The following is a 142,543-nucleotide window of genomic DNA, read 5'->3' as shown; positions in this document are numbered from 1 at the left end:
ACCCTTGGCACCTGAGCCTACATGACAGCTCAGGGAGGTTGGAATAGCCACAAAACCACAGCAGTGCTGGTGGGAAGGGATTGCTGGAGTCTCCAGGCGGGAGGTTGGAGCACTGCCAGCACTAGCAAAGGCTGGTTTTGCCTAAAAAAGCTCAAAGCACAGACCCCACACAGATATAGAATCCCCTGAATGGTCCCAGTAGCTCTTCACAGTTCTGACCAGGGTTTCTAGCTGCTTGTGACCAAAGTTTAAGCAGTTTTTGACCATGTCTCAGGTTCTTAATGCAGCAAGTTCATCGCTGTACCTGCTGCAAAAAAAAAATTACCGTCTAGACATGACCGGTTTCCCTAGTTTGTAGGTATAAAAGATCTGGAGAGAAACAAGAACAAGCACCTAGACCTTCTCTGGAAACAACACACCACTGAACCTACCCAGTCTGTGCTTTCTAAGTCACCAAGATCTGTCAGGCTTGTCCTTCAGACAATGAGTTTTGCTCCCTGAACTGCCTACAGATGCTATCTGAGTTCAGAAACATCTTCCTCAAAACCTGTATCATCATCACAGGCCTTTTTTTAGACTGAACTCTAAACTGGCATGAGGTTTGAAGCAGAGAACAAAATGAGAGGAACAAGGGCCAGAAGACATCTAAGCTCTTCATTCTTGTGACCAATGACAAGAGTCATGGAGGCACGGAGGGAGGTTTAGGTTGGATATCACCCCAGATGGTGGCTGAGCACTGGAACAGGCTCTCCAGAGAGCAAGCACCAAGCCTGACAGAGATCAAGGAGCATCTGGACAATATTCTCAGGCACATGGTGTGGTTCTTGGGGTGTCCTGCACAGGTACAGGGGCTGGGCTTGATGATCCTGATGAGTCCCTTCCAACCCAGCACTGCTACAGTTCTGTGAAAATTATCTGGTTCACACTGATAACTGCTTCTACAGGAAGGAAAAAAAGGCATTAAAAGGCAGGACAGCTCTTCTTCCAGCTACCCTAAAATGAGCAAGAGGTTGGCATGGCTTGCTGTCAAAGCAACAAAGTCCAGTCTTTGCAGGCAATTAAAGCAGAGCCAGCAGCTATCAAAAATACTAGGAGCTGGCACAGCTAGGTGTACAGATCCTCTTCCAGATGGTGAAGGGAGAGCTGGGAGAGGTGTTAGCACAGCTGCTGGGGAGACCTGCCCCTGGCTGGGACAGCTCTCTCCAGGATGGTAGCAGCTTCTGGATGTGCCAGGACCAGGAAGAACAAGGAAGATACAACGTACCACTTCAGAAAGGACAGGAAGGGAAAAATCTGACTGAGCTCAGCACACCAAAGAGTTGAGCGGTGCTTACACTTGCTGTCTGTGCTTGCCCCCACTGTCTCCGTACATGGAGCAGCCTCCCCAGCTCTCTGTACAGACAACAGCTTCCTGCAGTGCCACAGACAGGTCTACACGGACACCGGGCAGTGCTCTCAGGTCACTCTCAGCCTCCCAGCCCAGACGTTGCTTCACCATGTGCCAGCCCTGGCACTCTGAACCATTGAATCCAAAACTCATCCCCTACCTCACAGCCCCGTGGAAGGCAGACATACAGCTTCTCCCGCCCACCTACTGCAGAGGGCTTTACTCTTCTCCACATCCAGCTGTGCTGGGAGGACACCCAATCACCTTCCTGCTCCCCTCCATTTCCCCTCTCATGTCCCACCTGGATATGTGGACCACAGCACCCACGGAAAGCAAGAAAGCTGCCTCTACACAGATTTCATCCTGCTGAGGACCTCACATGAAACAGGCAGAGCAGAAGATACAGGTGTCTTCATGGGATCAAAACCTCTTTGCAGCAAAGCACCGCAGTAGGATAAGAGACAGTAAATATGAAATGAGACTAGAGAAGTGCTAAATGGAGGGTACAAGGAGAAACTTCTCCCCCACAAGGAGAGCCAGGTTGCCCAAAGAGACTGTGCTGTCTCCATCCTTGGAGGTGATGGAGACTCAACAACAAAGGACTGAGCCTACTGTCTGAGCCACAGCTGACCCTGATATGGGCACCAGATTGGAACAGAAATTTCCCAAGATCTTTTCCAACCTGAGTTATACTATGTAGTTCTATACCCTTCTCTGGTAAGGGAGACTCTGGTGTATGTACACCCTGTCTGTTCTTCCAAAGCTCCTGCTGAGGTTCTGGCTGCACTTTCTCGTTTCCTCTCCCCATACAAGGCCCCACTACACTGCAGGATATTCTCACCAGCCTCCTCCTGACCCTGGATTCACAAGTTCCCCACTCCATGGGAAAAAGAAGCTCTAAAAAAAGACCAGGGAGCAGGGCTGTGTCAGCTCCCTCTATACCCACAGCCCCAAGCAGAGCCCTGGGTACACACTACTGCTCCAGACCCCTTTCCAGGGTGGTGGGATCTGTTGGGAGGGGTATGCTTGAGTTTCCCCACAGAACTAGTTCCAAGCTTTTGTCTCACAGACATTCCTATTAGTTGTACCCTCTCCATATCTTTCTCCAGACTCTTTTCCATCCCCGGAAAGCTTGAAAGTGGAGCAACTGAAGATGAAAAGGCACTGTATCCCACCTCTTGTATTCCAGAAACAAAAGTTTTCTCCTATATATGCCAATTTCTCTAGGCTACAGACAGAGCTGGGCTGATCTTGAGATCAAAGTAATTTAGGCTGTAAGTACCTCTGCAGACCGCAGGACAGGACCAGGTCTCCACTCAAAACAAGTCCAGATTCAATGCTGGCTTCAACTTCAGAGGCAGATCGGGCTCCATCCCATCAAGCTGGAAAGGCCTCCAAGGGCAGAGGTCCCACAGCCTCCCTGTGTCCCTCTTCCAGGGGCTGGGCATGCTCATGGTAAAATTTTTGTAGTTCCAATCCCACCACTGTTCCCACCCCTGCAGCACAGAGCACAACACCTCGAAGGATGTGACTTGATATGTTTTTCTGCAGCCCTGGCATCCAAACCTTCTCCAGCCTTGGCCACACCGCTGGTGCAAAGCCTGGGGCTAAAGCAATAGCCATCAGTGCCACGCATTCTGCTTTTACAGCTTTGCCTGCACGAGGCCAGGAAATGATTCCTCCTGCCTCCCTCCTTCACCTCACCAACAGACATTTAATTCTCTTTTAAAAAAATCATCAACAGCAGAGAGACTTTTAAACGTGAAATTTTCCTGGGTAGACCAGAAGGGGCCCGGTTGGGTGTGCCGGGAGGGTGGGAGCCTGGCAGGAAGCTTTGAGCACCTGCTCCAGGAAAGGCTGTAGAAGAAGAAGATATTGCTTGCCCAATCCAAGCACTTGTCAGTCCCTAGGACTTTTCTGCCCAGAGCGGACAGGGCTGGACAGGACACCCCAGGTCCCCAGGGCTGACTGCGACATTCCTCGCCAGGAAGCCTGGGCACATGGCAGAATGCGTAGGTGCAGCCCAAGGTTCTTCAGCATCTTCCCGGGCAGCGCCGGGAGCAGCCGTGCCGGGCCACCCCCGCACTCCGCCGTCTCCCGGGCTCCGGTCCGCTCTGTCGGGCCTCTCTGGGACAGGTCAGAGCGCCGGGACGAACCTGTCGGGGCCTCCAGGGTAGGTGCCGTGCCGCGGTGCGGGCTCGGCGGCACCCAGCTGCCCTGCGGCGCCGTAGGCGGGGGGCAGCGCCGGGTATGGTGCGGGGGAGCGGCGGCCGTAGAGCGGGGCCGGGCCGGGCGGAGAGGCGGGCAGCACGATGCGCCCCGACGGCGCGTACAGCGGCCCGGGGCCCGCGGGCGCGTAGGGCCCGGGAGCGGCGGGCAGCGGGGCGTAGGCGTGGGGCAAGGCGGCGGAAGCGCAGCCCTGCGCGGGGAAGGCGGCGGCGAAGGCGCAGGAGGCGGCGGCGGGTGCCGGGGGCAGGTCGGCGGGGGGCGGCGGGGCGGGCAGCGGGAGGAGGCGGCACGGAGCGGCGGGGCGCTCGGCGAGGAAGGCCGGGTAGGTGGAGAGGTCGCTGCGCTTGAAACGCTTTCTGCGGCGGAGGAAGGACCCGCTCTCGAACATGTCGCGGGCGTGAGGGTCCAGCGTCCAGTAGTTGCCCTTGCCGGGGCGGCCGGGCTCCCGGGGCACCTTGACAAAGCAGTCATTGAGGGTGAGGTTGTGGCGGATGCTGTTCTGCCACTTGCGCGGGCTGTCGCGGTAGAAGGGGAAGCGCTCGGTGATGAAGCGGTAGATGCCGCCGAGCGTCAGTCGCCGCTCGGGCGCCTGCCCGATGGCCATGGCGATGAGGGCGATGTAGCTGTAGGGCGGCTTGCCCCGCTCCGCCGGACGCTTGCGGCGGCGCCGCCCGCCCCGCGCCCCCGCCGCCACCGCCGCCGCCGCCTCCTCTCCCGGCTGCACAGCGTCCGCCTTCAGCGGCGGGGGCGGCGGCGGGGGCCCGGCGGCAGCCGGCTCTCGGCTGTCATGTGGCCGTCGGAGTGGCTCCGCCCCGGACCGAGCCGAGCCGAGCCGAGGAAGCGCAGCACGGCACGACCGCGGCTTTTATGTGGCGGTGTCCGGCGGCTCCGCGCCCGGGCGGCCGGCACTCCCCTGCTACGCCCCGGCGCCCGGGAGGCGCGGGCAGGGCCGGGCGTGCCGCCGCTGCCGCCGCGGGTCGGAGCAGCGCCCTGCCCGGCACCCCCCTCCCGCCCCTCTCCGCTGGTCCCTGTCCGCAGCGCCGTCGGGGCGCCGCGGAGCCGCCGCCGTCGGGAGCCCGCAGCTCCGGAGGACTGACGGGCACCGAGCGAAGCTGGGTGCCTCCGGGATCCCGGTGCGGGTGTCCGGGCACGAGCATTTAACGCGCCTCCCCACAGGGCTCGACGCCGTCGGGACCGGCGGGCGGGGAGAGGTGGCAGCGATGAGCGGCCGCCGCTGCCGGAGGGGATGCTGCCGGTCCGCGCCAGACAGTCGGCCCCGGGGAACTTTGCCCTGAGAACCCAACGCTTCTTTGCGGAAATCAAGCTGTCGAAACAAATTAGGCTGGAAAAAATACAGCCGGTGACAGATCTGCGTGGGGAGAGATAGTAAGTGCGGGCTTAGGCTACGCGGTCTGCTTGCCGAGTGCTAAGTAGAGTGCACTGAGGTTAGAGCCCTCCTAGCTGGCACCCAGCAGCGATTTGGCACAGGGCTAGGCTCCCGTGCCCCTGAGCTGACCGGCTTGTCCCTGATGCTTATGCCACAGGACCCTACCATCCAACAAGGAAGGATGCCAGGCTCTCCACAAGCTAATGCTGGGACATACCTGCCAGCTCCCTCATGTTTGCTGAGATGCTTGGGGCTGAGCATCAGAGCCAAGCCGAGTGTGCCAGCTGGTGAGGAATGCTTGCCCAGGACTTGAACCCCTGTGACACATGCCCACAGGCCTCGGGACAGCACAGCCTCCTCACCTGCTGGCATGATTCCTTGCAAGCCGGAATATAAAGGGGATGGCAGGACGTCCCAAAGGTGAGATGGAAAGTGTGTGCGGGTGTGCAGGCACCTGTGTGCATGACAGGGTGCACGGGTGGGCACTGGTGTGGGGGTGAGGATTTGAGTGAGAGCTTCTGGGTGTGTCACTAGTCAAGTTTGTGTCAAGTTTGTGTCAAGTTTGTGTCAAGTTTGTGACAGGCGAGTGTGTGTACAAAAAAATGCCAGCACACACAGGTTTGTGGTTGGACCCGAGGCTTGCATGTGGTGGGCATGTAGGCAAGAAGCAGATGTGGGCAGATGTGTGTGCAGGTTCTGTGCATGGCTGTACACCTGATTCTGCTCATGTCTTGGTGTCTCCTGCCAGTTCTTCCAGAACTCAAGTCACGAGTGCACTGCTCAACCTATCTTTGTAGGAAAAGCTTTTCCAAAGCCCTTTTGGGCATTACACTAATTATTTTTAAGAGAGAAAGGGGAGGTAAGAGCTGTTTATCCTAGTGAAACACAGCTTGCTTGGAGGTGTCCAACAGAGTTGTTGAGCTGTTTATCTGCTTGGAGAAAAATCTGGTGTGTGGTCTCTGTGTGTGTATGTGTGTGTGTGTGAGAGAGAGAGAATATCCATTTCCATGCAGCAATGCAGCAAACAAACCCCAGCCCTACTTTCCAGCTAAATAAGGGGTCCAGGAGTCACCGGCCACCTGCTTATCTCTGCAGCTTCCCAACAATCTGGGAGATAGCAAAAATTCCTATGAAGCTAGCAGAATAAACCATGCAGTGGCACTTGCTGTGGACCCACATGTGCGCGTAGCGTGTCCAGTAGCTGGATGCAGACACTGGGCAGAATTTCAAATCACATGCTGCAGAGTTTGTGTCAAGAGAAAAAAAACCAACCATCCTGTACCAACACAAGTTCTTTAATTGCACAGCAGACGAGGGTAGTATTACCCTGTACAAACCAAAACCCATCTCCTTTGGTATGAAGCTGCCTTATCAGTAATGCTCTGCCTTCTGGTTTGTGGGAAGCTGCAGCTGGGAATGGATTTTCCTATCAGATATTCCAAAAGGCAGTGCTGTAGTTCAGTCACCTCTGGGACTTTGTCTCTCTGTGCCATGCCAATTCCATGCCTCCAGAGGGCAAAGTCAGATCGTGCTTCGCTTTGCACTTGCAGAGGATGGGGAATGAAAGAGGTGTGTGCTGAGGACGGATGGTGTGCTGAACAGCTGCTTTTGCCCTCCCTGCTGGGTGTTGAAAATCCTTTCCCAAGTAAGCACTTTCCTTGGCAGAGCCCAAAGCAGACTGAAATGGATACCCAAACAGCATGTGCTGGCTCTTGTCCCTTCTCCTCTCCACATCACACAGCTTAAACTGTGGTGCCAATATTTGGGAGTGAAGTGTTAGTTGTATAACATAGTGCCCTGGAGACTACTCTCAGTCTGACATTATCATAAACCTGTTTAAAAACACTTTCAAGCCTCTACTCTGGGAGCAGGAGTATGTCTTGTGTTGACCATTGGTGTCTCTTTTGAGTACTAGTTCCCATGGGGAGGGAGCTATGGAGAACATGAAACTCCAACTAACCCTCTTGGATCTTAGACTGCAAATTTCCTCCATCTGTAAGTCAAGTGGTGCCTGTTGCTGGAGCAGAACAGTTGGTGTTTGTGTTTGTGTTTGTGGAGCATTGTTTTCTCTTTTGATTCCATCATGCTGCAGGAGGGACAAGAGTAAGACAGAAAACACCATAATGAAGTTCATAATACAATCAAAAATGTATGATATCTACATAATATTACCCATACAAAATCTTTCATTTGAACTTTCTTTTTATCTCTGCGACAAAGTTTAGAGTTATCATTTTTTCTGTCTAAAGTTTTCAGCTCAGATCCTGCTGACACTAAGGTCTGCAGCCTTCAGCTGAGCAAAGCAGTCATTGATTGTGAGTCCACAGCACTGCAGAGTTGTACCCTGCACAAGGACCCTGTGCCTTGGCCTCTCAAGAGTGGAGTTTGTTAGTGCTGGTAGCTGCTAGAGAATTACCCCAATCAAAATCCCACCTGCTTGCATCTCCAAGAGCAATTTCCACCCATGGAAAAAAATCCAATTCACTCCCCACACAGTTGCCCTGTTACAAACCACACTGCTGAGCTCCCTCAGAGGTAGACTACAGGGATACCCTGCTCTTCCTTAGTCCTATGCTCCTTGCAATTCAACCAAACAAGAGAAGTGGACACTAAATATGTGGACAGCCCCTTCATGCACATTGATAGTTTTGTTTTTACATTAGAATTCTTCTCCGAGGTGAGGAAAGGTTTTGCCTCTGTGTCCCAGAAACTACAGGACTGTATTTAATGTGCCCCAAGTTAAGGCTCTGGCAAAATCAAAATCCCAGATCATGTTGGCTGAATGCCAGTAAAGTGAGAGCATATACCCATAGCACAGCCACCCCCCCAAGCTCAGCTGTACCTGTCATGGAATGGCAAGTTTGGGGTTTTTATTGGCTGTGTGTTTGGTGCCAGCACCTTGCAGTTAGAAGCGTGGAGAGCATCATGGCCACACACCTCATGACACTTTGTGACAAAGTGCTTAGCCCTACCTGCAGTTTGTGGTTAAGATCTGAGAGGGGACCATAAGCCTGAGCGTTTTGGAATAAGACAGGTGATGGCATGGCATCATTCATGCACTTTCAGAGCACATTCCACAAAGAAGTATCCAGAGTGACTGAGCTTAAGATACTTTGCACCTAAATGGAGTTCATGGGAGACAAGAACAAGGAGGTGATTGCTTGGATTTTGGAAACACTTTGTGGCTAGATTGTGGTGTGGGGACCAAGGTGAAACCTCTGAGGGCGAACTGATGTGCAGCTGGACATGGAGTATGACGATGTGGCAGAAGAGAGGCTGGAAAACAACACTCTACAAGGATACTGCATATTTTCACCAGCTGTTCACTTGCCTTGTCTAGTTTCACTCTCCATCAGTGGCCTGGTTGTTTAGTATCTGTGCTGTTTTTCCAAATTACTGCAGCTTCTCATCCCTGTGTTGAGTTTTCAATGGAAAGAATTGCTTGCTGAGAGAATCACATGGATATAGCCGGTGTTGTGTGGGAGACTTGAGTTAGCTGTTGAGGTTATTCTTGTGTAGAAAAAACCAAAACATCATGATGGCTTTAAAATAGGCCATGTCTCAGGCCAGAAATTGGGGCAAGAGCCATGGGCAGCCTGAGCCTCCATCCAGCGTGGTTCCACCGAGGCAGGGCAGCCAGCATGTTTGCCTGACAGCCCAGCAGCTCCCCTGGCTCTTGGGTGGAAACAGGACCTGCAGCGGGTGAGCTGCAACAGGGGCAGGTGCCGGTGGGCAGGGCAGGCTCTCTCAGAGCAGAACACCACCTCTGAGCATTCCCTCAGGACGCTGCCCCACTTGGGAATTCAGTGTGAGCAACATGATGGCAGAAGGATTGGGCATAGAGCGTGGGAGATGTGCAGGATTCGTGCTCTGGGGTGATGGTGGTGCTGAACTAGAGGGAGTGGCTGACACAGGAAGAGGCAAGGCCCCAGCCTAGAGGGACTTAGGGACCCCAACCTGAGAGGCAAGGCCCCTCACCATGAATGGGAGCACAAATGGAAAGTTTGGGAAGCCCGGCAAAGGAGAGATGCGAGTGCTGCCCTGGGGCAGCAGTGTCCTGTGTGCTGGTCCCAGACTCCGGGGAATTCTGTGCATGGGGCTGGACACTGGCCAGGAGTGACTCTGGCAGCAAGTGAGGTGCACTCCTGTACTGGGTTTCCTGAAGAGCACAGCCTGCCAGGCAAACCGAGGTCTGTGCCAGCACTCCTGAACAGTTAAACATGGAAGCTTGCTGTGCACACTGGCAGTGAGAGCCTCATTCAGCCAAGACATGGAGCCACAAAATGAAGCCATAGAAAACACCACATGTGATGTGGGCAGCAAGGAATGGTGAGGATGCAGCCTGAGCTGGATGGGCTGTGACACATTAATTTGTTCTCCTGATGAAGGAGAATTTAGAGTTGGTTTCCAAGAGAATAAGCTGCCCATTCTTGCCTTTGCATCACCAAGATGTCACTGGGAGTAGTGCAGGTCTGTCAGATGCTTCAAAAAGGAGGAGCTGGCTTTTTTTTGAAACATGCAAAGCAGAGTCAGGCTCTTCTATAAGCTGAAAATCACTTGCTGTGCTTTTTGGGTGGTGGGGGTTTTTTTGGTTTTTTGGTTTTTGGGGTTTTTTTGGGTTTTTGGGTTTGTTTTTTTTTGGTGTTTTTTTTTTTTGGTGTGCAGATGTTAGGAAGTTTGCATGGCTCTTGCTCTCCTGAAGCCTGTGAATTTCAGCACCTCATGAAAATCACCCGGATGGGTATCTTTGAATAGCCGTCAGACACCGTTGGCATGGAAATAAGCTCTGTTTGCCTATCAAATGCCCTGTTTGGGCAGTCATTCAACAGTTTTGAGAGGCTGAATCTCTGGCGGGGTGAACATCTCCTACTCAGTATTTCCCAGGTACTGTGCGGGACTGGTCTGCTCTGCTGGCTCCCAACAGGTGTCACTGGCATCTGACAGAAAGAAGCTCCCGCTGAGGGCCCACAGGGTCAGAAAGACCCTGAGGCTTGTGCACAGGAAGTGTTACCTGATGACAAATGTTTTTACGACAAATTACTATTTGCCAAAGTAATAATTCAGTCCTCTTCACAACTACTAGTGAAACCTGATGCTTGATAGAAAATTATAGAATACAGCAGTTTAGAGGAAATTATCAGTTGCTTGCTTTGGAAGCTGGGAATTAATTATTTAAGTATAATTATTTAATTAATTGCCATGTTGTGAACAAAATCTATAGCACATATCCTGCTTTACTCCAATAAGCCATGTGGAAAGAAGTATTATTTATTTTTTTTCTTTGTTGCAGACAGAGCCACATTGTCCTGGAAAATGGCTTTTTCGAACTCACACTTACACGTGGGATGGAGAGGGGACAGGTCATTTTGGCCAAACTGTAGAGTTAAGAGGTAAATTTCCCCGTGCAGGTGAGAGAAATTTCTTAGTGCTCTTTGTTGGCAGTGTTCTTCATGTTGTTTCACCCAAACATGGGCATTTAAAACGCTAACAAATTGCAGAGTCAATGCCCTGTAATTTACTAACCAATTCCTCATCCCAAAACATGCTCTGCACTGTGGTTCTTGCAGAGCACTCGCTCGTGGTCACAGACCGTGCATCAGCCAAGGAGGGAGATAAAGGGCAGCAAAGGCGCTGGTAGATGGGAGCAGTGGGGTAAGACTGGGAGCACATGAAGGAGGGGAAAGAGAAGTACCGTGGAAAAGCAAGGAATGTGGAGAGAAAGGGTTGGGGGTGGAGCTGGAAGGATACATGAAGAGCCTTTGCCAGAACACTAGTTGGAAGGTTTGTTTTGTGGAGAGAATCTTGTACGTGTAGATGGAAAAAAGCTCACCTAAGTTTTGTCTTCTCTGGGTCTTGGGCTGGAATCAAATGCTCTCAGCATCACTTTAGTGCAAGCAAAAAAACCATGAAAAATAATGTCACAGCTTTCTAGGACTGGTCTACACAGACAACGAAAAGGTGCTTTTTTTGTTCCTTACTTTTTTCTTTAAACCAAAGTAAATCACAAATAACCTGTATTACTGAGCATTATTAAACAAAACACTTGTTGCCCTTCCCTGGAAACGGCAGCTTTTAGCACACTTAGCGTGACTCTACTTGATAACAAAAATAAGCTGTTTCAGTAGGTGGGTTCAGACGCCCAGCCCTTTTGTGTGCCAAGTTTGTGACTCATCTTCGGGGCTTTCTGGGGAAGCCCTATGCGACAAAACAGGTCCGAGGCAGAGCTGGGCAGCAAACACTTCGGGTCTCTGCCTGCAGCAGGGACTGCAGGCAGAGACAAAGGCACAGCTGCGGCGTGGCCCTGCGGCTGGAGGCAAAGCCCCCAGCTTGCAAATAGCTCCCAGTTAAAGCTGAGGAGCCTCTCTGGGCTCTTTCCTGGCCTTGGGCGCAGACAGTGGGATGGCCAGGCTGGGGAGCGTATGTCAAGCACTGATCGAGGAAAGAAAAATTGTACTTAAAAAGGCCAAAGAACTGCAGCATTGTGTGCGTGCGTGTGCCCGAGCCGTGCGGAGTGCACCGCTGGATGTTAAACCACGCCTGGCCGTGGGGCGAGCTGTGAGCGCCGCTGCTGCCACGGATGCATTCAACTCTCGGGGGTTGATGCTGGGGATGGGGGATCGGTAGGACTCAGTGCTACCCGGCTGTAATTCCATGCCTGAGGGATGTAAATAGTCTTTGTTTAAAAAACAAAGTGTAAAGTGGGGATAGTTCGAGCTTATTGGCGCTGGCAGACAAAATCTGAATACTTTTACAAAGAGCCCCTGTTTTTTTCCCCCTAGGCCCCTTTGTTCTCATTGCCACTCTCTGACCCTTCAGCAATCACCATGGTAATTACCAAGTAATGCCCTATTTACAAGTACCTTCTGAAATCTGCTGGAGTTTTGGTTGAGCCTGTAACAAAAATGTCTCTCCCCAGATGAGAAAATGGGTTATTTCTCAAATTCATGTTTTTGGTTTTTTGGTTTTTTTTAACACGACTGAAAAGGCAGTGAATAGCTGGCATCCTGCTGAAGTTAACAGATCTGTGGGGATTTACACTAGATAAGCATCTGCCCAGCGATTGCCTGCGGCAATACCTCTAACCAAAAGTGTGTAGGTCGTGGAGAGAAAGAAGTGTTTTAAAGTTTTGTGCTGCTAATAAAAATCGGCAGGGCGCTGCATGTATTTCCGGGGATAGCAAAAAGTTTCAGAAATCTCTTTCTGACTTTGGACAGTCTGGTCTTGCTTGTTCTGTGACCAGTCCGTATTTTTCTCTCGTGAAGCCTGTGCCACGGGACAGGTTCCCCAAAGGGATGGTGGGATCTCTGTCTGTCGGACTTTTTAAAATTTTACTTAGTCATGGCCCCGAACAAGCTAATCTAACTTGGGGTATAACCATACTTGAAATTTTTGTTGGAGAATAAACTTTGTCATTTCTGCAGTTCTCTCTGTTCATGTGGTAAAAACACGATTTCCAGGGGTTTCTGTCAAATCAGCTCAAGTCTTATCAATGATACAGAAAAGTGCTTTGAGATCACAAGTGAAGGACTTCTCAGAATGCCAGGTGCTCAGGTTTTCTTTCTTCCGGCTGGCTCTGACAATTTTGCTTATGCAGTTTGGGTATTCGTATGCAAATCACAGATTTGCCGACCGCGCTGGACCATTATCAGAAAACGGATCTTCCAAGTGATTTAACAGTCACTTCCAGGATCACTTATTGTTTCGGACCTGGAAAGGGAAGTAGAGTGGCAGCATTTTGAGACTTTTGAGATTCCTTTCCCTTCACTCTGCCATGAGACAATGCAATATTTGCTCTGTGAGAATGGCCTGGTTTTAGGCTGGGATCGAGTTAATTTCTTCAGTGGTGGCTAGTATGGAGCTATGTTTTGGATTTGTGCTGAAATAAGTGTTGGGAACACAGGAATGTTTTTGTTGCTGCTGAGCAGGGCCTACACAGAGCCCAAGCCTTTGCTGCTCCTCAGCCACCGGGCCAGAGCTGGGCCTGGGGATGCACACCGAGTTGGGAAGGGATGTAGCCTGGATATCTGATCCCAGCTGACCCAAGGGATATCCCGCAGCATATGGTGTCATGCTCAGCGTAAAAAGCTGGGGGAAGAAGGAGGAGGCGGAGGAGGTTCGGAGCAATGGCATTTGTCTGCCCAAGGCCCCGTGAGGCGCGATGGGGCCCTGCTGTCCTGGAGATGGCAACATCTGCCTGCCCGTAGGAAACCGGGAATGAATTCCTTGCTTTGCTTTGCTTGTGTGTGTGGCTTTTGCTTTACCTATTAAACAATCTCGATCTCAGTTTTCTTGGTTTTGCTCTTCCAGTTCTCCCCCCTATCCCACCGGGGGGAGTGAGTGAGCAGCTGTGGGGGACTCGGTTGCAGGCTGGGGTTAAACCACACAGAGAGTGTCTTTATTACTTTAAAAAACAGAGAACAAGGGAGATGTGGAAATTTAAATGTGAAAATAATTTTTTAAAAGACCGTTTCTTCCTGTAAGAAGTGTTTATTTAGACGTGAACACAAGAAAAGGTGTGAGGGCAGGGACGGGCTAAGATCTGCTTTACAGTAAGCGAGCAGATGACTGTCGTCTGGGCAAGGTGCTAAACGCAGAGATGCAGGCCTGACCTCTGCAGCCAGCAGAAAGAAGGGGCCTCCGTAAAGCACCTCCCCTCTAAAGGCAGGAGATTACAGCTGGGCTCAGTGCAGCCTCCCTGAGCCCAGGGAGAAAACCAGGGCAGTGCACTCCATGGGCAGCGCATGGTGCCCCCATTCCTTCCTGGGGGCCCTCGCAGGTCATGCAGGGGACACCTCCTCTGGGGAGTGGAGCAAACCATCATCCCTGTGTGGACTACAGCAGCGAGGGGGAATAACCTAACGGAGGGGGCATTGGTACATGCCCTTGGCTGGAGCTGCCAGTCCAGTGCTGTCAGTGACGCTGTGCCATGCTGAGGGCTTGGCTGTGCTGGAGGGATGGGGTGGCTCTTGCTGGTTCAGTGCAATTAGCTGAGCACTGAAGGTAATTTCTTTCATTCGCTTCTTACACATCCTGAATGGGGCGTGTCAGTTTTTTCTCCTCAGAACTAGTCTGGGCAACACTGAGAGAGGAGTTGAAAAATCAGAGGTAATCCTGCAGGAATGACTCATTCTGGCATAGGATTTGCAGAGCAAGATGAGAAGTTCAGGTAAAACTCTGTGGTTTGGAGCACGACAGTTAAACTGCTACGAAGTCAAAGTTGGAAACCCCCTCCCAACAACTTGCTGAACTCAAAACCTTGGCAGTGTCTAGAGCAAGTCAATATTCAAGCACACTAGTTGCAGAAACTGAGGCTCTTTCCCATGGGACCTGTAAACTGGATTGCTAATTACCATGGGTCTGGAAAACAATTACTATTATTTCATCATTATTTTTAATTAAACACAAATAAAACAATGCCCATCCTTTTAAAGTTGGACTTTGAAATATTTTCTGCACTTTCTAGCCAGGATTACCCTGGCCAAGTCCAAACAGAGAAACGCTGGAATTTTGACAAGGGTTTAAAGTAATTTTCAACCAGACTTCTCTGGCAAGGACAGTAGAGTAGTTGGGGTGAAAGCACAAGCCTAGCCTAAATATCTGGGCCCAGGAAAGGAAGGTTGGATTTCTAGAAGGTATAGTAGACATAGAAATATTTTTCCCCTGTGTCCTTTCACAAGTCTTTTAACTACTTTAGCTTGCTTTTAACTACTTTAGCTTGCTTTCTTCACCTGGTATCTTTGCAGACACATCCACCAGATTGCAGACCAGTAGCTCAAGAGAGCATACCTCCAGAGTGCAGATTAGAGAAAGTAATTTTCCATTATTATTTAAAACATTTCACCTTGTAAAATAAAAATGTTGGTGTGGTTACAGCAAAAAGCTAAAGCATCAGGGAGTCACGGAGGACACTTTTCCATCCCAGCTGTGAGAATCCATCTATAACACAGCCTCTCCCACTCGTTAGTAGAGATATGACACTTGCAGGAGAGGTGCACTTAGATGAAGATAAAGACTAAGTTTTAAAGGACGATATTTCTGAAATACCCAGAACATTGGCAGAAGTGTGGCTGCCTTTCAGTAGATGGAGGTCCTGGTCTACAAGCCAGGGTGGGAGAAAACCAGCTGACCTTTGTGGGTAGACCAGCTGAGACCTGCTGGACCTCTGGGTGCTTATGCCTGGCAGGCAGTGAAATGCTGGAGTCCCTGTGGCATGGCTTTGGCAGCAACAGCTTGTGTCTTGCTGCTCTTTAGACTTCACTGTGGGCAGGTCTGAACTGCAGAGGGGTCTCTGGAAGCAGCACACGGGACAAGGCTTGCTGGAGCTGCCAGCCCACCCAGGGCCCGATGGGGCTGGGCCAGGGCAGGCTCAGCTGTGCCTCCTCCGCGGGGCTGGCTGGCGCAGCTTGGGGCATGCACAGTTGGGGCTGCTGTGCATGCCGGCGCATTCTCCCGAGGATTAGCCCTGCAAGGAATGTGGGGCCGGAGGAATGTCCTCCCTGTGCAACCTGAAACCCTGGTCTGATACAGCCTGAAAAACAGGGTGGGTTGTGGCAGCTCGGCAGCGCCATGACCCCTGGGGACCGTGGGAAATGATTCCGGGTGTTAGAACCCGGACTGGAGCAGTGGCCTCGCATGCTGCATGGCTGGGGTGCAAGCAGCATCCCCCAAGAGCAAAGGCCCTCAGGTGAGGGTACTGTTGGTAGGCTTGGACTCCCAGTACATTCTGCCACTTTCTGTGGCACCAAGGTCCTCTGCCCTTATAGAGCAAGCTGTCATGGTTTGACACTGGCACAATGCCAGTGCCCCATGAAAATATACTTCCCTGGTGTTTGCTGTGAGATGTGACCAGGAAATAAGCAAAGCAGGCCTCTAGCTTAGAAAAAAAAGTTTATTAACTAAACTACAAAAGGAAAAAAAAAACCAAACACACACACACACACACCTGGAAAATGAAAACTCCACAAAAACATATCCTCCTCCCCCCACCACATTTCCAATACATCTTCCAATTTCAACTCTCCATCCATCACCCTGTAAATACTCAATTTCAGTCCGTCAAGAGGAGAGGAGTCCTTCTTGGGGCCATGGTGACCTCTTCCTTGCATGCCTAGCTCTCTCACCACTGTGCATGGACCAGAGCTGCTTCGAGGGTTGTCCTTTTAAGGGTGCATTGCCCAGTTCCCAAAGGGTACAGTCTCTCTTTTGGGACCTCTTGTCCCCCCCATACTTGTCTACCCCCTGGGGCCGGGGGGTCTCCAAACTGAACCCTCTCAGTTCTGCGCCATCACCTCCCCCCTGGATGCAGCCTCTGTGTCGCGAGGAAGCACGGTTCTGTCCATGGCTGTACCAAAAAGAGTCCAGCAACCAGCTACTCCATCATCTCCTTCCAGCCTCTTCTTTACTCTCCCAGCCTCACTCACTGCTCCGACTGTCATTCACTTGCCCATTTCCTCTTTATCATCCACTCCACCTCCCCTCCAGGAAAGGTCCAAATGCTCTGTGAGGTCTTCATCATCCAGAAAGGGGTTAACAAACTCCTGCACTCGGCCAGGCTCCTTCCCTGCTGCACTCCCCCCTTCCCACTCCTTCTCCACAGGCCGATATCACTTCAAGGCCACAGGCCCGTACCGGCTTTCTCTCTCTCGTCTTCTGGCTGGGGGGGGCTGCCCAAATCCTCTCGGGGCCTCTCTCCCTCTGTCTCTCCTGGGGGGGGCTGCCCAACGCCTCCTGGTGCCCCCACCACCCTTCCATCCTGAGGGGTCAGGCCTACCTCTGCCAGGCCGCAGGTTTCTTCTCCCCCACCCAGCTCGAAGCCGGGCAGGGGATGCCTTGCCTCTTTGCTGGCCGGAAATCAAAGAGAGAGCCCAAGGGAGTGCTCTGCTTCTAACCCCTGTGTTCTCAGAGGCGCATCCACCCTCAGTGGCCAAGCCTGGTGTCAGTTTTAGAATCTGAACACCCATTAGCCTCTGGCCACTCCATTCCCAGAAAACTTGTTTCCTGTAAACCCACGACAGTGGTTATGGGGAAATGGGTTTTTCTTCAACACTCTGGGTCTTGAGGGTTCTTTCCTCTCCCTCTTACACCCAGCTGCTTGGCACAGCTGTCAGTGTAGATGCTGACCCAGCTCTGTAGCCACCAATGCTCTTATCAGTGTGGCATCAGGAGGTGTGTGCCCTTTCCTACAACATCCCTTGGGCAAAGAGGGTGTAACTGGCCAGGAAAGCCATGCTAGATGATGTTGCTGTTCTAAGGCCATCTGGCAAATCCAAAATAAAACTCAGTCCACACATGATGCTCATCCCAACTAGTTCCTTCACAGACCTCAGCCTCTTCCTACATTGCTTGCTTCAGAGACAGACCACAGTTGTTTTTCTGGTCCCAAGCCTTCCTCTAGCACCAAGTGTCACACAGCTTGCACAGCAGAGGTGCTGCCTCACCTCTCTGCCAAGTGAGGGGTGTTTCAGCACTGCACGAGTCTCCAGGGCCAGGGCTGGGTGTGGATATTTCATATCTCGTGCGGCTGCTGTGCACAAAGCTGTTTTCCAATGAGCTTATGGCAGGGTCAGCGCCAGAACAGGGGCAAACGAAGCGTAAAGAGGGTTTGCACCCACATGCTGGCCCCCATGCAACCTGTATTTGGTAACTGGGACTTAACTCCTGATCAAATTCCTGCCAGGTTATTGCTCAACCTCCTTGTAGGGGCAGGAGCTGTGTGCACTAGGTGAAGGCATTTGGCCTCATGCAGCTACACAGCAATATCTTTTCGGGCAGCTGCTGCCTTGGGGTTTTTTCCTTCTCCTTATCTGGAGGGGCTGCCAGGCCCCTATGTGATGACTGGGGATCCTCTTCCCTTATGGGCACATTCCTGGCAGCACCCAGCTTTTCCTGTGGCTAACCCAGCAGATAGCTTAATAGTCCTGCTGCATGAAGCAGAGACTAAGGAACTAGTCCAGCATTAAATATGCTGGGACCCTAAAGCTCAGAGCTTCCTTGTACTCCTGTTTGATGCAGCCATAGAAGATCTCTCAGCTGCCCAGCTCCTGTCTGGGAAGCTAAACCAAGGCAAAAGCCCAGCTAATAGTTTAGAGACCCTGGAGATAGAAAGCTGCACTGTTGGCTCATGATTTGTGTGAGCCCACCTGCAGTCCTTTTGCACTACAAAGACCTAGGGACAGGTAAACCTGCAGAAGAAGGTAGGAAGGGAAAAAAGGAAGGAAGCTCTGAGGGCACCGCAGAAAATCCACAGCAGACTCAGGGAGTGCCGTTTCTGTCATGGGTAGATAGAAGTGTGGATCTCCCTTCCTTGAAATACAAAAATTGTTGCACATGGCCGTGTGCTCGGGGATGATCCTGCCCCTTGAGCAGTGAGGCTGCATCATGTGATCCACTGTGACTTTCAACCTGACCCCTTCTGAGACTGTGAATTTGGAGTACCAACCAGCACAGGTGGCCCTGGGACCTGCGGGTGACAGGAGCAGCTGGACTGAGCTGCCCCCTTTCCTCCGTGGCCCCAGGCACCCCAAGCACAGCCAAAGAGAAGTGGAGGCTGACTCATAGTGATGGGCAGAACAAAGCCTGATAGGGCTGGGGGCACAGCCACAATGAGGCTGAAGGAATAGAATAGGATGGCCCCCAGAAGCCTCAGACAGGTCTTCCAGGGCATATAATTGTTCTTTTGCTCTGCTCTCATTCCTTTACTATTAAGAAAATGTTCTGCATCAAAAGCAACGCATCACCTTCCCTTTTCACCCTATCTTCCCTCCCCTGCAAGCCAACAGAGCAGCAATGGCTGTGGGATTGCGATGAACAGTTTTCCATCTCCCGCATTTTATGTCCCAAAGAGCCTGAAACCTGCAGGTTTTCACCCCAAACCCTCAGTCAGTTCCTGGCATTATCCTGAGCACATATTCCTTCTGTTCAGCTCCTGTTTCCTTTCTGTGAACCAGTGATAATGGCTTCCTTTGTCTTTCCCCTAGAAGGTCTGGCGCATTGGGCAGGTACTAGGTAGGAAACATCTGCATCCAAACCTCACCACTGACTCATTATCACTCAGGCCCCTAAAATGCTCCCGCACTGAGGACTTTTCTCCCAGAACCTTTCCCAGCCTTCTTGGCATTAAGCCTAAGATGGCACAGTGCCGGAGGAAGACACAGTACTTTCCTAAATGGTGCCTGAGGTTCTTCTCTGTTTTTTTTGGTTTTCATCATATTCCATTTCTTTGATTTTCTTTTTCCCTTCGTTTGTTTTGGAAGCCTAGAGGGCTTTCAGGAGAGGTCACTTAGGGAAAGAGGCCACAGAAAGGCAGACATTTCTCTCTGGTTTTCTTCTGAGTCAGAGTAGGAGGTTTGGTGCAGAAGTTTGTGTAAGGACTTGGGATATATGTCTGCTGCTTAAATAACTCTCTTGGTACAACGATGGAAGCACGTGAAGCTTCTCCCAGGCAGCTATACCCTGTACTGTGTTGCAGGGCAGCTCTTGGGCAGTTGGAAAGCACATTACCACTGTGTGAAATCCTGGGCTGAGGTGGGAAAGAGCACCTGCCCCCAGTGCTCAGAGCAAGTTCACTGGGGTGCCTGGCCCCTGTCTCCCCTGACACCTGCAGGTACAAGGACAGGAGGACACTTGAGCTGCCAGGGCTTCTGGCCTTGTGGGTGGCTGGGATCCCACCAGGGGCTGTACTGTGTGCTGCTCTGGGCCTGGAGGAGCTCCTGCCTCTTTCTGGCAGGGCCTTCAGTCACAGCCAGAATAGCACAGGGCTCTGGGGGGGGTCACCTGGCAGCCACAGATGCCCCTGCCAGAAGAGATCCATTGTGCCTGGCTTGCTCAAAGCACTTCTGGAGTTCTGTAAATGAAACCGCCAGTGCATGAAATATGTAAATACTCCTCTGAGCAGTGATGCTGACCCTTGGTCCCTCTTTCTGGCCCACTGATCTTTAAATAGCTTAGCCTTAATGGAAGGGTCTGACACCACCTCCTTATGCCCTCCCACTAAGAGGGCAACATGTAGCCTGGAGGAGCAAGAATTGCTCTGTAAAGGGGGGGAAGGTGGGAAAGGGTTGTCCATGGGCAGAGAAGGAGTTGGCATGGGGGGCCCAGTGCATGGGGTTTGGGAGTGCTGGGTTTGGGAGAGAGAGTGCTCTCTCCCTTTGGGAGGCAGAGCAGGAGTACCCTGGGGAGGGGGTTGGTGTCCGTGAAATTTCTACTGCAGACACGTTCCTGGAGTTCTCCATTGCCCAGCAGTAGCTGGGTCCACGTGTCTGCTCACACCAAGAGCCCCTCAGGCACCATGTGCCCCAACAGCTGCAGGGGAAAATGCCTGGTTTGGGGCTGGGCTGGGCTTTGGCAGGGGAATTATGCACAGATCAATGCGTGAGCTTCATCCTCTGTGCTCAGGCTACATTACCAGCAAGCTGCTGAGTAACTTCTGGGTAGCATGAAACAATATTTCCCAAAGCAGCCCTGCCCATGATTCATCAGAAGAACTCTTATCTTCATCGTTCAAAAGCTTTTGTCATTTAAATGAAGGAACAACTTCCTGCCGGCTGGATGGGCGATTACCCAACACAAACTGCAGATATTCAAAGGGAAGGGCCTGTGATCCATTAGTTGGCTAAGGGCTATTCTTCAGCCCAAGAGCCAGGATAATCCTAGGTGGGAACATCCACAAAGGGGTCAGCTGTTAAAGGAATTTAAGTGCCTTTACATTGGCATCTAGAGCCCTGCTGGGAAGCTGAACCCTATGGAAGACCTCCCGTGACCTTTTTCACAAGTCTTGGGGGAAGGCTTCTAAATCACTGAGGCACGTCTGAAGGCTTCGCTCACTGTTTTCTCCATCACGGGGCTTTCAAACAATTGCATCCTTGTCACACATTTGTCAAAGAGAAAGGGGGAGATGAAGAAAGAAATTTCAATAGTCTTAGGGCTTTGCTTACGGCTGTGTTAATGCTGAATAGCACGCGGAGGTGGAAGGGATATCCTGAACAATGTCTGGTCTCCAGGCAGAATCCGTTTCCCATGACAGTGCCTTTCTGAAGCAGGAATGCCAGCATGAAGCAAAACTTGTTAAAGTAGTAAAGAAGAGATCTCTATTGTGTCCTGTGTGACAGAATAATCCTCCCTCAAGAGCAGACTGCTGTCTCTTTCCCTCCCATCTGTGAATTTTGGCTTCAATCAACTTCGTGATTTTTGCAAGGTATAAAATTAAAGTCCTACCCCTTAAAAGCAAACCAGCCAACCTTGCAAGATCTTCCCACAGATATGCCCACAACTGTGACTGTAGTTTTCCTGTACTGATTCTTAAAATGTCTGACTGCATTTACCTGAAATAAGGTTTCCTGTTAGGAGTTACATTTGATAAGAAGAAACAAACATTTTCAATATCTCCATCCATTCCACTGGTGAAACATAATTTCCCTTTCTCAATGCTTTATTCACAGATTATCACCGTGTTTCTCAATTTTCTCCTTTAAATTTCTCTCAAATTTTCTCTTTAAAGCTTTCCTTTCTGAAGTACCTGTGAAAACCAGCAGACAATTATTTAGACTTACCAAAGCTATCTTGCTCCTGTCTTTCCAGCTCCTTGTGCTCTGTGCTTGCCCCACATTTATGTTCTGTGTTTGTACCCTGGATAGTGTATGTCATCTCACAGCTCAGCCTCTTAAGGATTGTATTAATCATTAATCACAAGTGTCATCAGTATTGTCAATATATCTATACCGGAGTTGAATATACCAAATTAAAAGTGAAACAAGGCCTTAGTAGGGAAAGAGGGTTGTTCCTTCCCCCTGCTGTATTTCAAAAAGCTACTGATTGTCATGTGCTTTCCACTTATCCTCTTTTTTAATTCCAGCAATACTCATTGGAGGTTGTTGGAGGTTGTTCATAGTATGTCTGTGATTCTGCCATCAAAGGAAAATAGATTTTTTTGTCTGGGAATGGAGAAAATCCTAGTAATGAGTCTGGTATTTGTATTAAACAATCTTCAGTGGAACAGAGCATCTTTCCAGGTCCATGACCACAAGGGAAATGGTGCACATAGGGGATGCCCAGCTATTGGAATCCATGCTCACAGCCCAACAGACTTCATAAAGGATCCTGGAGACAGAGATTTTTAATTTCATGTGCCCAAGGTGGGCACAAGCCCTGGACGCCAGCCACCACAAAAAATGGGTGTCAGAGACAGCCCTGGGACGTGGCTGGGCTCCTGTGCAGTCCCTGCCCAGGAACCAGTGGGCAGGCATGGGGTATGCTTCTGGTGTCCTCACATTCCTGTCTTGTGAGATGGGTGAGGGATCTGTAGCCTGGAATATTTGGAGGGAAATTACCATGTCAAACAAATGCCAGTGTTGGTGGGACCTTCACTTTGCTGGTAAGTGCTACCCAGATTTGGATCTGGCACTTGAGGCTTAAGTGACTTGTTACAGCCTTTGCACACAAGTAAAACAATTCCTCCTAAATTTCAAAGTTACACATTTCCTAATATGATAACAGCTCTGCACTGTTTATTTAGGGATTTCTTATATTTTTGAAACAGAAGTCTGTCAGGAAGCACTCAGACTATGGATCTTAGTTCATCAGTAATTTAATTATGTAGCCTTAAGATTCAGACTGCCTCTTTTTGAGAGGTATGGTCTAGGTGAAGCAGGTGGGTTTGGTAATCCTGTACCAGTTGAAACTGGTCCATTTAGCTCCACATATAGTGATACTCAAAACCAGCCCCCTCGCTGCCCACCGGAGCACCCTGATGCCAGACAAGCAGGGTCCACACCACTGCTGGAGTTTCTAGATGCACACTTCAGACTGTAAAGGTATGCTTTGGTGGCAAACTAAATTATTTCTTGAATTTGATCCAAACTGACAAACGGTTTTATTTGAAAAGAGAGGAGTAAAAGTTCCTGAAGGTGGAAACAACACATTTTGACATTTTCCAAAGGAATTCCTTTGCTTTCTTGTTTCATGAGAAGCTTTCAGTTTGAAACTGACCCTGAGCTGTTTTCTTTTTTTTTTCTTCTTCTTTTTTTAATCAGTGAAAAAACCCACAGCCCTCTGAAAGGAAGAGGAAGGTTTCCTTTTGGTCCAGGTGAAGTGAAATAAGTAGCCTGGCTCACTTGCTGCCATGCACAGTCAGACTTGCCCTCCCTAGATATTTGCATGCTGAAAATCATTGTTCACAGGGAGAAGAGAGTTCAGGAGAAGCAGGGTGAGATGGGTACACCATTTCTCAGGTGAGCCATTCTAAAAATTGTTCTTTAAAAACTTTTTAATTGCAAGTGTGGAGGGATGCAGTTTCTGATCATAATCCCAACACCATTGTACTGTTGTAACAAGCGGGCTGGTCTATCTGTAATGAAGAGCCCATCCATGGCAATTTAGAGCTGCTCAGAGAGGAACACCCACTCCCATGGCTTGCCTGTGGGCTGAAGTGGTTTAACTGAATCCTTCTTATGCCTTTCAGTGAGTCCCCACTCTCCAAAAATTGCTGACAGTAGTGCATCCTCCATGTGTGGGAAGTGTGGCACAACACAGTGTGTTTGCGTAGGTACCAGTCCACTTGTTCTTCCATCAGCTGTAAAATTCACCAGAAACAGCATCTTCTCATACCTAGATCTTTGGCTACTTTACTTCAGAGCAATGCACCAGGAACAGATGTCTGCTGGATCTGTGTCAGGAATAGTCAGAAAAAGATCTTTCCACAGAGTTATTTTTTCATCCGTTGCTTGCTTTTTAATCCATGTGACAAGTAGATCACAGATATTCAAGGGATACTTATTAGGCACCTAAAATGAGATTAAGTGGACTGGCAAAGCCATTTGGCTGCTATAATTATCTTCCTCCTGTTTACATTGCGCCTTTAGATGAAGTTTGGGCAGGACTGATGAGAAACCAGGATCACTCATGGGTGTAAGCTAGTATTAGTCATATTTCCCTGATTTCTGCGTGGCTGCTACAGATTTCAGATGGAAGCCAAGTGGAAAGGAGATTAAATTTAGAGATTAAACTTCCTCAAGCCCAAGGTCTCTTACACAGTCAAGATGTTTCAGCACTTTTGGGGCAGTCCATATGTCATTGGGGTTGTTGTAGGTCTTCATATGTGATCTCCTGGCCACCTTCACTGCTCTGTCTGTGGTTCCTGCAGTTTCTTTTCAAAGGATGGGGAACCCATGCCCCTCTGAGGAGTATGCTGTGGGGGATAAGCTCAGAGAGCAGTTGCTTGACTCAGTTTATGTGAGTAAAATGCCATGCATTGTGATGGAAGAGATATCAAATAGAATCTTCTTAACAGAGTTATCCCACTTTGACAATAATGTCAGGGGATGAGATGAAAAGTGGGGTACTGAAACCTAGATATAGCTTCTTTAATGCTAAGATACAGTTTCTTTAATGCTAAGACAGTTTTCTTTGAAAGGAGATTGGCTTGCAGTGCATGGACACAGTCCCCATGCTGCTGTCCTAAGGGGGAACAGTAATGGGAGTTCTGTTTGAGAGGGAGGTCCTAAAATCAGTGGGCTTATGGCACTCAGGAGAATGGCACAAGACTGGGGCCAAGCTCCACTTTGTTAGCCCTGGATTTAAGAGATAGGCACAAGAGTCCTCAGAATTTGTCCAGAAAAATTGCATTTGGAAACTGAGGCCTTGACTGGAAAAACTGAGATGTCTGACAGAGAGTGTATCAGCAAGCAGAAGGGATGACTGCACATGCATGGGGGTGTGTGTATAAATTTTCCATTTACATAAGGATGGTTGGCAAAGGCTCTGTGGGCTCTAGAAAGAGAGAGGCCCAAAAGCTCAGATGACATTTGCTGGAGAGAAGAGAAAGGAGCTTGTGGGCAGGCCTCAAACTCATGCAGTGTATTTAGCTTGTCATCATAATTTCTGATGCGTTTTGGTTGTGAGGGGAGAAATCCTGGGGAGCGGAAGGCAGCTTGTGCTTGTGGTAACAGACAAAAGTGAAAGACAGCTAATGTACTGTAGGTGGGTCATCACCCCTAAATATGCCATGGGTGCAAACTCCCTAAATTTAAAAATCTGAAAAAGTGAAACCATCTGTTTGATATGCATTTTGTAGCAGCAAGGATTACTCTGTGTGTGTGTGCCACTGTGCTGGGAGAGCCGACAAAAAGAAACTGGCAGCAAATCTGCAGTGACCAGCAAGAGCAGCAGCCTGGGATAAGACAGCATCCAGCCCCAAGGACTCTAGGGAAACAGGTGAGGAGAGCTTGGAGTTACTACACTTCAGGAGAGGACTTGTTACTCATTGTGTCCTGTCTCTCTGTTGTCCACTTCCTTTGTCTCTTGTGGGACATGGCGCCGTACAGACTTTTGAGTTAAATATCCCCGAGACTGAAGCCAGCATAACATCAACAGTCCTAAAATTTTATTTTTGTCGGTGTTGCTACAAGCAAGAGATGTCAGCTGCTGGGTGCTCCAGACTCCCTAGCAAGGCGCTGGGCTAGGACAGACTCTGCTGCAAGAGAGCATGTTGTGAGCCTCCCTGGCAAGTTCTTCAGATGCCCATTCTCCTCCAGTGTTGTATCACCTATGTCTGCTGCCCCCAGGAAACCACAAAATGGTCCTCAAACTCCCTCCCTCCAGTTTCTGTCTCATGGGGCTGAGATTAGAACATGTTTCAATGTAACATCCTGCAACTTTGCTGGCTTCCCTCCCAAGGTGTGGAACAGACATTTAGAGAGGTCTAGGAAATGCTCAGGCAGAGGGGGAGCAATCCATCACTTTGTTGAGAGGGAAGTTCCTCTCAAAAATGGCAAATCCTTTGCTAAAAGGTGATAAACTTAAGGTGTGGGTTTTTTTGTTAAAACTAGTTGAGAAGTTTTGTGCAGAATTTGTTAAAAACCAGTTGTAAAACAAATGTTTAAAGACTAATTAAAATAAAAAAGAGGTCTTCCAGTGAAGCTCAAACTCAGCCTTCGACACTCATGGACAGCCACTTCCCAGTGGACTGAGCTAGCTGCAACTAGGTACTGCCAGATGGCACCCCAATGGTGCTGTGCTCTGCAGTTTCACTGGGATGGCTCACACACAATTCTGCGTGGGGGGATCCTTGCCTGAGCTGTTCCTCCAGCTTGCTAGTGACTCACGGGCATGAAACACAAAATTGAGAAATACGCTGCCAGTGACAGCCCTCTTTACCTCCAGACCATGTCTGTAAGGCTCCAGAGCCTACCGTGATTATCCCAGCCATGCCTGATTTCTCACTTGTCTGTTCACCTCCATCCTTCCAGAGGTGTACAGCAATGCCATCACTGGCTAAAGCCTTATCTTTTTCCCATCTGGGTTTCTCTTCCAGGTAAAAGGATTGTACCCAATTCCTTCTTGAGGAGGCAAGGAAAGCCAGGCCCCTCTGCTGGTGTCTCTCACACCACTTAAGCCCAGGAGGAGGCCATCTCTGCTCTGAAGTGTTCTCTGGGCTCAAGGCCTTATTAAATAGTAGAGGAACAGAAGCACACGCCTACCACAAGGATTCATATTCAGCCAGTTAGCTTTGACAACAGCTTCTACCTGTGCTCTCTGCAGCAGAGAAAACCTGTCTAGATTTCCTGATTTTCATTCCACATGCAGCCTGTAGTGCAGCATCCTGCTGCAAGCTCAGTGGATCATTTCCAAGTCAATGGAAACTTCCAGCTGAGCCGTGCTCGGCAACTTCACTGCTGCCTTTCCTGCTCTGCAGAAGCCCTTGTTTCTCTGTGCTCTTCATGCCTCTTCTCACCTGCACAGAGCATGGAGAAATCACCAGCAGCTAAGATCTGAGGCTGTTTTGGCTGCTGCATCATGACTGTTCCTCAAAAGATGAGTGATGTGACAGGCTTTCCTATATAGAAATCAAACACCACTAGCATGCATGACAAAATTTTTTAACATACAGCCATGAGGCACCTGTGGTGAAAGGTTTAGCTTTGCTTTCTGAGGCCTTCGTATCAGTCATCAGGGGGATGACAGGAAGGACAGCAAAGGAGGAGTGTGTGGCACTTCCCTTCTCAGCAGGAGGCATGTGCATACCTACACCCCTACATCTCCCCAAGGCCCAGCCTCTGACAGGTTCCCATGCCACGTATTGTTGTTGCTTGTAGGATGGAGAGATCAGCCTCAGAAGGATCGCTGTGGGGTTCCTTGAAGAATTGCAGAAAAGTTTACATCTGGGGGTCTTAAGCCCAACTACCTGATCAAAGCAGTGCTGACAAAAGCTAGGTCATGTCGCCCAGGGCCTTATCCTGTCTGTCTGGGGAATCTCTGAGGACAGAGATCTCACCACCTCTCTGGTGCCTATCCCAGACACCTGCACTACTCTCATAAAAAGAGTTTTTTTTCTACATGTCCAACAAGAATTTTCCCTGTTGCAGCCTGTGCCTATCATCTCTTGTCTTTTCCCCATGGACCTTAACAATAGTCCTTGTCTTTCTCTGCCATGTAACCCTGTGGGACAGTGGACTGGGTGACAGCAGCTTAGTACCCTCTTGACCTTCTCCTCTCCAGGCTGAACAAGCCCAGCACCCTTCTCTTCCATCATGGGTCACTCAAGTGCAAAAAGGCTTCCTTCTGACCACTTTCAACAAGAAAGTGAACCATCCTGAAGAAGCAGCCCAGACACCCAGCCAACATCCCATCAAGATCAATGGAAATGTGCTGCAGAGAAGAGGTAATCCCCTGAAGAAGCCCACTTAAACTCTCTGTAGATCTTTTTGGTCTCTTATTTCTGGCCTTCTCATACTCCTCTTTCTGGTGCTTAGCTCTGAAGAGACGCACTGCTCTCTGTGTGAGCAGAGCAGGCTGCATTACCATCCTAAGAACACTCTGTCTCCAGCAGATCCTCTCTCCAGTCTCCACTTGCATGAGCTGTTGAGTGGTTAAGTGTGGATTCAAGCCTCCTTGTCATAGCTGGCTAGGCAGGCATTTCCCTGGCGACACTGGGTGCATCCTGCCAGAGAGGTGAAGGTCCTTGAGTCGGCTGGAGTGGGGGAGCATGCCGACCTCGGGGACTTCTCTTTCCCACTGTGCTTGACTACAAAATGTGCTGTGGCCTGAATCACACACAGCTTTTATCTGTTACACAGTAGATATAATGTAAGACACAGCCTTTCCTGAACCACAGAAGGACTGTTAAGACTGTTTATCTGCAGCTATTTCTCCAGGATGAGCCATGAAGCATACCCTAGTTAGTGAATAGGAGGATTTAGCTGGTTTCAGTGCTTGGGAGTAACTAATTTCTGCTGAAATCACTGGAAACTCTCGCTGCCACATAGATCAGGGCTCCAAAGGCCATGGTTCTTCACACTAAGGTGCTATAACAAACTATCCTGATGCATCCAAGCAGCCTAGATACCAGACCGCTAAAGACTGCATGCCAGAAAATTCCAGATAGTTGCTGATGCCAGTCTCATGTCCAAAATCCACCAGACAAATCAGTGGGAAAACATGAAAAATACATTTTCATGTAAAAATCTTGCCTCTCTCATCACTTTTTTATGCAGGCCACATTTTGTGTTGCTTGATTGTCCAAGGAAGGAAAAGCACAGAGCATTCAGTGAGTAGATCTAATGTGAAAAATGGGATTTGAGGGGTGCTTGAATAAAATTGAATAGGGAGGCAGACATGCTCTCAGCATGTTATGGATGTCAGAGGCAGTTGCTGCAGGTTTCTAGCACATGCTGCAGAGAAGGTAATGCAGGACTATAATGCATTACAGAGGGACAAAGCTCTTCTGGCTTCTCTGTTTCCTAGGCTCCATCAACTTTTCTGTGTTTTTTTCATTTTGTAACTGCAGGAAAGAAACTTCCTTTGAAAAGGTCTTGAAAACTCAGAAATATGGATCTTTCTAAACTTTCCAGTTAAATATTTATTGTCCCAGACAGAAAATGCTTCATTCATCATCTGAATGCCCCCACCTGGAAAAGAGTTACAGAGCCTCCGAGATCTTTCAGCAAACAAATTCCTTCTCATTACCAGCTCTGTGGGCATGACTGCTCTCAGAAAACTTGAAAGTCAAGCTGCTCCAGAGTGCTGCCCATACATGTTTACCTTGTACTCCAGCTTCCCTCTTCAGACTAAATCCGGTACTTTTTGTCTGGTTTGCCTAAACAAGTACAGCCGAGGAACAAATGCTGGAGCATTCCTGGGGGTTCAGCCAGGCTAGCCCCAGGTTTCTGACATTCATTTCTTTATGATTCCTGTAAAGTCCAGGTTAACCAGCAATACCTGCATGCTCCTCAGCACCAGACAGAGATATCAGAAATGCTTCTGATATTTTTTATGTGCACATGACCTTACTCCTACACCTTGCTTCAGGCTTGTTCTCTCACATGAAGTACAGCTGACATCTGCAAAAAACTACTTTTTAACCCAAGGTCAGACTGTGTGCTGCCCTGCCTAGGGAAGCAAGCATTTTAGGTCTTGAACTTGAGCTGCCAGTCTCTGAGAGGCCATGGGGCTAAGCTGGAAGTTGCAAAGGTGGCCATGAAGGGCAAGCCATTTCCACTGCAGCCTGGACTGCTCCTGTCAGAGCTTCACAGGGAGGAGCACAACCCCACAGTGTTCCACAGGAGTCTTGTCACCATCCCCTGAGCATAACAGGCTGAAAGATGCTGCGTTCAGCAGGAATAAATAACTTTGCATTGTGCTGGGTGGAGGACATGACTGCAGTGTGATGAGAATATTTAAAATATTGAATGCACCTGAAATCAGTGCAATAGGCTAAACCTACCCACACCACAACTAGTGAACTTGTGAGCAGTGAGTGTGCTGTGTGTTAACAGTTTCAGTGAAATTTCAAAAACTGAAATCCAATTGTTTTTCTCTCTCAGCAATTCAGTGTATTTCATTCCTCAAATATTAAGTTGTACTGGCATATTACCGAGCATCACAGAGAGAGCCCGTGTATACTTCTTCTCAAATGATAATGTGAATTCATACCTGATATGATTACTGTGCTGTTGGCTGGCTGGAGTAGTCCTTGGGAAAGATCTGGCCTACAGATGTTGCAGCATTGCTCAATGGTTAATGTCTGCAGCTTGTACCTATACTGGAAAGCAAATGGCAACACTGCAAGCAAATGGTCATTTGCCTAAGCCAGACAGGTTTCTGTGCAGCTGATCAGTACTTGGAGCCACAACAGCATCATGACTTCCATAGTCAATGCCTATTGAAGAAATCCATGCAAGAGCATTTTGTCAGTAAAAAGAAAATAAAGGATGGGGGTGGAGAGAGATGAAGCCAAACTAATAAAGGAGAGAGTGGGACATGTAACAGAGAAGTAGCATGCTTTATTTACACAGTTGTTCAGTACTGATGGGGAGGGGTGTCAGACAGAGGTGCTGCCAAAGTGCCAGGATGAAATCCTGCCTCTAAGTATCATTCTCTAACCTGTTCAGAGTCCAGATATCCATCACTAGTGTCCACCACAAGGTCCTGGACTGCCCATACTCCTTCTGCTTAATGCCTTGCATGGCAAACAGCACCTCCTTCCCATGTGGGCCCCTGCTGTTCCCTCTTTCACATGAGAGAGGACATGAGCCGTCATTGCAGGTGCCAATTCTTGTCTGTATGAACAGACCGGTGCATACAGCCATAGAAGCATTACAGTATCTTCAGAAAAACCTTTGGTTCTCAGGGTGGCCACAAGTCCTGTGTACACATCAGACAGGGAGCAGACATCATTTGTTGGCAGACTAAAGAAAGATCAATGCAAGGCCATGGATATGGTGGATAGATCTGGTGCACCTGGTGGAGAGAGGAGGGATGGAAGGAATCAGGCTTTGTTGGCATGGAGGAGGGATGTCTCAGGGAAGCCTTAATTGCAGATGTCCACTAACTTACAGACAGCTACCAACCTCCTCTCGGAAGTTCACAGGGATGTCTTGTTTTAAAAAGTCTTCTTTTCATCCTTGTCATAAAGGACAAAAAGGGACATATTGCAGCATGGGAAATTCTGTTTGCACATAAGGGGAAACAACAGTGGTGCAGCCCTGGGGCAGGGCCAAAAGAGGTGGTGGGACGTCCACAGCTGGACATGTTCAAAATTTAGCTGGTCAAGGTGCTGAGCAAGCTGACTTTGTTTTGAAGGCAGTTGAGCTTGGAAAGGGGAATGGGAATAAAGATCTTCAGATGTGCCTCCCCACCTGAATGTTTCCATGATTCTATGTGCACAGCCTGCAGCTCCCAGTCATGTGTTAATCATGCCTTAAAAAATAATTTTGAGTAATCCTGAGGATTATTTATGTGACCCTGAGGCTCACTTATGCGAGTACCAAGTGTAGGACTGGCTCTTAATTGAAGAGCTAAATATACATCAGCAGCCCAACGGGATTACTCAGTCTGCAGCAGTGTCTGTCAAATTGGCATGTGTGCTTTCCATTCATTCCTTTTAGATGTTGTTCTGATACAGCATTTTCTGCAACATATTGCATAGCTACATAGAAGAATTTTCCATGTGTTCCTGGTAGGAAGGAAGGTCAGGTCTACTTTCTATGTGTGTTTCAGGTTTGTTTCATGTCAGGTTAGAGAAGTGCTACAAATCAAGTTTTACATCATTGACTCACTGTTGATCTCTGTTATCAAAATGTTTGTATGCACACACAGGAATCCCTATGTCACCTTTATTAGTGCTTAATGATTTCTTGTGACTGGGTCTCCTCAGCATGTCTGCAACCAGTTTATCTGCCTCAGCTTTTATAGACCAGGAATGCCATTTTAATTTTAAGCAAGCTAGTTTTCTCATTCTTATGCATTCACAGATTTTCCCTTACCCACTCTCACACAGGTGTTCACAAGCACGGAGAGCTCTATGCCCAAGCAGTCTGTTCAGGATCACTTGGGATGGCACAGTGGGTGAGGGACACCAGGTATGAAGTTTTTCATTAGTCTCCTGCAGCCCCTATTGGAGGCACCTCTTGGTAAGTTGGTTTTTGGGCAGGTCTTGTGTACTCTCTAGGATGCAGATATTGCTACAGAGGGACAGTCTTGCCTCAGCAAGACTCGGTTTTCTTTCAGCATCATTTTTCCTGGGTTTGGGTTTTGTGAAGTATCAGAAAGAGGCAAGACAGAAGTGTGTTCTGGGCACTGGCTGCCACCCTCCTGTTGTGAGTCTTGTTTGTAAGTCACCACCTCATCTCAGTACAGGCCTCCTGGGCATGGCACAAGAAACTGCATTCAGTCAAAAGAAATTCTCCATTTCAAGTTTAGGCCTGCTAAAGAGTCCTGTGAAACACAATTAAAGGAGCTCAGAAAAATTCAGATTGGAAGCCATCTTTGGAGGTCCCTGTTCTAACAATCGGCTCCAAGCATGGCTGGCCACAAAGCTAGATCAGGTTATCTCCAGTGATGGAGATCCCACCATCTCTCTGGCCCATGTCCAAGAACTGGACGATGATGTGTGATGATTTCATCTCTGTTTTCTCAAAAACTCCCTTGGATTGAATCTAATTTGGGATGCTGCCTGACAGAGCCATCAAGCAGTGGATGGCTCCACTGGCTTCCAAGGATCACCCAGGCCCTGCTCAGCCCAAGTTCACAGCTGACATGCCTTGTTCTCCACCAGGATTGCAGCCCTTCTGTCCAGACCGAGGGCCTCATTCACTGCTGGGCTTCTCAGAGCCATGGGCAGGACACCTCCTTTGCTCAGGCTGTGCTCCAAGAGGTTCATGGCACCCCACTTCTGCAGCCCGTTGAGGCACCTCTGAAGGGCTGTGTTCCCTTCCAGCTGCTCCCTCAGTGTGAAACAATCCCCAGTGCCCTCCATCCCCTCTTCTATGTTGTTCCTCAAGATGTTAAAAATATTGGCCTGGTATTAAACCCTGAGAAATTGTACATGTAGCTGTCTCCCAGCAACTCTTACCAATGGAACCATGTCCTTAAACCTGACAGCCCATTCAGCTTTTCACTCATTTAACAGCTCACCTATGAAATCCATAATTTCTTCTGTTTAACTTCAAAAGTAGTGATCAAAAATTCCAAAATAACTTTTGCTAGAAGATTTCCCTTCCTAAAACATCATCATGTGCAGACAGAAACTTTGTTTTTGTCAGTTTGATCCTTTGGTGCTGGCCCAGCCTAGGGATCAGCACGTTCGTTTTGTGTCTACCATCTGAACACCCTATTATTGTGATAAACTACACCCACTCATCATTTAATACTGGCACCAGCAAAAGGAGTTTTTCATATGTGAAAATTAGCAGGGAAATCCGTCTTTTGTAAACTCCTAGAGTTAGAAAGTTCATGTATTATTGATCAGACAATAAAATAGATATCATGAAGGAGGGAGACTGACAGTGCCCTGTAAACATAGTTTTACTAATGATGAAAAAAAGCAGCATTGATGCTTTTATTATCTTGGGACAAAAAGTGAGTTATTGGAAGGAGTTACAGGCAACAAAGAAACATGGCTTTATCTGCAGGTTGGGTGTGCTTTAATCTGACACCCTGACAATGCTGTATGGTGAGTAATACCTAGAGTATGTCTGCCAAAGCTCTAGTGCCAAAGCACAGAGTCTACCTGTCACTCAGAAAAGGCCCAAATGAATAGCAGGATGCTAATCCCTCGGGCACCACATCTCCTGGTGCATCTGTTTGCTACAGCAGGGAGGAGATGATGCTTCCTTTCAGATTACCACAGGTGTGGAGCTCCCACACACAGCGAAAAACGCACAGCTGCTAAAGTTTTCTGGTAATGGAAAGTAACTTGCTTAAACTCCCAGAACACTTGCAATTCACTGTTTCAGAACTAAAACTTACCGCTTTTCTCAGGATGACCCCATACCTCCATGCATTTTGAAGTTTGCTTTGCCATGATGAAGTATTACGTGAGAAGTTTAGACATTGTTTCTCTGCATGCTTCCCTAAAACCTTGCCTGTTTTTATAGAAAAAAAAAAATTAACTGCCAAATCCTATGAATACTATGAATAGCTCATATAACTAGTGAACACTGTTCTGAACTGATCTGAACCAATAAACCCCTTTTACAAACTATATAGATGAAAATTTTTATTTTTACTTTCCAGGAAACATATCTGAAATTGTTTTTACACCACAATAAAAGCTGAATAAAAGAGAAGATACCTCTGTATTTGGTCTTTTCTGTAAATCATTATTGTGTTCATTCTGGTGCTTACTGAGCAGGAAGCAATACTTACCCTCTCAATCAGTATTTCAAAGAATCCTTTACTGAAGTTTCTGAAAACACCCATCATCTTCTTCCTCCTGAAGGGGGTCGTTCAGCTAGGCTTTTTCTAACAGCTTCTCACTTCAATCACCTTTATTTCCTTAACTAGCTGTGAGCACTGTGTGATCTACCTGAATAGCCTGGAATCTCTGCTAGTAAATAAAGGCTGTGAGTTTCACCTATTTAAAAAAGACTAACATATTTAATTGTATCTAGAATTACTCCACTGCAAACTAAACAACAAAAACAAGCACTTGTCTTTGAGAACTTTCTTAGTTATGTCACCTTAGTCACAGTATTGTTCTATCAGTTTTGCAGCTGAGAAAGGAAACAGATTTTTGTAAAAGTGTTCACAGGCTAATCAAATTAAACAATTGGCTCAGTCACTGCATGGGTACAATAGATTTCGAACCCATTAGATAGCAAAAGGGAAGTTTTTTCTGTAAGTGTTCTCAGAAGAGAAAAAAAAAAGTAATTTTAGTGCAGGATCAGCTTTTGATCTGTTTCTTCCACTGCCTGGAATGGCAGGACCTGGATTTGTTTGGCTTATTTACTTACTGTTTTGTGTAGGAGAGATGGAAAGAAGTGCTTTTCCAGAGTGTTCAGGCCCACGTTTTAAATTTTGCTACTAAATTAATCGAGTGTATATGCTATCAGAGTGCAGAACATTTCAGTGAAAAGGATGAGGCAGGAACATTGCACCTGCCATCACGATTTGCTTTCCTCCCTCCTCTCAGGAGTACAAAAATTTTGAATTCTGCTTTTGGGGTCACAGATTTGAGTTCTGCTGGTTCAGCTGCAGGAGGTGAGAGAGGTGCAAAGCTGAGGGTCGTCGGCAGACACAGACCTTGAGTGGCTTACCCCTTCTAAACCAAAAGACCTCTCTGTTGAATACTTATTTAGTAGATCAGAGACAACAGGGTACAGAGGCTTTACTGATCAGAAGCCACCTTTGGAACTCCACCCTGAAACCAGAAGCATGCCATTTGCACGCAGGAAATAGCCAGCTTAGCACGGAGCTGCCATATCCTGCCCCAGCTTCAGCTTTCGGGGTGATTTAAGGTGGAGCTCATGTGGAGTGGCTGTGATGTTGCATCTTCAGGTGATAACTGCCCTGCTGATGAAAAGCAGCGTCTGCATGTAAAAGCTGTGGCGGCAGTCTGTTGGGCAGTAGGAAGAAAAAAAGAATCCCTGCTACTCAACGCTACTCAGCCCTTCAGGAATAAGAAACACAGCTCCTTTGCCTGGAGAGAGCCGCAGCTGCAAATGCAGCTCTCAGCTGCAAAGCAGAGAGGCTTTATCCCTGCCTTCCAGGAACCGACCAACATCCTGTGTATCACGTCTGGATTAAGCTTTTACTCGTTTCTCTGTTCTAGCCCCCAAGCTCATCCCTGTGCCTGTGTTTGGCAACTGCAGCAGAGCTTGGCACTGCTGGCAGTACCTGGAGACAGCGCTGAGCCATGCAAAGGGAGAAGTGGGAGGGTAAAAGGGGAGAGGCTGTGGCTGCCTGGCTCTGCTTCACGAAGATTCCCTGCAAGCTCCCTCTAACAGGGACATCATCAGCTCTCCTGGCCGAGGAGGGATGTAACGACTCGTTCGGTTATTGGCCTCTCGCAGATCGGTGTCTGCGCATGGACTGTGATAACTTTTGGGGCTACATCAAGTTTATCACATGCAACAGGCTTAATTGTTGCACTGGAAATATGTCTTCTGCTTATCTCTGGAAGCATGCCTCCTCCCCTTGCCCCACCCTCCCCTTCATTTTGAAGACCTAAGTTTCAAGTTCACATCTATCAGTACAAAAAAATAGCAGGACATGCCCTATCATGTCCTGGACACTCTAAGCCAAAAAATTAGGGAGCTGCACCCTTTCCCCCTCATTTAGATTCTTTTATGTACACTTAAAATGTTCACGTAAAGCTTTATCACACCCAACCATTTCCAAAGCAATGAGCAGTCACATTTACTATTAGAATTTTGAAGGACTGTAATTCCAGGGTAATTTTACCACTCCCTCTGACAGTCTTTTGTATTTCTGATACTATATGTGTCTCATAAACAAAACAATCCAGAACATATCAATCGCATTATCAGCACGGAGAGGATTACTTAGAAAGGCACTTGGAATTTGCTCTGCACTCCGGGCAAGTCCAACGCAGCAGGTAGCCAGCCCATCTTAGTGTGTAACAGGATTAACACTGATGGAAAAAGTGTTAAAAAAGGTAAAAGTACCTTTCTGGTGTTCATATGACTCAATCCTCCTATAAAGTTAAAAATGCATAAAATAACAGATACCTTAGTTGGATATGTATTTTTAAAAACTCACAACATTACCTTAGGGTACCTAAACCCACCCATTCTTTATGTAAATTTCAAAGTTCAAGCTGAAATGGTATTTTCCCTTGATCATCTTCAGGACAGTATGCTAGTCTGGTTTGTGAGCCCAGAAGTTTTACTATTCCATGTTTCTTTTCCGCCAAGGTAATGTTTTATTTCGGTGTATGGTGGACCATTACTTACAATGGCTTCAGAGCTTTGAAGCTCAGCACTTCTGAAAAGTCTGTTGGGGTACGTACACACTGAGGATCTCAGGGGAGTTCAATTCACCAGGGAATTCAATCCTTTCTCAATTTTGTAACCACAATGCAAAACAGCCAGTTGAGCTTTAACTCCAGGAGGTAAAGAGTTGCAACCAAACACCTGGAATCTGGGTTTTGCCTGCCTAGTTATCTCCTCAGGCATGTAAATGTGAGCACTTTCACAACAATGAAATTAGGCTGAGACACAAAAAGTCATAAAGACTGGTGTGATTGGTGTGATTATGGAATAGTTAAAATCAGGAGAAAAGCATTACATTCCTCTCTAAATAAAGGCAAATTTAATTCAAAACCCATGGGAAGTATTTTCTTAGAACATGCCGACAATATTGCTAGACCAGAGACAGAGGCACCTTCCTGGATTGGGAAGTCATCTTCAGGTACTGAAGAGCTCACAGGGAGCATGTAATTATGATCAGGTTATTATCATCAGACAAGTACGGCAAAAAGGCATGACGAAAGATATTTCTTCACTGTCTAGCCGACATAATCTGCAGGAAAAAGCCTTACAGATTTTTGATGTTGATCTGGAAAGTCCATCCAAACAGCAGCAAAGTTTTCCTTGATGTGCAGAATCCAATATGCAAAAGTCAGAGCAAGAAGTACTAAAGGACAGTTTGTGATTCCCTTCCACCTTTCGCAGTAGGAGATCAGGGTTGCAGGTCAGCCCCTTTCTGCTGAACACTTGTGAACCTTTTGCACTGGGTCATCATCAGTGCATTTCCCCACTCTCCCCAGTGGGATTTCTGCACCTCAGGAAGGACAAGGATGGCCCTATTGGTTACACCTGGAGCCTGACTGCAGTCAGGATCACTTGCAAAGCATGCTTTCCCATAGGTCCCCTGATGATGCTGGTACACATCTCATGAGCTCAGTAACTCTCAGTCGGGCTTGTCCAATTAGGCATCCATAAACCAAGATGTGCTCCAGTCTTGTGGAAGCCAGCACATGCAGAGTGTGCTGCCATGAGTTCTGATGGATTTCTTGGAGTCTTATAGTGCTCTATACTTTTCTAAAAGCCATGGTTCCATGGACATAGGAGTACATAAGGATTTCAGCTTTCAGCTTGTGGTAGGGAAAACATGACATTTGAACCCAAAGATTTGGAGGAAAATGAATTTAAACTTCAGGTCCTGTCTTGAACACCTGGTGGCATTCCATGATAGAGTGACTCCATTGAGTCCATCAGTGGACAAAGGAAGGGCTATAGATAACATTTATCAGGACTTCTATAAAACCTTTGACACGGTTCCCTGGTTCCCATGACAACATCCTTCTCTTTAAATTGGAGAGAGATGGATTTAATGGGTGGACTGCTAGACATTTAAGAAAATGGTTAGACCATCATATCCAGAGAGCATTGGCCAAGACCTCAGAGTCCCAATGGACATCAGTGACAGGTGGTGTCCCTTAAGGGTCTATACTGGCACTAGTGTTATTTAATACCTTCATTAATGACACAGACAAAGGGGTCGAGTGCACCCTCATCAAGTCTGCAGATGACACCAAGCTGTGTGGTGCAGCTGACATTCCTAAAGGACAGGATGCTGTCCAGAGGGATCTGCACAAGCTCAAGAAGGGGCCCACAGGAATCCCATGAGGTTCAACAAGGCCAAGTTCAAGGTGCTGCACCTGGGCCAGGACAACCCCCAGTATCAGGGGACAGGCTGGGGATGAGCAGACGGGGAGCAGCCCAGTGAGAAGGACTGGGGGGTGCTGGCGGATGAGAGGCTGGACATGACCCAGCCATGGGCACTCCCAGCCCAGAGAGCCAAACGTGTCCTGGGCTGCATCCAAAGCAGCGTGGGCAGCAGGGGAGGGAGGGGATTCTGCCCCTCTGCTCTGCTCTGGTGAGAGCCCACCTGGAACCCTGCATCCAGCTCTGCACCGGAGAGATGTCCCGGCACAGGAAGGACATGGACCTGTTGGAGTGAATCCAGAGGAGGGACACCAAGATGATCAGCTGAAGCACCTCTCCTATGAGGAATGACTGAGAGAATAGAGTTTATTCAGGCTAGGAAAGAAAAGACTTTGCAGTGACTTAATTGCAGCCTTCCAGTACCTAAAGAGCCTACGTGAGAGCTGGAGAGAGACTTTTTACAAGGACATCTAGTGACAGGACAAGGGATAATGGCTTCAAACTGAGAGAGAGATTTAGATTAGTTTTTCGTAAGAAATCCTTTGCTATGATGGTGGTGAGGCAACAGGTTACCCAGAGAAGTTATGGGTGCCTCATCTCTAGAAATGTTCAAGACCAGGTTCCATGAAGCTCTGAGCAACTTGGTTTAGTGGAAACCAAGTTCCATGACAGGGGATTAGAACTAGATGATCTTTAAAGTCGCTTCCAGCTTAAACCATGCTATGATTCTGTGATTATTTATTAAAAATTCACTGTCACAAGATAATACCTTGCCTTTCAATTTGCTACTGCTTCTCAGAAGGAAATATGGGGCATAATGTCACAATCAGATATGGCTGTGCATGTATTACATTACAAAGCGAAGACACGCATCTAATTTAACTACAAGCAATTACATGTAAGTGCTCACTCTTCTGGGAAGGTGCATTTTTGTGGAATTCACCCTAGATGCCTTTTCTTTATTTATGAAGCCTTCTCATACAAGAATGAACTACCCCAAACACACAAACACAGCTTGACATGACCATCTTCAGGGCATCTGATGTGTTCCTGGCATTCAGAGATATAAGGTGCTGCCAAAGAACAAGGAAGCAAAAGAATCAACTTGTTACATATGCTCAATAGATAAGGTCCTGGGATTTCAGCCATTCCTGAAAATCTATTTAATGAGAATTGATGGGTGATCTGCTATTCTGACTACTCAAAAGCTTGAAAATAACCAAGAAGTCATTGATTTCCAAAAGGTTAAAATAAAGCTGCTCTTAAACTCTGCCTCCTTTGTGCAATCCTGAAAAAAACTTGGATGCAAGAAAAGATGCATCAAATTTAATACTAAAGAACTCAGCAAGATCACTTCCAATCACCTGTGGGGAAATGCAAGCTTGCTTTGCAGTGTACAGAATTTAGTCAGCTAGCAGCTTACAGGAGCACTCTCTGGTTTTAGAGTGATGAGTTGAATCTCTTTGTTATTTCTTTAGAAAAGAAAATTATTATCTGCATTAAAAAAAATCTTATAGTAGATGGAAAGAAGCAAGGGACGTGATCCTTTTTGGGTTTATTTTTTATTTTACCCATGATAAGAAGATCTCGTTTCTCAGAAACAGATGAATCTTCTAGAACCCTGTCTCTTCCTTGCCTGATACCACTGCATAAACAGGCAATAGGTGAACTGTTGTATATATAAAGATAGATATAAAGCTGTTCATGATTCCCTGTATATATATATAAAGCTCTGTGTGTATATTTATTTATTTATTTATTTATTTATTTATTTATATTTCAGGTGAACTGAAAGCTGTATAAGAAGGCAAGTCTCTCATCTGAAGGCTGTTTTAACCTCCAACAACAACCTGGCTGTCACAATGGAATGAAGAAAAAAAAAAAACATCTTTCCTGCACATAAGTTGAAGAGGCACCTATGCTGGTGTAAAACCTGTGCCATAAACAAAATCCCTGACTCTGGTACAGCACCTGTTGTTTAAACAGAGGGCTGACTACACCACTGCTCCTGCTGCCCTCACGCCGCCTCAAGCTGTATTTCTCTGAGGAAGACCAACTGAAAGCTGGGAGCAGACTCTAGTGTGCTCCTGTGTCTATTAACAGTCAGTCAAATTTAACTGCAAATAAAACCAGTGGGAAACAGAAAAATGTAGGTGCAGCTCTTTGTTCCCCACAACCTTTCCTAAACAGGTCTAAAAATGTATGTAAGGTGAGCCCTGCCCCATCTTTCTGAAACCAGTCACTAAATGTGCTTGTCAAAAGTTCTTGCATTCTGTTCTGTAAATAAATTCCAGTTAGCAAATGCAAAAACATAGAGTGAAACAATGTAAATATCAAATAATACAAAGTCTTTAAGAAATGTTTTTAAACACAGAGAGAATGGCAGTATGTCAGGCATATTGCACTTGCACAGAGGATTTCCAGAACACAGTATTAGTTCATGTATGAGTGTAAGACAGAATATATGAATTGGGCAAGAAACATAGCCCTGTGCAGCTAGAGGTTCGTAGAGAACTCTCAAAATTCCTAGAGCAAACAACAAGAGGAGGTGTCCTGTCACCATATAGGAGCATATTCCAGTGTTCCTGTGTGCCCTAGACAGCTTTCAGCAGCAGAAGGCAGGCATTGTGAACATGTGCCATCACTTCCCGCACAGCTCCCAGACCCAGCAGCAAAAGATGACATCAGCACACGCCTTAGAGACTGCCTAGCACAAAGCATACCCAAACCCCACACAGAGGGGCTGTGCCCATCTGCTCAGCACATCTGGAATTTCAAAGTTTTAGGTTCCCCAAGAAATGGGAGATATTGATAAACTGAGGAGTTCGAACACAGGATCACACAGATGTCCCAGGGATAGGAGTGCAGGACATTATGGGAAGAAGTGGAGGAAACTGATCTTCAGCCTGAGGAAAAGGCTACAGTCGGCTACAATTTTTAGTCAGCCATTGCTTACTTGAGGAAGAGGCCCCTCTTCTCTGAGGTGCATGAGGAGATGGTGAGACAGGAGGCATGAGCTGCAACAGGGAATATTCTAGCTGGATATAAGCAAAAAATTCTTTGTATCATTGATACAGACAAGGCCCAGATAAGAGGTGATTGGACCTCTGTCTTGGGAGATATTCTAGAGTTGACAAGGCAACCTGACCTCGCTTTAGTGAGTCATGCTTTGATCAGGGGCTGGGTCTGGGGACCTCATTATGATACTCTTCTAATCTAAATTTTTCCACTCTTTTTATGACCCTCAGGTGTGAATTTTACAGTTGTTTGATTTGGGGACAAAGCATTTCTGAGCTTCATAGCCTTTGGAGTAATTGAAAGAGGGCCTATTTTGCATGTCTATGAACTCAGCAGGGGTGTGAGCATCCTGTCACTCAGCCACTACCACTGTCTGCTGTGAGGCTTTTAGAGCCAAACTTAATGAAATTTTGGACACGAGATACAAGTTCAAAAGACCCCAGCCCACTTTTTCCACTGACAAAAAACCTAAGTTGTTTGCCCTCTGCTTTTCTCTTGCTAGCTCCAGTCCCTACTTTTTGTCGTGACCCTTTGTATCTTGATCTGCCATCACACCCAGAAGAGCCTGTCCTGATCCTCCCTGGCAGCAGGCTCAGCCAAGACAGGGATGCAGACCCTGAGGCTGCCTCCCACCCAGTGTCCCCTGTCCCAGATGTTCAGTAGTAGGGCAGGATAGAGGTGCACCACACTGGTGTGGGGCAGTGCCATTCTCCTCTGGCCCCTCTACAATCCCCTCACTGCAAGGGGGCCACTAACGAACTTTTGGAGCCACTGGGCTGCCCAGGGAGTAACAGTGTCCAGGAGAGAAAAGCTGCAGAGACCTTATCTCTGCTTTATCTCTTGGTCCACGCCTCCACCCAGGCCTTACCCTTTCCCTTCCCTCAACCCCACTCACACATTTCAGTGCCCTGTTGCAGCTGAGGCACTTGCCTGTGCTCTTTTCAAAAAGAAGCTGCTCATCTTTGTTACATGTGTTAACCCAGTTAACAGCACTGATGAAAAGGGGCCAAAAATGAAAGGTTGGAAGGGAAATATCTCTTCCACTCATTTGTAACTAAATTTTTCCAACTAAAACATCAGGCACGTGCTAGTCTCACTCTTCCTTGTTTAACACGAAGCAAAGTGTTGGAATAAGCTGGTAGGACACAGTGCAGAAAGCTTGTGGGCAGAGCCACTGGTCAGAAAGATTTGGTTTCATAGGTGTGTTTCTTTGACATGAAACATTATTATTATACTGTAAATGGTTTGACAAGGCAAACATGCACAATTGCTTCGTCGGCAGTCAGTATGGATGCTGAAAGTAGAATCCCTTTGCCCATCCCTTCCACAGATAGCTCCTGCCTTCCCACAATACTCCCAGCACAGAGCCTGTCTAACATGTTATTTCGTATGAAGAGTCCAGCCAAATGAACCATGAAACAATGAGAGAGGCAAAAATGAAGCAAGTACAAACTGTGCCCACAGCAGCAATCAAACAGGTTGGGAACTGTCTGCTCCTGCTTCACGGATGCTGTGATAAAGACCTGGCTGCAGCAGTGTTGCAGAAGTACTCTCATGAATGTTTTTCTGAGAAGGAGCAAAGAGGAGAATATCAAAGAAATAAATACCCTCCTTGGCCCTTTTTCTTCCTTGCTGACCCAAATTCCCTTTCTCTTTAGTTTCCAGCTCCATTCTCTTTGCTGGACACAGCTAAAGAGGATCTGTTCCTTCCCAAGCAGCCCACCATGGACCAGTCCTGCACAGTGCCATTTCTTAAATCTAAAGGGGTTTTGGGGCCTTTTTTCACCATCAGCAGACTGGCCTTTTTTCACGATCAATAACTTATTCTTAGATTTCCTGCATACTCCCAAGAGCTGGGCTACCCAGCAGAAGAGCTGAAGCTGTCTGAGATCTGGATGGTTTGCATGGCAAGTCTTACATCTACAGAAGGCACCACAGCTGTCCTTACCTGGGCAAGGGCATAAAGCCTCCAGACTTCTTTCCCTTTGGTGGCTAAAGCCCCTGTGATGGAAAGCAGACTGGGGGGTAGCAGGGGTAGAGACTCTCAGCCAACTCCAGGATAGCCCTGGAAGATGCAGCCCAGCATGCCATGGTGTTCCAGTGTCACCAACACACTGGTGTAGGTCTGTTCCCGACAGCCTGGCAGGAACCTAGCTGCTGTGTGATGCTGGCTGTGGGGTACCCTTCCTAACAACCTCTCACTTGAATATGTGTAGACACTCACAGCACATTTTTTGACAGCGGGAAGGGTTCAATCACTGAAAGGAAGGGCAGTGCCCCAGGGCTAGGAATTCAGGTAGTCTGGTGGGACACCTGTGTGATTGGGACCTTCTGTGTGATTGAAACGGGTCTGACTTTGAAGGGGTATAGGTGAGGATTGTTCCTAGAGTTTCTCAAAGGTGCTCCCAGGCCTGGGTATTGTTTGGGAGTGTCTGAGCCAAAGCAGCGGCAAGCACAGAGAGGAACACCGCACGGAAGCAATGGCGGTGGTATAGTCAGGCCAGAACCCAGGTCCTGCCACACTGTAAAACACCCATACCCTGCCAAGTGGGGTTCACTCTCCCTTCCTCCACCCCAGCAATCTCCACAGACTGAAAAGAGGTGGCACAGTTACTACCACAATGCTCGGATAGATACTCGGACAGTTGCAGAGGTTGCATGAATAGTGTCTCCCTGCACCAGTCAGCTTTCCTCCAGCCCTGAGAGTCTGGGTGCCACCTACCCCAGTGTTTCATCTCATGGCATGTGTTTCAATTGCTGCCAGGAGAAGGAGCTTTGTCCTGCCAGGACTTTGAGAGAAGGTTAATCTCCAATGACTCCTTGATCAAGAAAACAACTTGATCCCCCAGTAGTCATGCATTTGCTGCGAGGAATAACAAGGGGGCACAAAACCTTTCTGTCCTTTGTGTTTGTTAAAACATTTCCTTTGATATGCAGCCACTGGAAGAAGCTCTCATAAGTAGAGGATCCCCTGCAGGACTGGGGGAGAGTTAAAGGAAAGCACAGAGCTTGTATTTAGGTGAAGTTTTGGGTCATGAAGGAAAACTGGGGGATGGGAAAGGACAAGTATCGGGGGATTTAAGGCCAAAGCTGCATACCTGCAAGTCTTCCCTTATCAAAGGTAATGCATATCTCTTTTCACTGCAGAGCTGCCCTATTGTTGTATGTGTACCTAAAGTGTCACCATAATGGCTGTACCTTGAATTGTGGGGGTAGCTCCTGGGCAGAGACACCAGAGAAAATGGTTTGAGAAAACGGTTTACATAAAAAATTGCTGTTTGCTGCTTTCTGGGCTGTTCTTAAAGCAGAGTTTTTCCTTGCCAGCAGTATTTTTTGGCTTTGAAGGAGAAATTATTCTAACAGCAAGAGAGGATAATTCTGTAAAAAGCACAGGACATCTTACTAGCATAACATTCCTAGTAGAAAATAACATACTACTGCTTCATTTGTTCTCCTCCTGCCCCCCTGAGTGCCCATGGCTTACTTTAGGACAGACATGTCGGCACAAAGAGCAGCTCTTGACTTGAGTGCCACAAGCCTCACACAAAAATCTTCTGAATTCTGGGCTGTGCCAGCAAAAATGGGGGCTGACTCCTAGGCCAAGTCCAAAACTGTGTATTTACAAATATTTAAGAAATGCTGAAAGCAGATAGAAAATCCTGCCAGCCTTCACCCATCTAAAAGCTGAGTGCTTTTCAGCCTGAGCTGAATTTTAACACTCTTTTCGCCAAACACTGTGTCCCGGCTCAGCAATTTCCTTTGCAGAAAGCAACCCAGAAAATAAAGTATCTCCATTTCTTTCAGAGATGTCTGAGAAGCCATTTTCTAACAGTAAAATTGACAGATTCAGCTGCTTTAATAACTGTTGTATTACCTTGACCTGAATTGCTTTCAGGGCTTGAGGATTCTGCTGTGACCCTCACATGAAACTGCTTGCAGGGGGAATGACTCCAGTGTTTGTTACCTGCTGTGGGGCCTCCAGGGCCCATTGCAAGCTGCTGCAAGAACTCTCTTCTCCTGCCAGATGTTTCTGCAGCAGTCTTCACTTCATGGGTCACATTGTCTCTAAAGGGCCTCTTCTATTTTCCAGTCTTCCTAGTGCCGCTGTAGAGTAGCTCTCATAGGTGCCCCTGCCTTAAAGGCCACACTGAAATGCCCTGAATCCTCTCCCTTCCCTGTGGCAAATGACTGAGTTTTCAGAAGCCACCTGCAGCAGTACCTCTTGACCACTGTAGGCAGGAAAGAAAAGAGGGAAATTAAATAAGATGCAGTTTTTCTTCAAAAGTGCTCTCATAATACAATTCTCCTCCTTGGGGCAGGGGGAGGGACTGTCTCTGTTTCCAAGTGCATCTCGGCAGGCAGAAAATCAGGCAACATGTAAATGGTCACAACATCACTGGGACCTTCACTGAAGATGCCTAAAGGACCGAGGCCTGGACAAAGGATAAGCTGGCAGTGGTGCTGGTTAAGTCTTTGCCAGGTCAGCATTTTTGTCTACATCATTGAGGAGCCCTCAGACAACCAGAGAAAACTACATAAACATCCAGTTCTCTCCTCCTTGCTAAACATATCCAAAAACATACTTTTAAATCTCCTCTTTCACATGCCTCTCACAATGCCAACTGAGTAATATTTAACCTTTATATCCCTGGCTCAGAAAGGAGATCGAAGACTGGAAAAGGACAGAAACATACTGGGAGGATAATGAGAAGTAAGTAATAGCCAACTATATCAAGACATGCTGGCCTAGAAAAGAGATGACTAGCATGAAAGCAGATCCCCTCAGCACTCAGAGGCAAGGAGAAGGTCAACAGGCAATAAGTACTCGTGTGTCTCTTAGTACAAGAATAAAGAGGCAACAAACGAAACCAGCAGATGGCAGCTTCACATTCAGCCAGAGGATTAATTTCTGCTTTCCACACACAATCCAGCTGTGTGACCCATTATTGCTAGTTATTGTAGACCCAGTGGTCTTGCCTGGATTTAAAACCCACAAGATAAATTCAGAGAAAGAGATGGACAAAATAACAGAAAAAGACAAAATCCACAAAAGCAAATACTGCTGTGATAAGGAGGATCCAGAAAACACTAAGGAAGAACGTGAGACCCTCTCCTGGGGCAGCCAGCCATGGTGAACCATTCACTGATAACTGGACTGAGCTGGACTCTGTATCTAGCTAGTCTGCTGGTTTCATTTGTTTCCTCTTTATTCTTGTTGCCCCACTTTATCCCTGTGCTTTATTAATTACTCCGTCACTGAAAACTGGCAATGGTAACTTCCAATCAGCACACTGCCTTGTGCCTTCTAAGGAATATGTGCCCTGCCTTCACATTACCTGCTGACAGCTCCTGACTGGAGGCTAACTTACTCTTGATTGTGTTAAAGAGATGTTCTTGACTCAGTCCATTCTGCAAAACATATTCTGCTTAGCATGGAAAGGAGACATCTGAGGAGGGGCTTAGTTACAGCCTCCCACCGCCTGCAGGGCATTACAGGGAGGGTAAATCCAGACTCTTTTCCGAGGTGACCAGTCACAGCGTAGAAGGCCCTGCAGAAGGGGCACAAGTTGCAAAAGGGTTTAGATGTGAGGAGAAAACTTTCCTTGAGAGCAGTACAGCCCTGGGACAAGCTGTAGAAAGGTGGTGGGAATCTCTGTGCTTGAAAGTACCAAGCACTCAAGCAGATGAGGGCCTGAGCCCCCTGACCTAGTGTAAGCCCTGTTGTGAGCCCTGCTGGGCACTTAGCCTTGTACTGAACACTTCCAGAAGATGTCTCCTGACACAAATCTCTGTCAGATTTTGGGAACCATATTCCATCCAGCATGACCAGCCTTGCAGGACAGAATTGATCATCCATGCTTAATCAAAAACATAAGTGCTATTGACAGGGGAACAACGACCTCCATGTGTGATTGTGACAGCACCTCACAGACTTCATGGTTGGTTCAGGGCTCAGCCATCCCCTCCGTGACTCACAAAGCACCTCTGCACTGCTGCCTGTCCTGCCGTATGGGAAAGGATCTGCACACGGGAGCAGCTGTGCCTGACACATATGCTGAAGCACCTTCAGACACTTTTCTGTCTCATTGAAGAATTGTGTGTAGCAGTGATTCCCACAAATGTCATAGGTGTTGCCTTGTCCATGGTAAGGGCAGGAAGCCATCAAAAATCATCCTTGGAATACTGCATGTAGCAGCCTTCATGTGGTGGCCTCTGGGGAATACTTTAAAGTTTTAAAGAAAACAGAAGCCATCTCTCTTGTGTCTAATTAAACAAAAGCATCACTACCAGTTCTCCCCAAGCTCAGTGACACACGATGCCAGGTACAGGTACACCAGACTGTACAGCACCATTTCCACTGCCCTGTGGAACTGCGGCCCAGACAACAGGCAATTTGCCTGTTGTCCTACACTAAATCAGGTGGACAGTGGAAAGTGACTCAGTTTACCCCTAAGGGAGGAAAACAGGCAACTCCTGTGATTCAGCCCTTCCTAAGACACAAATCCAAATAATTTGTAGCAGTCTCCCATGGACTCTATGTAACAATCCCATGGACAGTTTAAAAGACCAGCTTTGATGAGAAGTCTGGATTTTTGCATGGCTGCAAGAAGTGAGCAAATGAATCACCTTAGAGAGACACTTCTCAGAGCTAGCAAAAGAGCTATGGTAGGCATATGAGATTCAGATCTGCAGCTTAGCTGAATCCTTTCATAAAATCTTCTCTACCTTCTCAGTAATAACAACAATATTACTTTTCCATCTCTCTTTCTCCCCCTTCTGTCTGTAATTTGCTCTTCTTGGTGGAAGGGAAAGGAAGTGTAAATTATTGCAACACTGACAAGTCCTGAACAGTATTTTCTGTCACTACCAGTAAACCTTAGGAAGAAGAACAGACCTCTGACAGGGCTTTGAGGAATGTGGAGATGCCATCCATGTGCTTCTTTACCAACTGAAAACTGTAAGCATGAAAGCAATTCAAAGCATGCCCATCTTTTTCTGTCTTTCTTATTTCCCCAGTTTCTGGCACATCTCAGGTATTAACTAAACAAATTCACAATTCTTTAGCAATTAATGTACTGAGAGGGGCCAGATCTAACTAATCAAGCAGGCACACTAAGGTACATTTGCTGTATCCTTTTGCAATAAAGAAACTTAAATCACTTGCTCTTCCTGTGCAGCTGGAGGGCCCAGAAGTAATTCAAACTGATCTAGCAATGTGTAGACTGCAGCCTCACAATGGTGGTCAAATGTAGTTATCTTGTGAAAGATCCTTAACATGGTTGTGGCTGGAGACAAAATGCCTCAAGCAGAAATCTGACACAGGATTTTTTCATCCTCAGTCAGACTCTCAGTTGGGAGTAATAACATAATAATCACTAACACTTTTTTATATGGCTGCTGTATTTCTACCAGATGACGTCTCAACAGATTTGTGTTGTGCAGCAGTTCCGCAGTGAGCACCACATACACACCCTGGGTTTACTGAGCACATACAAGACGATTTTACACATGTGCCAAGAGCACACAGGACTGTCTGAGCAAAAGCAGCTGACCCACAGGAATCATGAACCAAGGTTTTGCAGCTTCTAGGTCACTTTGGATTCACTGGTTGTATAAGACAAAATAGGTTTGCACACATCGTGGCTGCCTTTCAGGATGCATGCATATTGACTGTGCCTTCAGAGATTATTGCTGAATTACACAGCATTACTCTTCCAACAGTCTACCAGACACTCACAAATCCTGGTTTTTGAAAGAACGGCCCAAATTCTGGTTTTTGGCCTGCACAAAATTTCTGCATGGGAAAGGGAGTCTTGATCAGGGATCCTGGTTCTATAGACACTTTCCATATAATGAGGTCTCCAAAATTTAAGAAAGGCTACACTTTAAACTTACATTAAACTCATCATGGGTGGTTGTCTATGTCTTCTCATAAGCTGGACTACACACTGCTAATCAGCTGAGCTGCTGTATGAAGAGAGAAAATATATGCATGACACTCCACCATGAAGCCATTTTCTATAGTAGACAATAGAAGGTTGTGGTATCTCCCTCACTAGAGATACTCAAGAACTGTGTGGATGCAATCCTGTGCCATGTGTTCTGGGATGACCCTGCCTGAGCAGGGATGTTTGACCAGTCAAGGTTGCTCCCTTGCAACCTGACCCATTTTGTGATTCTGTGATTTTAATGTAAGGATTTCAAGTGCTTTAGAGTCCTGTAAACCAGCAGGAGGACACCCAGTTGAGGCTCCATTTAACTGATTAGTTCCCTGCTTCTGTCAGGTATCCAGAGATTTTTACTAGTACTGTGCCCCTAATCTTATATGGTCTTGTACCGTCTTGCCAGCAGCTGTCTTCACTGGTGGTGTCAGACACTCCCAACACAGAGGTCACTGAAGAGATACCACTGGCAGCTGGAGAATACAGAATTATGTGCCCATAACTTCTGCAAGTCCTCTCGCTGCCAAAGTTACAGAAGGATACACCTTACAAAGTTTTTTTTACAGAAAAAAACACTGTTTGCCCTGTGGCATGCACAGAAAGGATGCATTTTGATCATCAGTTTGCCAACCTTTTTAAATGTCAGTAGGAAGGTCTGCGAAACATGCTTCAACAAACAAGAGCCAAAATAGACATAAAGTACTGATCTGGATGAATGAATGGACATTTTGGAGTAGCATCAGGCCAGCAGAGCCATCTCTAATGTGGCAGAGTGACTCTGTGCTGGCTATCCCCAGCCCAGCTACAGCCATAGGCAGAGCACAGGTCCTGGCACAGGTACCCCGATGCTGCTGGAGACCCCTGGTAAGGATGGGACAGAGCCTGCACTGCATTGCCATGCTGGGGGGCAGCTCTAAAGCGCAGAGAAGCCATGGACTTCTGACTCCAGAGTGACATAGCTATGGTTTGGGGTAATTCAGCAGTGCAGCAGCTTTCTCCTCAGTTGCTGTTCTCTCTGGGCTGCCTCCTTTCAGTTTTATAGAAATAGAGGAAAGAACCAGCCAGAAGCTGGCTGTCTCATTCAAAACTGCACAGTGTGACTTACAGCGGGAGTAAGCCTCATAAGTTTCAACTTCTACAGAGGCAAAAATCTCTTCTTTTAGTCTTGATCTTTTGTCAGCAGCATGAACACACAGAAAACACAACATTGCTGCCATTATTTGAATCTATTGTTCTTTGAACGGCAGACTCAGAGGAACAGGTTTTAAAAAGAAAAAAAAATAAAGAAGGAAAAAAAAAAGAAAGGAAACAACCCAAAGGTCTGTCAATTGTGCAAAATGCATTCCTGCACTGCAAGGTGGGTGGTCTGCTTGGAAGTTGTTACGGTTTCAGCACAAACTGCAACAAAAGATTAGTGATGTGTGCGTAAATACAGCAGTCTGCTGGCCGCATTTGAAGCGCAGTGCTTACCTGTGTATTGAATGATGTTTAACACGAGTACTCCACTAACTGGCCGCCAAGTGGGAAGTGCCACTTCATCGGAAGTGGCACTCTAACATCTCATCCACTCTCTGTCAGGAATTTAAGTGGCATTTTAAAACTGGGATGAATACGCTCTCATTTCTCACACACAGAAATAGATGCATAAAGCTCACAAAAATGATGTCTTCTGGGAGTGGAAAACGACGTGTCTTTCAAGACGGAGCGGCAAGTTAATTGTCCACCTTTAATGATTAAATTACTAACAAGATGTAAATCCAAATCAAGCCCTTTTTCAGTAGGTCGTTCAGTGTACAAACCTGGCTGAAGTACTTGCAGTACCAGACACAAAAATTACTTTTCTTTTTTGGAAAACAACTGGACATCACGAAAATGTGTTTTCATTTGGAAACTGACTTTTGTATGAAACACAAAACGTTTTGCTATGTATTTTGTAGGTGTGAGAGTTGTAACTAAAGTAAACAAAAATTCTTGCTATTCTTACAGCTGCGTTAATGCAAAAAACACACATGAAAGGGAGGCTAAAGATCTTGTCTGATTTAGCTTCAGTTTAGAGGAAAGTGTATTTGGGTGGGGATTATATGACCAAGCATTATGGCTGGTTTCAAATAACTTAGGTAGATTCCACTTATGACTAATTCACTTGATTTTTTTGTAAGTGTTAAAATTAGTCGTCCCATTGGCTCTGACAATTGAAGTCCAACAGCATTCACGGAACAGTAATTAAGAGCACCCTCTTGTGGTCATTATTATGGATGTTAATTAAACCTTTTATGGTAAGCTGTTAATGCATCTGCTCTCATGCCAATACAGTACCCAGAAAGTTTATTAAAATATGCATATGAATGTGCTGTACATGACTTGTTCTATATCCATCCAAGAGACGCAATGGCAAGGTTTTATCTTGCTTATTCACCAAAAGTTGTATGCTTTTTAATAAAAATATTTTAACATTTCATGCAGATTAGAGCACAGTAACTCCTTTATTTGCGATTTTCAAAATTGGCAAGGAAACCCTCAGAAAGGATACAAAAAATGACAGAGCAGTAAGTCTGGTCTCCATTCCAGAGAACTTAGCAAAAAGTATAACAGAGGATGGAATTGATGTACAGCTGCATGAAGACTATTGAGAAGGAAGCAATGTGGCTACTGTAAAAGTGAGTCATGATTAATTGATCTTTACAGAACTGTTGCAGTTCTCTGAAGCAATCATGGAGCATGCAGACTTACCATTGAATCATAACTTGTCTCAAGATGCCTAAGTATGGAATTTACTCTAATACAGAAATTAATGTCTGATGGTCATTAAACATAAAACACAGAAGGAAAGAACTAGGTGGGAATATTTGAGCATATTATGGCAGCTCCAGTCAAGTTAGCTTTGGTTAGACTATATGAGAGCTATGGCATAAGAAACTGTCAAAGGTAAGGGACAGATGGAAATAGTCTCTACGGAAGCAGATTAGGAAGAGTACCTTGAATCCTAAGTAGCCAGCAAGCATGCTTCATCTGCATTTAATTTCCAAGCACACTCATTAGACATGGACTACACCTCGAGAATTTGCTGTATAATATTAGTATTGTACTGGTCTTCATTTAATCATTATGTTGCATGATTAAGTTGGTAACTAAAGTTCTTGCTACCTGCTACCATGACAGCATACTATTTACTGAGTGAGTCCTCTGGGATTTGCCACATAAATGTATGAGTCAAGAGAACTGATGTACCATATGAGGAAATCTGCAACCAGGATTCTGCCTCAGTTAAGACAATTTTATGTTGTAATAGGAGATTACTGCAGTGTGCAGTTCTGAGCAATCACTTTGGGGAAAGTAAGAAAGAGCAAGGAAGCAAGTTTCACAGTATGAAGTCAATTAATGGAATGATGAAGCAAACAAAGAAAGTGTTCAAATTATTAGTGTATTAGAGAAGAAACAGAGGTTATGCTACGTAGCACTAAAATGTTTCATTTTTTCCAAGAAGACCAATTCTATGGACACCAGGAGGCATGCACTCAGAGCACTGGGATTGCCCGTCCCAATACTTGTGAATGTACCATGAGAAACTGCATTGCTCAGAGAAGAGACGGGGTGGCTAGCACAGACAAACAGTCCAAGACCATGGATGTTTGGGGTGATTTGTACAGGCACTTTCAGATTTTGGTAGACACCAAGGTAAAAGTTAATGAATCTATGAAATGTTGCTGAGACTGCATCAACTCTGCTTTTCTTGCTTTCTCAGAAAAGTAAAGGAACAAAAAAAAAAGTTGAAACTAATAAAAATATCTCAAACATAAACTAGGAAAATATGCAACATTCAGAAGAAAAAATGCACCCCCAAAACAAGTAAAACAAGAAGTTAAAAAATGGGACTTGAGGAAGATCCAAACCTTGACAGATGAAAATCCAAGCTGGTTGAGTTTAACCAGGCTGGCGCACCACAGAGAGACCTAGAGCACCTGCAGACCATGAACAAGTAACATATCCCTCCTGGCATGGCACTGTTGTGATGGTACATCAGTTGCAGTGGCTGGCAGCTGACTGTGTCAGGTCTTCAGTCAGGGAATAGTCAGGTGCTAGACAGGATGCTTTCCTAGAGAAGCGAGGATGCTTCCACTCAGCAGTGAAGAATTTCATTGCCTCCAAATTCAAAGCGGATGCTGAAAACTGAAAACTGTGACCACTGCTGTAAAGAAAACTCTCACTGAGAGAAAATAAAAAAAGTGCAGTCTCTGGCAACAGAAGTGTCATGTCACTAGATCATTAACTACATTCCAAAATCACTCACTGGATTCCAGATATAGTCAGGAAGAGAAGAACCTCTTTTTTTCCCTCTCTCTTATTTTTTGTCACAAACTACTTCCCACGCTCTAAACATATCATGGTCTTTCAAGGAAAATAAAAAAGAAGGCTATGGTAAATGGCAAAGCTCAGTGTACCTATGCTACAAACAGAACAAATTTTTAAAAAGTTTGATTTGCACAGCTTAGCCAGAAACATGGATGTGGATGAAGTGGAAGTAACACAGGAATGTACTATATGCCAAACCTGTAAGAAAGGAGTGCGTGGCATCATGAATTCCTTATATACTCTTTCACTCATAAACGGTTTCAATTTAATCAGACGTACTAAAACCTTTGGAATCCATTCTTCCCTGTACCAAGAGAGAAATCAGTTGACATCACATGTTAAATTGTTATGGTCACTGCTCTTCTTTCTGGCAAGGCAAAGCCAAGTTTTCATACCGAGGGGGGAAAAAAGCAATCAAAACTAAGACAACAAAATCAGCCTACAAAAGTAATCTAGGTAGCAAGACCCTGATCAGAAACTATTTTCTGATCATGTTGAGAAGATATGTTCAGATTATGTTAAAGATTCAAATTCTGTGGATGGCACAGTCCCTCAGAAGCACCTCCCACTGGGCCTGCACTCCTAGAGGGCTTAAGCCATGTGTTGGCTCCACATTTCTCTCACAGATAGGTTGGTGTGAACCTAGAATGCAAAGTCACGAAGATCAATTCCACATTATCCTTCTCCTCTCATGCTTCAATGAGCTGAAATACTCACAGCTCCTGGTGGTGTGTGTCCTGAAAAGCAGGACTGGGGCCTGGAGGCACATATGGACAGAACCATGAGATGAACTTATCATGTGTTTGCAGCTAACACTGGGAAAACAAACTGGAGAGAGAGAGATCTGATCAAACCTGTGGACAATGACACCACAGATTTTGCAGAGATGTGAAGGATCAGAAGAGACACATCTCGCTTAAACCCTGGTAACTGGGACATGATTTTCTTGCTACAGCAGAATTAGTCAGCTGTTTTATGGTCTTCCATTCCAGGTGCTCTGCATACAAGAACAAGTCAGGCTGACTTGGAGCAATAGTAAAAAAATCTCTTTATATTATGGCTCAGGAAAAAAAAAGTATAATATACTGCACAAAATAAAGTAGAAATTTGAAGAATTTTAAATACTTACATTCCCCATCTCCTTAAATACTTCAGCAAGGCCTGATTTTTGAACTTCTATCCATAACACTCAGCCTTTCACCATCAATACAACTAAAGCTCATGTCTTTGAGACTATTATAGTAGATGATGTACCTATTTTCTGTCTCAGAAATGCCTGAGATGCTCCTAATAGAACAAAAAAGTGCTAAAGCATTCACCAAAGTTTCTTGATGTTTCTAAGTTGCTACAGGAAAGATTCTTGCATGGATTAAATAACTATCCATATCGAAACACTAAGAGGGAGAATAAATCTGTCAATACAGAGATCCCTTTTACATCATATGTGGCTATTCCTTGCACACTTGGGAAAAAGGCCCCAGATACTGAATAGCTCAACTTTAGGACAGCTCAGACAGATCCTCAAACCCATTTCTATAAAATCTTCTCTGCCAGCCACTGGTGAGGCAAGAAAAATATTCTAGTGTCTTAGTTTCAGAAAAAAAATACATATTGTTCTTCAGTAATTTTTGACCTTTGTATTGAAGATATCAAATCACCAAAGGCTGCCACACCACAGTTACAGAACTTGTTTGCTGTTTTTGCTACAGTTTCCCACTCTTTATGTGCATCAAAGAGAACGATGGCTTTTTCTGGTAAAATACTGGAAGAGGATTTCTCTTTCTGAATTGCCAATCAATAGCAAAAGTGTCCAGTCAGCTTTGTAGCAATCTCTGAAACAGTAAACAGCATTTTTTCATCATGTGGCCATCAACACTTTCCTGTTCACAGATATGAAATGAACATTTTCTATTGATATTAAAAGGCAACATATTAAAGTCCTATTCAGGAATAAAACAGAAAAGTCTTGTACAATGCTAGCAAATAAAAGATATTTACATTGTAATTTCAAATTCTGTCATCTCCTGTAATGAGAAAATGATAACAAACTTGCATCAAGATCTCCTGTCAGAGAACAATGCCAATTTTTGTCTCTAAACATTGCACTTTGATTCTTGCCTACCTGTTCGTTTCAGATGTGTTGCTTAGGCATTCAACACGTTATATGTTTACTCCATTACCTATCTGTTCAACCAAGATTGCATACATCAATTGGAGTACGATAAATGGAGCGTGAAGACAGGCCACATTATTATGAAAATCCTCTCCTACAGGTAGTGAGCAAATGAGAAAATCTCAAAGAGATGACAAACCTTATTTACCCTGCATGTCCCATTCTGTCCAACAGGATGATTCCCTGTGTATCCCTGATCTATGAGCTATGGCATAGGTGAATTCAGTAAGAAAACATACAAATCCAAGCAGGTACACTATCTGGTTTTAACAAGTTCACTTTGCTTTTCACAGGTCACATTCTTCTTTTTCACCAAGCAGCCAACAATATTTCTCTATTTATTTATTAAAGGTAGCATAAGAAATAGGTGCACCAAGCTAAAACAGGATGGAAACAAAATCACAAAGGGCGTGGTATTTTTTGCCCTACGTTCCTAAGGATGCAATTGAATTGCTCTCTCCCATTCAAAAAACATTTGAAATCGCTGGACAAAATCCAATGCCTTAGTCATGCTCAGAGGCAGCAGCCCAACACCCTGTGTATATTGGCCAGTCAGCTTCTGGCTACTGAATTCGAATGTGGCTAAAATTGATGCTACCACATGAGCCATCAAACAGAGGGAGAGGGATAGGTGGGAGGGGTGGGGAGAGGAGTAAAGAGATTTTTGTCCACAGCTGCTCGTTCAAAAGACAAACTCATAGAAAAAGTAAGACTTAGGTCTGTTTCTCATGGAAAGATTATTTGCTACTGAGGAAGGACAAAAGGATGGTTTGGTTGTAGGTATGCAACTGCAATGCAGCTGCATGCATATTGCTACTAAGATTTTGAGAACACAGAGAAAGAAGTTTATCATGAGGCAAAATAGAAATACACGGCCAGCAGCTGCTCCGTAAGTAACTCCTGGTCCCAGATGAAGAGTGAATTGGTTGGAAAGACCCCATTGCACAGGCTTATTGCTATCATGTGGCTCAGTGTGATCCTCCATGAATACAGAGGAAGAGGTGTACTGCCTCAGATGAAGAACCCATTCAGTCCAACATCCTGTTTCCACCACAGGCCACAGGCAAACGTCAAAGGAAGAGGAAAAGCAAGGCAAATATAAGATATCTTCTCTGCAACACTCCCACAGCTACCAACTGCTTTCAGCTCAGGGAATTTCCTGAGCGTGAGGGGGTGTTCATTCATTAACTCTCAACACAGTCCTCTTCCAAATACTTGGCCTATCTTCCCTACACCCTAGAGAAACAGCCTGTACTCAGCATGCCATTCAGAAAGGCACTGAACGAAGAACCATCTTCTCCTGCCTGTTTAGACTTGGGCTTCTGCTACTGCAAATCTGATGGTTTGTACTCAGAAAGTCAGCTGGCATCCACAAGTTACATAGGATGTGACAGGCCTCATGCATCCTCCCTCTTTGGTGAGAACTCCAAACCTCAATTGTGCCTTTCAAGGGACACAAAGTCAGACAGCCCAGCATCCTTGTTATTCTGTTCTAGTTCCAGCATTTTCTTTCTAAGAAGCAGGAAACGCAACAGGGAACAGTACTCATGGTGCGAATTCACCACAGATTTCTGGAGTGCCATAAATGTGTTCCTGGTTTTGTTCTCTGTCCCTTTCCTTCAAATGTGCCTTGCTTTTCCGAACATAAGGATGGCATTCATGCAGGGCCCACACACTTAAGTCTCACTACTGAGTGGCAGCAATAATTCAGGTATTCCTACCTTTTATGTAAAGTTACGACTAGTTATGACATCACCTTGCATTTATCTACTCTGTATTTAATCTACTTTTTTACTGCCTAATCACCCACAATTCTTTACAGATGACCCTCACCCCCTGCTAACTTAAAAAGATTTTGCACAGTCAGCAAACATTCTTGTCTTGCCGCTCTCTGTTTCCTCCATGGGAGTGATGAATTGTGAAGCACTGCTCAGCTGCCTCCTTGCACTCAACTCCTCAATGATGATGGTCTCTGTGGCTATGAAATAATGCACATCTGTGCTTGACAATTAATGACAGCCTACCTTCTTATACATGGCTACCAGCAGCCAAGGAATACTTGATACTACTTGGCATACAGAACTTGAAAAACTGTTTAAAACACAGATACCATTATAATTATTATCTCATGTGCATGCATTAAGCCACATGTATTTAATATTAAACACAAATATTATTGCATAGCCAGAGCAATGCATATGAGATAGTTTGTAACTCCTTGCTAATACAAACTGTTAGTTTTATTACCTTCTCTTGGCCATGAAAATTAGTATTGTATTTGATTCTTCTGGTCAGAAGCAGAGCTGGGGAGAATATTCTGCTTTGATTGCATTGTCAGACTGCCCCTGAGAAAAAGCCAAACATCTCTAGTATATATTTCTAAAACAGTTTTACTTAATAATTAACACTTGCATAGATAGTTGCAGCCCACAGCCAATTTTATTTGAATGCCTTGAACAATTTGCTTTTGTTTATGTATTCTGATTTCGTTTTAATCCTAATTCCAGTTTGGTTGCATAACAATAATGTCCTTTTGCCCTTAAAACCCTTACACAGGGTCTCAAACTTGGCTTTGGTTTAAGGCAGTTTTGGTTCATGAATGATACGGAAGTATTTGCTACCCCACAAGCACAACTCAGTTCACTCCTCCCTAAATGTCTGCTCCTACAAAACAAGGAAGAAGAGGCACCAGAATAGCATAGGGAATCCAAACACACGTGTGTTTGCTTTTCAAGCAAATATTTCCATTTCCAAGACATCTAGTAAACGCTTTTCTTCTATCTTTTTTTATTTCACTTGTTTCTACTGTGTTTATGACTCTGTTTGGAACTCCACTGTCAGTAAGTCAGTCCAAAAAAGGGAGAAATGAGGTTGGAGAAACGTATGCTCATACTGTATAATTGCATAAGCTGCTTCCTGTACGCTGGGGTTACGATTTGCATTTTCATCTATTAAATACCTTGTGTTCTAGATCCTTCTCTCTGACTATGAAACGTATTTGGACATCTCCACTGTGGCACTTTTCCAACTTTATACAAACGCTGGAAAGCAATCTTGCTGAAAGGAGACGGTTTAGTATGACTTGGTTATTAATTTTTAAGGAAGAGGTTCTGTGATCTGCGACAAGAGAAGTATTTTAATTGACGGGAGGAGCTACCTACCACTCATGCAAGTATTAGAACCACTTAAAATGTCTTCATCTGCATTTCTGTACATATTTATATATATATTATGTATATATATATATGGATATATATATATAAATTTCCCAGAAGCAGGATGTTCTTTTCTCAGCGTTCATAGCACACTCTGCTGGCTGTTGTCGAAAGTTAATGCCAAGCGAGGACGACAAGCTAAAAAGAAATAAAATGTTTTAGGACAGAGGAGAAACACAGTCCACGCAGGTAATTACCGCGGGCGTTTGAACGGAGAGGCACAAGGGACGTATTCTGGGAGCAGCAAGGAAGGGTTGGCAGGAAACTAGTTTAGTTTCACGGAAGAGACTGAGCTTTTTTTTTTTTTTTTTTGGGGGGGGGGTGTATGGGGGGAGGGAAGGAAGGCTTCTCCCTGTGCTGAGGTCATCCCGTTTCAGCATGGAGGCAGGGAGCACGCATCTGTGCCAGTGCCTCCATTTCCGTTCCTTCAAGGACAGGCAGGCACTGCCTGACGGGCGGGCGAGGATCACTGGCTGCTCGGCATTAAGTGGCTTTATATGAAAGTGGCTTAGAGCCACATTTGCATGACAAAGCCATTTGCGCGTCCCTCGTTAGTATGGGAGGCTGCAGCCTCCATTTATCCTCCCTTGCACGGAACACGCGAAACCATTAAGGGCAGGACGGGGATTTTGTTGGGAAAGCGCTTATTGCCCGTGTCGAGCGAGGCTGGGACACGGCGGGCCGCGAACAGGAGGAGCAGGGAGTGGGGAGAGTGCTCCTGCACAGTTTTCAGGGCAGAAAACGTGGCCGGGGCCGTTTCCGGCCGAGAACCAGCCTCGCGCAGGGCTGTGGCGGGGCCGGGCCGGTCGGACAAAAGGGGCATTGCTGGGTGACGCTGCTGAGGAATTCCTGCCGGGCGGGGCGGGATTTATGGCTTTTTTTTTCCACGGGGCCGCTCGGGCCCGAGGCGGGGGACGGTGCAGAAAGCGCAGGGTCATCATCGGCTCCCCTCCCCCAGCCGTCCCCTCCCCGGTCCCGCGGTCCCGATCCCGACACAGCCGCCCCCCCCGGCCGACACCGGCCCCCACCCCGGCCCGCGCGCGCCCCCGCCCCCACCCTCGCGCGCCACGCGGGCCGCGGGCCCCGCCCCGCCGCCTGGCCGCGCGCGCCCCCTTCCCCTCCCCCTTCGCGCGCCCTCCCGGCGCACCCGCGCGGCGGCGGCGGGGCGGAGCCCCCGCCCTGGCGGCTCGCGGGAGGGGGCGGGGCGGTGGCTACGCGCCTGCGCGGGCGGCCTCGCCCCTTCTGTGGCCACCCCGGCCCCCCGCCCTGCGCAGGCGCAGTGCGGCGGCGACTCGGCGAGGGGAAGGGCGAGAGCGGCTGCCGGAGCGGGGGGGACCACGGGGCTCCGTCGCTCCCGCCGCCGCCATGGCGGGCGCGGCCCCGGCCCACGAGCAAGACCACGAGCAGAAGATTTCGACCGCGGCGGGCGAGCGGCCGCACCTCTCAGCGGCGGCGCTGGCGAAGATCGAGCGGAACCGGCAGCGGGCGCTGGCACTGCGGCAGGCGCGGCTGGCGGCCCGGCCCTACCCTGCCGCAGGTCGGATGGCGGCGGCGGCGGAACGGGCGAGTCCCCGCGCCCTCTTTTCTCTTTTATAGGGGGGAGGTTTCGAGAGGGGAAAGATGTGGGGAAGGGGGCTCCGCCGGCCGTGAGGCGGTGGGGGGCGGCTAGGGGGTGCGGTAGGGTGGCTGGAGCGGGGGGGGGTTGGGGGAGAATCCGCCGCGGCGCGGGGCCCCCCCCCACATGTGTGGGGGAGGGGGGGGCTCTTGCACGCGCGCGCTCTCCGCGCGGCCCCCCGCCTCGCGCGCGCGGCGCGGTGGGGGCGGCCGCGCGCGCCCCCTGCTGGCGGCGGCGCTTTAACGCAGCGCCCGCCTCGTTTGTGCTCCTGCAGGCGGTGGCGCGCGGGCGCGGGCCCTCCCCAAGGTCGTGGACACGGGAGGGGGATTCTTCCTGGAGGAGGAGGAGGAGAGCGAGCAGAAGGATGAGCGCGGCGCCGGCGAGAAGATCGTGCACCCACCCGGTAATTAACAAAAAAACGTGTAGGGAGCGGCGGGGGTTTGGCGGGGAGGCGGTGGGAGGAGGCGGCGCCGCGTGCGCGGGGCTGGCGGGGGAGGGCAGGAAGGCGCGGGGGCGACAGTGAGCCGGCTCCGGCCGCGCCAGCGGGGCGGGATGGATGGGCGCCTTTTTTTTTTTTCCCGGGCTTTTTTTACTCTTCTTTCTTACTCTCTTTTTCTTTCTTTTCCTTTTTTTTTTTTTCTTTTTTTCTTTTATTGCTGATATCCCTTTTCCTCCTTCACACGTTTTTGTGGATGTGCTCGATTAGTGGCGCGTCCGATTCTTTTCAGCATTAAATCGGCTATAGCAAATGCGCGGTAATTAAAAATGAAGAATTTTAAGCCGCGGAAGTGGGACACAGCCAGTGCCCTTGGGTATAGCACATTTTAATTTTTTTTTTCTCCCCCATAAACGTTATTTCCATTATTTCTTTCTGGGAATTTAAATTTTAAGACCGACATAAGCGTAAATTTTCGCGGCTTCGTCGGTTGTGGGGATTTTGGGATTTACGTGGTTTGTGCCAAGACCGGAGCGCTGCTGCAGTGCCAGCTTTTATCGTTATAAAACGTGCTGGCGCCAAGTTACTGATCGTTCGGTGGAGGATTTCAGCACATTGCCTTGCGATATTCTCCCCCCCAAAAAAAGCAAATGGAGAAGTAAGGGTCCCAAAATAGATCGACTTTCTTCTTTGGGATTGTCTTTGTCTTGCTTTGTTCTGCTTGAATCAGCTGCGGGGCTGTTGGTGCAGTGTATCTCTTTGTTAGAAATCTGCACCAGATTTCATTAACGGTGTAAACAATTAGTAGCCTTGCTTCTTTTGATGGGCTAATGTTTAACAATAAATTAAAGTAGATCTGGGATGCCTTTACACTGGGCGTATTTTTTGCTGTGTAATTCATAACGTCATTGTCTTAATAAAATGTCTTCTTGTTCGGGAGCACTGCCTTAAATGATGGAATGTGATGTAAGAGTATGAAATGACTGTGAAGTACTGAGCATCCGGCTGTCGCTAGTAGGACTGAATTTACATAAAATGTCGTCTTTGCTGGATCGGATCTGCTATAAATGCAAACGCAATTAAAATATATGGTGCTGCATGCATGTTAACCATTAATCTTCTGCTCCAGGTGTTCCTAAAATTTCACAGGACTGCTTCACTTTCAGATTTCAAAACTGTATAGAAGTGTTAATTTTGTGATAGAATTCCGATGTTACTGTTCAAGGAATGTTCCTTATAGCTGTTGTTGCCCGAATCGGTGTTTCATGGTGTCCTGTGGAACATAAAAGCAGATGGTGATGACGCTGGAGGTGATCCGCCCGTTGAGGATGCGGCCAGAAGCAGTGGCTGGCGCTGAGATGAGTCTGGGCTTGGAGCAGTGCTGAGAGGGCTTGGGGAGAGGATTGTAGTGGAGCTCCATCCCCATTCCACTCCTAGCAGCTCTCTGGCCATCCACCTCCGTTTCTGCCAGCTGGAACGGACAAGAACCTTGCCAACTGCCCCAGGCTTCCACTGAGCTCGTTTAGGGAGAGGCAGGTGTGGCTGAGCTAGGAAAAAAACTGGAGCAGAGCTGAGAGAACTATGATGCCAGCGCAGCTCTTGTAGTTTCCTGCTCTAGCCACCCTCTTCAAACTGAATCCCTTCTCTGCTTCCTCCTGTTTCTGCCTGCATGTCCTCTATAAATCAGGGCATATTTTAGGAGGGTCAGAACAGAGGAAGTAGCAGGAGAGGATTTGAAGCACTTTATGAGAGAAGTGTGGAGAATTTTTTAACAATGGCTAAGTTAAATATACATTTAAATGTTGAAGTTAAGTACTTAACGCTTAACTTAGGAGAAAACATTCCAACAGACATCGAATTGTGTGGAAATGGGTTTGAATTTGTACTGTATTGTTCTAAAAAACTTGGACAGAGTGAAACTAGTTTGTAATATTTTTATGTGAATTCTAGTAAAATTGCCTGTAATACCAATTCTAGATGCTTGTTTTTATCATTGTAGTCCCTTTAAAAATATTTCTTTTCATTAGCACCTGTGCTAGAATTTGACTATCTCATCTGTGGAGACTGTGGCAAAGAATTCATGGACTCCTACCTTATGCAGCACTTTGATTGGGCAACATGTGATAATTGCAGGTATTACAAATAATCAGGAGAGAAAAACACCATTTTACATAAAGATTGCTGGCTATAATTCAATGAGTTACAGTCGTTTAAAGAGACTGTCAGCAAGAGACATATTTCAGTAACTTTAAAAAATGTAAATTAAATTTGATACCCTGTGCAAGTTCCATTATGGAATTGAATCACAAACTGTCTCATGAGCCTGCCTTAGGATAGGGGACATAGTGGATTTTCATACAACATTATGGTAATAGGATGTCATGAGAGCAGTTGGTGTGTTTGTCAGTGTGAAAATTTATGTCTGGTTGCAGACTGGAGCCGTTTGAAAACCTGATGCAACACAAATATCCACTCTGAGGCGGAGCAGGGATTAGGACAATGTTTGCGGTCCCAGTGTTTTAACTCAAGTGCAGTTGGTACTTTGGTCAGCATGGGCGTGCTGGAAGCACAGCAGCCAAAGGGCAGAGCCCCCATGGGAGGTTACTGGTTGGCCTGCGAGGTAAGCAGGAGTTTGACCTTGAAAGGAGAGCATGCTCTTATCTTTTAACACAGAAAACGCTCCAAAAGCCATCAAGATAACCAGGGCAATGAAACCAACTGCAGCAGCCAGCTGCCCATGTGTGTAAGAATGAATTGGGTGAATGAAAAAAAAAAGCCAGTTCTGGGAGCCTCCCCATTTACTGCAGGGAGTGGTTAGGGATGTGCACGTGGTATAGGCAATTCGCAGTCATATTGGAGGCAAAGTTCTGTTTCAGAAGTTACAGTAGGAAAAGGATGTTATGACAGGGCTTGGAGCCCGTGGAGTCTTTGGTCTAAGCTGTTGTAGCTGATGGCTGGAGTGTCCTTGGTGCATTAGCTGTTACTGTGAACTTTGAATTCTAGTGCAGCTACATTTACAGCAGTACTTCCTTGATGACCGTTGTTAGCACTTGGTGTTTGGCAGATCTTTTGGCTGAAGCAATTCAAGTTGTACTTCAGTCAGGATTGCGTAAATGTAATTTTTTCCATTAACTCATAAATGCTGCTGTGGTTACAGAGTTTTTCATTATCTATCTGGTAAAGGCTACAGTCTTTGAAGAACCTTTCTTTTATGGTTTCTCTGCCGACTGTCCTGCATTATAGAAGGAAGTGCTCTGTGTTGCTAATCAGTTTCTGAGATCTAGGAGCATATGGAGTGTGTATGTTCTCAGGTGATCTGACCTGTCTCACATTACACATTCTTTCTTGACCATGTGAGGCTCATGCTTCTGTCTTCTTGGATTGCATCTGAGTTAGGTGAATACCTGAAATTATTCATATTAATTTTAAGTTTCAGTTATTTCCTCTTGTAAGAAAATAGAGGAAAAACCTTTCTAGAAGAGCAGGCTTCTCAGTCTATGCTGAAATGGGAATTTTTAAACACTTAATTTCAGTAAATTAGTCTGGAGTTTAGCTAGGCAATTGGAATCCAAAGTTATTTGCATGCATATAAAACTGAGGGTATTAGGGCTACCTGTATTTCAGGAATGTTAGAAGGGATGGGGACTTAGATGTTAATAACCTGTGGTTTTAGGGTGTAGCTTTCTCATCATTATTTTACATCTTGCAGAGATGTTGAAGATAAACATAAGCTTATAACAAGGACAGAAGCAAAAGAAGAGTATCTGCTTAAAGACTGTGACTTAGACAAGAGGGAACCAGTGCTCAGATTCATTGTGAAGAAAAACCCTCATAATTCACGATGGGGTGAAATGAAACTTTATTTAAAACTACAGGTATAGAAACTTAGTGTGTTTCAGACCTTTTTTAACCTTCATACAGTTTTGGTTGTCACTTGGTACCTGAATGGTTTTGTCAAAGCTAAGTGTGTTATGTATAGCTTGTTATAGTTAAATGGTTGCAGTCCAAGTTGTGGAAATGTCTGGCTTTGAGAGCATTTTAAAGATGTTCATTGAGCAGAACTTTAGTGGGTTGCACAATTACAAGTCACAAAGCACATGGCCCTTCACTTTTACTCTGAAGTGCATGGGGCAGCTGCAGCTGTGTGTGGCCCTTTGTAGCTGTGTTCACGGTTTTGCCTGACGAGGCGGCAGGAGAGGCAAGTGTATTTCCCAGGGCTCTTGGCATTTCTTGTTTGGTACTTCATAGCCATCATACTGCTTTAGTAAAATATGGACAAAATTAGAGCTGGGTTAAAGCTTTCCTAAGTTACATCCAGCTGATACTAAAGACCAGTGTTGCCTCTTTGGTGGAAGGAGTGCAGTCTTTTGTGAGACAAGAGCAGAGACAGGTGGGAGGCAGAGGAAGGTTGGTTGGTTTATGTGTGTGTAGGGAAAAATTAAATTTGTAAGTTAGAATAGTTTACTTTTATCGTTGCAGGGAAAAAAAAGGCATTTATGTCCATCCTGTAGGTAATCAAGCGTTCACTTGAAGTCTGGGGTAGTGAAGAAGCATTGCAAGAAGCGAAGGAGCTCCGCCGTGATAGCAGAGAAAAGATGAAACAGAAGAAGTTTGACAAGAAAGTTAAAGGTAAAGCATTAAAATTACATACTTCAGTACCTGCAGGGAAGTACATTTCTGTTTAAACCTGTGTCTGCATCTGAATAAATTACTGGGAAGATACTCAGTGTGGTAAAATGGAGGTTTTCAGGATTGGGGGTGAGCCTGAGCATTCTAGTGTGACCTCATAGATGACTGTTTTGGGCAGTGTTGGACTGCAGGGCTTGAGGTCCCTTCCAGCTTTTAATTCCCCTGTTGCCCTGTGGACATTATGTGACAGAAATCAATTACAATGGTTCATTATAATGTTTTTCAAATGTTTGGGTATGACCTGGAATGTGCCATGGATTGCTTCTGATACTTTTGGCTAGTGGAAGACACCCATTTTTGTAGCAGGGCGTTACAGATCTGTGATGGGCTTCAGGTGGAATGACTGTAATGAAAATGGGTTTTCCTGTTCACAGTATTCCTAGCTGCTGTCTTTACTGCAAATTGCTCTACGGCTTTTTTCTCCTCTAAATTATTATTTAGAGGAGTATTTGATGGGTGGAACCTTTTGTACCACCTGTAGAATCCATGCTTTGCTTTGGGGTGGTGGTTACAAGGGCAGAAAGCTCAGGCTGGCTGTACCAGGGCTGTCTGAAGGAGGCAGAACTTGGGATTGCACAAATAACCCGTCCGGGCCATTGATGCTATGCGCACTGAAGGACTGGCAGCAGACTGTAGCCGAGATGCCAGAGTTCAGTGCAAGCACAGGCATTAACGTGACAAGTTTGCAGCCTGAATGGCTTGGCTCTAAATGTGACCACATTTTGCTGTTCAGTATTCTTGCCACCCGCTTGCAGCATCCGGATAATATCTTGGGCCCTGCTGCCAGCTTGTGCGCTCTAGAGAACCCGCAGATTTCACTGCGGATGCTGCAGAGGCAACTCATATTATTGGGCATAAAGCTTAGAGAATGCCAAGTCATTTGGGAGGTTTACTGTGACCTGAATGAAAATGACTCTTTCTTGGTCATGTAAAATAAATGAGGTGTTCTATAAAAACTTTTCCTTTACATTCCACCGACCCCTTTTGGATATCTTTGAATGGCTTTGTGTGAAAAAGCAGCAAGCAAACTCATCTTTAGTCCAGATGGAAAATCTTTGCCTATGAGATCCCATGCCAGTGTAGTTCTTGGCCTTAAAATATGCAAACAAGGTGAGGATTGCAAGGCAAGTCAGAGCTTGTTCTTGCAAGAGCAGATTCTTTCCCAGACCTTGTGGAAGACAGGCAGCAAGGGTATTGTCATCTGTAGACCTCAGGAAGCTGGTTAGCTTGAGTTTTATTGAATGCTATCTAAGATTTATTAAAATTTTCTTGTATTTTTTACCAGAACTCCGCCGTGCCGTGAGGAGTAGTTTGTGGAAGAAACAAGCCAGTATCCATGAACATGAATATGGACCAGAAGAAAACATTGATGAAGATACATATAAAAAGACATGCACTGTGTGTGGCCATGAATTAACTTACGAGAAGATGTAGTGTTAACCTATTTCTTAATTTTACTTTGTCTTTAACAGTATTTTGTACTTAAGTCAAATAAATGGTAATTATGAACAGCCTGTTGCCAAATTCTGTGAAGCATTATATTTTTCAGTTGCAAGAAGCTCTATAAAGGCTTTGGCCTTTAAGCTAGATCTGAGGGTAGAATATAGCAACAGTTTAGCAATTGGTATCTTCTGTGGTCAAAAGATAAGTTTGTATCATTGTACTTGATGCACTGATGAAATCAAGGTCAGCTTCCCGTGGCTTTTCTGTATCCATGAGGAGGAAGGCTCCTTATTTTCTGACCATTGTCTGGTTTTCAGTTCCTGGTCATGGGCAGGCAGAGGGTTGATAGAGCAGGCACTTCTGGTGGTGGGAGGCCATATAATGACACAGGTTCTCCTTTGGCTTGGATACACAATTCCAAGAGAGGAGAATTCTCTTTGAAAAGGAAAGCTGCCTGCTTTCTTGGGAGGTTCTGACATATATGTACTGTATTTTGCAGGATAGATCCTTAGGTGCATTCTCTACATCTTTTGTTTTTCTCTTTTTTTTCTCACCAACTTTTGAAGCAGAGTCCAAGGCAAGGGTCCAGACCTGTCCTTGGGGCAAGAGGGAAGTAGCATTCCATGGCAGAACTTTTAAATGCACTTGAATGATGTTTTCTTTCAGTAGAGTGAATTTGCTTAAAAGTTTAAATTTTAAATTCTCCTTCTTGCAGCTGTTGGGGAATACATGTGGCAGTTACTGAAGTGAAGGAACATGTTCTGCAGTAAAGGATCATGTGTAGCTCTACATTTATTTACCATTGTAAATATTGCAGATTCCAGGGAAGTCTCTGGAGACTTCCTTTGTGAGCCTTGGCCACTGTGGCTGTGCAGAACTGAAATTTTCAATAGGAAAACCATGACATATTTGCCAGTATGGAAATGTGGTTGGATGACTCCCATGGCTGGAGTGCTGCAGTGATGGTCATGAGCTCTTCAGAAGGGACAGTGGGCAAGCAGAGGCAGTGAAGTGGCTTTGTACATGAGGGAGAGTTTTGACTGTACAGAGCTCAAGGGCAGTGACAATAAGGTTGGGTGCCTGTGGGTATGGGTCGGGGGAAGGCCAATGGAAGCAGACATGCCAGAGGGAGCCTGTTGCAGACCACCCAGACAGGATAAAGGGGCAAATGAAATGCTCTGTAAGGAGCTGGCTGGTGTTTCACAATCACTAACCCTTGTTCTTGTGGGAGACTTTAATTTGTGGGATGTCTGCTGAAAACATCAGCAGGGGAGAGGCGGCAGTCTAGGAGGTTCCTAAGTGTGTGGAAGACAAAGGACAGCTGGCAAGTGAGCTATCCTGGTTCTGGCCAAGACATTAATTTTTTGCTGTAGCCAGGAGGGGCGTAACCCAGACCTGGAGGTTATCCTGTACCACCTCACACCTACAGGGGTGGGTGGGCACAACGGGGTCCCTTCCAGCCAGTGTAACATCAGGTTTCGTGGGGTGGGCATTTGCAGATGAATTGATCATCTTTCCTGCGCACAACATTAATATCAATATTGGTACTGTCCATTCCTTACCTCATTGCTGTTTCCAGTAAATTGTTCTTATCTCAATCCTGGATCTTTACCTTTCGTGCCTCTAATTCTCATCTACTTCCTGCTGGTAGGAGTTGAGCAAGCTGTGCATGGGTTTGAGTGTTTCAGTAGAAATGCTAAATTGGGGAACACCATTCCTGAACTGCAACATGACCATATCAGGGGCAGTGGCCTCATAGATCTGCTGTTTATGAATAGAGAAGGGCTAGTGGGAGATGTGGTTGGATGCCATCTTGGGCACAGTGAAATGATAGCTTCCAACCCTTGCTAAGTAAGGAACAGGGTCAACAAAACCTCTGCTTTGGGTTTCTGGAGGGTGGGCCTTGGCATATTCAGAACACTGGTTCAGAGATTCCCTTGGAATACAGTCCTTAATAACAAAGGGCTCCCATGAAGACTGGCCATGCTTTAAAGAGGAAATCTTGAAAGGCAGAAGAGCAGACTGTCCCTATGTGCCAGAGGAAGACCAATCTGGTCTTCCTGTTCCTCCTGGCTGAACAGGATGCTTCTGCTGTAACTCAAGGAAAAGAGGTTATGACCCTTGAAAGAAGGGGCAGACAACTTGAGAAGAGTACAAGGATGATGGTAGGTCAAGGATCTCCTTTGGTAGGAGAGAAAATTAGATAAAAGCTCAGGTGGAACTCAATCTGGCCACCAGTGAAATAGAAAGTGTTTTTATAAATACTTTAACATAAAAAGGAGGGTCTAGGAGAATCTCCATTAGTTATTGGCTGCATGGGGGGGCATTGTCATTAAGGGCAAGGAAAAGGTTGAGGTACTTGGGTTCTTTGCCTGAGTCTTTAACAGAAAGACCAGTTATCCTTAGAGCAACCACACCCTGAGCTGGTACACAGGGACAGGGAGCAGCACTGACCTCCTGTAATCCAGGAGGAAGTAGTCAGTGACCTGTTTGTGAGCCATTTGACCCAAGTCCATGGGACCAGATGGGATTCACCCACAGGCACTGAGGGAGCTGGCAGGAGAGCTCACTGAGCTGCTCTGCATTTGTCATCAGTCCTGGACAGCCAGGGAGATCTGGGTTGACCAGTGTGATGCCCATCTACAAGAAGGGATGGAAAGAGGATCCAGGGAGTTACAGGCCTGTCAGCTTCTGTAGTGGGATGGAATAGATCATGAGTGTGATCACACAGCACATGCAGGAAAATCAGGGGATTGGGCCCAGCCAACAATTTTGGGAAAGGCAGGTCCTGCCTGACCAACCTGATCTCCTTTCATGACCAGGTGACCTGCCATGTGGATGAGGGAAAGGCTGTGATGTATCTACCTGACCTTCAGCAAAGCCTTTGACACCATCTCCCACAGCATTTTCCTGGAAAAGCTGGCAGCCCATAGCTTTGACAGGAGCACTCTTTGCTGGGTTAGAAACTGGCTGCACAGCCAGGCCCAGAGAGTGGAGGTGGATGGTGTCACATCCAGATGGGGGCTGGTCACCAGTGATGTTCCTCAGGAATTAGTATTTGGCCCAATCCTGTTTAAAATCTTTACTGATGATCTGTATGAGATCGACTGTACTCTCAGCAGAATTCACTGATGACAGCAAACTGTGTGGGAGCGTTGACCTGCTGGAGGGCAGGAAGGCTCTGCAGAGGGATCTGGACAGGCTGGATCAATGGGCCAAGCGCAAAGGCGTGACAAAGGTGTTCAATAAGGCCAAGTGTCAGGTCCTGCCCTTGGGTCACAACAACCCTGTGGTGGCTGGAAAGAGGCCCAGTGGAAAAGAGCCTACGGGTGCTGGCCAGCATCTGTCTGGGAGTGTGCCCAGGTGTCCAAGAAGGCCAATGGCATCCAGGCCTGTATCAGCAATCGCGTGACCAGCCTGGCACTGGTGATGCCACACCTTGAGATCTGTATCCTGTTCAGGGTCCCAATTCAGGAAGAACATTGAGGTGCTGGAGTATGCCCAGAGATGATTGATGGAGCTGGTGAAGAGCCCAGGAGCAGTTGAGGGAATAGGGCTTGCTCAGCCTGGAGAAAAGGAGGCTCAGGGGTGACCTTACCCTCTCTGCAACTGTCTGAAAGGAGGCTGTAGCCAGGTGGGGATCAGTCTCTTCTCCCAGGCAACCAGTGACAGGACAATAGGACATGGTGCCTCAAGCTGCACCAGGGGAGGTTTAGGTCAGACATCAGGAAGATTTCTTTACAGAAGGGGTGAGTGGACATTGGAATGGACTTCCCAGGGAGGTAGTGGAGTCACCATGCCTGGAAGTGTTCAAGGAAAGACTGGACACGGCTGTGCCATGGTCTAGTTGACCTGGTGATATTCAGTCATAGGCTGGATTTGATGACCTCAGAGGTCTTGTCCAACCTAATTGACTCTGCGGTTTTGTTAGAGGAGACAAGATGCCTGGGAAGGGCACATGATTCTTCCAATAATAGGTTTTCACTTTTTCAACGTTCTCCTCTGCAGCTATGCAGTAACCTGCCTGCCCACCAAGCAGAGAAGGCTTTAAGGCCTTGCAAGACCTAAGGAGGTGGCATGGGGATTTGGCTAGAGGAGGGAGCAGGTCTCAGCAGGGCTTTTGGAGGTAGTCCTCCTTGTCATGGTTTCACAGTGCTGTCTTGGGCTTTTAAACTCCTCCTTGGGGCAGATGGGGGTGGTCACTGACTACTGCAGCATCTGCCCCAGCCCACACCCTCCTGACCTCCTGCAGCAGCACTTCCCCTTCCCAGAGGACAAGAGGTGGCAATGGAGAGGGAGCATTTTACACCAGCACCTCCTTGCCCCTAGCAGCACATATGCTTGCCTCACATGGCTGCGGGAGGGGCAGTGTGTTAGACCAGCTGTAGTGCAAGGAGGTGAAGGCTTGTGTGTTAAGTCAGGGTACCAGCACAACGACTTTGCTTCAGTGTCCCCCAAAGAGATTGGACAAACACTCTCAGCAGCAACCTACTTCACCTTCATTTATTTTTATTTTTATGTGTGCATTTTTTTCCAACCACACCACATTTCTTTCTTCACACCACAGCATCTTTACACTATCCACCACTTCATATTTCAGCAGTTCCAAGTTTCTCCAGTTAGCTGCCGGTATCACTACATAAGCGTTTCACTCTTTCCTATAGATCCAGCCAATTTCCTAGTCAAGTCAGGTGTACACCATTAGACCCAAAAGAACGTGAAGGTGTCCAACAGACTCAAGAAATGCAATCAAAGCCCATGCTCAAATCTTGGCATGATTGGAAGTTAAATCAGTTTTGAAAGACATTCCTATTTGGTTTTAAAACACAGGATTACACTCAAGCATTTGCAACTGTATCCCCAGCATCAGTATTTGTCAAGGCTCAAAGAAAGTTACAGGTTTGCAAGTTCTAACTGCATTACCAGTTTTACAGAAGTCACATTTATAGTCAGAACCCTCACCATTAGTTAATATCAGAACTGACACTGACCCAAGCCAGTGAAAAAACTATTAAACTCTAATTAAAACCTTTAAAGTATTAAACATTTCCTAAAAATGAAAAAAAAAACCCAACATGAAATCCTATTTGATTACTCAAGAACATTAACAGAGAAAGATCTGAAGCATAAGTCCGTGCATGACTGACAAAATCCTTGCATAAAGCAAATTTACAACAAATAACAATACACCCTGAAAGAATGGCAGGGGGGGAATCAGTCAAGTCAGAAAGGGCAAGCAGAAAAAGTAGAAGTAACAGATCTACGTCTATGAGGATACATAGGGCTGCTACAGGCCACACACAAAAATCAGATGAAAGGTCAAAGCAAAATGTTCAATTTTTTACCCTCCTTGCTTATTCAGGAGGTCATTGGTCAATGTACAGATGAAATGCATTTCTCAGTATAATATCTAAAAAAAATAATTTGTACAGGAACAAAATTACTCAAAGCACGTAATTTCCTAAGCTAAAACTAAACAGCACTGAGTATGAAATTCTTTAAAACATTCACCTGCAAAATGAAGAGACCATAAACAGCTTGGAAGCCCCCTGCATGCTGACAGACCTGAGCACCTAAGGCAGTGTCTCTGCTGCTCAATGTGGTACAGAACACTCTGGTTTGGCTCTTATGTACCTCATGTTACTGGCCTAACTCAAAACTAAGCCTGCTCTATTTTCAGCCGTGTTCTCAGTCTAGGCCTCCTGTAATGTGTATCACTTAATTCGGCATTAAAACACCTCCCAAGATATGGGAGCAACGTGCTGCTGTCACGTTTAAAGCTTAAAGCGAGGGAAGCCTAGCAGATGCAACAGTTGTTGCAAGCCAGATGAGGTGAGAGCACTTGGTTCATCCACTGTCACTAATAGAAAGATTTTTGACATCCTGCAGGCCTGCAGGTCCAGCCCAGCACAAATGTGACAGTCCAATGAGCTACAGGCTGAAAGAAAAAAACAAGCTCAGCACTGTTTGGTGCATCTGGGGCTGGAGCTCCCAATACCTAGGTAAGGCTTGCAGCATGGAAGTCAGAAGTTTGTTCCACACCAACTCTTGCTTACTGTCTCTATTTAAAAGAGAAGACTGCTACCAAGAGCAGTTCATGATTTCTTGACCACAATGCAAAAAGAATTGCATTTTTCAGAAGTGGTCCATGAAGTTTCTCTACTGACTGTTTATAGATACTGTAATAACACACTAGACAATACATTTATAAAACACATTTCAATTGTACTATATGTTTTTTTAAACTGTGAAAATCTATCTGGCTTGGTAATAAAACAAATTTGTATGCTCTATGCTACTTTGAAAATGTGTTTCACATGCCCAAAATTAAGACAGTTTTCCTATGTCATATACTAGAGAACTTATCCTACTGCTCACTGAGAAGGTGCATCCCCTTTCATACTCACAAAACACTACAAATTGTTCCTCATTTCTGCAATTAATTTGATTTAAGGGACAAGCAGAGGTAACAAATTCAATTGCTTGGGGTTGGCTTTTTCTGTTGCGAGGTTAGAAATATTTTTGGGGGGAGGAGTGTGCCTGATTTTTATTTTTATATAGGCAAGAGGGGAGAAATAAGATTACCATCATGAAGAGAAAAGTTAAACTAAATTAAAAGACAACAAAAAAAATTAATACTTTACTTCACAAATATCCCCTATTAGTCATAACTTTTAAGGCTTACAATGCTTACACAGTTTGTTTTTTTAGAACACTCTTTTGTTTTATATAGGAGCACATGAAAGCCAGTTTTAGTAAAAAAAATTCTTCCATCCCCATTTTAAGTTTTGCCATTAAAAAAAATTAAATTTCACTAAAGTCCTACAGACAAGACTCTGTCCACGGATGATCCCTCAGGCCTGCAGAGCACAGAACTGCTGAAACACAGCCAGAATGTGGTGGTCCAGTTCAGCTGTAAACAGGAGGTTCTCTAGTGTCACCATGTACTGCTGGATTATCTGGTGGTGCTGGCAGATAAAAAAACCAAAAACAAATCACATATGTTTACTGTTTTTACATTTATATCGGAATAGGCAGAGAAGTCAAGATATGTAAGAACCACAAGTGTTCTTATCTGAATTGTTTAGCACATCTAATTTCCACAACATAGCAGCCATGGATAAGAAAAGCACGATGTAGAGGCACTGCTGACTGCAAGAATGAAGCCTGTACTGAAATCCTGCCTTATGCTCCCTGTAACTCCTCCCTCATGGATCCTGAGCTGTGTGCAGGATCCAATGCCACTGCAGGTATCTTGGGAGAATCATGGTATTTCCTTTCCTCTGAAGACATCTACTACAGGGAAAGGATTCATCCCAAGGGACAATTACACCACTGCTTCCATTCTTCATCACATCTTGTGCTCACACAGGTATAACCTCCTGTAACTAATCACTTTCATCCAGCCACCTGTGCTTATTAACTGATTTAATACAGAGCCAAATATTAAAAAAACATGTTTCATAGATATTTACGCACCTCACTAGAAGGAATCCTGCAATATTTTAATTCGCTTATTTAAAACATGTCTATTTTAGCATTCTTGCTTGTTCACAACTTTGCCCTTACTAAAAACATACAGTTAAGTGTAAATCAATGAAATTCATAACCACATCTTGAAATATTTTTGCAGTACGCTTACAGTGAGGAAATTCTCCACTCAGGATCAGTCACTCCACCTGACTGCGGCAGAGATTTGGCCAGAGCCAGAGAGTTGTGACCTGGCCCCACAGCAGCCCCTGGGGAAAAGGTGCTGCTGCCACCTACTGCTGCTCTCGGGGAGCCTCAGCCCTCCGTCACCCGAGCTTTCCCAATGAAGCATGGCTCCGCCAACACCCTTCCAACTGAGAAATGAAACTTACCTGCAGGAAGATCTGCTGCAACCTCTCTATACAGCTCTTGTACCAAGGTGTAAATACATCAATTCCACCAGTCTCGCAGCGCACTAAGTGCTCCGTTAACAACATAATGAAACGCTGTAGTAGGGGAGAAAAAACCCAAACTTAATCAGTCTCATCAAACTAAAGAAGAATCCTAACCTAAGGTAAGAGGATCTGGGTGTCAGAAGCTTGGAACAGCACTGTGAGAATAATTATTTTGCTTGGCAAATACTGAATTTAGTATGAAAATAAACCAGTTACCTTCTGGTTGTTCAAGAAATTGTGTGCTAGCAGAATTCCTCTCCTCCCAAGCACTTGAAACTTATCAGACCCTGTTCCAAACAAACCAGTCTTTGCAGAGGTATGATCTGGATTGACTCTAACCCATGGTAAAGTCATCAACCCCTTCCCATATTCTTATTCCAAGAAAATGCCCAAGATAGTAGTGATGCTGAAAGCTTATAAATCAAGTAACTTTGAAATCTAAACTGAGAAGACTTTGACCATCATTACCTGGAATATAACAAGAAAGAGATTCTTCTGCTCACTCTGGGCTGACTCCACTTTTTCCTGCAAGCGCTCTATCTGCTCTTCTAGTGGTCCATCTTCCCGATCGGTGCTTCGGTCATCATCGTCATCGTCATCATCACTGTCACGCTGTAAATGACAACAACACACAGGACTTAACCAGCAATTTGGCAGCTGTGGATACCATTAATGTCCTGCAGTTCCACATGTGAAAACGTCTGCAGAACTACTGAAGAGCAGCACACAATTCTGGATAAAAATCTGGAAGGAAAAATGCTAATATGGGAACGTCCTGAAAAAAAAATTACCAAGATTTCAGAGAAATGAGAGCAAGCATAGAGACTTATCAGAATTAAGGCATTTTCCTCCAGGAAGGTGCTGCGGCTGACAGCCCAGCTGAGGTGCCCCTACACCAGGGCATGCAGCATGGGCAGCAAAGAGGAGGAGTTGGAAGCCACTGTACTGCTGGACAGTTTTGACCTTGTTGTCACTCCTGAAACTCAGCGGGATGGATCCCGTGACTGGAGTGTGACTAACAATGGCCACAGGCTGTTCAGAGGGAAGAAAGAGACACAGGGGGATTGCCCATCAAGAGTTGGGCTGAGTGTGAAGAGTCTCTGAAGAACAGCCATGAGCAGGTGTGAAGCTGGTGGGCGATGATGCCAGCCCAGGCAGCACAGGGAGCCTTTGGTCGGTGTCTGTGCCCAGCTCTGACCAAGCAGAGCCCGCGGACGGAGCCTTCCTGCTCCAGCTGCAGGAGGCACCCTGCTCACGGGCTCTGCTGCTGCTGCTGGGGGACTTCAGCCACCCTGCCCAGGCTGGAAAAGCAGCTGTAGGCAATCCTTGAGATTCCTAGAATGCATGGAGGATAAATTCCTGTCACAGGAAGCAGAGAGCCCTACAACAGGGCAGGTGTCACCTGGATCTGTTGGTCACCAACATATGGGGGCTAATGGGGAATGGCAAGCCAGGAGGAAGCCTGGGAGGCAGTGATCATGCCTTGGTGGAATTCACAGTCCTGAGGAATATGGGTCGGGAAAGGGGTTAAAAGAGGCCCCTGAATTTTTAGAAAGCAGACTTACAGCTCTTCAGAGACAGTCAATGAGATTGCCTGGGAGACTACCCTCAGGGACAAAGGAGAGGAACAGAGCTGGCAAATCTCCACAAGAGAGCAAGAGCTTGCAATTCCCAGGAGCAAAGAATCAGACAAGGAAGGCAGGAGACTGACATGGCTCAGCACGGCACTGCTGGTCAAACTAAAAGGAAATAGGGAAATGGAGAAGCAGTGGCAACAAGGACACGTATCCTGGGAAGAGCATAGTAGGGGTGGGGTGGGGAAGGCCAAGGCAAAGCTGGAACTGAACCTGGGAAGGGACACAAGGAGTAACAGGAAAGTATGCCAGCCAGAAAAGGGAGGTCAAAGAAGGTGTGTACCCTGACAGACAATGGTGGTATGCTGGTAACAACAAATGAGAAGAAGGTTGAGGAACTCAAGCTTCTTCAAAAGAACTTCTTTTCATGCCATCTTCAATGGTAACCCTTTTTCCCACACCCCTTGAGTGGACAAACTGCAGGATGGGGACTGTGGGAGCAAAGTCTCTCCCACTCTAAGTAAAAATCAGGTTCATGGCCACCTGAAGAACTTAAAAGTCTACGGGAGCCAAGGAGATGCATCCTAGAGTCCTGAGGCAACCAGGTGATGTACTTGCCAAACCCCTCTCCATGACATTTGAAAAGTTGTGGCTGTCAGGTGAAATCCCAGGTGACTGGAAAAGGGAAAACATTGTACCCATCTTTAAAAAGGGTAGAAAGGAGGACCCCTGGAACAACTGACCTGTGAGCATCACCTCTGTGCCTGGGAAGATGATGGAACAGATCCTGCTGGCAGCTGTGCTAAGGCACATGGAGGACAGGGAGGTGATCTGGGACAGTCAGCACGGCTTTACCAAGGGCAAGTCCTGCCTGACCAGCCTGCAGGCCTTCTGTGATGGAGTGACTCCACTTGTGGACAAGGGAAGGGCAGCAGATGTAATTTATCAGGACTTTGACATGGTTCCCCACAACATCCTTCCCTCTAAATTAGAGAGAGATGGATTTGATGGGTGAACTGTTACATGGTAGGAAATTGGTGACATCCAGAGGGTAGTGGTCAACAAATCTGAGTCCTAGTCAGTGGGACATTAGTGACCAGTCCAGGGGTTTGTTGCCCAGGGGTTTGTACTGGGACCAGTGTTATCCTGATTAATGACACAGACAAAGGGGTCGAGTGCACCCTCATCAAGTCTGCAGATGACACCAAGCTGTGTGGTGCAGCTGACATTCCTAAAGGACAGGATGCTGTCCAGAGGGACCTGGACAAGCTCAAGAAGGGGCCCACAGGAATCCCATGAGGTTTAACAAGCCCAAGTTCAAGGTGCTGCACCTGGGCCAGGACAACCCCCAGTATCAGGGACAGGCTGGGGATGAGCAGATGGAGAGCAGCCCAGTGAGAAGGACTGGGGGGTGCTGGTGGATGAGAGGCTGGACATGACCCAGCCATGGGCACTCCCAGCCCAGAGAGCCAAACGTGTCCTGGGCTGCATCCAAAGCAGCGTGGGCAGCAGGGGAGGGAGGGGATTCTGCCCCTCTGCTCTGCTCTGGTGAGAGCCCACCTGGAACCCTGCATCCAGCTCTGGGGGCCCAGCACAGGGAGGACATGGAACTGCTCACTGGAGTGGGTCCAGAGGAGAGAGACCAAGATGATCAGAGGGATGGAGCATCTCTCTTACAAGGGAAAGGCAGAGAGAATTGGGATTGTCCAGCCTGGAACAGAGCAGGCTCTGAGGTGATCTAATTGCAGCCTTCCAGTATCTGAAGGGAGCTCCAAGAAAGAGGGACTAATTACAAGAGCATGCAGTGGCAGAACAAGGATGAATGGCCTTAAACTGAAAGACAGTAGGCTTACATAAGAAATAGAGAAGAAATTATTTACTGTGAGAGTGGTAAGGCACTGGAACAGGTTGCCCAGAAAAGCTGAGGATGCCCCATCCCTGAGACTGTTCAAGGCGAGACTGGATGGAGCTCTGAGTAAGCTGGTCTAGTGGAAAGTGTCCGTGCTCATGGCAAGGGCTTAAAACTAGGTGATCTTTGAGGTCCCTTCCTACCCAGGCCAATCTATGATTTCACAGTTTATTTATTTAAGGGAAACACAGTGAAAGGTAATACGCCTGCTAACTTTATCATTACATGGTAACAAACAACTTTGTTTTTAAAAACAATATGGCATAGATTTTTTCAAATAGTATCTACTGCAGCAAGACAGGTAATTAATTAAAGAGTTCTGAAATATCAAGGCTTTAAAAAAAAAAAAGCACCTGATGCAAATTCTCTCCTGCACTTGGTGCAAGAACCCAAATGAATCCAGCTAGTTAGCACAACAGGAAGGCTGAAGACTGGAGCCAGTGTTTTGAAGTGGGTACTCCCTATATTCATGATCAAAAAGGCTACTCTCAAGACTAGAAAGGGTCAGCACAGAAACTGATCTACTAATTAGAAATGGCATGCTTTACCGCATCAAAAACAACACAATGCCAGCACCACCCACAAAATACACCTAAGAACCAGCTCAGGTGACTAAGTCTTAAACAAGGCTACAAGGCATATACGAGGAAAGACAGGATCTGATGGATTATGGTAAATTCAAACACAAGACACTGCTTTAGTATCATATAGTTGTTTCTGTGCAAAGACATCCATAAATCACCAGCTCAAAACTTTAAATATCTGTAAAAGAAGCATGTGTAACTTGGGATAAATGCGTTAACTCACCTACAGCATAGGAAATGAAGTTCACAACCACAAGGCAGGTATAGCTCTGAATCAGTATAAAAAATGAAAACTTACCAGAACAAATGAGAATTTGATTTTATTATCTCTATAGGAACTTGCCTTTTTCCCATCTATAGAAGTTTTCTGAACTCAAAACTGAAGGACCAGATAAATCATGTAAGCATTGGATTCATTCCATGGTAAGGGAACACCCTTCATGCTGGGGAAATCAAAACTTTCTCTAAAAGGAATAGTCATGCAGCAGAGCAACAGCCTGCAGAACTACTCACTGTTGCATACAAATGTTTCTTCCTGGCACAATACTCATTTAAAGTACTAAGTAATAAAGGGCTGCAGCAAGAGACAAGGACAGAAATTAAAACACTGATATATTTAGCGATGCCAGAGAAGCTCTTTGCCTCACAGTAAGATCAATGACTGCACCTAAGTCTTCCATAATCACAGGCATTTATTAACTGCTCATCAATGTAGACTGAGGAGGCAACCAGGATGGCTGTTGCTGTGAGTGAAGAAAACAAGATGACGGCACTGGGATGAACCAACACTGGCAAGCTGAGAGTTATTAGTGATCTCTCAACAGAAGCCTCTGGACAAATGACTGACTTGAGGAGCTTTCTTCAAAAAACATCAGCAAGCTCTGTGCCACATTTTGACACTAACCTCATTCAAAATTTTGGAGCTAGCTAAAGGTTTTATGCAGGGAAACACACTTACAGACCTCAAAGAAACACAGAAATTCTCCCCTGCTTTCTGCAATTCAGCGTATTTATAAACTGACTTAATTCTGTCATAACTAAGTACTGCATCCAGGCAAGCTTCCTTGGGCCCTATCTTTTCCAGCTGCCAAGATGAAGACACTCATTCCATTTTACTGGCCCACTTGAGACAACAGAACACAACAGCAGCTGCTTCCTCATCAGTTTGCTGTACTTAATTATGCAACATCATGTAACCATATTCAGGAAAATAAGCTGGAAGAAGGAAGTGCCATGCCAGCGTCAGGATCCAGCAGCATCCATCAGAAGAACAGTAACAGCCAACTTCTCAATTGCAAATAGCTGTTTCTGTGCACTTCTGCATGGAAGCCACAAGAGCACTCTTTTACAGAACTTACTATGAATAATTTGTAACTGTTCTTACTGTTCTCTAATAAGGTAATTAGAATCCAGATCAGAAGGCAAGTGGAAGATATGTTCATATTGGAAGAGAAAGTTGTGAGAGAGAACTTGAACAGACCAAATACATATGCACTCCTTAAAAAGATTTTACTGAATTCTCAAATTATAGCTAGGACCAAGAACATGCATCTGATTTTTGACGTCTTAGTGCTACACTGACCACACCTCTGCAGACATACTTCCTGAATAATCATACATATTCAGTCCTTCTCAAAACCAACTGTGTGTCTGTACATTAGCATGCAGGCTTATAGAACTTTGTTTAAAATTTACAAACAAATTACTCACTCTTTTGTGCTGCCTGGCCAATCTTGCTTTGGTCTCCTCCAGTTCTTTGTGAATCTTCAGGACATGCTTATTCATCTTACGAATTGTGGAATGTAAGATCTCCCAGATATAAAACCTAGGAAAGACACACAGCTCAAAACACCACATTACACACTACTTGAAATTAGGAAACTAAATGTCGTTTCTTAACAGAAAAATATAAGTGGGAGAATTAAAAAGTCTACGTATCATTTAAAGAGACATCTATCAACCAGAGTGAATGAACACTCAGCATACAGGAAAACATACCTGTAATGCAAGAAATCTTAACAATCAGTTCTTGCCTATTTGTTGCAGTACACTTCAGAGTCAGAATTTTATTTCATGTACACACTGCAACAGTATTAACACCAAACTTGACTCCTCAGATTAACCAGTTCCGATCTCAGTTTGCAGTGCACCACTGGTGGCACAAGTTACATACCACCCCCAAGGGCCAGGACCGTGCCCAGCCAGCAGCAATACAACACACAGCAACAGACTCTGTCTAGGAACAGCTCCACTTCAGCAGGCTTAGACACCGCTAGCAATATTATATGCTAGCAGCAATCTTGCACTGTCACGCCAACATTCATACCCCAATTCAGAAAGAAAAGTATTTAAGTACCTATTTTGTAGAAAGGGCAAAAGCCCAATTGTACCTTATTCCACTACTGAGTTTTCAAAGACTGAACTATGTACTGGCAAGTTAAAATAGCAAACCAAAGACAAATAACAACCCAAACCAAGTTCTTGTTACCTGGTAAAATCATGTGCCAGCTCTGAAGAAAAGATCCAGTTTGCTACTGCAGCACAGTCAACAATTTGCGTCCGAATCATCTTGTCCACGAGCACAGCAATCATCTGTATTTTGTGAAAGACAATACATACAAAATATGTGTAAAATATTCTATCCTTAGATAAAACCAGAGACGATTCAATGCAACTCTACATCAGTGGTATTACTGAGTAATTTCAAATACTTTAACAAACTGGGTGGTCTAGCTTAAAATATTGCAAATGAAGGGATCTGTATCAATTACATAAAGCATTCTAACTTTGTTAACAACCACACCTACTTCTGAAAGTATCACTCCTTATTAGCATACACGCTCCCATACAAAAGCAAAAAATACAAAAATCAGAATTGGAACTGAGGCCTTGAGAGACACAAGTGCTAGTATTTGACATCAAAGTACTCCAACCAGAGCACATATACCTGTCAGATCACCATAATGAAGGAGCTGCTGTTAGCCTACTCTCCTTGAACTGCAACAGCCCTCAGACATGACAGTAAGCTTTTCTCTACAGGGCCCATTAACTTCAGGACAGAACAAACAAGCATCGTGGAGCCAGTGGAAAGGCTTACTTGCTACAGGCACTGCCATGATTCTGAGGGAGTTGCAAGCCATCTAGCAGGCAACTGCAAAGAAGAATTACTGACTAAAGAAGATGCAAGCTGTTCAGAAAAAGGGGCTTATCTTAGTTACTCATGTGATTGAATGCCACAGTATCCAAGAACCACAGCCTGCACTGTATTTATCCTTACAACCACCCGTTGTCAAATGAGGAAGTGTGACAAAGCTCCTTATAAGGAAGGAAAATTAAAATAACTGAATGAATCATACAGAGGACTCAGCACTCAACTTTCAAGTCCCAGGATAGTATCTTATGCTCTAAGTGTCTTTCTGCATTGCCACGAAGGATTTCTGATTACTTAGCCTGGTCTTCCAAAAAACACACATCTAGGATTTCAAGAAAATATTTAACCTCAATGTTAAAGTTTCTCTTTATGAAGTCACCACCACCAGCTTGCTTTTAAATCCAGGGACTACTGGCTCCTGCTATTAAGTCACTACCTGCAGCACAGACCATTCATTAGTGCCTTAAGCCATATAAGCATTGCTGGTCTGAACCAAATCAAAGGATGTTCCCACAGACATGGGAGTAGGGTAAACATCCTGAAAACAGACTCTGGACAAGCGTCCTGCTCTGAAGGCACCATTCCTTCCATGTGACAAGGAGTTTGAGGACTTGGGAATAAGAAAAAAGTTCTTGATCGGAAGCAAAAACCACTGAACTACAGTAGAAGGAAGAGAAGAAAAGTTCCATGATTAAGTAGAAGAGCAAATAGCAGACTTTCCTAAGTTTGCACATGAGATTTTTTAAAGGGATCTTGATTTATTAATAAAAATTTAACATGACTACCTAGTCTGGATTTGAAACCTCCATCTCAGTTTGGTAATGCTGTGATACAAAGGAGTGAAGAGGAAGCTGATTCAGATATTACATTGCAGTAATGAAATTTCTTCTGATCCAGTTAAATGGCAGCAAAAAGTAGGTCAGACTGTAAATGTCACTTTTTCAAGGTCAGTAAGCTGTGTAATAAGTTAAATATATATTTTTTAAAATCCTCATTTTATGATGCTTTTAAGAGAGGTAACAGCTTGCAGAGGTATCTTCTAGGTGCTCATTTTTTCCACTAAAGAATGGACCACAGGTCTAGCAGCAGATGCAAGAATTACTCCTGGTTCTCAGTGGCATCACTTCTTATAGTCTGGCCTGTGCAACTGAGAGGCACAGTTCACTTTCCAGCAACACAAACAAACTGCCAAGGAATACATGAAGTAACTAATGCAGGCAAAGTCAGCCCAAGTTCCTAATTGATTTCTATTCATGGAATGACAGCTGAGGTTAAACACAATTGCTGAGAAGAAACAGAACAGCTTAAACAACTGAGACATCTTTTGTAGGTCTTTTAGGGTGTTATCTCTTCTGGCTCGAGAGTGAACATTATCCCAGCACTGTCAGACTGATCTGTTCTCAACAGCCACTACTGCAGCTCTACTCACCCTGCCCACACACAACAGTGACTCCAGCACGAGCTCTGTGTAATAACTGGACAGCTTCTACAAGCAGTTGTTGTGGGGAAAAAAAAAAGCCCTAAAATCTCTAGGCTTCCACATTTCTAGGATTGTGGCCTGTTTTAGATATGAGATCTACATCTTGCTTAAATTTACATATTTATGTTGCTTTCAAACTTTGAACAAAGCCATGGTTTCAGCAAAAGTTATTCTCTTGTTCAACAACCAGCACCGTTTGAATCTGAGTCTTAAAAACAGTCCTTGCTCTTTCACAGTGAACTCTTCTTGAGAAAGAAGTAGTACCACTGATGGTACGTTTTATGGCCTTCATTTGAGTAGTAGCAACAATAAAAAAAACCCTAAACTTTCTCTAGAATGACAATAGACAAATATCAAAGGATATAAAACAAACTGTACATTTTTTAATTCACATATGACCTCTGTGAGCTGAAACTCAAAAAGATCCTTGACATTCCAGCCTCTTACCTGTGGATGATTCTTCCAAACCTCATACACAACTCTCAGAACATGAAGCTTCCCCTCATCACTTTCAGCAAGTGTTTTGAAGACTTCATGAAACCTTTTAATAGAAGTAAATAGTCAATGGATAGGCTGGGACCAGGTCAAAAGAGCAGCAGATTTAAGGCAAGTGGTTTACATTGGCCAAAAGAAAATTATGTGACTATCTACAGCATTTCGTAGACAACTGTTCCCTGGAAAATATTACCATCCTGAGCTAAAATAGTCTACAAAGAAATGACAACTCCTAACAGCACCTTACATGCTAGTGGTGAACCTACTTCCTGAAGCTAGGCTACATTTCTCAGGCTCTCAGAAGCAGGAGGCATTTTTCTGCTTCATGTGCTTATCTATACACAGCTGAACCAAAATTTGTTGCCTTTTTAGCCTTAGACCTTCCTCTTAACGTATTTCTCTAACTTCAGACACTTATCCTAAGTGCCTCTTTTCCAAGGAGAGGCTGCTAAAAGCACCTATTTTAGCAGTTACTCTGACTGCTACACTGCATTCATAGCCCAGCTTACTGTAATATAACTATAAAGCATAAGAGCCTCTTCTTGATCTCTTGGCTGCCACTGCTGTTGTGCAGCAGAGAAAATACCACGGTCTAAGCATTTGAATCACCCTGCCTCTTTTACTCCTGACTGCAGGTTACTACCTGCAGCTTCTTTTCAACATTGCCTCTGTAGAGCTTCCAGGTGCATGCTTTTGTAGTAGTTTTATCTAACTTTAGGGACAGATAGAAAAATAACTCATTAAGATGCACGTGACTACTTCTCATGAAACAAAACCCCTTAAAATCAACTCCAAACCACAAAGGATTAAAAACATTACTCTAATTTTGCTAAAAATGGTGCAGTAAATTCTTTGCAGTTCCAGCATATCTTTAAGGGAGAACTCCTAACTCTTTTAGGATGGATTTTACTGTGCTTTGTTAGACAGAAGAAATGAACAGCAGACTATTTTGAAGTTTCATGTTTTCTTTTTCTTCCCTTTTTTTTTTTTACACAAATATAATTGTCCTAGATTCATATTCATAGTACAAGATATTGTGATGGCAGCTACTCAGTCATGTAGGGAGAATCCCTTTTTCTTTGCCATGATCAGCAAATAAGCAATACAAAAATGAAGTAATTTTCCAAACCTCTCTCATTTATATCACATGACTGCAACGTATACATTTCTGTTAATTCCATTCCTAATGCATAATACATCTATACATATAATCTAGGATTTACACTACCTTCCTTCAGTAAGCAATCTCATTAGCTCTCCTAGTCATACTGCTTTGTGGAGTACCAACACTGTTGAAGCTTGCATTCCCCTTCTTTTATCATGCATTTCACTGTCAGAATTAAACTGTTCTGTGAGCCCCAAAATAATGCAGATATTATACTTACTTTGCCAGGGCGCTGAAGGAGTGGCTGAAAGACTTTGCAGCTAGATGGAGCAGAGTCTGAACAAAGACTTCTATTTTCAGAGGGTTGAAAGTAAATCCTTCACCTGCAAGTTATTTGAAGTTGAAACTATTAAATACTTCAAGTAAAGCATGTAAGCTACTCATACAGCTGTAGAGATAACTTATGGTCTTAGCTCACTTCACATGAGTTCCATACACAGAGTTTTGCAGGGCTGAGCAAGGAGCTAGTAGACTCCCACTAAATATGCAGTTTCACGCTCCAATTTTGCCATGGAGAAGATGTGCAGAAAGCTTTGTCACCAACACGGACTTCTGTCAGACACACAGCCACCCCACTAACATGTGACAGTGCTGAAGGCAGCATAGAAAGTCAGCAAAGGAAACTGCAGCTGTGCACCAAGATGAGGGCCTCGGAAAGCCATAAAGATGGGGACGCGGGTGAGGAGGGGGAAGGTAAGGATCACTAACATACAGAGGCCAACCATTTAGGATATAGGAGAGGGGTCCACCAGGAATGTACAGCAAATATGGCTACTATAGCGAATGGTGTCAGGTGCCCTCCTGAAGCTGAAGACGGGCAGAAGGAAGAGCATTAATTAGTGGGTGATGCCCAAAGCAGATCAGGAAACATGACAGTGGATCCCAGGGGAAAAAAATCCACCAGATCATGGTTGCTCTCTGCCTTGTAGCTGAACCCTTGCAAATACTACAAAAATAATGAAGCATTTGCCATTGTTTAGATCACTTTTAACTCCCTCTCACACCCTTCACTCCATAAAACACTCGGGCTTTAGGAATGAGTGCTGCCTGTGGCTGCAAGGCTAAGGGGAATGTGAGTAGTCCCACTATGAGTTTTCATCTGTGGAACATGCCAGCCAGCAGTCTTGCTGTCTAATGTGTTGTGGGACTGCCCTGAAGGGAGGGAAGCTCTTAGGGCAGAAGCACTGAATTTCAGAACTGCCCTCTGCCACTGAAGGCAAAGGGGATGTTAAATTCTTTTGTTCCATCAATAATTGCAAGAAAACACACCTCAAGCACCAGGTTATCTCTATTAGGAAAAACAAGCAGGCCTCTGCATGTAAGATGTTCACAGAAAAAAACTAGCAGTGGTGTATTTGCTGCTCAATTGAAACCACCTACTAGAAGGAAAAGCATATAGGTCTGCGAACCAACACATTCAGCTCCAAAGCATGGCAGATCAGTCTACACACAGAATAAATGGCAGTTTGTATCTTACCATCATCATCATCTTGGTTTGGATTAGGTACATCTTTTAAAATGCTGAAGATTTCATCATTGCTGGCCTTATTTTTAATTGCAATTGTTAAACAGAGTGCCACAGTATATCCAGGAAGAGACCCTGAACAAAAAACATAAAAAGGTCAAAAATGTGGAAAGGCAAGTAAGCACTTTTAACATCAGTCTGCCCCTCAGAGAAACAAGTACCCTTCCCAGCTACACCTAATACTTGGTGTTTCTAATATCATTGTCAACCTCAATATGCCAAAAAATCGATCAACACATTTTCTGGTCTTCATGTTAAATTCAAAATTTGGAGTAGAACTTTTAGATGTGAGCTCAGGCAATCACGTTCCTCACTAAAGCTCTACTTCAGTTTCCACCAGGTTTCTAAAAATACAATAATTCCTTGTTTTTCCTCACTGTATCTTTGATGATGACACTTTCATGCTTAGGACTGTATTTACACTGAGCAATAAAAGGAATAATAAGGTCCCGCTCTACTTCAGTCTTTATGGTATCTGCTCCTTTTGTATGCTCATTAAATCATGTTTACTGGTAAAATATTCTAGTGCTTCATGAAGTTCAAAAAATAATTTCTCATTATCACTTCAGATGCTGATTTCCATAGTATTGGCTCAAACAGGTGAAATAGATGAATTGTCCAATTTTAGGCTTCTGGCAAATAATACTGCACAACACCACAGCCATATCAGCAATAGCATCTTGATGTATCTGGATTTTCTTTGCTTCATAACTAGCAGACAGGATTTTATTAGAGAGATCCAGGTGTAATACACATTAACTGCTCATGTGAAGCATATGCACCCATACGAAAATCATGTATATTTGCTCTGTATTCTTTTTTATCAAGACAACCCATATTAGAGTCAGTTTAGTGTGCTCCCTTGCTCTGAAATACTTCTTCAACTTGACCACTAGTAATTTTAATACTTACTATTGCTCTCATCTCCGTATTTGTAAATGCACACTGGATTAGCAGGACTGAGGACAGAAAAACTTGCAGGAACAATGTCTATTATTCGTTGATGGTAGGAGAGTCTGGAAATAACAAGTTCCACAGCAGTAGAATTAAAAAGGGAATAATACCACAGCAATAGTCCTTTACAATGTTTCTCTGTATTTAATGTCCATAGAACAAGATTCAGGATTCCTATACAACAAAATGGTAGTTTCTGCTGGGTAGTAAGAGCTGAATGAACCAAACTTATTAGAATATGCTTTCTATTTTAACTCTGTAATGTTAGAGTTTCATCTTCATACAATTAATTTGCCTTGTGAAAAGGCTGCCTGGTAAGACATTTTATGCAAAAACCTGTGCTGCAGAAAGCTAGTAAGATGTCAGTATTCAAAGCGGGAAAAATATTAAACCAGACATGTTCATTTTACTTTCCAGGTTCATTTCACTCTCACAAAGACTTAATTTGCTAGAGTTTTCAGTGAAATGGAAGACTGCCACAGAAAAAAATGCATTTGTTGTGCAGCACAATGCTTTCACATTTTGGATATAGAATTCACCCAAACCTTGATTGTTTTCACGTAAGATGCTGAATAACATAGCCTTTTTCAAGTATTTCGCTCTTCTATAGCACTCTAATCTCAACAATTTTAAGCCCAGACTTATCAGAACTACTGATTATGTAATCTTGTTGGGTTTGGAGATTTTGTTTGTTTAGACAATTGTTCGATAATTTAAAGTAAATTAACATCAGAGGCACCTAGAAAAATCAAGACTAAGTTCTCAGTTTTTAGTACAATTAATGGTCCGTTGCCTCTATTTCTGTGAATGCTGAATAGTTTCCAAGAATATAGCCTAAGTTCTCTTTCCTCCCATGCCTATGGTGAAGCATGTCTTTATGTAACTACAGTGTGCATGGATAGCTCACTACTGTCTGCATCACCTGTTTCTCCCTCTCTTTAAAGCAGTGTCCTACAGCAGGTAAACCAGATTAAAAATCATACAAACAACAGACTCATCTTTTAACTGAAAATTAATTGTAACAATAGATGTGCCCAAGACAAGAGTCAAATTTAAAGAATCTGGCAGTATTCAGATGAAACTTTGTCTTGAATGCAACCATGGAAAGATCATACTTACCGCATGCACTTTTCCAAAACCTCTCTCACAAATTTGGGTTTGGGTTTTTCAAGGTCCTGAGTAAGACAATCTGACCTATCAAATGACAAAATACAATGGTTTTAGCAAAAGCATTTAGTTTTGTTAGTCTCTTTTTGGCTTGGTCTGATAGAACAAAACAATCACAGTCTGAAGACAACAGCGGTGCTGGACCATTGGAGTGTAGGCACTTTAAGCCATGGAGATAAGTTAATCACTACTTTCTTATTGGCAATTAGCATTGCTGGAATTTCATCTCATCTCTGTATGATAAATTTTCAAGTAACCTCCCTTCCCCCAGCACATTAAAAATAATTTGTGGATATGGTTAGCTAGCTTTCCCTTTCCTTAGGAAAAGAACCTTGAGTGATTTCACAGTCTGTTTCTCCCTCAGCTCTTCTGGCTGATTTCAGATGCACTGCAGGTAAAGAAAAGCCTGAAATACAGTTACTTGCAAGCTTTGTGAAAAAAGTCTCGTGAGAGAGATCCACAGAAGCATTGCCATCAAGGAACATCCAGGCAAACTAAAATTAACTCTTTGAAGACTGCTGCCTGGTCAGATACCATGGATGCATGCCAGGATAGCCACCTAGCACTCAACTCCACAAGAGGACAATGCATGAGACTTAAGTACAGCCACAGAACCCTATTGTAAGGCTGAACCCCTCTCCACAAGGACTCTCAGGCAGATCACCGACAGAAAGCAGGTACAATCACAGGCTCTGAAAAGCACTCCATGGAGGACTTGGCCTCAAGAATCTCCCTTGTTACATGGGTGCCTGGAACAGAAATCTCAGGGAACCTGTGCACAGACATTAATGGGCTCCAGGGAGCTCCTGCTAGAGATGCAGGTTCAAAGTCTGACACAGAAGGAACAGATGGCAGGGCAAACTCTGAAGGAAATTTAGGCACTAGGATTTGGCAGGCTGGAAAAAGACCACAAGGTCTGAAGGATAAGAGTTATAATGAAAGGTTTAGGGCAGGGCAGAGAGCAAAACAACAGAATGAATTCAGGATACAAAGAGTCAACATAAACCACTGAAGTAAAGAAAAGGTATGTGGAGGCATTTTGGAAAGTTTGCTAGCAACTGACAAAAAGTACAGGACAAATTAAAGGGATCACATTTCTGCTTCCCTTCTTTAAGGAATGCATACACTGGCTTGAGTTCATCAGGGACAACACAGTGATTAAAGAGATTACCAAGATAATCTACTACTGAGTGCTGGCGGGCAGATAACAAAAGCTCTCTGATAAGCTAGAGGAAAGCCATTAACAGGGCCACCATACTGTGACACTTTCTGGATGTGTTTGAAATGTTAAGGTTTTAGCAATATCAGGTTTGAATCCAAAGGCTATAAACTTACCAGTCTTCCCAGCTCCAACGGAACTGAAAGTTGCTCAAGTGGTGCGAAAACCAGTTAATAAATCTTAATTAAAAGAAAAAAAAATCTCTGTTAAATGTCAGAAATGCAGAAAAACTTTACCTTGAGCTTCTCTTATAAACGCATTCTACTTTTCCAAGACGAGCCTAAACTCTTTAAGCTATTACAGCATTAAACAGGTTGTAAAACCTGAGATATAAAGGACTGTTTGGAGAGTCATAAAGGTTTTATGGACAAATAGCCTGTCAAGTATTTCACATGAAGAGAGATCAAGTCTTTAACAACCAATTAAAATGTAAACTTATTGTGAATACACAACTTTCACATTTTTAATGAGTCATTAAGCACTCTCCTAATCAATGCAGACTTCACTTGAAAGGCTGAAATCACCACCATTCTCCTCCTCTGGGGGGCACATATGCCATCAACTTCTCTTCCAAGTCACACCCCCAACCACTAGGGAGGCAGGCACAGCGTGTAGCAGAGTGCTACAGTGCAACCATGAACAATTCTGAACACCAAAAAGTTGTCACCGATCTTAGCTGTCCTGCACAGTCAGCTGGACTTGTCACCTGCGGGGGGGGCGTTCCTGGGAGGAGAGGCAAGCAGTAAACCCTCCACCTTCTCCGGAGATCACTCAAAGCCAGAGCTCACAGAATATTTTGAATAACATCAGGTAGCTCTAACAAGCTACTTTCTGACTACACTTTCCACAGCCTCCTTGTCTTCTCCTATACTGGATATCAAGGAATGTTTTCCACCATCTCCAAAACACACTTACCTGTCCACACATGTGGTATTCATTGTGTCCAAACGCATGTAGAGCATTTCTGTGGCTTGTGCAAGCTTAAAGTTTCTTATTAAGGCTTACAAAAAAGAAGTAGATAAGTCAAGATGTTTTTCCTTTCCAGTTTTAATACAATGTCATCACCTTTTTGTACTGGAAGTTCCGTGAGCCTACTACAAAATCAGGTAAATCCACAGTAGAAAAAGCAAAGAATATTGTGAGTTCTACCCTGTAATCCCAACCTCTTCTTCCATTATGACATTAGCCATTAGCCAACAAGACTGTTGGCTTCTTCCACAGAAGGACAGAATTCACATCATGCAACAAGTAATGGAAGTGTTACGGGAAAAGTTTCCTGCAGATATTGTGAAATATTAATAGTATTTATTACTGTCCCATCAGCTACAGAACAAACAAAGACTTCATTTCATAAATGCTCCTCAGGAGCACAGAAAGGATACAACTTGTGGTAAGGAGCCAGGCTGAAGTTTGCACAGCTCAATCAGCAGTGTTGTGTACATGACTTCAATATGTGGTGGAGACGGCAGCTGAAATAACTCTGCAAATATTACCTGTGGGAGAGGAAATCCAGAATAAGAGCACAGTCCAATGTGTCCTGCACAACTCTCAGCTTCTCAATAGCGGCCATCAATCTTAAATAATTACCTATCCCAAAAGACCTACATTTTTCTATCAAATGCCAGGAAAAGAGAAAGAACCAATAAGAGGCAGCTGTAACACAACACTCTACTAATACAGGCCACTCTAACTGCTCTTATCAGTTCATAATAGCATTACACAGCTATTATGTCTAACAAACATAGCATGTAACTGTAGAAATGGGCATAGCTATAACACGACCCACTTCAGCGATACCATATGATCTGAGAAATGCAGAAATAATCTGATCTTGTAGGGTAGTAAATAATGAAGCCTAAGCATTTAGTATGAAAATAATATATGCATTAAAACTACATTTTTATCTTTTCCATTATGTCTTCTTTTCTCCTACACAAAACCATATAAAGTCACAACTTTAAACTGAGAATTACAACCAGCATTTCATACAACAAATACATACGCTCGCCATCCCTTGGAAAAACCCTTCTAGGAAACATGAAAAAAATCCTGCAGTCAGCATTTGTGGTTTTGTTTTAAAGTTTGCCTATAATAACAGTAGGTCAACCTCTGAGTGCTAGAAAAAAATCATCACTGTATGACATACACCTTTGAGTTTCTGTTTAATTTGTATTCCATTCTCAACTAAATTTAAGTTACATCAAAGGAGTCAGGAGACTTTGATTCATTATGGTTGATCAGTTTCCACTTTAAATTTCTGAATAATGCTTAAAGGAGACTTTCTTTTGTCAGAAAAATCTTACTTGTATAAGAAATCAACATCCATTTCTAGATTTCAAAAACATCACATGAAAACACATTGGCTAGAACTTGTTTTTCTAAGGAAGGATTCAAAAGCATGAAGAGACTGTAAGATGCTGGAGAACCTTTCTGCGTCAGCATAATTTGGACATTTTGTTCAGACAGATATGGCCAAAAGGAAGGGAGAATGCTGTTGGGCAGAAAATAGTTCCATTTTTTAAGATAGGAAATAACAATTGGACAATCAGTTGGATTCTCAAACTCAGTGAAATTTCATAAGGAAAAAAGGGAATTTTTACAGTGTTAGTCATAGAATTCATACATTTTTAGTTTTTTCATCACTTTTTACAGCACTTCAAGATACTGGATGTAAAATCACTGCATATACTTCAATGTTAAGGCAAAAGATTACTCCTAATTTCAGCACTGTTTAATGTAATAAATTTAATATGTTCTGAAGTGTAAAATTTTTACTCTGAAGAGTAAAAAAATGACCAGAGGTGACCAAAACTCATGCAATTTCACAGCAATCAGAATATTTGGCATTTTGGTGGCAGAAGTAATCCTCAATCCTACTTTAAGATCAATATTCTACACAGGATTATTTCTCGTCATAATTAAAAATTATGACATCATACTGAAAAATCATACTTCTAATTACTTCTTCATAAAGCCGTTATACAACAAGTTGCTTTTACTGTACTTTGTTAATTCCTCTGAATTTTTGATGAAAATTAGCGAATATGGCTCTGCAACTTGAAAACACTTTGCAATGAATGCAGTAAAAGAAGATCTGTGCTGCTTTGTTGGTACATGTAACAGCTATCTAGAATTCTCCAGTAAGGAGAATGTCCCAGAGGAAACATGTTGCTACTGCACTACAAGTTCTTTTCAGGGCTAGTAGGACAAAATAATTTAGATAATCAAAACATAAAATCATGCAGAATGGTTGAATCTATCTGGAGATCATCAAGTCTAAAGCGCCCTGCATACTGCAAGGGTCACTTAGAGCAGGTTGCTTAGGGCTGTGTCCTGCTAGGTTTTGAACTTGTGCAACTCTTCCAGTGCTTAATCACCTTTGCATTAAAAATAGGTATTTCCTATGTTTAAATTGAGTTCCTTGAATTTCAGTTCATGTACGTTTCCTCTTGTATTTTAGTTTAAAACTGAATGCACCAAGTTAAAATGACAACAAAAGCACAAGACTATCACTTAAGTGCATATAACCTGCTCATTTAAAAGCCGCTGGTTGAATTTAACAAAATTCTGGTTGATTCCCAAATCAAACTGTAATTTAAGGAACCCATAATGGAGCTAGCAGGGATGTGTTACACATGAAATAATGGAGCACCAAAGAGGTGATCTCTAAAATCCGTACCTCCACTATATGGTAGTTCAAAGGGATCTTGTTATTTCCTGGATAGCTCAACAGCTGTGCAGCACTGTAAAACCAAAGACACATTAAATTCAAACATAACACAGTAAATGTGATATAAAACTCAAGCAAGACAATTACAGAAAATTAGAACAGCATCAAACAAATCAATAATCCTTCAAAAATCTGTTATTTGACCCTCAGAGCACTGAAGAAAAGAAATAGCACAAGGACTCACTAGCACTGCTTAAACTATGATATGTAATAATGTAGTACTCTATGTTCAGCAGTAACATTGCTTGAACATTATCCTGCTACCCACAAAGGTTTAGCACAGAAAGTCACAGTGATCTGTAATTGTAGCATGTGTACATGAAAAAGGGAAAAAAAAAATTATCCCAAACAATTAAATGTTTGGAATTACTTGAAAATACGATTAAGCTAATGGTTTATATAACAAACTATCATATTTAAAATACCTTATCTTTAACCAGCTCATTATCACCTACCACTTCTGCAAAGCAAACAACTACTTCTGGCAAATCTTTTATCTCTCCTGGTCTTTTACTATGGGGAATTAATGAAGACTATCCCAGCAACAGCAACAACATCAAATTTCTAGTTTCTGCTAGATCAAACAGCTGCAACCACAAAACTTTATCACATGCCATCACCAAAAACATTATTTCTGCCCATTTCAGGCATATTATTCACGGTTTACTAGTTTTCATACAGAAGTGTGATGGCTGTGGCAAATCATCTTGGTTATCAATTATCCACATCAGACAGTGTTTGGGCAGAAATAAAGAAAAGTGCCCTGACTGCCTCCTGGCACAGCTGAATTGAAACTGACGAAATCTGGCCCTGCAGTGACTCCACAGAGTAAATTCAATTATCTCTGGCATGTAATTCCCACAGGAAGCACAACAAGGAGGTGTCTATAAACACCAATGCTCAGTCAGCTGCAGATGAACCAGCTCTCCATGCTCGCTGCCCCAGCTAATCAGCATTCCAGGAGGCACAACACAACCACATTTTCCACAGAGGTCCCATGAGGAATAAGGCATGTCTGCATACTTTTTGCAGCACATGCCATATTACCAAGGGATTCCCTTCCCAAGAAACTACTGCTCTCTGGATTACAGAGATTCTCTGTTATCTGGATGTTATGGATACACAGTATTCCGAGCAATAGTTTCAGCACAGATAAATGCAGTAAATAAACTTTCACCACCAGCTTCAGGAAATGTTTGATCTGGAGCTCTTGCCTAACCAGTGCAGGACATATCCCTGCTGGCAGCAAAGCCACAGTAGTATTTAAAAAGTGCCACAGCTCCCCAGTACTAAGCTCTTCCTACCAAGTCTTTCTTTCTTTCCAGTGAGATTTGATGATGCAGTGGAGGTTCTCCTCTATCACAAATCTCTCAACGGAGTGGCTGCCAGGCATGACAGGACCCTGGTAAGAAAAAGTGAAGATTTATGAAGATCACTACATTTACAGGTAGAAAAAAGTCGCCCAATATCCACATAAACACCATGAGGTCTCAGCTGCCCTGTATCCTTCAGGACTAAAAAGCTGGTATGACACATTTCCACACAAACCTCAGAGTCACCCATGTTTAAAACAAAATTAATGGTGAGACTCATTACAAGAAGAGGTAAGAACAAAGTTAGGGAACATGATTTTAAGTTCACAGAGCATCAGCTTCTTCTCTTGCTTTGTGGAGTCACTGGAAAAAAAAAACAGGTAAGCTAGACTACAATAAAGCCACAGAGTGGAAAGAATACACACTCATGGTCTTCTCCACTGCAAAAACCAGAGGCCAGTAAGTGAAGGTAAAAGGCAGCAGACTCAATTTTGCTGCTGGCCTTCCAACCACTCACAGTCCTGGGAGAGAGGACATCACATACATCACATTTTCACCAATATTGCCCCAGGAACCTAACTGTGAAATCCACTCACCATGCCCCACAGCAATCACTCACCTCAGGGTCATCCGTGTAGTCAAACATCCTAAAAATAACCCTTGGCATCGGGTATACAGAATCTTCAGTGTGGGGTGGGGGTGTGAAGGGAGGCAGATTGTGTTGCAGTGCCTCACAGAGCACGCTGTCAAAAGCCAAGTAGGGCCTCAGGATGTGCCGCTCTTGCCAACGGTCTTTTTTCAATTTCTGAATCTGAGACCAAAGGCAGTCTAAATACTGAAGGGAAAGGTGAGAAGCGTTAGATCTGCCGAATCTCTGAAAAGGGCAGTTTCCCAAACTATGTGAAATGTATACATTCCTTACTACATTCAGAAAAAAACCAATTTTCTTAAACTGCTGATTCAATAAACCAACAAATAATTTAAGAACCCTAAATGCCAGAACTATTCCTGAGTCTATACAGCTTTGTGTCAGTAAAATTTAACTCCTGGCAATTTTTTAAACGCCAACAGGCACCTCAGGAGCCCCAGAGAAACTACAGCAGAGAACAGCCACTACTCTTTGGTGGTATTAAAGTCATAATATTCCAGAATGCTCACAGTTTCATGCAAAAAGTCCTTTTAACATGAAGCCCTGTAACCTGCAGATCAAAATCAAACACTACAATTTACTTCATAACTTTTCCTCAGGGGCTTGCAGCAAACAACAGAATCCCCTCCTTCTTACTCAACTCAACCTCTTACTTCAGCCCAATACTTGGAAAAGAATTCCCCACACAGAACTTTTTGGAATCAATGGCAAATAGCAAGCAAATAAAAGCATTCACTCTTAAGAGATGCCTTTTAATTTCATGATAAAAGAACACCTCAGTACAGAATTATTTTTCCAGCTTTCTGAAGGAATGAAGGGTAAAGTCTAATCACCTCTTCTTGTGGATGTGGTTTGTCAGCAGTCCACACTTGCAGCATGGGTACATGAATTTTCTGGCGGCGTCTGTTTAAACAGGAGAGAAAATATGACCTTTAACAGACTAATTTAGGACAGCAGTTTTGTTTTTATTGTGAGTGTGCTACTATTTGTTCTCTCCAGCTGATAAAGTCTACCGTAGATAAAAACCAGGTTTGTGATACTTAAAATATCTCCATCATAGTAATTTGACAACATTCACTCGAAGCACCTAGACAGAAAGCAACGACACTGCAGAGCACTAATTCAACAATCTATCTGTATTAACAGCACACTTACAACTCCAGTTGCTTCAGCATGAGCAGAACAAGACCTTAAACATACCCTAGAACTAGAAAAGACTGTAAAACTTTTCAAATTCAAAAATCTCCCCACCTACTGCATTTTTAGAGCTTTGCTCCCCCCCACAAAATGGTTCACACCTTTAAGTTTTAGAATACATTAAAGTGAGCAATAATCACTATTACTTCACACTTGAACAGATACCAAAGACAGTGTTTGTAACCAGTTACAACTTACTTCAGATAGCTTTCTGCCTGAGACAAGAGACGATCCATTTCAGCATCCTTCTTCTCATATAACTCCTTTCCAACCCAAGGCAAAGATGACAGAAATGCAAACATATACCAGTCACATCGCACCTATAGGAAGGTAATACACCAAAACTTGAGTAAGCTCCAGCAGAATCCGTACACACGCATTTTCATTTGAAACATCAGCAAGTTGTTTTGGGGGAATGTAAAGACCAGCAATTGCAGACTGGACAGGCAAGGCACCAGAAAAAAATATTCATGCTTGAAAAGTATAATTTTTCACATGAATTGTGTTAGGCAGACTTAAAAATGGGATAAATGGCATCACTTTCAAAGTTCTCCTAGATATTCAGTACAGCAGAAAAGCTAGGCACACACTGCAATTTCCAGAGTAAGGTAAAATAAATTCAATTTGGCTACTTCACCATACTTTCTTACCGTACATGTATTTCCCAATTGCCTCAGGCTCCTCTCACTAATGCTCAGGAAACTGTATGTGTCAATGCATTTAGGTTGCCCTCCCTAAGACCTCCCTCTTCCAAGCATAAGGACAGAACAAACAGTACAGACAAATTGTGAAACAGGCCCAGGGAGCCTACAGATCTTTTGCTTACTTGGGGTACGTCCTCCTCCTGTGTCACACTCACAAAGTTCTCAAACATAGCTACCATTGAAGGCGCAGCTATTACGTGGCAATTCACGAGATCAGACAGAAAACGTACCTAAAGAAGAGAAAAAGAACATTCTAAATTAATACTTTTTCATCTGGCAGCACAAGTACAAATAAGCATTAATGAAATTATTAAAGTAAACCACTAATAAAAACATAATACTCATTCAGTGCCACAAAGGCTGAAGTACTGCATGCTGCACAGACTCACCTTTCAATGACAAGCATCATATGTGCTGCCTAATATACTGTTCACTCTAATGTCCTTAATCCCTCCCACTGCAATAATGTAAGGATAATATTCCTAATTAAGGAATGGTGGGAAACATGCAAACTGATACTACAGAAGAAAACTGTGGTACTTCTCTCTATTCTATACAGCATCAGATAACAAAAATAACATAAGTTCTAGCAATTAGATCTTATTAGCAAAAGTGTCCTACAGTCGACCTAATATCAGTCTCTTGACTAGAATCTTAATTTTCACCAGAGGGATTCAGAAAAAGGTGGGGAACTTGGCAGTGGGCTTCTAAATCAGACACTGCTGAGGTGTCCAATACCTTACAGCAGACAAAATCTATAATCAGCAAGGATGGAACAAATGGTTTCAAGGACAGCCAGCACTTAAAACTGACTGCTTGATCTTTACCCCTTATCAGAAGAATGCAACCAGACATCAAAAACAGCTTTTAAGAACTACAGTGTTTATTTTCTTTTCATTTTTTTCCCCACAGGAGCCACAAGAATGTCATGTACATCTGAATACAAAAGAAGCGGACTGACTTTTTTTTTTAATCTTTTATATTTGACTGAAGGACAAACAGCGAGAAGTACCTCGGTTTAACACAAAATTAATTTTTCACTGTGAAAAAGATACTATTGGAAGTAAATTTGCAAATGTAATATGACTCCTCATCTCTGAGAAAGAAAATACTTCTCACATAACACACATTTCCTCTTGGAATATTTACAGTGTACTACACATTGATGATAAAAAGACACTGAAACACACATTGCAAGTAACAAAAAGGTGAAAGCAGGAAAGAAAAAGGACATGAAACGAACAGACAAATAAAACTCCACTTACTAAATGCACAGCTTCATTATACATGTTCACTTTCAGACATTCTTTAAGCTGACGAATCATGGCTTCTACAAATTCCCCGCCAAAATTGTAGTTCCTGGCATTCAGCAAGCCCACCAATGTCGTGTAAACAGTAAGCTTCTCTGGTAGCAGACGTGCGCTGACACAGAAAAAGAAATACTGTGTTAGTTGTTTGTTCATCACGTGCCAATTGGCCACAACACAGCATCTTATAATCTGCCTGCTGTAAGCCAAACTTGCCTCATGAGGAAATCAGAAAAGACAGCTGCTATCACTTTCTTGTACTAAAATATTTGCTTTTCGTTTTTATCTAAGTGCTGAGTATACCGGAGGGTTGGACAAATAATATTAGTGACAGAATTCATTGCAACAATGCAAAAAGTTGGTTTAAGTTTACAATTAATAAATAATGTTATTACACAGCATAGGGAAGGCCAGGTCCTACTGTAAGAAAGTAATTTACCTCAACCATTTTAGTATGCCCGTAAGTATACTAAAAGCAGCGTCTGTCTGCTGCCGGGGAAGGTAGAACACTATTTAGCTTTTAATAAAAATATTGCTACAAAATAGGCTCAAAAGTATCTGCAAAAGCTTAGGACAGGCTCAATAGTCTGCAGCACACCCTTCCTTCGGACTTGCCTTACCTCCTGCAACAGATCCTGCACAACCCCTCCCTCAACAACACCCAGCGTCCCTGACAGGGCACCTGTACTCCTGCACTTTGCGAGGGAGAGGAAGGAGAGCTGGCAGCCACCACAGAACCTGGTTTCTGCTCCTCTCGTTCCCAGGTCCTCTCCTCTAGCAAATGGGCTTACAAAAGCATGAGTACACGCCTGCCAGGGAAGACAAAGCTGCGAGAAATCATCGCAGATAACAACAAAGGTAGCTGTTAGCAGCCGCTTTGGTGGTCTTAAGCACTTAATGTGAAACAGGATTTGCCCGGCGTTGCTGTGATCCTACAGCTACTGCAGACCAATTCTAATGTTTCATCTACCTGCTTCGAGCTTGAATTACGCCCAGTAAGTTATGAACTTGTTCCTCTATTTATTTCGTTTGTAGCAAGACAAACTCTAGGCTATGACAGCAATCAGGAACTAACGCTATTCATGGCTTTTAAACTACCTTGAACACTAAACTTATCCACAACGAAAGCACATCCCACATTCCCAGATCTTCTCAATACATACACAGTACATAGTATTCTTAGTATCTTGCTTTTGTAATTTGGCAGATCAGCTTCCAAAACACCAGCTAGGCCCTCCAGGTTGCTCTCCAAAGATGAGTTACTCTAAAATGAAAAAAAAACAAAAAAAAAGTTTCATCAACCAGGCAAAATGAACTAGTCCAACTCTCACACGCAAGACAATGAAGCTGGACAAGAGCATCCTTTCATGTCGCCTCATTTTTGAGGGCAACAACCCACCAGCAGCGAAGATCTGCTCTCGCTTGCCAAGGAAGAGCTGCACCCGACCGCCAAGCTCCCCGGCTAGGAAGTTTCCCCAGGGATGTAAGATCTAACATCACCCCAGGAACATCCCGGTAGCGCGGCTGAGCGTTGAAGGAAAACACCTTGTTTTTCAGAACATCATCATCTTTTGTTCTGCCACCCCCTCCTCCTCCATCAGCCCCACTGTCGGGACTGGAAATTTACGCTGCAGGAAGATACACACCCTTCCCAGGCTAGAACCATCAGCACCATCTTTAGATACAATAGTAACTATCCTCCGGCCGTTTATCGCCGATTGGGAAGCACTATGCTACGATTCAAGCCCTTACCCGCCACAGCACGTGGCTGAGCAAAAAAACGGCAACTTTTCCCCCATCTCACAAAATTAGTGGTTTTTTGAGGGTCGCTACTACCGACGAAGGGCCCCCACACCACGCCCGGGAAGGGGAGAGGGCGAAGGGAAACAAGGCTTTAACTCTCCCGAGCCGCCGGCCCGCCTACCTTCTCTCCCACCCTGCAGATGAGCGACTCGAGCCTCTCCTCGATCTCCGAAGGCTCAGACGTCCTCCGCCTCTTGTGGGGCTGCCCTGCTCCGACAACACACCGAGCACAACGTTACCCCCGCTGCAGAAACCCTGCCGCTCGCTCCTCCATCCCGCCGCTGCTCCATCCCGCCCAATCCACCCTCTCTGCCCGGCCACCTCGGCGGGGACGCGGGGCTCACCATCGCTGTCGTCGCTGTGCCGCCGCCGTGACATGGCAAGGAGAGGCGGAGAGGGAGGAGCAGCCGGGAGGAGCAGCCGGGAGGAGCGGTGAGGAGCTGTGCGGAGCGCTGCGGAGCTCCGGGAAGCACTGGGCCGAAACACCCCGCGCGGGCCGGCCAAGCGCGCTGCTTCCCCGCCCGCGGCCGCGCTGTTTCCGGGGCGGGCACGGCCTCTCCCGCCCACTTCCCTGAGGAACCCGAGCCCTTCCGGGGCAGGCACCAAGAAGCGGGGGGAGGAGGAGGAGATGGTGCCGGGCGAGGCGGCGCCACCCGGGCCGGGCTCGCCGCGGGGCAGCGCCGAGGGGGCCGCGGCGGGCAGGAAGCAGCGCGCGCGGCGCGCGCAGGAAGGTGGGTCGGGGCCGGGCGCGGGACTGCGCCGGGCCGGGGCCAGCAGCGCTGTAACCTCGGTAACGCGGACGCTCGCGGTGCGTTCCAGGCCTTTTCCTGTTCGTCAAAGCCAAGGAGGTGCCGGCCGCGTCGCGGTGTCCCGGCGGCGGAGAGGGCGTGCGGTGGCGGTGCTGCCGGCAGGCGTTCGAGGAGCTGCCCGGCATCCACAGGCACGTGGCTCTGCACCACTCCGGGGACGTGGGGCGGCAGGCGGGGCTCGGCGCGGGGCCGGCAGAGGCCGCGGGCAGCCCCGGGGCGCGCCGCGGGCAGCCCCGCGGGCAGCCCCGCGGGCAGCCCCGCGGGCAGCCCCCGCAGGCAGCCCCGCGGGCAGCCCGCGGGCAGCCCCGCGGGCAGCCCCGCGGGCAGCGCGGCCCGGCCGAGCGGGCACTCCTGCGGCAGCCCCGAGATCTCCTGGACGCTCCCGGACACAAGCCACGTCAGCCAGGAGGATCTGACAAGGTAAGGGAGCCCCTCGCCGCTCTGGAGCTCCAGGAGTGGGGTATTCGGCTGTACGTGACCGTCTTATGAGATTCAGTCAAGCGACACGTCTAAAGTACAGGAAGAGTGTTCCTCAGTATTCTTCTGGATCTTCAGATTCTCTGAGCATCCTTTATAATAAAGTGATAGATCTCTTGCAGTTTTAATGATGGATTGAACTATCCGAGCTATATCATCCTGTATTGTTAAAGCAGGCCTGTATGGGTGTTATTTCACAGCTTGGATCTGTAAGGAAGGACTGCCACAGAGAAGGGCAGAACAGCAGGTTCTCTCTACACGAGTTCCTTTCTGCTGTTCGTTCAGGTTCCTGAAGGGCTCATTTAGTTATGAAAGAGGTTCACAAAAAACGTTTCTGACTGTGACAGGGCTTGGCTTGTGCTGCACAAAATGTGGGAACATGCAATCTCACAAAAAGCTTTGGCTTTTTAAATTTAAACACCTCAAGTGCTTTAATTTTCAAGTGCCATTTTGGCCAAGGGAGCATTTGATGTCTTGCTTGTATGCACAAAAGTCAGCAATTCTTGTGTTCTCTGTGTGGGGTGAGCATATGGTAGGCCACTGGCAGTGAGAGTACAAAGTTCACTTTGTAACTAGACTCAAGAATTAGAAGTGTGGGAGCTTTTTTGGTTAACATTCCTTCTGTTTGAAATAAATCAAACCCAAAGTTTGTTTGAGGGTTTTTTTTTTTCTCTACACACCTGCCAAAATAAAATTGTCTGCTTTCTGAATGGTTACTGCTAATGGTGTAAGTTTGTTCTTTCTTAACATTCTTTTTCTATTTGCTTTCCCTTGCCATGCTGTGGGCAGCCAGGTGGGAGATGTACTTCTCTATTATTGTTACTGTGAGGTGAGGGATCCAGAGAAGCTCTGTGCTTGGCAAAAGGCCTTGTGTCAGCATCTACATCTCACTGGCAAGGTAAGGTTTGAAGCAATGGTTCTGTTCTTAAGGAAAAACCCCCACATCTTTATTTAGTGCAGGATGATGGGTTATGTGGAGAACCAGCTGTGTTTTGCACCACAAAGTGCTAGTCTCTTATGGTCCCATTAAGAGAGGCACTCAGAGTTGGTAAGATATCTTTTAGAATTCTATTTAAGAGCTATCACAACAAAGAAAAAGAAATACAGATAATCTTAAATCCCTTTTGATGCAGGGAACCGTGGGCTGTCTGGCATTGAGTGAACCTGACAAGCAGCGCACCATGCAGACCCTGTCCTTACAAGGGTTACCCCATTTCCATCAGTTTTACACATGGAAACAGGAAAATGAGTCTTTTTATCACTACTGCCATCAACCAGAAAGGATATTCACTTGAGAAATTCGCATTTTTCTGTAAAGATGCATTTTCAATACAGGCAAGGCAATGGAAGTGGTTTTATCACTGGTGTCAGCAGGGAGCTGCATGCAGGTGTCTCAGCTGGCATTAGTAGAGTGGATGTTTTCTGGGGCTGAAGGGCATGTGCAGCACAACACAAAGCAGCTGGATGGATAGCATGTGTCTGGGCCTGCTCCGCTCACTGGCCACCTGCATCCTGCCTCCTCAGTGCACAGTGGGCTCCCAGACAGAGTGGCTACACCGAGCTGTAAACCATACTGTCAGGAATTAGGCGAGAGCAGCCAGCACCTTAGACCACACCATAAGGTAGCAGTTCTCTTTCCTGCACAGTCTGTTCTCTTCATTCCTGGCAGGCTAGACCAACAACATGAGTTGCTTGTGTAGCTGGCCTGAGGATGCTGGGGGAGAAGGTGAATTTTAGCCTCACAAAGCTGATGTTCCTAGGATATCTGTGGGGAGAAGGAGGGCAATGTGGAGCAGGAGGCTCCTTTTATCAGTGATTTGTCTTCCTAAGTAGCTTCTTGCTCTCTGCTAGTGGTGCATCAGCACAGGTCTGGGGGTGAAGTGTCGTCATGGATTCACTTCTTTTTCTGCTCAGCTGTCTTGCCTGGTAGTTGGTGTTTTGCTCAAGTTACCTTTCTTTTTTTTTCCATTTCGTCTCCAAGACAGGTACAGCATTTACCTTCCCAATCAGTTGTTTTTGTCCTTGCTTCTTATATTCAGTCTTTCCCCCTTCCCCCCACCCCCAATTCAGAGCTTTTGTTCATTTGTTAGTGCTGGAGATAAAATGACTCATCCCGAAATTTAATATTAGATACAATGTTATGCATATTCACATTTTCTTTTTTAGCTGTGTGAGTCATGCAGCACAAGCCTATTGTTCTTTCTGAGGCAACTTTCAGTGGGAATTCTAATGCTGACTGCAGGATTTGCAGACAGCAGTTTCTCTGTTTAGACAGCATTTCTCTGTTTATTGAGTGGACTTCCCTGACTCTCCTGATGTGATTCTTTTAAAATGGCTGAGAAGTGATTACTGGATTGTTGTGGGTTTTTCTCCTGTTTATTGTCTTTATGTTCAACTTCAGTCTAACCATATTGTCCTTCCTTATTCAGTAGTCTCTTTCCTGAACATGCTCCTGTGCCTGCCCTTTGTCACCCAGTCATATTTTGCTGATTTCATTGTGATCTCTTTTGCTGTAACTAAGGTTCAGCCCCAGCTTCTCCTCTTGCCTCCTAGGTACGAGTTGCTTCAGAAGGAATTAATGGGACAGTTGGTGGAAGCAAAATAGCTACCAGTCTCTACATTAAAGTTATGCTTTCCCAGCCTCTGTTCAAAAACATTTTGTGTCAAGAGGATTTCAAGGTATGAAAAAATAATTTTTACATAGACATTGTTAATGCAGGTAATTTAATTTTCAAGAAATAAATAGATTCCTTCTTGACAGTATTACTTCTGCCATAGCAGCTGTGCTCCCCCACCGCTTACCTGAGTAGGTGGATCTTAACCATAATCTGCACTGGCTTTTACCAGAATTGGGAGTTTCCATGGGCAGTGTTAGCAGCTGCTACAAGCTTTGGCAGCTCTGGGTGCAGCTGCAAAGCCCCCCAGTACAGGTGAGTGAGGAAGTGTGCCTAAGCCCCACCATTCTGCAAACAAGCATTTACTCCAGACTGAGCAGGCATCACGACATACACTTAGCCTAGCAAAGTGTTTGCACACTGTCCTCTTCACCCTGCTTTGACTGGAAGCAGTACTACTGGCTTAGGTTCATGCAGGTTTTGGTGTCCATATAGGTGCACTGTCAGTTCCATGGATTGGGTATCTTCCAGAGAAAACACACAGGGACTGTCAAGAGGTTTCTTCCTACTCCACTTAGTGCCTGGCTGGAGCATATGTACTGATTGCTGTCCTCAGATGATGAGTGGCTGGTGCACTGTATGGCATTTTGGTAGGCTTTGGCTGCCAACCACTGTAGGTTCTGGTTTCTCTGCAAGGAAGGAAAGCTGCTGCTTAAGCAGCAGCTCTTCTCCACACAGTTTTATTTGCAGGGTGTGCTATTAATTTTTCATAAGCAAGTAGATCAAAGGAGTTAGTGAAATTTGCAAAACTCAAATTCCATGCTGAGCTGCAGTGATGATTCAGTCTCAGCCTTAAAAGTGTCTGTTATGCTTGGCTGCATTTCAAGAGGAGTTGTGTTAGTTACAGTCATATGTAGATACAAAAAAAAAAAAAACAGGGATGGAATTTTACCCAGACCTTGGCAAAACCTTCAACCTTGCATGATCTCTCTGGGCATCAGTGTTCATCCATTAGTGGAATACACTGTTTGCTGTCTCACAGTTCCTCCTGAATGTTGTATGCCCAAGTGAGTAAGGTTTTCAGGTTGCTGTGCCATGAAGACATGGGATAGAGGAGTGACAACCGTGCTTGGGGCTATAAACATACCCAGTGGCCACTACAGTTCCTGCAGGTTGATTTCTGTAATAGTTGGAACACTGCTGCACAGCTGCACTTTTCCTTGAGTGTTTATTTACTTGTTGATGCCTAAGCCATGCTTGAGGCTCAGCCCTGCAGAAATTCTCACTCCCTGTAGCCTGCAATGGGGGTGCCTACCAATAAAGGGCATACCAGGACTTCTGAAGGGGAAATCCCATGCTTGAGTTTGAGGAGAGAGGGAGGTGCCAGCCTCTACTGTTAACAAATCCTGTGCCTGGCTGACTTCCCATGCATCTCCATCAAATGTGTGAACACTGCAGCTCCCATCACATACAGCATGACTGCAGGCACAGCTGTGCTTGTGTCCTCTGCCAGAGGGATGAAGAGAACTGCAGGGGCCTGCATGTGGCAACAGGATCCGTTACTGGACGACACTGTTTAATATTCCTGCCAGGATCAGCATGTTTTTGTAGGGGCCTCAACTTTCTCAATAAGTGCTCTCTCACAATAAGTGCTAGTAACATGCTGCTGACTAAGATTTGGTCTACATCCCTGCACTTCCAACCAAATGCTGTCTGTCTCATTTGCAGTCATTCGACCTAAGACACCTGTCTTCCAGGTGATGTTAGTGGTCCACTGCCTAAACTTCAGGATTTAGAGTGTGGATTTCAGCAGGAAAGAAGACACTTCTTTCCCTCAGCCACAAAGATATTTTCATATTCTAATGATCTGTAGAATTAAAGTGAGTGGGTAATTTTAATTTTGATACCTGGAAAATTTTGGTGAATTGTTTTTTTATGTTTGATTTCCTAGAGCAGTGCAGGAGGAGCTCACTGTTTCCCAGACCTTCGAGTTGGAGTATTCAAAGAAATTGTACCTATGGGCATTGATCCAAAGATAGTGTCTTATAAGGAAACCGGTAAGTTTATGTAATAAAAAAAAAAAAAAAAAAAGAAAAAAAGCCTCTCACCCAAGTGAGAGATGAGTGAAGAGTAAAATCCTTCATCAAAAATACTTCCCTTTGCACATTCACCAGGACACAGGAGAGGTAGATACAGGAATTGATATATTACTGTTAGTCAAAAGCTACTGGTGCAGAGAATTTGCTGGCCTAGATTTTGGCTAGCCAAGTGTATAGCTGCCTCAGAAGACCTCAGAATTAACTTCAGGTTTTGTGGGAGAGTTCAGATGACATGGAGCAGTAGGGACTGCTGACTTGGCTTCACTGGTTTTGGTGCCAACAGTCATGCTCCTGCCTTTTGGACTAAGCAGATCCAAGTTCTGCATGAACTCCATCTGGCTGCATTTGCTTTGTGCTAACTGTAGCTGCTTAGTGTGGATTACGCCTGATAAGGTGTTCCTGGCTGTGGATTTGCTTTAAGGATGCTTACATAGGTGGTGAGCCAGGAGCACAGCAAATAGCAATTAACAGAGCAGCTTTGGGCTTTTTTTTTTTCCACCAAGAGGTTTTGTTGGTGCCAAACTTCTACAGCATCTTTTTGTGGATTTGGAAGAGGATTATTTTTTGTTCCCATTGTTTGGTAGTTTGTGGGCTGTATGTTTGGCTATATCTTTCCTTTTTTGCCCTTTTCCCTCCTCTTTTGCAGCATTTTATGGAGATGGTTCCTATTACTCTGGCAGGTTGCTTGTAGGGGTGTTTCTTTAATAAGGTAAAGGATTTTGCTGGTTGAGCTTTTTAGTTTTTCAGTAGATTAAGAGTCCTAAGCCCTGAAAATTGAAAAAGTTGAGAAAATTGAGCCAATTATGTAAATTGAAGTTGTACTGAAAGTAATACATGTTTATGGAAATTTTCTATTGTTATCAAGAAGAGTTTATTAAAAATTGCATTTCTGCACCTCCAAATGTAATGACATATGAACAAAGAGAAGTGGCACATGTCACTCCCTCTTCTACAGCTGTAAGAAGAGTAGCCAGGGGGATGACAGAACAAAAGATCATAGAGATAAGTAGCTGTCTGCTGCTTCTTCCGTTGTATGGAACAACAGAAGAACTTTCATTTGCCAGTAGAAAGCCAAACATGGATAAACTTGGCTGATTGAGTTGGGGTGAGAAGTCTGTGAATAATCACAAAAAGGTTTTGTTTGGAAATATGAGGAGAATCTGGATCGGTGATCTCATTTGTGACATTCTTTTGTAGCTCTGCTTCTCACTTCTCTTCCCCTTTTTTTCTTTTTTTTTTTTTTTTTTTTTTTGTTTTGTTTTTTTTGTTTTGTTTTGTTTTGTTTTGTTTTGTTTTGTTTTGTTAAAGGAATCCATTTATCCCCTCAGGAATTTCATAGAGAAGTAGAACAGTATTTGTCTCAGGCCACTCAAGGACAAAGTGATACCATCTTGCTGGACTGTAGGAACTTCTATGAAAGTAAAATAGTAAGTGCTGCTTGCCTGCTTCTTTACAGGTGCTGGAGTGAAGTATTTACGATTGTGAGGGTGTAACCTTTCTGTAGAAGAGATTACATACTCCAGCTTGACTGTAATGTGTACAGAGTGCAGTTTAGTAATGAATATTAGATAAAAGCAGTAGAGGACCTGCCCAGCAACTCAGAATGGAGCCTGCCTGGCCAAGTGCTTATACAGTGTGGGGCAGAAAGAAAGCAAAGAGGTCCATACAACATGAGCATGAATGTTTGAAGTAGCATAATTTGTAGGGATGTATTTTAGCAATTTTTGTCTTGTTCCATCTGTCAGAAAGAAAGGGACATCCTGCTGTCACAGCCACCACCCCTCATGCACTGTTGTGGTTTGTTCTCTCTCTGATAGTTTGGCTTAGCTCTCTCTTCTTTCCATGAGGAGACTTTCTGTGTCCAGAATCCTCCTACAGATTTTAACATATGTTTTGATGCATAAATGCAGCTGAGGAGCTGTCTAAAGCAGCTGCAGTGAGCTGAATATTCCAGCCCAAAGGTTTGTTACTTTCTCTGGTTTGAGGCACAGACCTTACCAGTGCTTGTAACCAGTTGCGTGGCCATCTGTTGTAATTGCAGGGGCATTTCCAGGGCTGTCTGGCTCCAGATATCAGGAAGTTCAGCTATTTTCCAAGCTACGTAGATGAAAACCTGGAGCTTTTAAAGACAAGCGTGTCCTAATGTACTGCACAGGAGGGATTCGCTGTGAAAGAGGCTCTGCTTACCTCAGGAGCAAGGTAAGATGTCATTCTGAGGGCACAGGTGTTGGGGAGTTGGGGCTGCTTTAAGGGCACCTGTCTTTTGTCTTGCTGGTGAATTCTTACTGTGCACAAACTGCAGAATGCTCAGGTGGGAGATAAATGCCTCTGACATGTGCTTGTCTCATGCTGTCAGTCAAGGACCTGGATAGTTGAGTGAGGCTCAGTATGGCCTGTGTGGACTAGTGTCACAGCAGTGAAAATAATTATATAACCCATTGCCTGAGAAGAGATATTTGTAGGATTGTTTTAGGAGGGTTTGAAAATACTCTGCAGTGTTTCCACCGACTGTCTAGGTAATGCTCTGTAGTCATGACTCCACAGCTTGAGCATCTCACAATGGGGAAAATTAGCCAGTCAGTGCTTTTCCCAGAACTAAATCCAGCACAGTGCATTGTTCTAATTGTGTTCTAAAATTTCCATCCCACTCTTCTGGATCCTTCTCTCAAGGATCAAGGGAACAGAACACAAAGGTTCTCCAGAGATTTAAACCTTAGGGTTCTTTTTTTCCACTGCATCAGTGTGAACCCTGTGAAATTCTGCTTCTGTTAACTGCTAACTAAATAAATACTGAATAACAAGCAGCAGTTCATGGAGATTGAAAAGCATTTGATCTGTGATACAGCAGACCTTCCTCAAGTGAGGAGGCTACCAGCTTCTTGTGAGTGTAACATTACATGAAGAGTTGGGTTCATTCCAACAAGCCAGCATTGTGGAGCTGCCCAATACTCCCTGGTGGCACTGCCTAGAGCTGTGGCTGCACATGGTGCCATCTGATGGTCACTGAGAGGCTGCTGCTTCTCACTGACCCTTGGCATTTACAGCATTTGCTTTGGGAACTCTGGCACACCACCACTGCTGTGGTCTCCTTCAGTTTTTCTGCTAATATGCTTTAAACAGGCAGTGTGCAGAGAGGTTTACCAGCTAAAAGGTGGAATTCACAAGTACCTAGAAGAGTTTCCAGATGGATTCTACAGGGGGAAGCTGTTTGTATTTGATGATCGTTACGCCATTTGTTCCAATGAAGATATCATCTCAGGTAGGACTAGATAATGTAAGTGCAGAAGGCTGGGAAGCTATTGCAATCATTTCCAGAGGTGTGCAGGATAGGGGCAGGCAAACTGGCCTGTGTAGTTCTTCCTCATACTTGGTTTGATCTCGTAGTGCTGTCACTTCTTGTGATGACTGTCAACACTAGATGTAAACATGTACACGTGCTTTACATGTGCTTTAACATGTAAAACAGAAATGAGAGGAAAAGAGGTCACTAACAAGAGTTCACTAAAACTGGAGCAGTAGAAGGAAGTATCCCCTGCAGAGCAGCTCTGTTATGAGCCATCTGCACCTATGGAGACATATATCCAGCACATTGTTACCACCTGGTTGCCCACAGTGCTGAGTAGACTGTGGTTGGCCAAGTGACCCAAGTCTTAAATAATTCTGCTACCAGCAATCCTCTGCTCCAGCAGTCTCACAGAATATCAAAAAAGACTTCCAGGTATTGGGAGAATAGTAACACCTATGCTCTATAGCAATTTGTTATTTTCATCTTAAGGAAATTATATATCCCATGGAATTTCAGTGGCCTCTAGTTGAAGTTGTTGAAAACATTGCCTGATCTTCTGGCTGGGATTGCTCTTCAATTACTGCAAATTAAGTAATCTCTTACTTTGCTATCAGTTGCCAGATACAAGTAGCTGGAATTTGGCTCCAGCCCTTTCTTAAGGAAGCAGTGCTGGCTTTTTTTTTTGAGTTGGTAACTTTTCAAGCATAACCTCCCATTCCTCCTCTGCATTTACTCTATACATCTTGAAGGGGCCTGACTTGGTAGGGAAACAGAACATACTCTGGATACATCACAGCCATCCCTACGGAAGTTTCAGGGGGAAATGCTGTGATATGCACCTTCTTGGTACAGCTAAAACTGGGCTGTAGCTTTCAGTTAAAGAGTTAAAACCCATAATGTTCTGGAAGGACTCTACCAGGACTGCAAATGGCACCCTGTCTACACAAGCCATTGTTTGTAGATGGAAGGAAGTTCCATGGCATCCCCTTCCTCAGCAGGTGACATTCCTGCATACTGGCTTAGTTGCCACCTGCATGTCTTTCTTCTCTTGCCAGTAAGAATCTCTATATGTGTCTATTCAGAACTAGAGAAAGCACTAGTGAGCTACTCTCCTCTTTTCCAGAGGGAAAACTGTCTTAAGTATGTCAAAAAGGATGTTCTAAAATGAACTAGATTCTAGAAGATCAAGCTAAACAGGAATTAAAAACCTGCAAGACCATAGCCACGTAAATGAGAGCTGGCAGCCCCATGGTGCCTTGGCAAGCCCTCTGCAAGGGAGCAGCCTGAGCAGTATGGGTGTTAACTTTTTCTTTTCCTCCTCCCTCCAGCATGCAGATACTGTGGGGTGCTGTGGGACCAATATAAACTTTGTTCCAGTCAGCACTGCCGGCAGCTTGTCCTGACATGTCCAAGTTGTTGCAACAAAGGTCTTACAGCTTGCTGTCCTGTTTGTCAAGAGAAGGAGCTCAAGGTGACTTCAAGGGCTTCAGGACAGATGCTTAAGGAGGAATGTGAATGTACAAGGAGACGGCCAAGGGTACCCATTGAACATGTTTCACCAAGGATGCTGGACACAGGAAAAGATTAAGCTGTTTCATTGGTTAATCTGGCACGTGCTCATGTAAAGGGCTTCTGTAACCAGATCTCTATCTGTTAACCAGTTAGGTTTGGAAATTATGAAAATATGTCAGCTTGGAAAGTCTTGTTCATATGCTGCCTTTAAACATAGAATATGCCCTGAAAACCATCCATTACTTGCCTGTAAGTTACCAGAGTGCCCAATTCATCACCAGCACTACAGGATTCCTCTCTCTGGGTACAGTCTTGTAGTGTGGCCTTTACCATGGGGATTTTGGAGCAGAGTATCTGCAATGTGACAGAGCTGCTCACAGTTCAAAAGAAACTGAAGGAATTCAAGAACAATTCCATTTTTTTCTTCCTGCATGGAGATCAACCTGTCTGACCTCTCCAAGGATCATGCATCTGCTTCAGTAGCTTGTAGTAAGGTGTGCAAACAGCAGATTTATCAGTTTGGTGTGGGTATGTGACCAGATTAGATCCTGAAGATATAGTCCACATGCACGCCATTGACCTGCATCTCTTGCTTTATAGCAGTGAGAAGGAAGGCAGTGTTACCTGAAATTGCTTGCTTAACTCCTGTAAAACTGGCTGAAGGCAGCATAAGGAGCTGGAGCAAAGGCCCAGAGACACTGGTTGCCTAGCCATACTTGTGTGACCTGTAGGATGAACAGCAAACCTAATCTTCTTTCCAGTGCTCAGTCTCCCTGGGAACAGTTTTTTCTCCTCAGCTTGTCAGTGTATGAAATAGGCAGGGCTCAGCTCTGCTTGCACTGAAAAAACCTAACAGCTTGAAGCATGTTGAAACAAGCACACAAAGAGGGGAGCACAGAGACTGTCAAAATACCAGCGTCATGGCACTGGAAGTGATGCATGTCTGCATAAATGTCAGCAACAGGTATGAGAAGACTGCAAGGTCCTTTATCCAGGTTAAATAATTCAAGTTCTGGGAATCATTTGTGCTTTTTAAACATGAGTTGGGTTTTTTAAAAGCTGCAAGATGTTTATGCAATTTCCAGCACTTGTTGGTGGAGAAATTGTCTTTGAAGGGACCTACAGGAGATGAGCTTAAAATACTGCTCCACGTGCTGTATTGTGTGCCTGATGCTGTACAGAAAGGATTTATTAATAGCATGGAAGATGTGTCTTGACTGAAAAATGTCTTTGAAATTTACTGTCATTCTGGGAACTAAACAGTAAGTCATTTGGACATCAAAGTCACTAGGTTTGGGGTTTTTAACTGGCAAATGCTTTTAAAAGCAAGAAAATAGTTTCTTAGGTTTCTGCAGTTGCTTAATGACAGGGCTATGTTATTTTCATAGAGATTGTACCTTTCTCCCATGGTGCTATTAATTCAGCAAGGCCTCATTGTTGGCTTGACTAGCAAATAAAATACATGGGCATTGGATCCATTAAAGCCATGACAAATATTTCTTCTTGCTTCCAGTATTGTTACCATGAAATCAACGGTTGACCAGCTGTCCTCATAACAATTCCATTAACAAGGCAAAACCCTGGAGCTTAGGAGCTTTGGCAATCTTTCTAGGATAGTATTTAGTAGTAAATCTGTGAACAACCCATCCTTGAGAAGAAATTAGGTAATTCCCAGCAGTAGACACCTTCAGCAGGAGTCTGAGCAGTGCCAATGTCTCCCTGCCTCCCCAGTCCCTGCTGGCTTGTTAAGATCTGTGGTTTTGAGGACTGGAGTATTTGTGAAGGAATATGCAAGCTCTACTTGCAGGTCTGGTCTAAAGCACTGATGGGGCGTGCCCCATGATCTTCCTGTGTTAGTCTAAAAAGAACACAATTTTGTGATTCAGTCTATCAGCAGGTCTGGAACACTGTAATCAATTTGTAATGCTGTTTCTGTATCACTTACCAGTACAGGATGGCAACAACTTTATTTTATCGGTAAATTTCTGAAGTGTCTATGATAAATAACTTTTAGTGCTTCCAATGTAATTCTTTAAGTGCTGCACAAATACACTTCACATACTATGTTGGAGGTGCTTAATTCTGTAGAGATAAACACTGAAACTAGCTAGTCTGCCACATGGTAGAGCTGGCGCACGGTACAATTCTGAGAGCTCCTCGCAGCTGGAGATTCTACCTCAAAGGCGGAGGGGAGTCATGAGGCCTCTCCTGGTCCTTGCTGCACTAAGGTAAGGGAGGAGAAGGATTTGAGATACACAGATGGAGTCCCAAAAAGCCATGTTCTCTCTGCTGCAGGGAGCAGAGAAGGGGAGAGCAGAGAAGGGGATAAGAGACCGTTTTAGCCTGCTTCTTTCAAGTTAGCCCGTAAGGGGCTCTCTGTCCTGTTTTCTGGGTTTGTTTTGTCAGATTAATACAAATAAGGACTTGCCATGTGAAAAGCTGTGTGGTGGCATCCAGTGGTAATGCCTGAGAGAAGGCACATGTGCTCCAGGAGAAGGCACATGTGCTGCAGGAGAGGGAAGAGTTTTCAGCAGGATGGGCTGTGACCGCCAGATGCTGCAGTCACCAGATGGCTTTTCCTCCCTTTTCCCAGGGAGCTGCTGAGCCAGATTTGCAAACAGGGATACATTTGCTCCTAAGTATCACCATTTTGTAGCTCCATTGCTGCACAGCTTACAGCTTTTCACCACACAGCCTGATGCCTCAGCACTGCCTGTCTCTGCTGCACCACCCTCAGCTGTCAGATGCATCCTGCAGCAAAACAGATCTGTGAGGATCAGCCAGGGAACATGGGATGATCCTGACAGCTTTATAGACGTTTGGGCTGCAAGGTTAATGTGGATGCTGCTACAGTGAAACACAGAACAAAGTTATCTTTTTTTTTTGTTCAGGGCTGTAGCAGTATCCATGTAGTAGTGCTCCCTGGTCTGCAGATGAATCTCCTTGCATGTCTGTGCTTCTTAGTACCACCAGGGCTTTCCAGGATAAGATTCATTTACCTTCTGAAACCAAGGGAAGAGCTGAGCCTGTGTCATGCAAATCCAATAGATGGCTGTGCTCAAAGTGTGTGGCTCTAATTTGATGATTCAGTTGGTCATTTCAAAGTCTTCACAGTGCACATAGAAGGAAGTACTTTTTTAAGTCTGCCAGTTTTTTTCATTTTAATGTGTTTTCAAGTATTTTTATTCCACATTCATTTTCTGATACAGAACTTGCACAGTGGAGGAAACAAGCTATGGTGAAGTGTTTTATATGACACCACGGGCACATTTATTAAGATTTGGAGAGCAACAAGTATGTTTCCCACATTGCTGAACAGTGTTCCTCTGCTTCTCTGGTCAGAGCTAAATCATCAGCGGTGTTTGTGCAAAAGCTCTGGAGAAATCTCTGGGACTTCTGCCAGAACGTATGTAAAAGGCTGAAAAACTTCATTCTCTAACAGACACTTAAAGGCAGATTTGTAGCAAGAGAGAGCATTTTCTAGGATGTGTCATCTGCCCAAGATTAAGGTTTCAGTACAGCAATGCTTCTTCCATGGAGACTTCTTACTGAGCAGGATCCCACCCACGTTTACAGTGGGAGTTTTGGATGTGCTGGGTCCCGTCTACTGCAGGTCTGGGAGATCCACAAGCCTGGAGAATTCCTCCCAGGCTGAATGATGAGTGTACGCTGACAAAAAGCTGCGAGATCATATGTAGTGTAAGTTCAGATTTGGGGTATTTCACTTCACAGTTTTTTTAGGGCACAACATTTATTCTTGCATTTATGTGGACATAAGGGACAGCAGTAAGAGAAATAATTCCTAGCAGAACAAAATTTAGTTCATGAACATGGTCATCTAGACAAAACAGCAAAGGGAGAGAATGTGACCTGTCTGCAGGGAGTATCTGGACAAACACTTTTAACACTAGGAAACTGAAAGGAGTGGGGAATAGAAGAGAAGGTTCTCATTCGCCAATTAGTTTGGCCATCTCTGGAGGTTAGGGTTTGCATCACACCTCTAAGAATGACTGTTTTCTTCACACGTGCATGGGATTGAAGGATATTCACCCATCTAAACCACTTGATTTTTGAGACTCTGTTTTATATTTGGTGGCCTTAAATTCCATTTAATCGGGGGTGGAGATCAGCTTTTTTGTAAGAAACACTGGGATGCATTTGGCACAGCATCTCAAATGATTCAGCAAATGTTGGCAAAAAATTGTAACTCACAATTTTTGAAATTAGCCATGTCTCCAGATGTTAGAAGTGGTTGTTAAACTAGTTATTCCTCTGTAGTTACTTGAGATCAACTTTGAAAAATAAAATAAAATAAAGTATTTTTTTAATACTTCTACAATTTGTGTGAAACAATTTTATCTTTCATTCATGCATACCACATCCTAACTATGAAACACCGTGCAGGAATTTTATAGAAAAATTAATCCCCTTTAACACTGGATTGTACTCTAAACTGAGGTTGCATAACATTGACAAGTTGGCTTGAATAGTTTCCAACTCTACAGAAAACATTCACAGTCCTACTGGATAAAATCTTCATAAAAACTACAGCTACTATTTCATTTCAACTGTTAGTGCATAAAACAGAACAGAGGCACCACAAATACTCTGTCAAGGCACTTATTGCCTTTAGATTTCCACAGTGTAGCACAGATCACTGGGAATGACCTCCATAGCCAGGAACTACACTCCAGTTCTGCACTTGGGAAAAATAGGCCCATTCACCTCTGCAAGTCTTCTCTTCCTCACTGAAAAAGAAGAGAAAGAGGAGTCAGTCATGGCAGCGGGATAATGTGGATGGCAGGCTTGCCCTAACAGCCGTAGAAAGGAGCTAGCTGAAAGATGTACTTTCTGCCAGGAAAGAAACAGGATAGCACCAGCTTCTGAATTCCTGCCTTGTCCAGCAGGCACAGCCTTACACAGTAAAATCAAGGAAGATGAGGTTTTTCTTCCTATGCATTTTTAAGGCCAGCAGCTACTTTCAGCCTTACCTCCCTTATTTTGTAGTTAATTATATTCCACAGTTTGTCTTTGTAATTGGACTTTAGCCAGTTCATCATCTGACTGATGGAAAGCAGGAAACAGATGTCACAGTTTTTCCTTTGCTGTTTTTTCAAATTAAAAATCTGCCTTTTCAATAAAAAAAAATATTTTAAAATCTCTTCTTATCCTAAGCCATTGGGCTCCAGTCCTTTGATTATGGTTAACATAGCCAGAACAGTCTCATATCTAGTCTTAAAAGTTGATTTATACCTCTTGACACCTATGCTTATGACTCTCCAAGAAAGGTGTGGGAAAAAACCCCAGAACATAAAGAGGATGCAGAAGTTAGCTGATGAAGATGAACATAAAAGCCTTCACAGTCGGTTCACACAGAGCATATTGGGAACAGAAGGTATGAGACCAAAACCATGTTCTGGCAGCATCACTTGATAGGCAAGAACACTGGAGTGGAGCAGAAGCAGAGAGCTATTGCTGACAGGGAGGAAGATAAAGGGTTTTTTTACTTATACATTGTCCAGGTGCACAGCTGAGATGCTACTGCCAGAGACCATCAGACTGATGAATACGAGCTGCAAACAAGAACCAAATCAGACAAAAAATGCAGATCTTAGTGTCCAAGGAGGTAAAATACACAAGTCTTACACGGAAAACAAGTTGTGAATTCGTCCTCTTAACAGCAGGAACAATCAAAATACGAGATTGTAAATCTTCGAGCTGATTATTTTGCATGCCAGGTGCTGCAGAGTCATTAAAAATCATGCTCTGTTCCAAAGGACAGAAAATAGCAAGCCTTTCCCAGTGCAGTGCTCAAGTGACCAGGTACTGAGTATTTTGTGTGATCCTTGAAGAACTGGCACATAGCTTGGCTGTGCTTCTTAGGAGCAGAGTACTGGCTGAAGCAAGATTGATTTTTTCCATTTGTTTTTAAAACACAACAGGTTTATCATCTGCCTGATATGACAGCTGCTGTGTACAGCATAGTGGGTGTGTTAGCTGCATTCAGCACTGCTGGCGTGATTTCCAGTGCTCTACAGCAGTCTGTAGCCAAGCAATGGGAAGGCTCTGCCACGTGCTTTGGCTGAAATGGCAGTTTGCAGACTTGCCCACATTTTGCTTCACAAGCACGTCTAATCACTTCATGGAGGGTACACAGATAACTCAAAGCAATGTGGCTTCTCACATGTTCCGAGAAGCAGTTCCAGTTTGTTTTGCTGAGGGGGATGGGCCAAACTTTAACTGCTGTCAAAGTTCAACTCTACTATTTTTCATCTCCTTGTTAAAGTGGGAATGAAGCTGGAGGAAGACAAGCAGTTGGCGGGAATCACAAATGCTAGAAGCTCATAGCCCATGTGCCACATGCTGTATCACAAGTTCTACTGAACCACATCAGCAGCTCTTGCTCTTTCCCAACAATACCTGCTGTAACTGCAAAAAACACTGCCTGGCTGACAGCAGCTGCAGAAAGAAACCAGCTGGTGAAGGCTGCCCTCCTCCTTGAGGGGCAAAGCACCATCAGGCCCTTCAAGAGGCACATTCTAATTGTTATGCATCTTTAACATGAGCAGTTCTGCCCTAATCCCGCCAGGAATTGCCCACAGGACCCTCCCATGCTTCCCAGCTTTCGGCCAGCCTGACTCACCCAGGTCGTTGTTACTCATCATGGCATTGGAGGCGCGAAGCCGGGGACCTTGCTGAGTGAAATGGTACCCAAACTTCAGTAGGGAGGTGTTCTTTTCCAATATATTTGCAATTTCCATTTCTACTTTGTTGCCCAAGGGCTGACTCTTTTGAAAACAGAAAACAGAAAAGCAAACTGTTCAGGCTAGAGGGTAATTCAGAGCAAGCACTTAGAGGGAAGGAGTGGAGATTGCAGATCTTTCTCTGGACCTGTGTCCATTTCTGACTTGGAGCTGGTAAAACAAACTGCTGGCCTGTTCCTTTACACATGCTACAACTGAGAGGCTCCCGCTCCTCCAGCAGACATTCCCACAAGTCCTTTTCCCCAGAGACTTTATTTCTTGGACAGATTAGCAGCCGCTAATCTTGAACATCTGTAGAAACCAGGATTTTGGTCTCTCAATCAGTCAGCTGTCTCTGAGTTGCCCACAGCTCAGCTGCTTCAAGCTGTGGGTTTCTCAGGGAGCTGTGCTTGCCCCAGGCTCTGTGTCAGGGCACACTCTGCTGCCCCAGGCAGCCACGCTCCCCTGAGCAGAGCTGCCACCCCCGCTCGCTTCACCTGGTTGTCAATGCGCAGCTCCACAAGCGATGTGTTGCCCTCGAGCGCTTCGACGATGGCCAGGATCCCAGACCCAGAAATGAAGTTTGACTCCACGTTCAGACTCTTCAGTGTGCTATTGACCTTCAACATTTCTGCCAGGGCCTGTGGACAGAGGTGGGCAGGAGGAGCTGGCAGTCAGACAGGCAGGGGCAGAGCACCACAGGGCAGCAGGGCTTCAGCCCCCCTCACCTCCAGAGTACTCCTGGAGCATCCCACATGCTGTGCAGTTTCACTGCCACCAGGTGGAAGTGCTCTCTGTGGAGTGAAGGGGGTTCCCTGCTGCTGCAGGGGGATGCTTGAACATGAGCCTGCTGGAGGCCACAGCAAAACCTCCCATGGACAAGCACTTGGGGCTACCCCAAAAGGTGATAGTCCACACCTACAGCTGCCCTGTGACAGCTTCATCTGTCCCTCCTCTAAAGCCAGCATGGTATGACAAGGATGCTGACCAGCATTGGCCCTGCCTGCACTGCACAGGGTTGAGATGCTTCCCATTAAAGCACGCAGAGAGAGGAGCATCTGTCTTGAACAACAAGGGATCTCCACATCCAAGGTGTCCTCCCAAGCAGCATCACAACCATATTAATAATTTTTGCCTCCTTAGTGGGTAAGACCAGAAGTGGCTGGAATGCTCATAACACCCCAGACCTGATCAGATCATGTCACTTCAAATAAACTGCAAGGGAGGATTCACCTACATGAAGCTAAAGGACCAGAAGGTGATGCCCACATGGCAGGGCTAACCTGCACCCACAGCACTTAGCCCCACAGCTCCCCCAGCACAGCTCTGACACAGCACCTGTCCTGCCTGCACAGGCAGTCTCCCCAGTCCAGAGTGCCTGAAGTAATTTAAGAGCAGTATTGCCCTCCAGAGAATTTCTTTTTCTAGCAGGAAACTGGAGTGCACGTGTGTGTGTGTGTGTGTGTGTGTGTGTGTGTGTGGAGGTAGGCAGGAGTAACCTGGGTGACTGAGAGCAAAAACTGACTGCAGTGCTGCTGAAGAAGGATGCAAAGATACAGCCTGGAAGGTAGCATGAAGGCCAGGCAGAATGACTGGCTCCTCTCTGTGTCCCCAGTGACATTTAAGATCACTCACAGCAGCCAGAAAGACCCATTATCACCTACAGAGGCCACACATTAGGAGATGCAGTCCTGCTTGTGCTTCTGCACACGTCTGCACAAAGAACACATGGGAGACATCTGGAACAGACGTGTGTGAGGGGAGCAACAGGTGTGCACACCTTTGTACCAACAGAAACAAATGTCCAGAGACAAACTGCTTTTAGAAGATGCCACTAGGACATCAGTTGTTGTCTCACGCTCGTTTTCCAGGAGATTTTAGAGGACAATACAGGACTGCATGGGTTAAAGGACTGCACCCTGAAACCTCCACAGATGGAAAATGAAGTGAAGGAACCAAAGCCTGTCTATTGCTGGCTTCCACTAGTGCTCCTGAAACTGAAGCACCAGCAAACAGCCAGAGGTGTGGAATGTTGTGCCAAACACAACAAAAGGTGCAGAAGCGGTCAGTCAATAAGGCTGAAAATACCTTGCCTGGGAACAGTTCCTGTCACAACACTGGACAATGGTCTCACAGTACTTACAAAAGCAACAGGATCATTGCTCCGGGTCCCAACTATGCTGAACTTCTTCACATACGTGTTGTTTTTCAGTGCTTCTGCAAAAGCTTTTAGAGTTGGTATGGGAATATTCTGTGACAAGAAATGTGGAAATCATGTGTTAGGCCATCATCTGTATGCAATGAATATGCAATACATGTAAAAGATACTTTTAACTTCTCATCAAGGTCAAATCACCAAATGCACTGAAGTAATTCGGGAAGGGGTTGAAAAATGTTTTCACAAGTTTTCACTTGTGCTATAACCAGCTTGTTCTAAGGAGCATGGCAATGTCTTCATCCTATTTTGTGCTCTGCTGAAAGCTCACTGCCTTGATTTGAAGCCGCATCTCTGCTCTTTAGTTGCCCAGAAACTCAGCTACCTAGGAACATGGGCATTGTGGGGATGCTGGTAACTAGGATCCCTGAGCCTACACAGCATTGCTCCTGTGCACTCTGGTAGGAATGGCAGCACTGAGAAACATTCCTGTCACATTCAGAAAATTTCCACCTACAGGAACCGATCCAGAAAGGCCTGAAATTATCGCCACGTAACACAAATCACAGACGCCTCTGACTGCTTTAAACAACACCTTACAGGCTAACATTTGCCATGCTATGTCTCAGCCCAGAAAAAAAATCCATGCTGCTTTTTCTGAGTTCCTTCAAAATCAGTATTTTTCACTTATTAAGAACTTCAGATACCGTTTTCAGATGTTCAAATTTTCACCTAAAATTGTAAGTGGCATCCTCACCCTGGACTTCTTGCCACACCATTTGGATCCCACCATGTGGAATCATCTATACTCAAAGTCATCTGCAGAGCCATAACACAGCACCCAGCAGCACAGAATCTCCACTGTCACCCCCCAGTTCTCCAAACCCCCTCCCAAAGTCATGAGTTCAACACACAAAGCTGGTGCCTGCCTGCCTGATTCTCAGCCTTGTGTCCTCAAGGGATGGGGTCACTAGCCTGAATCAAACAGTAAAAATTTTTTAAAAAGTAAAAATATTTCTGTTTTAGAAAGGTGTGGGTAGCACACCAAAAATGTGTTTTATGTGCACGTGCAGTTAACCACGTTCTTGCTGTTTAGCTATGTCATCATTTAACAGACCCCATAAAACAGAAACTGTATTTTTTAGTGTATGTATGTGTCCCAAAGGCAACATAAGAAGTGGTGCTAGGTCTTGACTTTCTTTCTACAAGAAGTAAAAGAGTCCACAGAAGGGATGGTTGGGTGATAGACAGAGTCACCTGCGAGAAGGGTGACTTCTTAATATTTTTATGGCAAGTATCTGGATTGTGAAACCTTTTTCCTCCCACCATCTTATAATATACATCAACATTCCCTCCCCCAAACATGCCTAAGTCATTAAAGCAACCTAAAATGGCTTTAACCAGACAGCCAGTTTTGGGTCTCCTCAGACCACCCTCAACACAGCTCCATTTTTCCAGGCACTTAGAGGTATCCTCCTCCTACCAACCCCAGGCCTTTGTCCCACAGCAGGTAACAATCCATTCTGCTGCCCACAATGGAGATGGGAAGTCCTGGTGTTTCTTGTCTGGCTACATTCAGTGTTATGATGCTGCCCTGTGCAGCAAAACAGACCCAGTGTCTGCCTTCTGTGCATCAGAGTCTTGTTACTAAGAGAGGATGCTAGAAAGGAGCAAATACCATAATATTGTTAAGGTTGACTTCCTCCAGGTCAGGATCATTGCTTTGTATTCGTTTCAGAGTTTCCTCCACATCTGTTGAGTTTGGCTCCTCATCAGGAACTGGTTTGTACTGTGTGGGCTTAATCACACCTGCGAGTGAAAAGCAAGATGTGAAAATGAAAGCAGCCTGAGTAGCACTATCTTTTCTTTGAGTGTTTTCCTCCTCTTCCAGAAGTGGAGCGATGGAAGCATGACCTGACAAGCAGCCATGAGATGAGAAGCCACTCCACTGGGGCCCTGCAGCACAGGACAGCCAGTGCCTGCTGCTGTGTGCTGTTCAGGTCCAAACCTGAGTGACGGAAGGCACACTGCCTGCCCGGGGCTGTCCCTCGGGCTGTGCTGGCTCCCGCAGGGCGCCAAGGAGGTGGCAGAGACCCCACTGGCTGGCACAGGGCAAGGATGCACCAGAGATGGCTCCAGCAATCACAGGCTGCTCTGACATGCACAGCCTAAAAATAATCATCACTGCCTCCATTAGCAGCTTCAAAGCCCAATACTGCAGCTTGCTAACATAAATCACTTACTGTTGAGGCCTTCTTTGTTCACAATGGTGCTGCTCCCCAGTGCCTCATAGTACTGCTGGTTACTCATCAAGGTGTGCATGCCAAGGATGGCTACAGAAACAGGAGAACAGGATTTATTGTAGGCTCCAGAGCCAGGAAAAGACACAGCACACTACCTTTCCCTGTGCAAGCATAGAAAAACATATAAAGGGAGGACAAAGCCCCCCAGCTGACATAAATATACTACAGCGCTCCAATGCGCTTGCTTGTTTATTCCAGTATAGCCTGGGCCATAGGAGAAGAGGAACATCATCTTGTGGACAACAAACAAACATTCAAAGCTTCCCAGTAACCTACCTGACTCAGCATCACACAAAAATAATGGGGAGAAGGCAGTAAAAACAAAAAAAATGTCATTGGTAAGCTTTAGTACAAGCCGCCCAGTCCAGCAGGAGCCTGCACATCCTCATCACCCTTGCTCACTGGGCACATGCCGCGTAATTCCTCAGCCCAGTTTTGGGGAAGAGCTTTGCCCACATGGAGCCAAACCGACCCCAAGGCGGCAAGGAGGTGACTGTTACCTGCAGCAAACAATGCACATTGTGCTTTCACTCAACAGCTGGCTGGAGTGCTGCACTTGGTACCTTTGGAAGGTGACATTGTGAGAAGCGAAAGCTCTGCTGTCTTAGTCAAAATGTAGAGAGTGGTGCTACGAACACCATTCAAATGCTGTAAGAGCCCAAAAGCCAAACTCAGCCAATTTGTGTCTCTCTGACTCAAGACTGCAAAGTCAATATGCAAATACAAATTCAACAATGTCTGGGGGCTCTGGTGAACTTCCTGCAAATGACATATAAGAAATCAGTGGCTTAGGAACTTTCGGCTAGAGTTTGTTTCTAAAAGTAACCCTGCTACGCACAGAAAGATCACGTTTGAAAATAAACTGATTTTTGAATCAACAACTTTTTTTTTTAATAGCTATATGACTTTTTAAAGAAAAATGCAGACACATGAGTATTTGTTGAAACAGACATATCTAAACAAGTCTTGATCTCTGGATAGACAAAGTTGTGAAAACAGTAAATTTCTTCCTAAAATCCAAGCATGCCACCACAAAGGCACTTTTTAGACTTGGTTGGCACCAGTCTGTCACCATGTTCTGTTGCTTTGGCCCAGAAGGGCTGGAATTTGCAGGAGAAAGGTATCCTTGAAGCCTAGCACAAGAATAGGATCTGTTATGGTGACAGCTCATCGTGACTCTGGGTTGCACAGGCTGGACAGCCAGAAGCAAAGTGTCTCAGTGAACTTCCCCATGGTCACAGCACATTCCCAACTGGATCTCACAGAGCCAAGCAGTCTCCATATGAAAGTCTGAGTGAGGCTGGGCACTTCAAGTGTGATTGTATTTTAGCTTGCCCTTTTCTCTGTCATTTGCTCGCAGATAGAATTTTCAGGAGTGCAAGACGGGTTGGGAAAGTAATTTGCAGGCTCAGCATTTTGGTAATTCAGATAGTCCCCAAATCACTTTGGCTTGTTTGGACAATGAAATCTCTGCAGCAGCCAAGAGTGTGAGTATCTGCACTGCAGAGAGAGGTAAGCATCTGCTGTCACGACCATGCATTTTGGGGGCTCAAGTTTGTGTTAGACAAGAGGGACCCACTTTTTCTAAGTCTGGTGCTTATGGTGTATTCTCCGCAGGAGCCCAGGCAGAACGAAGGCACCCTATTTCTGTCTCCCTCACCTGATCAAAGGAATGGGAGCCCTTCCAGGGCTGCTGGGAGCCACCCTCCTGGCCTTGCCAAGGAAGGGATCCAACACACCACAGCTCACAATGATCCCTGCTAAACAGGCAGGAGCAAAATGAGCTCCTGCTAAATGGATCCTGCTAAGCAGGCAGGAGCAAGGCTGTTGCTGTCAATATTGAGATTCCAGAACAGTTTGTATCACATCAGTACTCCTGCTCCCACTTAAGTGTATGCTCCCAGCAACGGTAGAACAAGCTGCCCTGAAGAGCTTTTTCATGAGACAATAATTGCTACACAGATCTGTAGCTTAGAAAGGCAGATTTTATAAGACAGAGCTTTACAGAAGTCAAGGATCAACAGCAAAAAAAGTTAAATCCAGAGATGCAATGCTTGGCCAGGGTACATATGTTTGGGAGCCTTAATGCAGAAACACATTTCTAAGCCAGAAGATGGTATTATTATGCAGAAGATGTCAAGTTGGTGCAGTTATCCTACAGACTTTGTAAGTCTTACAGTCTTCCAGCGAGAAGGATACTGCTAGGGACTATGGAAACCTGAAGAGACAAAACTGGAAGAAGAAGCCAGTATCACTGAAATATTCACTGATTGCTGGACCAGCAGAGCACATGTGAGCTTCATAAGGCATCATGGGGTGTCCATGTGTTCCTTTGGCCAAGGCATGCCCTATCCCAAGCACAGAGCTAAGTCCACACTATGGCCTTCAGCAACATCCCAGTATTGTTATCTGACTGTCTGACCACACAAATTACAGCAAACCCACCGCTTAAAATGTGTTGAAAAAGCTCCTTAAAAAAGACCAGGCCTGAGTGTCCACTGAAAGGCTTCTATAACCTGGCAGATCCTTTACCAGGTTGCACAAGAAATATCCTGGGTCTGCTTGACTGTTTCCTAAGATTTGGTTTGAAGAAAGTTTTGCTCTTGAATGTACAGGCTGGAATTAGCAACAGTCAGTGGTAGAGACAAAGGAAGAAATCAAACCACACATTGTTCCATACATAAACTCTTCTTCTTCCTCCTCATCTTTGGTCCCCACTCTTTATTAAATCACACAGGCTTAGAGTAATTTTTTTTAACAAATAAATAAATTCTGTCAGAACCAACAGCGTTCAGAGAAACAGCAAAAATTGCAATAGCTCATTTCCCACAAAAGAATAAAATAACCCCTAGAAGTTGAACAACGTTCATCCCCGATTACTGAGAAATTATTTTACCAGCAATGTCACAGAGTTCTGCATCAGAGGCATTAGCAAGGGCTTCCTCCAGTTCCGGCTCCAGAGTCACACTTTCCAAAACAGGATCCATCGGCTTCTGCTTGGGAATCCAAGCTTTTCCTATAAGTGCAAAATGAGGTCACTCTCGGTGTAAGCTACAGCACCCAGTTCACAGCTACGCTTGCAGATGCATTTCCATGCTGTGAGATTTAAAAAGTAGAAAGGACAGAGGGGGCACAAGAGAAAAATCAGAAGAGAAAATGAATCCCTTTCCGTCAGCTTGGTCTGAGTCCTGCTGCCATGCGAAGGGGGAGGCACGGCAGCTGCAGAGCTCAGCCCTTCCAGCAGCACGGCATCCATGGAAACCCAGCAGAACGCTGGAGCAGGATCATGGCTGTTCATAGCTCAGCACTCGGAAAGGCATGCACAGCCTGACCCTCACCTCTTTGAAGGCTGCACAAAAGGGGTGAAGGTCTGCCAGCACACAAGAGTGGCCTGTCCCAGCACTGTGCAGGATCAGTCCTGCCACCGAGACACCTCTTGCTGTTGTGCATGTTGGCAAGGCAGATGGCACATTAGTCAAAAGAGGGTGGAAAGGAGGTGGTGGAAAGCTCTGGGAGCAAGTAGAGACAGCAGTTCAGTGAACATATGGGATGCAAGGAGGAGCAGGCTTAGGGCAGCTGTTCTAGCTCAACCCTATTGCAAAGAGCATGCCAGATGGAGACCCCTGTGCTTTATCTCTCTGGGCAGCAGGAGGCCAAAAAGCAGACCTATTCCCTGCAACTCAAAGGTGCAAATCCACAGGTCCACCTGGTAATGCAAACTTGTCATCTTAGCTGCTTGCTCAGGGCCTTTCCCTAAGGGGGGTGCCCCCATGGACAGGAGGCTGGAGCTTTGAACACAGTGGGCTCCCTGCCAGCCCCCATCCCACTGCTTGGGGCCACCTCTGGACAAGCCACAGCGCCTTCTCTGCTGGGGCTGGCTGCATCCCAGGAGGAATGGGGCAGCAGACAGGGCTGATGATGGCCCTGCACAGCTGCTCCCAGCTCCTTACTGCTCATGCTGCAATGGGCAGCAGATCCTTCTTGGAGGCAGAATGGGTCAGGTCTGGGATTTCTCAACACGGCAACCACCTGTGACAGCCCAAAAGAAAAGAGAGAGGCTTGTGATGTTTTAAGACTCCACAGCAGGGAGCAGTCTGCTGGGAAAATCCAGCATTGCTGGGACAGGGGTAGGAGGGCTCTGGGAAGATTTTGGAGCAGTCTCCTCCCCTAAAATAGTCCTGGATCACTGCAGAGATAGCGACTGCAAAAGGCCTGGCCTAGCATGCCAGCCAGGACTATTTTTGTCACCTCTCTGAAACCAGAGTCAGTGGCACCAAAAGGGAAAAACAATCCAGCTGCTCAGGGATATGCAGAAAGGGGCTAAATTTAGCCTCAAGGAAGAAGCAACTGCACCTCAGGGTCCTCTGGGACAAAATGGAGGCTGCCATAAAGAGCCTTTTACTCCTATCCTCTGCCTGCACACTGCTGCTCTGACAGAGAGAGCAGGAATGCGGATTCTGAGACACAGCTGCTCTTGCAAAAATAGGCAGCGTCATGTGCCTGCACAGCCAGGCACCTTCTGGGTACTCAGCAGCAAAATGTCTGCCCTGGCTTGGTGTGCATCTGTCCCACCAGATGCATTGCTGGGCAAACTGTATGTACCTTCTGGCGGGGGCAACACCAGCAGGGAACAAGAGAAACAGGGCAAACTTAATTCTGCTGTCATGCAGTAACTCCTTCAGACACCTCAGTGACACCAAAATTTCTGGGGTTTAATTTAATTTTAATTACCTAATTTCAGTCAATTTCTAAGTTTTAGAAAGTTTTGTATCTCAGTGGTGCTTTGTTACAAGATTGAACTTTAAATTAAGCGGTGCATGCATGATGATGACAACACATGACATCTTATGTCACAGTATGTCTGCACACCCCACCTCCCACCCTGCCCAGCAGCACAGCCAGGGGCAGCACCTCCCATGGCCAACCAGTAAATCACCCTCCAAACTGCAAACGTGGTGATTTATTTACAGCTTCATCACAGCTGTGAATAAGTAATTTACCATCTCTGGCTCACAGTCAATGTAAGTAGTGTCTTCTCTCAACAGTGTGTTACAAATGAAAATATGTTTCATTCATTTGAGATCACAACAGACTGAAGTATGATGCTGCAGACTCAAAATGCTTGAAATACTTCTATCTCCTGCAGAACACTGCTTCTACCTTTTGGGCTAGCCAGGTGGGTAAGCAACACCGGACTGGGGCACACCTGAAAGGTATCAAACCAGTCTTCCTGATAGTACTCAATTTACTCATTTACCTCTCTCAAGGACTACTTTTTAAACTTTTTTAAAATCTAAAAATACTGCCTCAGGTTTTAATAATGAACAGATTTTACACAAGCTCTTTTTAAGAGAGCTGTGTTGGTCAGTAAGGTGGCACCTTTCAGAAGGACCCTCAGTTAGGAAACATGTTCGTATGCCCATATTTTCATGCTTTTTTTTTTCCACACTGGACAACCAGATCTTCTGCTGCAGGGGAATCACGGTTCAGAGGGAGACATAACAGCTGAGAGAAGTTACTGAGAAGCTCTTGGAATGCAGAGGCAAGGACTGAGCAGACCATGTCCTGTGTCAGATAATATTTGGAGTTCTAACAGGAAAGTCACTTGGATAATGAGTCATATACGAGGAGAACAGCAAAAGATGCCAGAAGGAGAGGAAAAGAAAAGAGGCAGAGAAAAACCCTGCTCATGCAGAGCAGGAGTGCAGCAGCCACTGCAGGGTGTGATGCAGGAAGACACAAACCAGCAACCTGCAGGAGACTGGGAAATAAAGATGGAGTTGTCAAGAGATTATGAAAACTAGATGGGAACTGCTGGGCCTCATCACAGCTGTGGAGAGCTTGGAGTTTCTCTGTGGTGAGAAGCTCACAGAGTCAAAATGGAGAGTGAAAGGCAACAGTGAAACATGGAGCTTAACATGAGGAGCTCATAGGAGAACAGGGCAAGGAGGAGCAGGAGAGGACAGAAGATGATTTCTGTCCCGGAACCTGATACAGATGCAGTGGCATGGGGATGGGAGAAGGCTGCGCCTGGTACAACTTCTGTCCAGCATTTAACAACATATCAGGTGGTTCCCAAATCAGCCAGCACAGGGACCTCTTGGGCCCACCCCAGTTTATCAGCCAGCCTGGGCTGGGGCTAGGCAGCAGAGAGAGCAGATTCACGACCCCAGTAGTTTCAAAAAGAAGTTTTACCAACACAGGTCACACATAACCCGTCTGCTGTGCACCCACTATGCCTTCATTGTGATACACCCAGCATAGTGCAAAGGATTACCATACCTCTCTTTTCACCCGTGAAAGGAACCAAGTCTTCTCGGTCTTTAATGTCCTTTGCCTGCTTTTCTAGGTGGGCCATGAGTTCCTCCCTTTTGAAGGGGCCAGTTGGTGGCTTTTGCGTCTGGTCCCGCTGCCTGAGCCCTGCTGGCAGCAGTGCATTCTAGACACAGAGGTGAGAAACACAGGTTATCCCTGCAGGCCACAATCCCCATCCATCAAACACTCTCCCCTCTGCACTTCCCTCATTGCACCACTCTTCTTCCACAGTGGAAGAATTTGCTTCTCCTTGTGTCAAAGGTTATCTTCATCCAGCCCCACTGACTTCCACATCATCCAAGATGCGTGATGCTCCTTCCCCCCTTCAGTTTCAAATGCTGCCCAGTAGATGTTTCTCTGCAACACCAGCTCCAGCCCTTTCTTTCTGGAAGCTCTCAGCCACTTTCTCCTCACTATATCAGTCTGTCCAAGTGCCCACAATGCTCCATGTGCCCCAACAAGAATCAGTTCAGTTAAATCTCATGATCTTTCACAGAGCAGATCAGAGAGTTGTGGTGGTCTTTTCTGCCTTTCAGGATCCATCACAAAACTACAGAGAGGGTCTCACAAAGAAGATCACTTGGTTGCAGAGCAAAACCCCTGAACCCCAGCTTTTTTTCAAGCTGCCTCCTTGCTACTCAGTCATGTAAGCCTCCATGGGAAATTGGTTTGTGCTTGACACATATGGCACGTAAACACCTGCTTATATTTAAATATAGAACAGCCTTAATGCAGTAAGTAAGACTATTCCCAGATTTGACACTAAGCAGGTTCTTTAAAGCTTTACTGGATAGAAGTCAACATTTACTTTTAAAGACATCCAAGGTGATGCTGAACAACACACTTTGATTTTTCCATGCCTGCCTGATAAAAGTACTTCATTATAATTTATGTCTGTATCAGTGAAAAGCCTGGGAAGGAAAATTACGAATAGGAAGCAGTTAGAATTGGGCAACCCTGGAGGGCAAGAGAAGTGTGTGAATTGCACAAGCAGGGAGGCATAGGAGACAGCTTGCTTCCACAGACTTCATGTTGTGCAAAGCAACAATGCAATCTTCAAGCAGACTACACCTGCACTGACAGATGTCCATAATTATTTTACCTTTCTTCATCTTTCACAGAATGCTGCCTCACCCTGTGTCTTCTGAGGTAGCTGTAATCAGCCCATCAGCCCATATACTTAATCCCAGGAGCCAGTTTGCCAGCTCTCAAATAGTTTCCTGCATTGCAATTAAAAATACTGATGATGCAATCTACAACACCCATCTTTTACTCCAGAAACACTAACTGTTCCTGCATGTTGCAGGAACAATTTCTCACTTGGCAGTGCCCGAGCTCCTCGAGTAACATTGCCATAAACCAGAGGCCAGCCAGTTGGCTCTGCACATCCCCTGCAACAGGGCAGTGCTGGCTCCAGAAACCTTTCACCAGCTTGGCTCCAGCAGCCCCCATGTTTGCGTATGTGCAGCTCCTGCTGATGCTAGGAGGTTGCTAAAAATAAACTGTCCCACTTTGCAAAACTCCGGGATTTGGATTTCTGCGTAAATGGAGGAAAATACAGGCCATTTGAAGTTTGTTACAAAAACCTCAAGCCCAAAACACCAAAAAAAAAACCCAGAAAACCCTCAAACCAAGCAACCTGCAAAGCATTCCCTCCAAGGTGGCCTGCTCAGAAACAGAGATCCATTTTTCACAGGATTACTGCACTGCACCAGCCCTGGCTCATATTGCTGCTGCAAGTCACAGATGCTCATCACATTGGGAAAAGGGCAGGAAAACAAAGATACACATGTAGACTATGCTTCCAATGGCAAAAATTTCTTCTGTGTATCTGCATCCAGTCTCTTCCACTCTTGCTCCAAGTACAGGCTCTGCAAAGGATCCCGCTGAAATACAGACTACTAATGCAGCCCACTCCCCCACAATTACTAAGATTCATGACCTAATGTCTCAATTAAAAATTACTTACATCAGGATCCAGCTCTTCCAGTTCATTCTCTAACTTCCTGAGCTCCTCCTCTGTCAGAGCTCCAAGGATCTGATCTTCATCCAGGTCTCGGTATTTTTCTAGCTCCTTTCTGTAAGACATCTTAGAGGAGTCTCGTGGATCTCACTTTTATGCTGTAACAGAACCTGATACGGAAACAAAGCGCGTTAACACTGAACACATGAAGCATGATGCTGCAGCCTGCCTGGCTGGGGAACACGGAACACTCCAGAGTTGGAGATTTGTGCTTAAAGCACAGCTGATTTCAAAAGATTGCTCAGAGCCCCCCTTTCATATCCCACACACAGATAATCACCCAGGGACGTGAGAGCGGCGCAGCTCCGGTAGCACATGGTCCCACCACGGATCTATGGGACAGGACTGAGGAAGTCCTTGGTACAGGACCCTGGCTAGGGATGTCCTTCTGCAAGCAGTGTTAGATGTTAATGAAGCATCCTGGGCACTTTGAAGGACAATAAACCATAAGTCATGAAGCATTCAGCTCTCACTCATGTCCTTATGAGCCCCCAATAACACTGCCCTGCGCATGGCACTCCAGATAACATTGTTACCGGATGGGAAAACAGATTTGTAACACCACTGAGCACCTCTGAGCCCTGAAACCTCCACGAGGCTACAATGCGCGGCACTTCTTCCCGTATTTTAAAGCCACAAGGAGATCAGGAAGTATTATCCACTCAGGTTCAGGAGGCTGCCAGTTAAATGTGCTATTTAGTGACCCACCTTTCCTTGGACAACACGTTTGCACTGCTGCCAGCTGAGCAGCTGACCTGTGTGCTACTGCACATTCTACACCAACCCTGCAAGAAGAGAAGTGAATGGTCTATCCGGATAATCCCTGCTGACCCCAAGGTTTGGCCCATGTCTCCTAATACAATGTGCCATACACAATCATATGCATGTTACTGGACTTCTGCAAGCAAAAAGACTGCAGAGAAAAAGGTCAATGTGTTTAAAACATGCAGGTGGGTTAAAAGTACACTCAGCATAACACACAAAAAGCATATCCAACCTGCTCTTTTGCTGACAGTCTCCTTCTGCTCCACAGCACTGCCTGTACATTTATATTTTTTTGGCTCTGTTTTTGCAGAGAATACCGAGTCCTAGATAATTTAAAGTGACTTTTCTTAAAGTGTTGCTATTCTTCTGAGTGACATTTACATTAAAAATAACAGCAAGGCCTGTGTATTTTTTAGGGAGCCAAACATCTTTTGAGTTTCTATAAATGGTGTCTTTTCAGCTCCTGTGGAACATCAGAGCCCTACCCTGAATCACATCTTTCCTGCTTTTCTTGTCCCCTCTGTACAGATTATGCTTTTATGATCACTCTTCATTAGTGGAGAAGTTTCTTTATGCAAGTTACAACACAGTTGCTGCTCCAGCTAGGAAAATTATCTTTAGCTTGGTCACAAAAGGGCACAGCAATGTACACACACTTGCTCAACAGCAAGCCCTTAAATTTAGAAGCTGTCATCTTGTCAGACGTTTGGTTCCCCGCTAGTGTGGTGGCAATTCCTGCATCACTCACATTCCTGCCACTCAGCACTTAGGAGGTGAAGCGCAACGAGATGGTGCCTTTTTGATGGGAGAAACAGTCCCTGAAAATCCCTCAGTTTCTCTGGGAACTGCAAGGGTGAAAATCAGCTTTTCACTGGGCTGGTTTGCTCCAAGGAGCAGCCATCAGCCCGTGGGCACTTGAGCCAAGGGCAGCCAGGAGGGTGATGGAAGCAGGAGCGGGGTGGCTCAGTGGGTCTGGCTGAGTGAGGAGAAGGATCCCCACACTCCTGTGCTTCACCAGTGCCCTGCAGCCCTCAGTGCCAGGCTCCCTGCGCTGCCAGGCTGGTGAGCAGCAGCCACGCACCAGCCAGCCTATGAGCCATGTCCAGCAGCTCAGCCCCTCCAAGCCTGACCTTCCTGCAGGCACAGAGAAGGGCAGAGCCTTTACTGCAGTTGCCCATGAACACTGAGGCAGGAAATCCTAGAATAGCAGCCTGGACTTGGATCTGGATATGTGCTGTGCTACTGCAGCCTTAGATATCAGTGCACAAGCCACCACCAGCCTGGATTTCATATGCCATATGTAATTTTGACCATTCTGCCGTGGAAGGAGCTGGAGCTAGGAGCAAGCAGAAAGGCAGATAATAACCCACCCCAAGCTGCTAAATTCCCTATAATGGCTTAAAATACCCACACCTGCCACACACAGAGCAATATCTGTCTTGGCTACATGAGGGCAGCTATTCCCAGAGGCAGCCACAGACCCTTCCCAGGAATGCAGGCAAGACTGCAAGCAGGGGCCTGTCTGGGAGCAGAGTGCGGCCCCGCAGGGTGACCTTGTTGCCTCCCTCCAGAAGAACAGAGATGTCAGCACCAAGAGGCAGGACAGACACGGGATGTCAGTGCACGCAGGCAATGCTTCTGGAAAACGCCTCAGGTTTCAAAGCATCTTGCAGAGATATGGAGCCGAGGCTGCATATAGCAAAGGCCCTGAGGGCTGAAGACAGGTGCAGAGCCTACTGAAACGCAGCTGAAATCCCCATGGAGAGAATTTAATTTGCTACGTACCCCAAAGAGAAGTGTCGGGGGACACAGTGCCCTCCCAGATCGCTGGTGCAGCCGGACGGTGCCAGCACCTCGCACATTTCCCACAGAGAGCACACTGAGCGCACTGCTCACTGAGAGGAGCAGCCTTGCCCGTGGCAGCAGGACATTCTGTACTGCTCCCCTGCCTGCAGAACCAGCCGTTCAGCTCCGTCTCCTCCAGCACAGCCACCAGGACCAGTGTGTTCACTGGCGCTCCCTTATCTCTACATCCCAGGCCCCCTCTACCCTATCTTGTTAATGAGTGCTGGGAGAAGAAGCAAACCAGCCTATCTGCTGTAAATGGAAGAGGGCTTTGAACTGCCAGTGATAAGAAAGCAGGTAAATTCTGCCCAAGTGAAATTGTTTTTGTTTGTACAGAGTGCTGAACACCCACCACCACAAAACGGTTCTCCGTGACTTGTGCCAGAGTACAAGCATGGTTTAACACAGGTTCCACCTTCACCTGAGCTCAAACTAAACAACAAGATCCTTCAGCACTTGAGTTCTCACTCTTTTTCATTAACCCTATCACTCTTCATTCAGTCAGGTAAGGAAGCATCACAAAAGAATATAAGTGCATTATAGAGATACTGCACAGAGCTGACACTGTTGCAACTTTAAGTCCTCAAAAAATTGAAATTCATATAGATTACAAAGATAGCAAGATATTAGGTCTCTTTGTTCAAAGTACTTGTAAGTCACACAGGAAGACAGCCCAAGCACTTGCACTTAATAAATCTGAGCAGCCCACAGGCTTGAATGCACAACAATCATTAAAACTGTTAAAGGAGAAAAATTGAATTGGCTGGGAGAGAATAAAAGCTCATCTACAGGAAAGACTGTTCTCACCATGAATATGGGAAAACAAAACAAACAAAACAAAACAACATTGCTGATTCATGAGGGGGATAGAACAGTTTCTTTCTGAAGGGTTCAAAAGTGCTGAGCAAACAAATGGATGCTGAAAATAAGTGAAAATGAAAAGCATCCTGTACAACACTGGAAATAATCCTTTCAGAGGGCTCTGCACTGGTACAGCCCCCTGCAGCGCCATGGCCTTTTTGGGGTGCCGAAACCTGAGAGCAGCACTGACGTCTGCCCAGGAAAGCGGTGGAAATCCATCCGGGAAAGCAGCCCACGTGGGCCCACTGTTTCACCACCCTCCGAAGGCAGGCATCAGTGCTTGGCTGTGCTCCTCAGGTGGGCGAGCAGGGAGGGCAGGAGCAGGGCAGCAGTGGGCTCAGGCTACAGCAGGCTGCCAGGAAGGCTGTGGAGCAGCACCTGTGCTGCTGAATGGAAGGGTCTGCTGGATTATCTCCCTGTGGTCTGACAGCCCCAGGGAAAAGAACAAATGAGGAGAGGGAGAACTGGGTAAAGGGACAGGAACAGCAGCAAGACAAATTTCAAGAAAATACAAAAATGTCACAGTGGAAGCCACGGGTGCTGTGTCAGGCCTGCCAGGCGACACACCTGGCAAGCGCTGTGCCGGGCAGCCCAGCGCCTCCCCGCCCAACCTCCCGCATGTCCAGCACGCCAGCACCAGGACAGCACAGAAAGCATTTCCCTTCATCAAAACACAGGGAGAAAGAGCAACTCAGCTCAGCAGAGGTGCGAGGCTTTCCAAGGATAAATTCCGTTATCAGCCCTGCCAGCCTGGCTCCGGGGGTCTGTGCAGGCTGCTGCGTGCCCAAGGCTCGGCACGTGGGAGGGTTTGGGGCATCCCTGGCCACCGCCACACCCAACAACCACCAGAGGCAGAGGACAGGAGTTCTGTGTACTCTGCCACACAACGGGAGCCACGTCTGAAAAAAATTAACATCCTCGCCCCAGACAGCCCATGAATCTACCACAAAACCTTTTCTGTGCTCTGAAATGTGAAAGCAGAGCATGGGGCTTGGATTCTGGGATAAGGAGGTAGCCAAGCATGACCAGCATAGCTATTGATGATTCCTGAAAAAACTGCCAAGTTTGAAGACAGAAGTCCTTTCAAGATGAAAGCTGTATTTAAGAAGCAGTGAAGGCAGGAATTCATATCATGAGGGATGACTTGAAAACTGTTCCTGTTTGACTCACACAGAGTTTTGATTTATGAGATTTTTTTTTTACAGCTTAAGTATAAATCTGAGTCAAAGTTCAGAATTATTATTTTGCAGTATAAAAATAACAAACCAATATCAACTATCCCCTTGATAGTTGCTACAATAATTTTTTTCCTTTACTTGCAGCATAACTTAAAAGATAAATGCCAATGTCTGGGGTGTTTTTTGATGGAGGAGCTATACATACCTCAAGTGACCACTTCCTATAAATTCAAGAGAAACCAGGTGCTTTGTGTGCATACACTTAAATCTCAGTGAGTTATCCAGGTGCAGATCCAAGATGCATGCTGTGCAGATGAGAGGAACAAATAACCTCCAGCTTTTTTCTAAACAAAAAGTGTGTTCTTATGTGGCCAGTCCTTACGTGGTGACAAACCTTAAAGCCAGTAGTGAACCTTAATGAAATCTCATGCAGGACTCAGACCCTTATTTCTTCGGAAGCTGCACACGTGTGCAAAGGGTCTGTCAGCTTAGAGATCTTCTCTGGCTGACAGCCAGGCAATGAAGGAGAGCTGGGGCACTTGCACAGTGGTCTAAGGCCAGGTGGGGTTACCAGAAGCACTCGGAGAAGGGGTAGCTGTTACACATGTAGTGCTGGAGCAGACATGGTGGGGATGTAGAGAAGAAGGAGATCAATCCACCAAAAAGCTAGTCCCTGCTGATTCTCTCCTCCTGGGACAATTTTCAAACCCTGAGCTTGCATCCCAACATAATTGGGTGCTGATGACTCCATGGGCAACTCTGCTTTTTGAGTCACTGGGCAACCAGACATAACCAGCTCCTGCAGTTTCAAGAACTGACCAACAAATTATGGCCAGATCTAGCAGCAATGAAGGGAAAGATGCACATCAGCTCCTACTGAGACCACATCTAAAAATGTGATCTATGTGAATTGTGCAAGACCCAGTAAGAAATCAGAGCAGAGAAGAGCAGAGGAGGAGTTGGATCCATCCCCAGTGTCATCACACATCCACACACAGCAGAAGTCTTCACTGGTGGGTGCTTGTGACCACGATTCACCCTGCCCACGAGGGAAGTCAGTGCAGCTGTGCTGGTACAGATGTGTCTCCTCCCAGCACACAGGTACCAACATCACACCTCAGCCCCACAGTCCCTTCTCTCACAGACACTACCAGAGCCCAGTAGTGGCTTTGCAAGCGACTACATGCCCTGCACTTGAGGTACAGACCTTCAAAAGTTGACTCCACTTCAAACGTACATTGTTCTTCTTAAAATGAAAGGAAGATAAATGCCTAAGACCAGTCCCTTAAGGTAACAACCTCCTACACATTTCTGTAGACTTCTTTTCAAGCAGATCTCATTTTCTATTTAGAGAGGAAAGCACCATTTTAACAAGCCATAAACACACACCCAGGCTACAGCATCAAGTACTGTTGGCCTGTCTAGGCCCTGCATCACCACCTTAAATGTACAAGATGATGAAAACTCTAGTTAAAGCTACAAAAGGCTTTCGATAGACTCTGCCCTGGGCTTGGAGTCCAAGCTGCATTAGAAAGTGTCTAGCCAGGAGATCCACATGGGAGACCAAAGGGGACCCTCTGCTAAGCACCGCTGAGATGCAGATGGATGCTGCTTGCAATTTGATGTCCTCTAGTAGAAGACAGGTCTTTCCAAGCTGAACAAGCAAAAGGAATTGGACTTATTCAGTTGGGTGAGAGGAAGGCTGCAGAGGAATCCAACTGCAGTCAGTCATGTTCTGCCTAAAGGGAAATGATTTTTAAAGAAGAAAAAACACAAATTTGTGTCCTGGATGAGGAGAGTGGACAGAGAAAAGACAGAGGATGCTCCAGATGGTGAGAAGCTCTGCCATGTCAGATGTAGAAAGCAGAGCACACACTCTCATTGTTCCAGGCAAGTCAGCCATCAACAAGAAAGACTGAGGCACTCTCAGCCTCTCTGTGAGAGGCTCATTCTTAAGTAAATCCAACAACCAATCTGCTGTCCCTTCAGGGAACTGAAACTTCTCCAAAGAAGATCTAGGCTTCCTCCCAACAAGCAGCTCTTAATCTAAGACATCCTGAAATTCATATTTGAGAGGAAACATCTGGAAGAAAGGATTTTGGGTCTATTAAAGCACATGACTTGTGACTCTTGCAGTGACATACCAGCCATGCAGAACACGTAACACTATCTGCAGCTACCGTCATCACTCAACCCCTGCAGCAGTAAAGTTCAATAGGCCACAGGCAAAACTTACTGATGATGCAGCTTCAGTCCCATGGATATCTCATGTCAGAGCTGACATTCCCATCCTTGACAGCTCCACATCAAATATCCTGTTGTCTGAGGTCATGCACACCCTAGGGAAGGCTCCTTGTGCTCAAGCTAAGTAACCTCTCCCTTTATCCACTAATGCTGAGGAAAGTCTCACACTGCTTGCACTCTCCTCAGTCTTCTCAGCTCAGCCAACTCCTAACCCAATATCCAGAAACTGCCTCTATCTCCTGGGTCTCCTCTTGTCAATAGCCCTGCAGCCTGCAAGCCACACAACTCAATACTGGCTCTCACCAAGTGGTCTTTCTCATCAGAAAATAGCCTGGATGTTTGGTGACCAGGCCAAGATCTAACAAAGCCCAAACACAAAGCATCCCAGCTGTATCTCCCCCACTTCACATATTTTTAAGACACACACTTGTAAACACAGTTATGTGTTCTCCTATTTGGGGTGAGGTTGTCTCATGCACCTGGCATGCACTGAGTTGCTTAATTACTAATCCCTGTGAAAAGCATGTGGGCATACTTGGGTCATTAGTGACACTCTGCACTCAGTTCCTCCTCTGTAACCTGAATCCTTCCACTTGGAAGCTTCACAGCCACCACAATCTCCTCTGGAAAGTGATCCTGGGTTTCTTGCCTGAGTTTTTCGTAGTCCTCAGATGGACACCCCTGTTTCTGTGGCACACTCTGGTTTTGCGGGGAGCCTGATGGGTGCATTGTGAATGTTGGAGCAGAAAGGCTCCTGTCCTGCACTGAGCAGTGCCTCAGACCCTCAGGCAGGCAATGGCCATGTCCTGTGAAGGAGCCCTGCCAGAGTGCCAGACCAAAGCACAATGTGCTGTTAGTAACACATGAATGCCTGCACATCCCAATCCCACCCTGCTGCTAGTGTGGCTGAAGCACAGGGAATGGCAGGGAACTGCCCCACCAAGGTGCAGCTAATCAGCCCCAGACAGGCTGATGCTTAATTAACACCGAAGCCAAATGGGCACTGTTCCAGCAGCAGTGAGTATGCAGTGTACAATGTGCACCAAACGTGAATGAGGCACTAACAGAGGTGAGACCCTCACGCCATCGTGCAAGGCCTGCAGAAGCAAGGAAACCAGCTCCAGCTGGGAGAGCTACCAAGCTGCACAGAGCCTGCATGGGCAAGCAACCACTGCAACCTTGCTTCCAAGCTTTCCCCAGGCTGCTGCCAGCCAGAGTGTCCTGGGATGTACAGACTTTGGCCTGACTCAGGATAACCTCTTTTATGTGTTTATCTCATTCACCATGAACAAGTGGGAAGAATTCCCTCCCAGGAGGGCGATGCAGCTCTAAGGCAAGGCTTCAGGAAAGGGGGGAATCTCCATCTTTGGGGATTTGCAGACACAGGCCATATGAAGCCAGAACCTCCCTATCTCAGGAGGGGTCTGCTGTGAGCTGGGGATGGGCGGCAGAGCCACAGAGCGTCCCGTGGTGCTGCCTCCACGTGCCCAAGAACATGGGGCATTTAGCACCACAGAGTCATGGAACACAACTTTCTGTCCTGTTTGCCCCAAGAGATGGGTAATTTTATCAGGTGAAGACATTTTCTCGACAGGTCTCTGCCTGATCAGAGGAGTGAGTCTTCCTAGCTCACGATGTGCAAATGACTGTCAGCTATTGAGGAAAAAAAGTCAGAAGGCAGATCGCAGTTTCCTAGCTGTGCTTTCACAAAAACTCTACACACCTGAAAAACAGCAAAGCAGTACACAGAAAAGCACAATTCACCTGCAAACACTACATTTAGTAGCACATTGCTCTGGGGAATAGGAGCTACACATCTGGCAATAGAGGACTGGTGCTTCTTACAAAGGGTTAATTCAGGATCTTTTGTAAAGATAAATCAAATGGTCCTTTGGGTGAACGAAAGTAAAACTTGGGCAAAGAAAAGCAGTAATGAGATAGACCAGACTGTTTCTATATCTCTTTGGCTTTCCCAAATACAGTAGGGGATGGGGGGGGAAGGAACATATTTCCAATATTATGCAAATCCACAGTATCTGGAGAAAAGGCAGCAGACCATCACAGCTGAGAAGTGTGTGAAGAACAAGATGAGTCAGGCTGGAAAACAATGCAGTGCTGAAGAAGGGGTGGGGGAAGAGCCCTGACAGGGGGAAAACAGAGACTTTGAAATGAGAAGCAGTAAGCCTGTGATGCAGTGTCCTGGTTGGAATACCCAGCTGTGTGTGCATCAGGGGAACAGGCACAGAGGCTGTCAGGAGACAGCACTGCAAAAAGCATTTGGCTTTGGGCACTGCAGTGCGAGCAAGGTGGTGCTTGGCTTCCATGTTGTAGCCCAGCTCCTCCTTTCAAGAGGGCAAAAGAGCTCACTACTATAACCTGAAGTAGGGGTTCTGGGCCCAAAAAGCTTGTCCAGTATTTGCTCTATCAGATACTCTGAGAAAAGGTGCCACCTTTCAGCACAAATCTGGACGAGAAACAAGGAAGTCACTCTTCACTGCTGCATGATCTGGCAGGTCACACATAAGAAAGGGATTTTTAAAAAAAAAATGAAAACACTTAAAAACAACTTCAGCCACATGGCTGAACACCCTTGTTGGGCTCAAGGCCCAACACCCAAGGAAAGATGTAAAGCAAGTAGAAAGGACCTCCACATAAGGGGAGAGCAGCTGGCTCTGAAGGGGGGCAGAGGGCTATGGAGTCTGCCCAACAAACCATCCATGACTATTTAAAAAGCAGAGGGCAACAGATGAACACAGAGTGAAGGCAGAAGCTGTGTCCATCTGAGTGAAGAAAGGTTATCTTTAGCATAGGCAATGCTTTTCAAGGCAGTGACTATTTCAAGCTGGAGAAAGTAGGGCCAAGGCAAGTACAACAAATGGCCTCAAGGAACATTTCCCCCTGCTAATTTCCACTTTTCCCTAACAAAAGCAGCGTAGCTTTCTAGCGATTCAATATCTGGAAAACTATCTCCTAGAAGAGCTTCTTGGATTGCAAGGGCAAGCAAAAGCAGTAAAGAACTCTCGGTGCCCTCTGCAACCCGCTCAGCGCCGTGCAGAGCCCTCTCCTCCCACCGTGCCAGCACGCCCGATCCCCGCCAGGATTTGCCGCGGACACGCGTGAGCACCGCCGGCTGCCATCCGTCCATCCATCCATCCGTCCATCCATCCACCCATCCGTGCCAGCGCCTCCGCCGCGGGCCTCCGCCTGCCCGCCGGGGGCACGGCCGCTCCGAGCCCCGGACACCGCCTGCCCGAGCCCGGGGATCCCCGGCAGCCGCAGCGTCCGCCGCCGGCTCCGCGCATCCCGGCTCCGCGCTCCCACCTGCGGGCACGGCTCCCGGCAGGCAGGCAAGTGCGCTGGCAGGGAGGCAGGGACGCAGGCACGGCGACCCAGCACCCAAGCCCTCCTTCTTTCCTGCGCTGCCCGGACCGCAGCGGCGCCCGCTATTTCTGTCGAGCCGGGGACGCCCGGTGCCGGCCAAATGTTGTGCCCCGATACGGGCCTGGCCCGCCGTCCCTTCGCTCGCTTACCGCACCCGTGCGCCGCGCCGACCCCCGCCGAGCCGAGCCGAGCCGAGCCGAGCCGAGCCGTGCCGTGCCGTGCCGTGCCGAGCCGAGCCGAGCCGAGCCGAGCCCGGGCGGCTCGTCCTGGCCGTGCCGGCTCCGCCGCTGCCGGGGGCGGGGGGTCCGGCCCGGCCGCGGCCCCGGCCCGGCCGTCACTCAGCGGGGGCCGGCCCCGCCGCCCCTCCCGGCCCAGAACAGCTGCGCCCGGCTCGGCCCCCGCCCCGGGCCCCGGCTTGGTCGGCTCTTACCCTCCGCCGCACTCGGGATGGCAAGCGCGCTCCGTCCATCCCCGGAGCAGCTGCGGGGCGCTGCGGAGGGTGGCAGCAAGAGCAGCATTTGTTTCCAGAGGGTCTTTCCTGCTTTTTAACGAGTCAGACACACTGGAGCTTGCTTTTTGTCCCGTGGCAACGTCCTTCATTCAGAGTGCCGAGCCAGATGCTTCGGCAAACTGCTTTTTTGGGAAACCCCACAAGATACACACACATCTTCTTGGGGATCCAGGACACCGTAAAGCACCCTGAGACTGCGGCTGGAAAAACTACTCCTTCCCGGGGGGAGTGGTGCAGCACTGGGACAGGGGGAGCAGGGAGGCCTCAAGGCTCAGCCAGACCAA

At 45.7% G+C, this 142,543-nt stretch overlaps 5 protein-coding genes across 9 annotated transcripts in view; 2 read left to right on the top strand and 3 right to left on the bottom strand.

The window, feature by feature from the left end:
* FOXE1 (forkhead box E1) overlaps positions 1 to 4,508 on the bottom strand; it is a 5,051-nt gene extending 543 nt beyond the window's left edge. The window contains 2 exon segments of the mRNA XM_030968776.1: positions 1 to 4,373; positions 4,376 to 4,508. The exon segment at positions 1 to 4,373 is cut by the window's left edge and continues 543 nt beyond it. Of these exon segments, the coding sequence (XP_030824636.1) occupies positions 3,525 to 4,373; positions 4,376 to 4,405 (879 nt within the window). The 5' untranslated portion in view covers positions 4,406 to 4,508 and the 3' untranslated portion in view covers positions 1 to 3,524.
* Positions 4,509 to 60,386: 55,878 nt separating this feature from the next.
* On the top strand, positions 60,387 to 67,367 carry XPA (XPA, DNA damage recognition and repair factor). Its single transcript, XM_030969024.1, has 6 exons — positions 60,387 to 60,640; positions 60,993 to 61,121; positions 63,182 to 63,287; positions 64,864 to 65,029; positions 65,666 to 65,783; positions 67,129 to 67,367. The coding sequence occupies exons 1-6, from the start codon at positions 60,469 to 60,471 to the stop codon at positions 67,275 to 67,277; spliced, it is 840 nt and encodes a 279-aa protein (XP_030824884.1). The 5' UTR covers positions 60,387 to 60,468; the 3' UTR covers positions 67,278 to 67,367.
* Positions 67,368 to 71,698: 4,331 nt separating this feature from the next.
* On the bottom strand, positions 71,699 to 101,671 carry NCBP1 (nuclear cap binding protein subunit 1). Its single transcript, XM_030968872.1, has 23 exons — positions 101,482 to 101,671; positions 101,259 to 101,344; positions 100,498 to 100,598; positions 99,293 to 99,449; positions 98,150 to 98,257; positions 97,522 to 97,643; positions 96,960 to 97,029; positions 96,097 to 96,312; positions 95,469 to 95,566; positions 94,114 to 94,177; positions 91,817 to 91,927; positions 91,350 to 91,414; positions 90,551 to 90,613; positions 89,168 to 89,242; positions 88,007 to 88,110; positions 87,047 to 87,169; positions 85,790 to 85,892; positions 84,357 to 84,450; positions 81,767 to 81,870; positions 80,989 to 81,103; positions 75,680 to 75,823; positions 75,149 to 75,262; positions 71,699 to 74,254 (listed from the first exon to the last, which is right to left on the bottom strand). The coding sequence occupies exons 1-23, from the start codon at positions 101,513 to 101,515 to the stop codon at positions 74,141 to 74,143; spliced, it is 2,385 nt and encodes a 794-aa protein (XP_030824732.1). The 5' UTR covers positions 101,516 to 101,671; the 3' UTR covers positions 71,699 to 74,140.
* A 94-nt stretch (positions 101,672 to 101,765) lies between these two features.
* TSTD2 (thiosulfate sulfurtransferase like domain containing 2) lies at positions 101,766 to 115,653 on the top strand. Its single transcript, XM_030968483.1, is given in 11 exon segments — positions 101,766 to 101,868; positions 101,957 to 102,162; positions 102,239 to 102,366; positions 103,213 to 103,321; positions 104,977 to 105,102; positions 106,990 to 107,095; positions 108,446 to 108,564; positions 109,179 to 109,254; positions 109,257 to 109,336; positions 110,258 to 110,396; positions 111,752 to 115,653. Coding segments are annotated over 11 exon segments (1,452 nt in total). The 3' UTR covers positions 112,012 to 115,653.
* A 589-nt stretch (positions 115,654 to 116,242) lies between these two features.
* Positions 116,243 to 142,252, bottom strand: TMOD1 (tropomodulin 1). Of its 5 annotated transcripts, none has more exons than XM_030968480.1 (10): positions 142,179 to 142,252; positions 131,421 to 131,584; positions 129,419 to 129,575; positions 126,033 to 126,152; positions 123,077 to 123,166; positions 122,512 to 122,642; positions 120,822 to 120,929; positions 119,176 to 119,319; positions 118,579 to 118,723; positions 116,243 to 116,683 (listed from the first exon to the last, which is right to left on the bottom strand). In XM_030968480.1, exons 2-10 carry the CDS (start codon positions 131,538 to 131,540, stop codon positions 116,619 to 116,621), a joined length of 1,080 nt encoding a protein of 359 aa, XP_030824340.1. In that variant the 5' UTR covers positions 131,541 to 131,584; positions 142,179 to 142,252; the 3' UTR covers positions 116,243 to 116,618. The 5 variants fall into 5 exon arrangements, with proteins under 5 accessions (XP_030824340.1, XP_030824338.1, XP_030824341.1 ...); XM_030968478.1 differs by lacking the exon at positions 142,179 to 142,252 and adding an exon at positions 141,898 to 142,008; XM_030968481.1 differs by lacking the exon at positions 142,179 to 142,252 and adding an exon at positions 138,360 to 138,435.
* Positions 142,253 to 142,543: the final 291 nt, after the last annotated feature.

Source organism: Camarhynchus parvulus, chromosome Z, assembly GCF_901933205.1.
Source record: "Camarhynchus parvulus chromosome Z, STF_HiC, whole genome shotgun sequence".
Lineage (NCBI taxonomy): Eukaryota > Metazoa > Chordata > Aves > Passeriformes > Thraupidae > Camarhynchus > Camarhynchus parvulus.
This window is presented reverse-complemented; position numbering and strand designations above follow the sequence as displayed.

Coding starts and splice junctions, on each gene's coding strand:
- XPA (XM_030969024.1), top strand. CDS start 60,469: ATGGCGGGCGCGGCCCCGGCCCACGAGCAAGACCACGAGCAGAAGATT. Junction 63,288..64,863: donor GCAACATGTGATAATTGCAG/GTATTACAAATA, acceptor TACATCTTGCAG/AGATGTTGAAGATAAACATA. Junction 65,784..67,128: donor GTTTGACAAGAAAGTTAAAG/GTAAAGCATTAA, acceptor ATTTTTTACCAG/AACTCCGCCGTGCCGTGAGG.
- TMOD1 (XM_030968480.1), bottom strand. CDS start 131,540: ATGTCTTACAGAAAGGAGCTAGAAAAATACCGAGACCTGGATGAAGAT. Junction 122,643..123,076: donor GAACAAAGAAGGCCTCAACA/GTAAGTGATTTA, acceptor TTTCACTCGCAG/GTGTGATTAAGCCCACACAG. Junction 118,724..119,175: donor AGCTGCGCATTGACAACCAG/GTGAAGCGAGCG, acceptor TGTTTTCAAAAG/AGTCAGCCCTTGGGCAACAA.
- NCBP1 (XM_030968872.1), bottom strand. CDS start 101,515: ATGTCACGGCGGCGGCACAGCGACGACAGCGATG. Junction 99,450..100,497: donor CTAAGAATACTATGTACTGT/GTATGTATTGAG, acceptor TTTCTGTGTCAG/CGCACGTCTGCTACCAGAGA. Junction 97,644..98,149: donor AGGAGGAGGACGTACCCCAA/GTAAGCAAAAGA, acceptor ACCTTCCTATAG/GTGCGATGTGACTGGTATAT.